This window comes from Ranitomeya imitator, chromosome 6 (assembly GCF_032444005.1).
Source record: "Ranitomeya imitator isolate aRanImi1 chromosome 6, aRanImi1.pri, whole genome shotgun sequence".
NCBI classification, from domain to species: domain Eukaryota; kingdom Metazoa; phylum Chordata; class Amphibia; order Anura; family Dendrobatidae; genus Ranitomeya; species Ranitomeya imitator.
The window spans coordinates 575,525,001-575,669,179 of record NC_091287.1 but is presented as its reverse complement, the minus strand read 5'-3'; the positions used below and the strand labels follow the sequence as shown (position 1 = coordinate 575,669,179).

General features: G+C 48.0%; 1 protein-coding gene across 1 annotated transcript; it reads left to right on the top strand.

Annotated features, from left to right (window-relative positions):
- The first annotated feature begins 28,633 nt into the window (after positions 1–28,633).
- LOC138643271 (alanine aminotransferase 2-like) lies at positions 28,634–90,288 on the top strand. Its single transcript, XM_069732190.1, has 12 exons — positions 28,634–28,700; positions 31,338–31,468; positions 45,876–45,965; positions 46,330–46,438; positions 46,530–46,663; positions 48,929–49,172; positions 60,680–60,759; positions 64,099–64,235; positions 88,841–89,012; positions 89,233–89,388; positions 89,548–89,660; positions 89,966–90,288. Exons 2-12 carry the CDS (start codon positions 31,346–31,348, stop codon positions 90,054–90,056), a joined length of 1,449 nt encoding a protein of 482 aa, XP_069588291.1. The 5' UTR covers positions 28,634–28,700; positions 31,338–31,345; the 3' UTR covers positions 90,057–90,288.
- Positions 90,289–144,179: the final 53,891 nt, after the last annotated feature.

Genomic DNA, 144,179 nt, shown 5'->3' with positions numbered 1-144,179 from the left:
AATACAGAGTATAAATAACTTTCTATGACACTAAATATAAAATATTACCTATTAAATAACGATTACCCCTTATGGGTATACTATCTTTGGTAACACTTCTTTGACTTCTTTCAATACTGTGTAAAAACATTAGCTCTTCTACAAATATACAAAACTCTCACTGTAATACTCCTCCGCTGGAATCAGGGGCCGCCGGATAGGACGCTGCTCTAGCAGCTTCACCTTCAGAGCCACTTTCTATTTTGTCACTGTGCTTAGCTGCATCTGCAGGAGTTGGTCGCTGAACTCCTCCACTTTCCCTTTAAGGAACTCTGGGACCTCCGTTGACTGCTCACCGTGGCTTTCTTCCTGGTAGCTGGGGGAGTCCTCGGCTTCCACCCTACGCTTCGGGTCCTGGCCACTCGTCATCTTGTCCTCCAGGTCCTTTCCTGTCTCTCCATCCGGTTCCCACTCTCTCCTTCTAGGGCAGAGCTTCTTCTTCTTTTTGCTCCCACCATGTAGGATCAAGAGGCGGATCTCGCTGGCTGACTGGCATGTCCTTAGGGTGCAGAAGTATTTAGAATGGGCGGCCATTATTTTCACGCCGCACAGCTGGTCTCCACCCACGATGGCGCACTTTTCCTTCTCCTGCGCTCCTCGTGGCGCTGTAATGGTGGCAATTAACAATTCAACAGTCCTTCAACAAATCACAGTCTCCTAGGCACACAAGACCCACTTCAATGGGTCGGTCCATCCTGTTCGTGACGCCAAGTTGGAACGCCCACCAGGGCCGTGGAGTACTCGGTACCGGATCCGGGACTTAAATGGATATGTCATGGTGGCGGCGACCCAGTCCGTGGCCCTGGGCGCCCATGTAAAGGGAATGTCTTTTAAAGGGGTTATGTGAATAAAGTTTGTTTGTGACGCCACCTGTGGTATTCGGTCAGGGATGACTGACGCTGCTTAAAGGGGTCCTTTGGGGTGATGTTATGGCAGCTAGGATTGTATGGCTTCCCACAGGTGAAGCTAGATCCCCAGGGCTCCCGGTGTATAGATAAAGATGGTGGATGGTGTAGCAAGAATCGGAGGACACAGGTTTGCAGTCTCTTTACCTGGTTTACTGATGAATTCAGGCAGCCACAGTCCAGGGTACCAGATCATGGATGCAGGTGTGGTCCAGCTGGCTTGGAAGCAAGTTGGGAGTCCCCCTTACCAGGTGGGGTTAGAAGCCTTCTAGTGCTGTGGTGTAGTCCCTTGCTGCCTTAGGCCTCTCAAAAGGTCCTCACGTGCTCTCTCTGTCCTCCTTGCAGGTAGGACACTACCTGTACAACAGGTAGCTCGAGCCTTTTTACAGAATCTCTATCAAGACCCAGGCTCTATGCACTACTGTGTCCTCAGGTTTCTTTGATGGATAGGTGACTTGCAATCCAGCTGTCCTGCCGGTTTCTGCTGTGAGTCTTGGAGTCCCTCACAATCTCGGTCTTCCGGCTACCGGTATCTGCGCTCAGTAGGGCGGTAGCTCAGTCACAGCTAACCCACTAGCTCTTCACTCTCCTGCACTTCATTTCCCCTTCATGCTCTCTACAGCTTGTTCTGCTTTACTTTCTATCTCTTTCTTTTCAGGAGCTGCAGCATCTCTCGTGGCTGCACGGCCCCTCTCTTTCCTTTCAGCCTCAGACTGCTCCAGCCTGCTGTCTGGCACTCACTAACTCCTCTCACCAACTAACTAACTTTCCCTCCAGACCAGAATATATATAGGGATGCCACCCACAAGCTGGATCAGAGCTCCCCATTCTGGCCTGGAGTGTGAACACGTTGCATGCTTGTGAATACCTGATAAAAGAGATCCTTCCTTGCTTCCAAGCGTGACATCACTCTCCCCATGAGGAAAGCAATGCCACTGTAACAACCAGGAACCTGGGGTGTTACAGGGGCACTCTTTATTTGTGTGATCACCCTGTGTTGGGCTCTTTCATGTGGGCCACTATTCTCTAGGTCACTCTTTTTTTCTCAGGGTCACACTATTGTTTTGGGATCTTTTATGCAAGGCACTCTTTATTCTCGGGGACACTTTTTTCCCTCTGGAGTCACGCTGTTGTTTTGGGGTCTTTCATGTGGGGTCACTATTCTCGGGGTCACTCTCTATTCACGTGATCACGCTGTTGTTTTGGAGTCTTTCATGTGGGGCCACTATTCTCTGGGTCACTTTTTTTTTTCTCCTGGTCACGCTGCTGTTTCGGGGTCTTTGATGCAAGGCACTCTTTATTCTCGGGACACTTTTTTTTTTTCTCCGGGTCATGCTGTTGTTTTGGGGTCTTTCATGCGAGGTCTCTATTCTCGGGGACACTTTTTTTTTTCCTCCAGGGTCACGCTGTTGTTCTGCGGTCTCTCTTTTGCTCTGTTATGCTGTAACCAGTGATTTGATTTCAGCCTTGAAGAGAGCCGACACTCACAGAGTTAATGTGGGGGACGCTCTGGACTCCAGGGGTCTTGCAGATCTGTGGGTCTTTGTTCTCATCCAGTGATGAAGTCCGAACTCTCAGATAAGTGAATAGCGACCATTGTCCCTCCATCCGCTGCCCAGAAGTCCACTGTGTCCTCAAGCTGTAGGACAAACCATGTAACTGTGAGAAAGCGCACACCGAGAGAAAGCACTCCGTATACCGAGATTGTATCCTGAGAGACCACACACCGTGTACACCGAGACAGTGCCCCAAGAGACCACACTCCATATTCACCAAAACCGCACTCCCTATGCACTGAGACTGTGCCCTGAGAGACCGCAGTCCATATACACCAAGTCCACACACCATATATGCCAAGACTGCACTCCGTATACACTGAGACTGTGTCCCCAGAGTCCACTCTCCATATACACCAAGTCCTTACTCCATATACACTGAGACTGTGTCCCCAGAGTCCACTCTCCATATACACCAAGTCCTTACTCCATATACACTGAGACTGTGTCCCCAGAGTCCACTCTCCATATACACCAAGTCTTTACTCCATATACACTGAGACTGTGTCCCCAGAGTCCACTCTCCATATACACCAAGTCTTTACTCCATATACACTGAGACTGTGTCCCCAGAGTCCACTCTCCATATACACCAAGTCTTTACTCCATATACACTGAGACTGTGTCCCCAGAGTCCACTCTCCATATACACCAAGTCTTTACTCCATATACACTGAGACTGTGTCCCCAGAGTCCACTCTCCATATACACCAAGTCCTTACTCCATATACACTGAGACTGTGTCCCCAGAGTCCACTCTCCATATACACCAAGTCCTTACTCCATATACACTGAGACTGTGTCCCCAGAGTTCCCTCTCTATATACACCAAGTCCGCACTCCGTATACACCAAGTCCTTACTCCATATACACTGAGACTGTGTCCCCAGAGTCCACTCTCCATATACACCAAGTCCGCACTCCGTATACACCGAGACTGTACCCCCAGAGTTCCCTCTCTATATACACCAACTCCGCACTCCGTATACACTGAGACTGTGCCCCCAGAGTTCCCTCTCTATATACACCAAGTCCGCACTCCGTATACACCAAGACTCAGAGGCCGCTCTCCATATACACCAAGTCCGCACTCCGTATACACCGAGACTGAGCCTCCAGAGTCCACTCTCCATATACACCAAGTCCTTACTCCATATACACTGAGACTGTGTCCCCAGAGTCCACTCTCCATATACACCAAGTCTTTACTCCATATACACTGAGACTGTGTCCCCAGAGTTCCCTCTCTATATACACCAAGTCCGCACTCCGTATACACCGAGACTGTGCCCCCAGAGTTCCCTCTCTATATACACCAAGCCCGCACTCCGTATACACCAAGACTCAGAGGCCGCTCTCCATATACACCAAGTCCGCACTCCGTATACACTGAGACTGAGCCTCCAAAGTCCACTCTCCATATACATCAAGTCCACACTCCGTATACACCGAGACTGAGCCTCCAGAGTTCCCTCTCCATATACACCAAGTCCGCACTCCGTATACACTGAGACTGTGCCCCCAGAGTTCCCTCTCTATATACACCAAGTCCGCACTCCGTATACACCGAGACTGAGCCTCCAGAGGCCACTCTCCATCTATACCAAGACAACACTTGCTATATATACTGAGACTTCATATACACAGAGAATGTGCTCTCATAGACCACACACCATACACACCGAGACTGTTCCTGAGAGACCACACGGTATACACCGAGACTGTGCTCCGAGAAACTGTAGTTTGTATACAGCGTCGGACTGGAGCACCTTGGGCCCACCAGAGAAAATCATTCTTGGGGCCCACTATGCAGCTACCTAGAAATACAAGACCACCAATTGTGTGGTAAAACACGCTAATATCAGGGTATAATATAAGGTAGTACACATCTTAATTATGTAGCAGGTGTTGGGGTAGAATCATAGAGGGGTAGCTCCCTCATAGAATATAATGTCACCCCCTGAGAGAATAAGGCAGCCCCACCACAGAATATAATGCAGCCCCCCCCCATAGCGTACACTGTAGACCCCTCATATAGTAATATGGAGCCCCCCAGAATATAATGTAGCCCCCCTCACAAAGTATAATGCAGCCCCTCTCCACCCCCTCATTGTCCTCATCACCACCTCCATCATTGCTTTCTCCCCCACCATCATTGCCTATTTCATCACCTCCATCATTGCCTCCCCCACCACCATCATTGCCCATCACCTCCATCATTGCCTCCCCCACCACCATCATTGCCCATCACCTCTATCATTGCCTGCCCCACCGCCACCATTGCCACCCCCACCATCATTGCTTATTGCCACCATCATTGCCTATTGCCTCCATCATTGCCTCCCCCTAACATCATTGCCTCCCCCACCACCATCATTGCCCATCACCTTCATCGTTGCCTGCCCCCACTGCCATCATTGCCCATCACCTCCATCATTGCCTCCCCCACCATCATTGCTTATCGCCACCATCATTGCCTCCCCCCACCATCATTGCCTCCCCCACCACCATCAATGCCTAATCACCTCCATCATTGCCCATCACCTCCATCATTGTCTCCCCCACCACCATCATTGCCCATCATCTCCATCATTGCCTCCCCATCACCTCCATCATTGCCTCCCCCACCATCATTGCTTATCGCCACCATCATTGCCTCCCCCACCACCATCAATGCCTAATCACCTCCATCATTGCCCATCACCTCCATCATTGTCTCCCCCACCACCATCATTGCCCATCATCTCCATCATTGCCTCCCCATCACCTCCATCATTGCCTCCCCCACCATCATTGCTTATCGCCACCATCATTGCCTCCCCCACCACCATCAATGCCTAATCACCTCCATCATTGCCCATCACCTACATCATTGTCTCCCCCACCACCATCATTGCCCATCATCTCCATCATTGCCTCCCCATCACCTCCATCATTGCCTCCCACACCATCATTGCCCAATCGCCTCCATCATTGCCTCCTGTCACGATCATTGCCCATCACCTCCAACATTGCCCATCACTTCCTTCGTTGCCTCCCCTCACCATCATTGCCCCCCTCCATCATTGCCCATCACCTCCATCATTGTCTCCCCCCACCGCCATCATTGCCCATCACCTCCATCACTGTCTCCCCCCACCGCCATCATTGCCTGCACTATTGCATCCCCCACCAATATCATTGTGCTTCCCCACCAACACACACGCAGGCACACACACACATGACACACTCACACACAGGCACACTCACACACAGGCACACTCACACACAGGCACACTCACACACAGGCACACTCACACACAGACACACTCACACAGGCACACTCACACATGCCCTTTATGTATCCAGACCCCCTATACTAGGCCATCGTCATGTAATCAGACCCCAGATGAGCACTTTACGGTAATTCAGATCTCAGCCCAGACCCTTATATAAATAGCAAACCCCAGACTAGCCCCCTAAATATATTTAGAACTCGGTCCAGGCCCCCTATATTTTCATACCAGAGATTGGACCCTCTATAATATTATCATAGTCTTAGCCCATATGTTTTATAAGACCCTAGACCAAACCCCTATATTAATATAGACCAGACCCCCCCATATTATCACACCCCATATTATGCCCATATATAAATGCCAGACTCCAAACCACTGCCCCTTAAATATAGTCAGACCTCAAATTAGGCCCATATATTAATCTCATACTCCAGATCAAACCTCTGTGTATAATCAGACCTCAGACCAGACCCCCTAACACAACTCAGATCACAGATCCGTTCCCCTTATATATTCAAACCTCCTATAGTAATGTCAGACACCATGACTATGCATTGAGACATAATGTTGCATGGAGGAGCAAACGGTGTGTACAGCTGCAGGCTGATACATGGTGCCCATCTGTGTGATTGGGTAGCCAACAGGCACACTCACACAGCACAGCTCACCTCCCTGCAGCCTCTTCCTCGCCGGCAGCTTTCTGTGTGAGACAGCGTGCTGGGTGATGACGTTATCCAGCTGGGCTGTCTCACACAGGGAAGCAGGACGCCGGGATGTGCTGCTGCTGCCAGGAGGTGAACTGTGCTGTGTGTCTGACTGTATGCCTGTGTATGTGGTGCTGACGGTGCTTTGTGTGGTGCGGTGGTGGGGCGTTACATGCAGACAGCGTTTAGCCTCACCCTGCGGCTAACGCTGCCCGCTATTAAAGAGAAATGGTATTCACGCTTCTCCACGCCCATAGGGGCGTGGAGAAGCGTGAATATTCATTTAGCTTTAGCAGCGGGGACAGGATCCTGTCTCCAGCTGCTGCTAGGTTGACACAGAGCGGGCCCCCTTGACTCAGGGGCCACATAGCCACTGGCTAGGGGCCCCTGGAGCAGTGGGCGCCCTTGAAGCAGTGGGGACCCTAGGCAGCTGTTGGCAAGTATGCCAGCAGGTGTCAGTGCCTGGGCCCACAGGAGAATCCTCCGGTTCTCCGGTGGGCCAGTCCGAGCCTGTTTGTATATACCGAGATAGCACTGTATACACCATATATACTGAGACCGTACCCTATTTAATGTATATACCAAGATGGTGCCTGTTGTGAATTCAGCTTTTGGGCTCCCTCCGGTGGTTGTAGACGGTAATGCAGTTGTGCCTGGATTGCAGGAGTGGACATGTGTTTCTACTAATTGCAGGACTGACTGGGGTATATAGCCTTGCAGGACTCTTTAATCAGTGCCAGTTGTCAATTGTTCTTGAAGGATTCACTTCCCTGCTGGTCTCTCCAGTTTGCTGTGTTTTTCTACAAAGATGATTTCTGGCTTTGTTTTTTCTGTCCACCTGCAGTGGACCTTATAGTTCTGTGCTTTTTCATGTTTTTGTCTTGTCCAGCTTAGTCTGTGAAGGATTTTTTGCAGCCTAGCTATTTCTCTGGAGATGCAGATATACCCCCCATGTCTTTAGTCAGATGTGGTGATCCGTATTTTCTGCAGTGGATATTTTCTAGTGTTTTTGTACTGACCGCATAGTACTCTGTTCTATTCTTTCTTTTTAGCTAGTATGGCCTCCTATGCTGAAATCTGATTTCATATCTGCGTATGTTATTTCCCTCTCCTCTCACCGGCAATATTTTTGGGGGGCTGTCTATCCTTTGGGGATTTTCTCTGAGGCAAGATAGGTTTCCTGTTTCTGTCTTTAGGGGTAGTTAGATCTTAGGCTGTGCCGAGGGGTCTAGGGAGAGTTAGGTACCCTCCACGGCTGCTTTTAGTTGCGCTGCTAGGTTCAGGGTTTGCGGTCAGTACAGGGACCACCTTCTCCAGAGTACGTCTCATGCTGCTCCAAGGCCACCAGATCATAACAGTACAACTGGCCAACAATGAGTTAATTGCATCTCGGAAGAAGGGTGGAAAGATTTTGAGCCATTTTTTTTTCCTTAGCCTGTATGGTCTGTTCCTCCCTCTTTACCTCTGGGTGGCTACGGAGTCTTGTATTAACATGAATATTCAGGAATTAGTTTCTCGGGTGGATCAGCTTGCTGCTAGGGTACAGGGTATTTCAGATTATATTGTTCAAACTCCTGCCTTAGAACCTAAGATTCCCACTCCTGATTTCTTCTTTGGTGACAGATCCAAATTTTTGAGTTTCAAAAATAACTGTAAACTGTTTTTTGCATTAAGACCCCGGTCTTCTGGTGATCCTATTCAGCAGGTTAAAATCATCATATCTCTGCTGCGTGGTGACCCACAGGATTGGGCATTTTCCCTGGAAACTGGCAATCCTGCTTTGCTTGATGTTGATTCGTTCTTTCAGGCATTGGGGTTGTTGTATGATGAGCCTAATTCTGTGGATCAAGCTGAGAAAATCTTGTTGGCCCTGTGTCAAGGTCAAGAAGCGGCAGAATCGTATTGCCAGAAATTTAGAAAATGGTCTGTACTAACTAAATGGAATGAGGATGCCTTGGCGGCAATTTTCAGAAAGGGTCTTTCTGAATCCGTTAAAGACGTTATGGTGGGGTTCCCCACGCCTGCTGGTCTGAGTGACTCTATGTCTCTGGCCATTCAGATTGATCGGTGCTTGCGCGAGCGCAGAATTGTGCACACTGTGGCGTTGCCCTCTGAGCGAAGCCCTGAGCCTATGCAGTGTGATAGGATTTTGTCTAGAGCTGAACGTCAAAGATTCCGGCGTCAGAATAGGTTGTGTTTTTACTGCGGCGATTCTGCTCATGTTATTTTTGATTGCCCTAAGCGTACTAAGAGAATCGCTAGTTCTGTTGCCATCAGTACTATACAACCTAAATTTCTATTATCTGTGACCTTGATCTGCTCATTATCGTCATTTTCTGTCATGGCATTTGTGAATTCAGGCGCCGCTCTGAACTTAATGGACTTAGAATTTGCCAGACGTTGTGGTTTTCCCTTGCAGCCTTTGCAGAACCCTATTCCTTTGAGGGGCATTGATGCTACACCGTTGGCTAAAAATAAACCTCAGTTTTGGACACAGCTGACCATGCGCATGGCGCCAGCCCATCAAGAAGATTGTCGTTTTCTGGTGTTGCATAATTTGCATGATGATATTGTGCTGGGTTTTCCATGGTTACAGCTACATAATCCGGTGTTAGACTGGAAATCCATGTCTGTGACTAGTTGGGGTTGTCAGGGGGTTCATGATCAGGTTCCTTTGATGTCAATTTCCTCTTCCCCCTCTGCTGAAGTTCCTGAGTTTTTGTCAGACTTTCAGGATGTATTCGATGAGCCCAAGTCCAGTTCCCTTCCACCGCATAGGGACTGTGATTGTGCTATTGACTTGATTCCAGGTTGTAAGTTCCCTAAGGGCCGACTTTTCAACCTGTCTGTGCCTGAGCTATATTAAGGAGTCTTTGGAGAAGGGGCATATTCGGCCATCTTCTTCACCGTTGGGAGCGGGGTTCTTTTTTGTTGCCAAGAAGGATGGCTCCTTGAGACCCTGTATTGATTATCGCCTCTTGAATAAGATCACGGTTAAATTTCAATACCCCTTGCCTTTGCTTACTGATTTGTTTGCTAGGATTAAGGGGGCTAGCTGGTTTACTAAGATTGACCTTCGAGGGGCATATAATCTTATTCGTATCAAGCAGGGTGACGAATGGAAAACTGCATTTAATACGCCCGAAGGCCATTTTGAATACCTTGTGATGTCATTCGGACTCTCTAATGCCCCATCTGTGTTCCAATCCTTCATGCATGATATCTTTCGGAGTTATCTTGATAAATTCATGGTTGTATATTTGGATGATATTTTGATTTTTTCCAATGATTGGGAGTCTCATGTGAAACAGGTCAGGATGGTATTTCAGATCCTCCGTAATAATGCTTTGTTTGTGAAGGGGTCAAAGTGCCTCTTTGGAGTGCAGAAGGTTTCTTTTTTGGGTTTCATTTTTTCTCCCTCATCTATAGAAATGGATCCGGTTAAGGTTCAGGCCATTCATGATTGGATTCAGCCCACATCTGTGAAGAGCCTTCAGAAATTCTTGGGCTTTGCTAATTTTTATCATCGTTTCATTGCCAACTTCTCCAGTGTGGTTAAACCTCTAACCGATTTGACCAAGAAAGGCGCTGATGTGACAAATTGGTCCTCCGCGGCTGTTTCTGCCTTTCAGGAGCTTAAACATCGATTTACTTCTGCCCCTATGTTGCGTCAGGCAGATGTTTCTCTTCCATTTCAGGTTGAGGTTGACGCGTCTGAGATTGGGGCAGGGGCCGTTTTGTCTCAGAGGAATTCTGATGGTTCCTTGATGAAACCGTGTGCCTTCTTTTCTCTGAAGTTTTCGCCTGCGGAACGCAATTATGATGTCGGCAATCGGGAGTTGTTGGCTATGAAGTGGGCATTTGAGGAGTGGCGACATTGGCTTGAGGGGGCCAAGCACCGTATCGTGCTCCTGACTGATCATAAGAATCTGATTTACCTCGAGTCTGTCAAACGGCTGAATCCTAGACAGGCTCGATGGTCCCTGTTTTTCTCCCGTTTTGATTTTGTGGTCTCGTATATTCCTGGTACTAAGAATGCTAAGGCGCATGCCCTCTCTAGGAGTTTTTTTCCTGATTCCCCTGGGGTTCTTGAGCCGGTCCGGCATTTTGAAGGAAGGGGTGATTCTTTCTGCCATCTCCCCTGATTTGCGACGGGTTCTTCAGGAATTTCAGGCTGATAAGCCTGACTGCTGTCCTGTGGGGAAGCTGTTTGTTCCTGATAGATGGACTACTAAAGTGATTTCTGAGGTTCATTGTTCTGTGTTGGCTGGCCATCCTGGGATTTTTGGTACCAGAGATTTGGTTAGTAGGTCCTTTTGGTGGCCTTCTTTGTCTTTGTCTTTGGTTCCCGCCTTCGGATTGGGGATCTGGTTTGGTTATCTTCCCGTCATGTTCCTATGAAGGTTTCTTCCCCTAAGTTTAAGCCTCGATTTATTGGTCCTTATAGGATTTCTGAGATTATTAATCCGGTGTCCTTTCGCCTGGCGCTTCCGGCTTCTTTTGCTATTCATAATGTCTTCCATAGATCTTTGTTGCGGAAATATGTGGAGCCCGTTGTTCCCTCTGTTGATCCTCCGGCCCCTGTATTGGTCGATGGGGAGTTGGAATATGTTGTTGAAATTTGGATTCTCGTTTTTCGAGGCGGAAGCTTCAGTACCTTGTCAAGTGGAAGGGTTATGGCCAGGAGGATAATTCTTGGGTTTCTGCCTCTGATGTCCATGCCGTTGATTTGGTTCGTGCCTTTCATCGGGCTCATCCTGATCGGCCTGGGGGCTCTGGTGAGGGTTCGGTGACCCCTCCTCAAGGAAGGGGTACTGTTGTGAATTCAGCTTTTGGGCTCCCTCCGGTGGTTGTAGAGGGTAATGCAGTTGTGCCTGGATTGCAGGAGTGGACAGGTGTATCTACTAATTGCAAAACTGACTGGGGTATATAGCTTTGCAGGATCCTTTAATCAGTGCCAGTTGTCCATTGTTCTTGAAGGATTCACTTCCCTGCTGGTCTCTCCAGTTTGCTGTGTTTTTCTACAAAGATAAGTCCTGGCTTTGTTTTTTCTGTCCACCTGCAGTGGACCTTATAGTTCTGTGCATTTTCATGTTTTTGTCTTGTCCAGCTTGGTCTGTGAAGGATTTTTTGCAGCCTAGCTATTTCTCTGGAGATGCAGATATACCCCCCATGTCTTTAGTCAGATGTGGTGATCCGTATTTTCTGCGGTGGATATTTTCTAGTGTTTTTGTACTGACCGCATAGTACACTGTTCTATTCTTTCTTTTTAGCTAGTATGGCCTCCTATGCTAAAATCTGATTTCATATCTGCGTATGTTATTTCCCTCTCCTCTCACCGTCAATATTTGTGGGGGGCTATCTATCCTTTGGGGATTTTCTCTGAGGCAAGATAGGTTTCCTGTTTCTGTCTTTAGGGGTAGTTAGATCTTAGGCTGTGCCGAGGGGTCTAGGGAGAGTTAGGTACCCCCCACGGCTGCTTTTAGTTGCGCTGCTAGGTTCAGGGTTTGCGGTCAGTACAGGGACCACCTTCTCCAGAGTACGTCTCATGCTGCTCCAAGGCCACCAGATCATAACAGGTGCCCTACTCACTGTAGATACTGAGACTGTGCCCTGCACACTGTATATAACAAGACCGTGCCCTACACACCATATATATTGAGACCGCGCTCTACCCACCGTATATTCCAAGACTGCACCCTAGACACAAATGAGACATCTAGACTTATGCATACATTACATATGAGACATAAAGACTGCTGTCTACATCTACATCACATAGGAGACCCAGAGACTGACATGTACAGTTCACATAGAAGACACCAAGACTGCCGTACACATACGAGGCACAGAGAATTATTATTATTATTTATTGTTATATTGCCATTTATTCCATGGCGCTTTACATGTTGTATATATCACATAGGAGACACTGAGACTACTGTATACATGACATCGAAGGCACTAAGACTGCTGTATACATCACACACGTGATACTGAGACTGCTGTATACATCACATAGGAGACACTGAGACTGCTGTATATACAGCACATAGGAGACACTGAAACTGCAGTATGTAGATCACATAGGAGCCCCCGAGACTGCTGTATCTATCAAATAAGAGACACTGACACTGCTGTATATATCATATAGGAAACACCGATACTGCTGTACATCACGTCACTGAGACTGTCGTACACACATCACAAAGTAGACATGGTGACTGCTGTATATACGTCACATAGGAGATAATGAGACTGCTATATACATCACACAGGAGACACTGAAACTGAGGTATATACATCTCACAGGAGACACTGAGACTGCTGTATAAATCACATAGGAGACACCAAGACTGCTGTATATACATCACATAGGAGACACTGAGACTGTTGTATACATCACATAGCAGACACTGAGACTGCTGTTTATACATCACATGGGGACACCAAGACTGACACCAATACATCACATAAGAGACATCGAGACTGCTGTATTTACAGCACATAGGAGACACTGACATTGTTGTATATACATTACATAGGAGGCACCGAGACTACTGTATAAATCACATAGGAGACACCAACACTGCTGCATATATCACATAGGAGACACCTAGACTGACATATGTACATCACATAGGAGACACTGAGACTTCTTTATACATTATATAAGATTCACTGCGACCGCTATAAACATATGACATAGAAGGCACTGATATTACTCTATATACAACACATAGGAGGTAACGAGACAGCTGTCTATATCACAAAGGAGACACTGAAACTGGAATTTACATCACATAGGAGACACTGAAACTGCTGTATACATCACATAGGAGACACTGAAACAGCTGTATATACATAACGTAGGAGACACTGACACTGTTGCATGCATCACATAGGAGACACCGAGACTGCTGTCTATACATAAAAAAAACAAAAGAAAAACGCCCTTAAAAATATCTTTAATGTAAATATAATTAAAATTGAAACAAATTTTTTAGAAAAAAATGAATAACTACCAACACCAAAAACCTATAGCCTGGGTGGGGTGTTGCTATACCCGGAATGCAGCAGGAACTCTTAAAAGTAATATTCCTGAATAAGTCCCTATCTTGATCCCTAATGGACTCACACCTTCCTGACAGCGGAGGTTGGCACCCTAAATTTCGATGTGGCGCCCCCACTCAACGTCTGCTGTCCCTTCTGGCCCTGATAGGACCCTAAATCTACCCACACCAAAACCCAAGCACCATACACACAAACAGACCTAGGTAACACTAAACTAATGAAAAAATAGCACAAAAAATATTTTTTAAAATAATTTTTAGAATAAAAAATAGATAGAGTTGTAATATGGCACAGAGTATATTGCTGCACTGGCTGTGAAATATGCGTGAAGTGATGGCCGGGGGACCACCACTGTGCAGGAAGACTACTGTACACAAGATGAGGTGCAAACAACAAAGGGTTGATTTATTAGAAGGCAAGGAATGAAGGGAATGAGGAAGATGCAAACAAGGGTTTACAATGGCAAAAGACAATGTACATGTGTAATCTCTCCTGTAAAATAGCACAGTGCTACAACTATTACAGACCCAGAATATGTCTCGCAAGCAAGTTTAAACAATTAACAAATAACGATGCTACTCTATGTATAACCTCCCTGGCCTTTACTAAGCAGGCCACACGGCTCCCATGTACTGACTACTGAAGCCTGCACTAGGCCCTAACAGGTGCACCAAACAGGAACAGACTCACGGTGATGTTGGAGAATCAGGTCCAGTCGCAGGGGGCCCCCAGAAGTCCAATATGATGGTGTGCACGGCTTTCTGTCAGCTCTGTGAAACGTGGTCTTCTCATAGCTTCTGGATCCTAGGTATGCTCCTGGAAACTGTAAGTCCCTTTCTCAGTATCTTCGTGGCTTCACAAACTAGCACAGGACAGCCACCTTTGCTGTATCCAAAAAAAGTCTTGCAAATTTCACAAGTAAACTTCATCCCAAGCTGTGGGACTTTTCTTGTAGCAAACAGCACAAAGTTCTCTCTCTCTTGCAGCTTCAGCTCACACGCACAGTTCAGGCTCAACTCCTCCCCTCATCCTAGGGCAGTTTATCTTCACCGTCTAGCAGGGGGAAGCAGGACATTCCATCGTACCAGACAAGGGGGTGCTGTCTCTGAAAGTTGCAGCGTGTTACTGTCCATAACAGCACTACCCTCTTACATGCCTCCCTTCTTAATGATGGTGGTTCTCGACCATCACAGAATCAAGGTGGAAGCGTAATGAAGGAACGTGCAATGCGGAACAGCAACTATAGAGGAGGCAACAAAGGTGTAAAAACAGACAGAGCACACTGTTCTATTTATCGGACTGGTGAAACCCCTGCATTAGACCTCTGGGATCTCCGAAGCTCTTGCCTGTCAGGCAAGGCTTGACTATCTTCCAGAGGAACACTTGTTGCAGGAAACATTGTGAGCTCTTGTCTGGTCTCGTCCTCGCATGGCGGTACTGGTACATCCATGGGATTACCATCTCGTGCAGCTGAGGACCCCCTACTGTGTCAGGGACGGTCCACCACTCATCATCGATTCCACCATCAGGCATGACAGATTCAGGAAGTGGAGTGGCACCTTCAGGTGACAATGGCGTAGAAGAGACCTCAGACCAGCAAGGCCGCAGCATATTTCTGTGAAGTACTCTAGGGACGGATGCCCCATTCTCAATCTGTACCTTGCAGACAGGACCGTTAGCATACACTCGCTCGATAACCTTGTATGGCTGTAGTTCCCATCTCTCACTTAGTTTTCCCTTAGGGCGTTTCTCTCTGACTAATACTCGGTCTCCAGGTTGGAGCGGTAACTCTTGAGTCGGTTTGCGGCCCGTATGTTCTTTTTCTTGCAGTTGCTGACCCGCCAACCGCCGTATCGTTTGCAATCGTTGCCGATGCTCTTTTACCCATGAGGTGACAGTTCGCTCCATCAGCTCCTCTGGCTGTTCCAAATTCAGCTTGATGATCTCTCGTCCAGCTCTTCCAAACAACAGTAGATAGGGGGTATAACCCGTGGTGGAGTGGACCCGATTGTTGTAGGTCCAGACCAATTCTGGCAGACAGTCTGGCCAACACGCCTTCTTATCCTCCTCCAACGTTGGCGGATTCCACCTCTCTCACACCCCTCGCCCCAGCAACAAACGCGGTGGAGGAGTTGGCTTGCTCCTGTCCGACACCTGCTCCTTTACTCCAATCCCGCTACCACCCTCCGCTACTCTTCCCTCGTTTGAGGTGCACTCTGTCCGCATCTATTCCCCCTCCAACCTCCAGCTGGCTGTCATCTACCGCCCCCCAGAACTAGCCATCTCCACCTTTCTCGACCACTTCACCACCTGGCTACTTCATTTCCTCTCTGTTGACATCCCCACTATCATCATGGGTGATTTCAATGTCCCCATTGACACTTTCACCTCAGCTACCTCTAAACTTTTATCACTGACTGCCTCCTTTGGCCTCACTCAATGGTCCTCTGAGGCCACTCACAAAGATGGCCACACGCTGGACCTCATCTTCACCCGCCTCTGCTCCCTTACTAACCTCACTAACACACCCCTCCCCCTGTCTGACCACAACCTACTGACATTCTCGTCCCTCTCCTCTCCTAGTGTGCAACCCCCTCTCCACAAACTCACTCACCCTCGCAGAAATCTCAAACATCTCAACTTACAATCACTCTCTGAGTCCCTTCTCCCTCTCACAGACATAGCTTCCCTTCATGACACAGATGCTGCTGCCACTTTTTATAACACCACAATAACAACAACACTCGATTCGGCCGCCCCACTCATGCATAGTAAAACTCGTACAATTAACAGGCAGCCCTGGCTGACCAGCCTGACCAAAGAATTGAGACGGGCTTCCAGGATTGCTGAGCGGAGATGGAAGCGATCCCACTCTGCCGACCACTTCACTGCATACAAGCAGTCCCTCGCCAGCTTCAAGTCTGCGCTCACTGCCGCAAAACAAACTTACTTCTCATCCCTCATATCCTCCCTGTCCCACAACCCTAAACAGCTTTTCAACACTTTCAATTCTCTACTCCGTCCCCCCGCACCTCCTCCCTCCCCCCTCATTTCTGCTGATGACTTCGCCTCTTTCTTTAAACAGAAGATCGATACGATCAGAGAAAGCTTTGGCCCACAGCGCCCACTGCCCCTCTTAGCTGCTCAACCCTGCTCCTCCAAAACCAGCTTCTCCACCATGACAGAAGATCAGCTCTCCACCCTCCTGTCAAGATCACACCTCACCACCTGCACGCTTGACCCGCTCCCATCCCACCTCATCCCTAACCTTTCCACGGTCTTCATCCCAACCCTAACACACCTCTTCAACCTCTCACTCACAACAGGTGTCTTTCCCTCATCCTTCAAGCATGCCAAGATCACACCCATCCTCAAAAAGCCCTCCCTCGACCCATCCTCTGTGTCTAGCTATCGCCCAATATCTCTTCTCCCTTATGCCTCCAAATTGCTGGAGCAACACGTCCATCTTGAACTGTCCTCCCACTTCTCCTCCTGCTCCCTCTTTGATCGGTTACAATCAGGCTTCCGTTCCCATCACTCAACTGAAACTGCCCTAACTAAAGTCACCAATGGAAACAGAGAAGCACATTGCTAAGGAGAGTAAAACTAATCCCAAACTGTTCTTCAACTATATCAATAGTAAAAGAATAAAAACTGAAAATGTAGGCCCCTTAAAAAATAGTGAGGAAAGAATGGTTGTAGATGACGAGGAAAAAGCTAACATATTAAACACCTTCTTCTCCACGGTATTCACGGTGGAAAATGAAATGCTAGGTGAAATCCCAAGAAACAATGAAAACCCTATATTAAGGGTCACCAATCTAACCCAAGAAGAGGTGCGAAACCGGCTAAATAAGATTAAAATAGATAAATCTCCGGGTCCGGATGGCATACACCCACGAGTACTAAGAGAACTAAGTAATGTAATAGATAAACCATTATTTCTTATTTTTAGGGACTCTATAGCGACAGGGTCTGTTCCGCAGGATTGGCGCATAGCAAATGTGGTGCCAATATTCAAAAAGGGCTCTAAAAGTGAACCTGGAAATTATAGGCCAGTAAGTCTAACCTCTATTGTTGGTAAAATATTTGAAGGGTTTCTGAGGGATGTTATTCTGGATTATCTCAATGAGAATAACTGTTTAACTCCATATCAGCATGGGTTTATGAGAAATCGCTCCTGTCAAACCAATCTAATCAGTTTTTATGAAGAGGTAAGCTATAGACTGGACCACGGTGAGTCATTGGACGTGGTATATCTCGATTTTTCCAAAGCGTTTGATACCGTGCCGCACAAGAGGTTGGTACACAAAATGAGAATGCTTGGTCTGGGGGAAAATGTGTGTAAATGGGTTAGTAACTGGCTTAGTGATAGAAAGCAGAGGGTGGTTATAAATGGTATAGTCTCTAACTGGGTCGCTGTGACCAGTGGGGTACCGCAGGGGTCAGTATTGGGACCTGTTCTCTTCAACATATTCATTAATGATCTGGTAGAAGGTTTACACAGTAAAATATCGATATTTGCAGATGATACAAAACTATGTAAAGCAGTTAATACAAGAGAAGATAGTATTCTGCTACAGATGGATCTGGATAAGTTGGAAACTTGGGCTGAAAGGTGGCAGATGAGGTTTAACAATGATAAATGTAAGGTTATACACATGGGAAGAGGGAATCAATATCACCATTACACACTGAACGGGAAACCACTGGGTAAATCTGACAGGGAGAAGGACTTGGGGATCCTAGTTAATGATAAACTTACCTGGAGCAGCCAGTGCCAGGCAGCAGCTGCCAAGGCAAACAGGATCATGGGGTGCATTAAAAGAGGTCTGGATACACATGATGAGAGCATTATACTGCCTCTGTACAAATCCCTAGTTAGACCGCACATGGAGTACTGTGTCCAGTTTTGGGCACCGGTGCTCAGGAAGGATATAATGGAACTAGAGAGAGTACAAAGGAGGGCAACAAAATTAATAAAGGGGATGGGAGAACTACAATACCCAGATAGATTAGCGAAATTAGGATTATTTAGTCTAGAAAAAAGACGACTGAGGGGCGATCTAATAACCATGTATAAGTATATAAGGGGACAATACAAATATCTCGCTGAGGATCTGTTTATACCAAGGAAGGTGACGGGCACAAGGGGGCATTCTTTGCGTCTGGAGGAGAGAAGGTTTTTCCACCAACATAGAAGAGGATTCTTTACTGTTAGGGCAGTGAGAATCTGGAATTGCTTGCCTGAGGAGGTGGTGATGGCGAACTCAGTCGAGGGGTTCAAGAGAGGCCTGGATGTCTTCCTGGAGCAGAACAATATTGTATCATACAATTATTAGGTTCTGTAGAAGGACGTAGATCTGGGTATTTATTATGATGGAATATAGGCTGAACTGGATGGACAAATGTCTTTTTTCGGCCTTACTAACTATGTTACTATGTTATGTAATGACCTACTAACTGCCAGGAGCAAGCGACACTACTCTGTCCTCCTTCTCCTGGACTTGTCTTCTGCCTTTGACACTGTAGACCACTCCCTTTTGCTACAAATCCTCTCATCCCTTGGCATCACAGACTTGGCCCTTTTCTTGGATCTCGTCATATCTGACAGACCGAACATTCAGTGTCTCCCTCCCCCACACCACCTCCTCACTTCACCCCTTGTCAGTCGGTGTTCCTCAAGGCTCTGTTCTAGGACCCCTACTCTTCTCCATCTACACTTTCGGCCTGGGACAGCTCATAGAATCCCACGGTATGCAGTACCATCTCTACGCTGACGACACGCAGATCTACCTCTCCGGACCTGACCTCTCCTCCTTGCTTACCAAAATCCCGCACTGTCTGTCTGCCATTTCAGCCTTCTTTTCTGCTCGCTTTCTACAACTGAACATGGACAAAACAGAATTCATCATCTTTCCCCCATCTCACTCTACCCCTCCACCAGACCTATCCATCAATGTCAATGGCTGCTCACTATCCCCAGTCCCACACGCCCGGTGCCTCGGGGTGATCCTCGACTCTGCCCTCTCTTTCAAGCCACATATCCAAGCCCTTGCCTCCTCCTGTCGTCTCAAACTCAAAAATATTTCCCGGATCCGTGCTTTCCTTGACCGCAACACTGCAAAAACGCTAGTGCATGCCCTTATCATCTCCCGCCTCGACTACTGCAACCTCCTACTCTCTGGACTCCCCTCTAGCACTCTGGCACCACTCCAATCCATCCTACACTCTGCTGCCCGACTAATCCACCTGTCCCCCCGCTATTCCCCAGCCTCTCCCCTGTGTCAAGCCCTTCACTGGCTTCCTATCGCCCAGAGACTCCAGTTCAAAACCCTCACACTGACATACAAAGCCATCCACAACCTGTCTCCTCCATACATCTGTGACATGGTCTCCCGGTACCTACCTACACGCGACCTCCGATCCTCCCAAGACCTCCTTCTCTACTCCCCTCTCATCTCTTCTTCCCATAACCGCATCCAAGACTTCTCCCGTGCTTCCCCCATACTCTGGAACTCTCTACCCCAACACATCAGACTTGCGCCTACCATAGAAACCTTCAAAAAGAACCTGAAGACTCATCTCTTCCGACAAGCCTACAGCCTGCAGTGATCCTCAACCTACTGAACAGCCGCACAGCCAGCTCTTCCCTCTCCTAGTGTATCCTCACCCACCCCCTGCAGACTGTGAGCCCTCGCGGGCAGGGTCCTCCCTCCTTATGTACTCGTGTGCCTTGTTATCTGCTCATGTTTAATGTATTTGTCTATATTTGCCCCGTATTCACATGTAAAGCGCCATGGAATAAATGGCGCTATAAAAATGTATAATAATAAAAATAATAATAATTTGAAGTAAGGTTCTGTTGAAGCGTTCACAAGCTCCGTTGCCTTGAGGGTGGTAAGGGGTGGTCCGGGACCGCTCGATGCCATACATGCGATACAATTCTTCCATCACCTTGCCTTGGAAACATGCGCCTTGGTCGGAGTGGATGCGCTTTGGGCACCCATACACCCGGATGAAGTCTTGACAGATGGCTCGCGCCGCCGATTCCGCAGTCTGGTCTCTAGTTGGAGTGACTACTGCGAACTTAGAGAAATGATCGGTCATCACCAAATAGTATTGTTAGCCTCCGGGCGAGTGTGCCACGAGGAGATAGTTGATCATCAAGACTTCTAGCGGTTCCTTAGTTTGTATGGTCTGGATGGGTGCCCTCTGTTCAGTACTCTTAATGAGGTCACATACTCGACATTGCCGGCAAACCTCTTCCACCACAAGCTCCAACCCGGGGCAATACACATACCGCTGTAACCATTGGTAGGTCTTTGTGGGGCCGAAGTGTGCTCCGAATTCGTGGGCTTCTTTAGCTACTTCTTGAGCCACTCTTCCTGGGATGACCACTTGCCACCTTACTTCCATATCTTTTGGCTGTTGCCTCTTACGATATAGCACTGACTCTCGCTCCTCCAGTCTATCCCACTGGTGTAACACACTCGTCATTTCAGAGTCCAGATCATTTCTCTCTTGTTTGCCAGGCTTCTGCTTTTGCGTTACCCACCATTTCATCTGTCTCAGCCCTTCATTTTCATTCTGAACGTGTCCCCATTCCACATTGGTTCTCCCCAGGGAGCGGGGTAATGCGCAGGCCTCCCTTCTTGACTGGGCTGCAACCATTGGGGGTTCAAACTTGCGAAAGTCTGGGGTTTCCTCCTCTTCGAGTTGCTCATCAAGATCCCCCACTGGAGTCTCCACAGTCACTCTTGACAGCCCATCAGCATTTGCGTTTTCGGTAGCAGGGCGATAATGGATGGTAAAGTCGAACTTGGCTAGGCGAGCCACCCACTGTTGTTCTAAGGCCCCCAATTTAGCATTCTCAAGGTGGGCCAGGGGATTATTGTCCGTTTGAACTTGAATCTGTCAGGAAGCCTGCAAACTTTTCTGTCATGGCCCACACCAGGGCCAGGAGCTCTAACCGGAAGGAGCTGTAATTGTGAGGGTTTCTTTTGCTGTCTCGCAGGGACCTACTGGCATACCCGATGACTCTCTCATGTCCATCCTGTATCTGAGAAAGTACTGCACCGAGTCCATGAAGGCTACCATTTGTGTACAACAGGAACGGTTGATCAAAGTCTGCGTAGGCCAAAATCGGGGCTGAAGTAAGGGCATTCTTTATAGCCTGAAAGGCCTCATCTTGTTCCTGTGCCCAGGGGATGCGCTGGGTCTTCACGACTCCAGCGGTCCCCCTCAGCAACTCATTGAGAGGACCCGCCACCTTCGCAAAGTCTTTAACAAACCGGCGGTAGTACCCAGTGAGTCCCAGGAAGGCCTGGAGTTCTCTCACTGTTTGAAGGACTGGCCACTTCTGGATAGCAGCCACTTTTTCTGGCGAGGGTAGAACTCCATCTTGTGACACTATGTGGCCCAGGTACTCAATCTCTCTCTTGAAGAGGTGGCACTTCTTTGGCTTCACCTTCAGGTTATGAGCCCGCAGTCTTCCGAGTACCTGTCCAAGCCGGGCAAGGTGTTCTTCGAATGAAGCCGAAAACACAATGATGTCATCCAGATAGATCAGGGTAGCCTCAAAATTTAAGTCTCCCAAACACTTTTCCATCAGCCGTTGAAATGTGCCTGGGGTGTTGTGAATTCCGCTCTTGGGCTCCCTCCGGTAGTTGTAAGTGGCACTTTTGTGAGTTCTGCTCTTGGGCTCCCTCTTGTGGTTTCTAGTGGTATGTGTTGTGAATTCTGTGGCAGAGCTCCCTCCTGTGGTCACAAGTGGTACTTCGGCTGGTTCTCTCTGTGAGCTTCCATTGGTGGAGGAGAGTGGTACTGCGGCTTCTGAGTTTCCTTCCTCAGGTGATGTGGTGAAGTCGTTAGGTGCTGCTCTATTTAACTCCACCTGGTGCTTTGATCCTGGCCTCCAGTCAATGTTCTAGTATTGGACTTGCTTCCTCCTGGATCGTTCCTGTGGCCTGCTGCTCTGCATAGCTAAGTTGCTCTTGTGTTATTTTTGTTTGCTGTTTTTTCTGTCCAGCTTGCGTATTTGTTTTTCTTGCTTGCTGGAAGCTCTGGGACGCAGAGGGTGTACCTCCATGCTGTTAGTCGGTACGGAGGGTCTTTTTGCCCCCTTTGCGTGGTTGTTTGTAGGGTTTTGTGTTGACCGTAAAGTTACCTTTCCTATCCTCGATCTGTTCAGAAAGTCGGGCCTCACTTTGCTAAATCTATTTCATCTCTACGTTTGTCTTTTCATCTTAACTCACAGTCATTATATGTGGGGGGCTGCCTTTTCCTTTGGGGTATTTCTCTGAGGCAAGGTAGGCTTATTTTCTATCTTCAGGCTAGCTAGTTTCTCAGGCTGTGCCAAGTTGCATAGGGAGCGTTAGGCGCAATCCACGGCTGCCTCTAGTGTGTGTTGGAGAGGATTAGGGATTGCGGTCAGCAGAGTTCCCACGTCTCAGAGCTCGTTCTATGTTTTTTGGGTTATTGTCAGGTCACTGTATGTGCTCTGACTTCTATGTCCATTGTGGTGCTGAATTACCTGATCATAACAGGTATGGCTGCTCCTTGGAGTTAGCTGTCATCAGCTGCCTCCACTTATTGTCTCTTCTGCTCGGCTATTTAAGTCTGGCTCTTTCTTTAGCCTGTGCCACTTGTCAATGTTTCCTGGCTGGATTCACATCTCTGCTTGGATTCTCCTGGTTTCCTGACCAGTTCTGCAAAGATAAGTTCTGGCTTTGCTCATTTCAGTCCACATGTTGTGGACTTATTGTTCTGTGCATTCTATATTTGTCCAGCTTGTCAGTATGGATTATTTCTGTTAGCTGGAAGCTCTGGGAAGCAGATTTACCCTCCACACCTTTAGTCAGGTGTGGAGATTTTTGTAAACTCTGTGTGGATTGTTTTGTAGTTTTTATACTGACCGCACAGTGTCCTTTCCTGTCCTATCTATCAAGCTAGACTGGCCTCCTATGCTAAAATCTGATTTCATTTCTGCGTATGTTATTTTCCCCTCCTCTCACCGTCAATATTTGTGGGGGGCAATCTTTCCTTTGGGGATTTTCTCTGAGGCAAGATAGGTTTCCTGTTTCCATCTTTAGGGGAAGTTAGATCTTAGGCTGTGCCGAGGGGTCTAGGGAACGTCAGGTACCCCCCACGGCTATTTTTAGTTGCGCTGCTAGGTTCAGGGTTTGCGGTCAGTACAGATACCACCTCCTTTAGAGCTTGTCTCATGTTGTTCCTAAACCAACAGATCATAACACTGGAGCATTGGAGAGCCCGAAGGGCATCCGGTTAAACTCGAACAGCCCCATAGGGAGGATGAAGGCAGTTTTCTCTTTGTCTTTCTCTACCACGGCTACTTGCCAGTATCCACTTGCCAGGTCCAAGGTGGAGAAGTACTTGGCTTTCCCCAACGCTGTCAAGGATTCCTCGATGCGGGGCAACGGATCCGAGTCTCGAACAGTGCAGGCATTGAGTTTCTTGTAATCTACACAGAACCGGATGGTCCCATCCTTTTTCTTGACGAGCACCTCCGGGGCTGCCCAAGGGCTCTGACTTCTCTGCACCACTCCTGAATCCAGCATCTGCCTCAGTAATGTTTTCACCTCTTGGTACATCTTGGGCGGGATCTGCCGGTATCGTTCTCCAATTGGACGAGCTTCCCCGGTCGGTATCTCATGCGTGATGGCTTCAGTACAGCCGAAATCCTCGGCGTGACAGGCAAATGCAGCCTGATTTTCCCACAGCATAGTTTCTATTGCTTGCACACGCTCGGGGCCCAGAACCTTCACATCCACTTCCATTTGATCAAGGATGACCCGTCCACTCCACTCCGGGAATGGCGTCTCTTCGTCCCCCACAGCAACTGCTAGGGTCCAACCCACGACCTTCTTTCGGTGATAAAGACATCTCCTTCTGACTCCTTCTGACTCACCACTTCACTCTTATGTAGCTACACCAGGGCCAGATCTGTCCAACGTGGCAAGGTAACCTAAAAGCAGCTGCCAAGGCAAACAGGATCATGGGGTGCATTAAAAGAGGTCTGGATACACATGATGAGAGCATTATACTGCCTCTGTACAAATCCCTAGTTAGACCGCACATGGAGTACTGTGTCCAGTTTTGGGCACCGGTGCTCAGGAAGGATATAATGGAACTAGAGAGAGTACAAAGGAGGGCAACAAAATTAATAAAGGGGATGGGAGAACTACAATACCCAGATAGATTAGCGAAATTAGGATTATTTAGTCTAGAAAAAAGACGACTGAGGGGCGATCTAATAACCATGTATAAGTATATAAGGGGACAATACAAATATCTCGCTGAGGATCTGTTTATACCAAGGAAGGTGACGGGCACAAGGGGGCATTCTTTGCGTCTGGAGGAGAGAAGGTTTTTCCACCAACATAGAAGAGGATTCTTTACTGTTAGGGCAGTGAGAATCTGGAATTGCTTGCCTGAGGAGGTGGTGATGGCGAACTCAGTCGAGGGGTTCAAGAGAGGCCTGGATGTCTTCCTGGAGCAGAACAATATTGTATCATACAATTATTAGGTTCTGTAGAAGGACGTAGATCTGGGTATTTATTATGATGGAATATAGGCTGAACTGGATGGACAAATGTCTTTTTTCGGCCTTACTAACTATGTTACTATGTTACTATGTTACTATGAGGATCTCCTTTGGCAGTCCAAGGCAACAAAACATGGCAAACAGCTTGCGGGCTATTCGTTTTGCTGAGGTGTGGCGGAGAGGTATCGCTTCAGGGTACCGCGTGGCGCAGTCCACTATGACCAAAATATGTTGATGGCGATGGGCGGATTTCACCATGGGTCCTATCAGATCCATTGCTATCTGCTCAAATGGTACCTCTATGATGAACAGAGGTACCAATGGACTCTGGTAGTTTGCGGTGGGTGAGGATAGTTGTCACTCTGGAGACTTGTCACTGTACCTCCGGACCTTTGCATAGACCCCAGGCCAAAAAAAAACACTGCAGAATGCACTCCTGCATCTTTTTTGGCCCCCAAGTGCCCTCTCAGTATGTGGGTGTGAGCCATGTCGAGCACCGCCTGACGGTAAGATTGGGGCACCACCAGCTGTTCCACCACCTCATGCCAACTTTTATCTACCCTGTACAACAAATCCTGTTGGATTGCCATGCGGGGGAAAACTGCCTCGGCACATGGCTGCTGGGTCACTCCATTGATCTCTATCACCCTTTCTCGTGCCTGGGCCAGGTTCAGTGCCCAGAGTAACTTCAGGTTCCATGCCCAGAGTAACATGTACCTTGGGAGGGTCAACCCTGGTCTCCCACAAAGACCAGAACAGAGGCAAGTCTCTTCCCAACACAGTCCTATATGGAAGGGTGTTCACTACTCCCACCACATGTTTTATTTCTCCAAACGGGGTGGAAATCAGTCAGATACTCCCAGAGTTCCCCATGGATACACACCACCCCCACTTTCCATCCATTGAAGTTTTCCCCGGCAACAAGGGACCCATGGACCAGAGTTACTAAGCTCCCCGAGTCCAAGAGAGCGTCCATCTGGTACCCATTGATGAGTACCTAGCACAGTTGAGGTTCACTACCGGCAGTGCCTGTAGTTGCGGTGCAGACTGGCTGGGCATATAGATACTCAGCGAGTATACCCGCAGTCCATGGGTTAAGCTGTCAGGGGGCAGTTGTCAGCCACATGTCCAGGCCCTTGGCACCAACACTTGATAGCTGCAGTACGAATAGACCTTGGGGCCAATTTAGGGATACTGGGTCTCTTGTCACTGGCACTTCGGGATACCCCATCAGTACGGGCTTGGTCCTGATTGGTCCCTATGGAGGGTCATGGACTCCTGGACTCATGGCTCCTGGGCTGGTGGTGCCTGACGTGACAGCCAAAGTGGAGCAGTGTCCCGAATAAAGTCTTGGGTGGCTGTATACCGCCCAATCAGTCCAACCCTCTGGTCCAGAGTGCCTGGGTCCCCTTTCCCCACCCAATGCTGTATGGCTGCTGGCAGGTCCCTCACCAGCCGGTCGACCACCACCCTCTCTACCATCTGGAATGGGCTTAAGGTCTCAGGCTGGAGCCAATTTTTTACCAGCTGCAGCAAGTCATAAGCCTGAGACCTGGCAGGATGAGACTCCGCAAAGAACCACTGGTACACCCACTGAGCCCGCACATATGTATTAACCCCCAGTTGGGCAAGGATCTCACCTCTCAGCTTCTCATAGTCCAGTGCATCATCCTGACTGAGGTCCACGTTGGCCTTTTGGGCATCTCCCATCAGGATGGGGGCCACCACTTCAGCCCACTGTGACATCGGCAAGCTCTCCCGCTCTGATATGCACTCGAACACGGTGAGGAAGGCCTCCATATCGTCCTCAGGACTCCTCTTCCTCAGCGCTGTGCAGACTTTGTACCGGGCCTCAGCACAGATTGGGGTCACTGTTGAGGGTGCACCTCGCATAGCAGCAACCTGCTGCAGGATCAGCTCATTAGCCTTATGCTGCCGATGATGATTGTACTGCTCCTGTGGCCCTTGCTGCTGCTGTAACTGCAGTTGCCCCGGCTGCCGCTGAAATTGCAACTAAGTGAGGACCAGCTGCTTTAAAAGCTCCTCCATCTTGTCGGCAGGCTTGGGCTGCAGTGTCGCAGGCCTAATAACTGACATGCAGCAGGCTTTGGGTATGCCTCAGTTCACACTGCCCGCATTCTATTTGTATGTGACCCCGTCTCATGTACAGCACCATGGAATCAATGGTGCTATATAAATAAATAAATAATAATAATTCTCTAACCATATGTAGCGCAACGGGGTGTGACAGACAGGCTGTAATACGATTATGCTAATGTTCTATGGAGACCGATGATGTGGGTCAGAATGACGACAAACACGGTAGATCACAGTTCAAAAAAAATAAATATATATAGTAGGAAGATGAACTTCAGATGACTGATGTAAACTGCGGCTGTACAGATAAGCAAGCAATAAACATTCTCAAGAATATGCAGATATTAGAAGTACAGACCGGGGGTGCGAGCACAAGTCCAGCAAAGCAGAATCCAGAGGTCAGAGCCCGGGCTGGCCCCTAGTGGGGGGGCAGACCGTAGCGGAGGTGGGTGCAGAGCAGGTGTAGAGTAACAGAGTCTTTCCGGTGGTACGTAAAGCCCGAGGAATAGAAGAAACATGCAGGTTGCAAGTCCTTGAGCTTGGCAGCAAGTGAGGTACAAGGTACACAAGCAAGGTATAGTGTGCAAAGTTCTTTTATATATGCAGCAGACAGGAAACAAGATGGCCCCCATGAGGTCAGCCACTCCATTTTGTGTAAGGGCCGAATCCAACAGAACTAAGGGCAAGAACAGACAAAAACAGGTACGCAGTCCCAGTCCTTACACAGGCAGTGACCCAGGAAAGTTGAAAAACAGTTTCTTTTAATAGTCAGCGTACTCCCAAACAGAAAGCAAAATAGTATCCTCCGGATCGCAGCCAGGAAACAAGATAATCCTCAACCAGGACCGTTTGCCGTGGGCAACTGCACCACCGTGTACGCTGAGGGGTTCCAGGCCTGTTGGATCTGTGTTGCTTCACACAGCTCGGGAGAGCTTTCTGCTCTGTATGCTTCCAAACCAAACTGACCCACCCAACCCCGTGCTGCAGAGTTTTTACAAAGAACTTATGGCCGTCGGCCACATGGAAGACCTGTTTGGAAAGGAAGCGGACTGCCCCACTGCCATCCTGTAGTCCGGTTCAAAAATAAAAGCCCATGGCATGTTTTCCTAAATCTGCCTTGGACAAATAGCTTGCCCAAAGCCAACACTCACTTTTATTTTGCATTGCAATCACAGCTATGTCTGGGCCTGCAGTGCACTCCCGCGGCCTCAATATGCTTGTGTGCGCATCCTGGGGGACACATTGCGACCCTCGTAAATAACACCGGTCACTGCCTCACAGGTGACATCTGAGGTCACATGACAAATTCCCTAAAATCTGGTATAGTTTAAGATTGAGCGACCTTTGACCTGTGCAGTTAATAAGTGACCCCTCCCCTGATTACACTATAACCAGATCACGGGGTCCCAGACGTCTCCGGGAGAGATTCCTCCAGGATCTGAAAAATCACTTTGCAGCCAGAAGCAGACCCCCAAAGCCAGGTAATGTGGGGGGGATGCAGGGGAAAGAAGGGGCAGCAGGCGGGAGGGATGATGGGGGTGGTAGATGTATGTGACGTAGGGATGATGGTGGTAGATGTATGTGACGTAGGGATGATGGTGGTGGTAGATGTATATGACGTAGGGATGATGGGGGTGGTAGATGTATGTGACGTAGGGATGATGGGGGTGGTAGATGTATGTGACGTAGGGATGATGGTGGTAGATGTATGTGACGTAGGGATGATGGTGGTAGATGTATGTGACGTAGGAATGATGGGGGTGGTAGATGTATGTGACGTAGGGATGATGGGGGTGGTAGATGTATGTGACGTAGGGATGATGGTGGTAGATGTATGTGACGTAGGGATGATGGGGGTGGTAGATGTATGTGACGTAGGGATGATGGGGGTGGTAGATGTATGTGACGTAGGGATGATGGTGGTAGATGTATGTGACGTAGGGATGATGGTGGTAGATGTATGTGACGTAGGAATGATGGGGGTGGTAGATGTATGTGACGTAGGGATGATGGGGGTGGTAGATGTATGTGACGTAGGGATGATGGTGGTAGATGTATGTGACGTAGGGATGATGGGGGTGGTAGATGTATGTGACGTAGGGATGATGGGGGTGGTAGATGTATGTGACGTAGGGATGATGGTGGTAGATGTATGTGACGTAGGGATGATGGGGGTGGTAGATGTATGTGACGTAGGGATGATGGGGGTGGTAGATGTATGTGACGTAGGGATGATGGGGTGGTAGATGTATGTGACGTAGGGATGATGGGGGTGGTAGATGTATGTGACGTGTGTATGATAATATTGGGATATCGGGTGTGATAATTTTGAGGCATCAGGTGTGTGATAACATTGGGGCGTTGGGTGTGTGATAACATTGGGGTGTCAGGTGTGTGATCACATTGGGGCGTTGTCACGAATCACATTACTCACACCAATATGTCATGAACCAGGGTTGTTTGGTTGCCCCAATTCTTTCTGAAGGGGATTTATCTATATCCCACTTCCCAGATCCGGTTTGGAGCTTGCAGCTCTCTGGCGCCCCCCTTATCGTCAGGTCAGACAGGGTACTGCACCTATGGTAATTAGTCACCAGAAAGGCTGCCTTACTTTGTATTGGCTAATTGGTACACTGCAGCGAGGGTGATATAACTACTCCCACACAGGCGGGAACGATAATTATCAACACCGTCTGTTGCTACCAGGTTTCCCAAATGCACAGGACAAATCCGTGGCTACCAGCTCCGATTTCATAATTAATAACTGGTCCGGAGTTAACACCAATTAGTAGCGTAATTCATTTCAGAGGACGTGACAATACTTTATAGAGCAATGAGAGACAAAGCTAGTAATTTTATCTATTTTACTCTAAAAAGGTAGGCAGTGTTTACAAAAGTATGAAATGACCAGCTCTACCCTCACCTACTGTATTCTCACCCATCCTTTGTAGATTGTGAGCCTTCGCGGGCAGGGTCCTCATTCCTCCTGTACCAGTTATGACTTGCATTGTTTAAGATTATTGTACTTGTTTTTATTATGTATACCCCTCCTCACATGTAAAGCGCCATGGAATAAATGGCGCTATAACAATAAATAATAATAATAATAATAATAAAGATATTATAAAAGTAGACAAGTATCGCATGTACAAACAATTACAAATAAAAAGGGATTAAAGTTGAAAATAACACTTACAGTTCTCTTATATAATTTCAGATCATGGCAAACCATGTGGCTGGGGGAGGGCCGAACATCAGAGTGCATCGGAGCAGCTTGCTGAGCTGCTGTTAGCTCTTTTTCTGGGCAAAGACTGACTCATAACTCAGCAGGGTTAAGATATGCCCTCTGGTCGTGACATCACTGAGTGGGCGGAGCTATGCACTCCTACTTACTCAGAGGGACTCAGAGTTATGGAACATTCATATCCGCCGTAGCTCCAGGATGCAACCTCATATAGCGACGATGGAATTACCATTGACCTTGTATCACGACTAGCATTCTATTAAGACCAAACATGACCTGGCTATGAACCGCGACTAAGCAGTAATTCATTTCTCAGATACCAAGGGTACAGGAAATTGGAAAACGCACTGGGTGATGGCCTGGCTGATGGCAGGGGCCAAAAATTTATTTGTTCTGCTTCCAGACCTAAGCTGCGCGATTATATTCCAGTTTAAGAGAACAAAGGGAAGGCCCATGCGGTTTGAAAGTTTCTGTGCCAGTTATAGCTGGTATCAGGCGGGAGGGGGGAATGAGGGGTTTAGAATTACCTGCAGGTAAGTGCGAAGGAGAGCTTTCTAGGCAGTGGGAAGAGGGGGTGTCTGTGGGGGAAAACCACATCTGCTGCGTGTGTCACACTAGCAGAGAGATGCACCAGCTCAGTGTAGATTCAGGACAGGCGTCAGGTATGTGATAATATTGGGCCGTCAGGTGTGTCATAACATTGGGGTGTTTGGTATGTGATAATATTGGGCCGTCAGGAGTGTGATAATATTGGGCCGTCAGGTGTGTGATAACATTGGGGTGTTTTGTGTGTGGTAATATTGGGGAGTCAGATGTTTGTGATGCGTGTGGTGTACGGAATCTTGTTTCTTTCTCACCATTGTGGATCTTGCAGGACACAACATGATGCCCAAGAAGAAGTTGTTGACTCTGGAGTCAATTAATCAGAGCATTCGAGCTGCAAAGGTCCCGATCCTGGGATCCCTCGTGGTCCGTGCTTCCGAGATCCAGAGGGAAATTGTACAGGTAAAACAAACACTTACAATATAAGAAAATATCCCCACCACTCCACAACACAACATACTGGATCTCCTCCACAAAGAAACATACTGGATCTCCTCCACAACACAACATACTGGATCTCCTCCACAACAAAACATACTGGATCTCCTCCACAACACAGCACAACATGCTGGATCTCTTCCACAACACAACATACTGGATCTCCTCCACAACACAACATACTGGATCTCCTCCACAACAAAAAATACTGGATCTCCTCCACAACACAACAACATACTGGATCTCCTCCACAACACAACATACTGGATCTCCGCCACAACAAAACATGAAGAATCTCCTCCACAACACAACATACTAGATCATCTACACAACACAACATACTGGATCTCCTCCACAACACAACATACTGGATCTCCTCCACAATACAACATACTGGATCTCTTCCACAAAACAACATACTGGATCACCACAATACAACATACTGGATCTCCTCTACAATACAACATATTAGATCATTTACACAACGCAACATGCTTGATCTCCTCCACAACACAACATACTAGATCATCTACACAACATAACATACTGGATCTCCTCCACAATATAATATACTGGATCTCCTCCATAATACAATATACTGGATCTCCTTCACAACACAACATACCATCTCAGGAGTATGACATGGTGGCTCTTGGCTCTCAGTAACGCTCCATGCAGAACTCCCATCGGTCGCTCCAATAGATGCCCCGTCTCAGTAGTATGACGTGGTAACTCTTGGCTCTCAGTAACACCCCATGCAGAACTCCCATTGGACGCTCCACCAGCCGCCCCATCTCTGGTGTTTGGCATGGTGGCTCTTGGCTCTCAGTAACGCTCCTTGCAGAGCTCCCATTGGACGCTCCACCAGCCTCTCTGTCTTGACATGCTAACTCTTGGCTCTCAGTTACGCTTTATGCAGAGCTCTCGTTTGACACTCCACCGGCTGCCTTGTCTCAGGAGTATGACATGGTGACTCTTGGCTCAGTAACGCTCCATGCAAAGCTCCCATCTGTCGCTCCACCGCATGCCCCGTCTCAGTAGAATGACATGGTAACTCTTGGCTCTCAGTAACGCCCCATGCACAGCTCCCATTGAATGCTCCACCAGCCACCCCATCTCTGGTGTTTGGCATGGTGACTCTTGGCTCTTAGTAATGCCCCATACAGAGGTTCCATTGGACGCTCCACCGGCCGCCCCTTCTCAGGAGTATGACATGGTGGCTCTTGGCTCTTAGTAATGTTCCTTGCAGAGTTCCCATTGGACACTCCACCTGCCGCCCTATCTCAGAGGTATAAACATGGTAACTCTTGGCTCTCAGTAACACTCCATGCAGAGCTCCCATTGGATGCTCCACCAGCCGCCCTGTCTCAGAGGTATGACATGGTAACTCTTGGTTCTCAGTAACGCCCCATGCAGAGCTCCAATTGAATGCTCCACCGGCCGCCATGTCTCAGGTGTTTGGCATGGTATCACTTGGCTCTTAGTAACGCTCCTTGCAGAGCTCCCATTGGACGCTCCATCGGCCGCCCTGTCCATATAAGATACTGGATCTCCTCCAACATTGCAAGAGACTGGATTTCTCACCAAAATAATAGGTAATGGATCTCCTAATATAAGTTACTGGATCGCCTCAACAATATAAGAGAAATCTCCACACACAATACAAAGGATCAGGAGATATTCATTACATGTGGAGGAATGATGATTCCAGTATCTGTTATGAACTGGTGATCTAGAACCACAATGGACCTGAGCACTGAAAATGACCTGATAGTTACTAATAACATAGGACGAGCTCTGAGATGTGGGAACTCTGCTGACCGCAATCCCTAATCCTATCACACCACACTAGAGGTAGCCGTATAGCGCTCCTGACCAGACCTAGGCGCCTCGGGTACAGCCTGAGAAACTAGCTAGCCCTGAAGATAGAAAAATAAGCCTACCTTGCCTCAGAGAAATTCCCCAAAGGAAAAGGCAGCCCCCCACATATAATGACTGTGAGTAAAGATGAAAATACAAACACAGAGATGAAATAGATTTTAGCAAAGTGAGGCCCGACTTACTGAATAGACCGAGGATAGGAAAGATAACTTTGCGGTCAGCACAAAAACCTACAGACAACCACACAGAGGGCGCAAAAAGACCCTCCGCACCGACTAACGGTACGGAGGTGCTCCCTCTGCGTCCCAGAGCTTCCAGCAAGCAAGACAAACCAATATAGCAAGCTGGACAGAAAAAATAGCAAAAACAAAAGTAACACAAGCAGAACTTTGCTTATGCAGGGAATACAGGTCACAAAAACGATCCAGGAGAGAGCAAGACCAATACTGGAATATTGACTGGAGGCCAGGAACAAAGAACTAGGTGGAGTTAAATATTGCAGCACCTAACGACTTAACCTCGTCACCTGAGGAAGGAAACTCAGAAGCCGCAGCCCCACTCACATCCACCAGAGGAAGCTCATGGACAGAACCAGCCGAAGTACCACTCATGACCACAGGAGGGAGCTTGACCACAGAATTCACAACAAGTATCTAAATAGGAAAGTTAGAGCCGTCAGGCTGTGGAATCCCGACCACAAGAGGTAGTGATGGTCGACACTATATCAGCATTCATTGGAGGCCTGGAGGCGTCTCACAACACACGGCAGTTTGGGTAATAAATGATCTAACCATAACTGGTGGAGAAAGGGAGAACTCGATGGACCCCCTTCACTTTTCAGCCCCAGTAACCATGAAATAACAGATACTGTTACTCATACTGTTACTAATCTGAACTCATCATCTTAACTCCATCACATAAATCTTCCTTACTTGACCTATCTATCGCAGTCAATGACATCATGCTTTCCCCTGTACCCGAAGTCCGCTGCCTCGGAGTAACCTTCGACTCTGCCCTGTCCTTCAAACCACACATCCAAGCTCTTTCCACCTCCTGTCGCCTCCAGCTCAAAAATATCTCCAGGATCCGTCCTTTCCTCAACCCCCAATCTACTAAAATGCTTGTGCACGCCCTCATCATTTCCCGCCTTGACTACTGCAATATCCTTTTCTGTGGCCTCCCTGCTAACACCCTTGCACCTCTCCAGTCCATCCTTAACTCTGCTGCCCGACTAATCCATCTCTCTCCTCGCTACTCCTCCGCTTCCCCCCTCTGCAAATCTCTTCACTGGCTCCCATTCCCTCAGCGTATCCAGTTCAAATTGCTAATACTGACCTACAAAGCCATCCACAACCTGTCTCCTCCATATATCTCTGAACTAATCTCTCGATATCTTCCCTCACGTGATCTCCGGTCCTCCCAAGACCTCCTCTCCTCCACACTTATTCACTCCTCATCCAATCGCCTCCAAGACTTCTCCCGAATATCCCCCATCCTCTGGAACTCTCTGCCCCAACACGTCCGACTATCAACCACAGTCGGATCCTTCAGACGGAACCTGAAAACTCATCTCTTCAGGAAAGCCTACAGCCTGCACTGACCCCGCTGCCTCCTCACCACTACCGAAGCTACCGCCTCACCAACACCGGAGCTACTGCCTCACCAACACCGGAGCTACCGCCTCACCAACACCGGAGCTACCGCCTCACCAACACCGGAGCTCCTGCAACCCTCAACCTACTGTCTCCTTCCCCATAATCCTGTAGAATGTAAGCCCGCAAGGGCAGGGTCCTCGCCCTCTGTATCAGTCCGTCATTGTTAGTTTGTTTACTGTATGTGATATTTGTAACTTGTATGTAACCCCTTCTCATGTACAGCACCATGGAATCAATGATGTATATAAATAAATAATAATAATAATAATAATACTGGATCTCCACCACAATATGACATAATATAGAAAGGGGGGGGGAATGTAAAGGGAGGTCGGCTCACCAGACCTGGCAGGACTTGGATCGCAATAAGGGGTCACCGCACAGAGACGCCCAGGTCAGGGCTGCAACCCAATATACAAAAAGAGAATGAAAAAGTAGATAACACTTCACATTTATTAGTTCCTTTAAAAAGAAAAAAGGCATTTTGGCAAAGGTGGTGTGAACAAGGCTTGTGGCCAAAATGTGCTGGTTTTTTAGTTACATGTGGTTTGCCGATATCATCCAATTTTATTTAAAAGGATCTAACACATTCCCTAACTAAACATAACATAATGGATCTCTGCACAATATAAGATCCTGGATCACATACCAGAATATTAGGCACCGGATCTCTAACGTCACTAAGCAGCACAGGATGAAAGGTTAAAACAAAGATAGTCAAAAAAGGAAGGAGTGTAAGTAACCCAATGGATCCTGTCCTGTTGGATTGATGGCTCCACAACACACCATGGTGAAACAAACAAATAGAAAATGAAAACCCGTAAGACACATCCCCCTCACATGGCGCAAATGGAGAATTGGGAAAATTACCTATAACTGGGGAAGAGCTGACACTTCGACTTCCTTTGAAATAGGTCTACACGTGGAACATCTGGGATTAATTATAGCATGGGAAAGAGAAACTAATTAACACAATGAACACATCAGACTATATGAGGGAAACAAGCAGACAACTTATGGACACACGCTACTACAAAAAATTGGAGTCGGATCCTACACAGGATTATTACAAGGAACTAAACAAGTTGGTATCTTGTCTGCCCGAAGAATCCATAAGAACCAATGACCTGATACCTGAAAGTCCAAGAACAGGGACATTCTACATGCTTCCCAAAATCCACAAATCTGGAAACCCAGGAAGACCAATTATTTCATGTGTGGGCACCCTTACTGAGCAGGTATCTGGGTGGGTAGAGGGTATTCTTAAACCCCTGGTAAAGGATACACCCAGCTTCATTCAGGACACAACCGACCTATTGAATAAACTATCAGCAATAGGTCCTCTACCAGAAGGAACCATCCTGGCCACCATGGATGTGGAATCTTTGTACTCCAATATCCCACACCAGGATGGATTAAATGCCTGCAAATTCTTCCTGGAAAATGCAGGGACTGATGAAAATTCTGTGGTGAAACTTATAAAATTCATCCTCACCCACAATTACTTTGAGTTTGACAGGATGATCTATCTACAGGAGACTGGCACAGCGATGGGAAATAAAATGGCCCTGTTACAGAACCCCCCAGCACCAAGAACGTTATGCAGTATATATATGTGTAATAGTTTCCATGTGAAATGCATCAGTCCACAGGCTGCGCCCCTGGACAAGATATTCTCTTTCTGACCTCCCCCACCTTTGTAATTCCCACAGTAAATATCAGCAGGCTCCGCCCCCCTGCGGCTATTGTAATGTATGTCTGGCCAGCTGTTTTCCTATTGGCCTGTCCTGTGTATCTGTGTTATATATTCTGTGTGCTGAAAATAAAGTGTGTTCTTTTAGACTGGAAATACCTGGAGTAGCAGTCAGCTTTTATATGCTCCCATGTAATCAAGAAATCCTAGCCAGCGTCCTTCATTCAGAATCCAGCAAAAGCAGAATGGACCTCCTGAAACACGGGGGGTGCTGAAAGAGGTACTACAGCACAGTAGACCCCGTTACACTGGTGGCAGACAGCGGGATGTGATACCCCTTCTACAGGAGGAAAGGAATGAATGGAAGACAACTACCAGAAGTTAAAGAGGACTACATTAAAAGATCTGGTGGAAGCCCGAGGGTTAATTGCCAGCAACAAAACAAAAGCGGATTTGATAGCAGCCATCATGGAACACGACCGTGCAGCGCCCCCCAATGTGAACGTGGAGGAGACTGAATTCCAGAGGGAGGTAAAGAACAGACTGGCGTTCTATGGCCCAAACCCTGCAGTAGAGATCATACGAGAGGTGATGGCTGATGTGCGTACTGATCTGAAGGAAAAGATGGCCGAGCGGACCAGTATAGGGCTAACCAATATGGAGATGGCAGAGCGGACCAAAGTGGAGCTGGCCAAGATGGAGATGGCAGAGCGGAGAGAGGAGAGTCAGCGAGCAGGGGGAGCTCTAACCTCCGCACAGGTATCTTCACCAGTAAGCCACAAAAAGATCTAGTCTAATGCCTTCCGACAGTTGGGGGAGGCAGAGGAAGACATTGATGGCTTTCTGCAGGACTTTGAGCGGCAGTGTGCCCTTCATCAAGTGAAGCCGGAGGAACGGGTTCAGATTCTGGCCAGCAAGCTGACAGGCTGGGCAGCGGACGCCTATCGCACGGTACCTGATGAGGACTGTATGGACTATGAGCGGATCAAAGAAGTGATCTTGGCCCGGTATGCGCTGACACCAGAGGCATACCGCCAAAAGTTCCGTGGACTTATAAAACGAGTAACCGATACCCACACTGAATGGGCCTGTAAATTATGGCGGTCACTGCTACAGTGGGTACAAGGGAGCCAAGCAACCACTAAGGAGGACATCCTCCAGCTCTTCTTGTTAGAACGATTCTTTAATGGACTAACCCCCAGACACAGGAATGGCTTTGGGACAGGCGGCCAACGACTCTTGAGGAAGCCGCTCGTCTGGCCGATGAACATCATGACGCCAGGAGGCCTCAGTTGTCCGGATCAAAGATGGTCACTAGGGGTCCGCCCATGGACCTGGAGGGCCCCAAACCACCGAAGATTGTAGGGGGACCAGCTAGAAACCCGGCCTACCACAGTTTCCCTGGGGCGCGATGCCACACCTGCCATCAGATGGGCCACCTGCAAAGACAATGTCCCAACCGGACTCAGCATACCCAGTGGCCAAAGGCGGGAACAGCTACCTTCCACCGGGCCGCTGTACACTGCTACCAAGGTGAAGCTGACCCGGCATTGGGGACTACAACTAACCAAGGGGTGGAAGAGATGGAGGAAGTGCTGCATGAAGTAGACCCCGTGCAGGCAGCCCGGGCAGATAATCGACAACAGCATCGACAGGTCGTGTGGGTTAATGGGAAACGCATGCAGGGACTAAGAGATTCCGGAGCAACTTTGACCCTTGTGAAGCCTCATCTCGTCCGGGACCAAGAGAAGACGGACCGGACAGTGGCAGTCCGTGTAGCAGGGGGAGCTATACATCGACTGCCCACTGCCAGGATTCACCTGAACTGGGGAGTTGGGGATGGCCTTGTTAAGGTCGGCTTGATGGAGGATTTGCCTGCAGACGTTTTGCTGGGAAATGACTTGGGGCCCATGTTGTCTGCCTTCTCGGATGCCCCTCTGGCTGAGACATATCCTGTGACCACCCGGAGACAAGCTCGAGCTGCGGAGGCGGAATCGCACTCAGAGGAGGCCCAGGTAAGACATCCCAGCCCTACACGTATTCCCATAGCCAGACACATTTCTTGGGCCACCCCAGATGAATTTAAGAGGGAGTTACTTGAGGATCCTTCATTGGAGGGATATCGTGGGAAGGCACAGGAGGGGAGAGGGGTACTGGAAGGGGAACAGTTTGTATGGAAGCAGGGACTCCTCTACCGGATCACAGAGCAGCACCACACAGGGACGAGCCCCACTATAAAACGACAGCTGGTAGCTCCCAAGAAGTATAGGCAGGAGTTACTGCGAATCTCTCATGACATACCCTTGGCCAGGCACTTCGGTGTCAGTCGCACCAGGCATCGTCTGACACAAAACTTCTTTTGGCCAGGGGTAACCTATGATGTCCATCAATACTGCCAGACCTGTGACAGTTGCCAGCGCATTGGCAAGAGGGGAGATTGATGCACGGCCAAATTACGCCCTCTCCCCATTGTGGAGGAACCATTTAGCCGAGCAGCGGTCGATCTGATAGGGCCGTTAGCCAAACCCAGTCCGTCAGGGAAAAGGTATATATTGACAGTGGTAGATTATGCCACACGGTATCCAGAGGCGGTTGCGTTACCTAACATACTGGCAGAGACGGTGGCGGCTGCCCTGCTCCAGGTTCTCACAGTTTGGATTTCCCTGGGAGATTATCTCAGACCAGGGTACCCAGTTTACAGCAGAGGTGACCAACCAACTGTGGAAGCTGTGCGGCGTAAAGTCCATTAGAAGCGCCCCGTACCACCCGCAAACCAATGGGTTGTGTGAACGCTTTAAAGGGACGTTAAAACAACTCATTGGGACTTTTACCAGGACCTACAGGGACTGGGAGAAATTCTTGCCTCACCTCCTGTTTGCCTATCGGGAGGTGCCCCAAGAATCCACGGGGTTGTCCCCAGTCAAACTGGTATACGGGAGACGGGTAAGGGGATCCCTAGACTTAGTGCTAGAACACTGGGAAGGGGAGGGCATCATAGAAGGGGTACCTATTGTACCCTATGTGCTGGAATTCCGGGACTGCCTACAGGAGCTGACGCAGGCTGTACGTGAGAACATGCAGGTGGCCCAGCGGCGCCAGCGCGTATGGTACGATCGGAGGGCAAGAGAGCGCACCTTGGAAATAGGGCAGAAGGTCCTGGTGTTAGAGCTCACTAGGCAGAACAAGTTCCAAGCTGCATGGCAGGGGCCCTACCAGGTAGTGGGGAAAATAGCCGACACCACCTGTAATGTCGCCAATTGTGACGACCCCAGGGTTATCCACATGTTCCGCGTAAATATGCTGAAGCCCTACCGGGAGCGCCCTGAAGAGGTAGTGGCCATCTGTGCACCTGAAGCAGAGGATTCAGCCGGACTTCCCTTGCCGGATGTCTTAGGGGAGAGGACTCAGTCTAAAACATGGGACCAGGTACACTGGGGTGAAGACCTAGGCCCCCGGGAGAGACAGCAGGCGGAGGAGTTGTTGAGGCAGCGACAGAGGATGTTTTCGGGGTACACTCACCTGGCACAACACAAGGTTGAGACCCAGAATCAGACCCCCCTGCGACAACCCCCCTTCCGCGTCCCTGAGTCTGTATGAGAAGGGATGCGACAAGAGGTACAAGAGATGTTGCGTTTAGGGGTCATTGAAGCGTCAGATAGTCCCTGGGCATCCCCCATAGTGTTAGTACCCAAGAAGGATGGGACTACACGCTTTTGTGTAGACTATCGTAAGCTCAATGAGAAAACAGTGACGGATGCGTATCCCATGCCGCATGTGGATGAGTTGTTAGACCGGCTGGCGGGGGCAAAGTATTTGACCACCATCGATCTATGCAAAGGCTACTGGCTATTCCCATGTCGGCATTTGTCACCCCGTTCGGTTTATTCCAGTTTCGAGTTATGCCATTCGGGATGAAGACTGCCCCGGCGACCTTCCAGAGGCTGGCTGACCGGCTTCTGGATGGTCTCCAGGACTATGCGTTTGCCTACCTGGATGACATAGCCATCTACAGCGTGACATGGGAAGAGCATCTAAATCACCTAGAGACAGTATTGGACAGGATCCACAAGGCCGGAATCACCCTGAACTCAGACAAGTGTCACGTGGGCAAAGCAGAGGTTCAGTATTTAGGGCATTGGGTGGGAAGTGGGAAACAGAGACCAGAACCAGCCAAGATTGAGGCCATAGCCAAATGGCCCACCCCACGCACTAAAACCCAGGTCATGGCGTTTCTAGGGACAGCGGGGTATTACAGGAAATTCGTTCCCAATTACAGCAGCGTAGCCAAGCCCCTCACTGATCTGACCCGTAAGAACCAACCCCGCCAGGTAACCTGGACCCCAGAGTGTGAGGAAGCCATCCGCCAACTAAAGGACGCCCTCACCAATACCCCTGTATTGGCCGCACCCGATCCAACTAAACATTTCCTTGTTCACACAGACGCTTCTATGTTTGGATTGGGGGCAGTACTAAGCCAAGTCGGGCCGGACGGCCAAGAACACCCGGTAGCTTACCTGAGTCGGAAACTACTGCCCCGTGAAGTAAGCTATGCGGCTATCGAGAAGGAGTGCCTGGCAATAGTATGGGCACTCAAAAAGTTACAACCATATTTGTATGGACGACAGTTTTCCCTCCTAACGGACCATAATCCCCTAGTCTGGCTTAATCGGGTCTCCGGAGACAACGCCAGATTACTGCGGTGGAGTTTAGCCCTACAACCTCTGAACTTCACCATCCACTACAGACCCGGCAAACAAAACGGTAATGCCGATGGACTAAGTCGACAAACGGAACTTGTACCAACCCCATAAACTTCGGTCATCCCCAAACCGATCCGTTAAGGATCAGACTGTGTATGCCGATCGCGTCGCTGAAAAGGGGAGCTGTGTTACAGAACCCCCAGAATGTTGTGCAGTATATGTATGTATAATAGTTTCCATGTGAAATGCATCAGTCCACAGGCTGCACCCCTGGACAAGATATTCTCTTTCTGACCTCCCCCACCTTTGTAATTCCCACAGTAAATACCAGCAGGCTCCGGCCCCCTGCAGCTATTGTAATGTATGTCTGGCCAGCTGTCTTCCTATTGGCCTGCCCTGTGTATCTGTGTTATATATTCTGCTGAAAATAAAGTGTGTTCTTTTAGACTGGAAATACCTGGAGTAGCAGTCAGCTTTTATATGCTCCCATGTAATCAAGAAATCCTAGCCAGCGTCCTTCATTCAGAATCCAGCAAAAGCAGAATGGACCTCCTGAAACACGGGGGGTGCTGAAAGAGGTACTACAGCACAGTAGACCATGTTACAGGCCCCACAGTATGCAAATCTTTTCATGGCCAAGCTTGAAAGCGACTTTCTGTCCTCATGTCCCATCAGGCCTCTAGCGTACTACCGCTACATTGATGACATTTTAACCATCTGGACGGAGTCTGAGCCACAGCTAAAGACGTTCCATGAACAGTTTAATCAATTTCATCCCACCATCAACTTCACACTCAACTACTCCTGCACTGAAATTAACTTTTTGGACACCATCATTAAGCTGCAGAACAATAAAATAGAGACATCCCTGTATCAGAAGCCAATCGACCGTCCAACATACCTTAAATGGGACAGTTTCCATCCAAAACACATAAAAAACTCCATTGTCTACAGCCAAGCCATCAGATACAATCGCATATGTTTTAACCCAATGGATAGGGATGAACAACTTGGTCACCCCAGAAAGACCTTTTTGAATCAGGGCGACCATCCAAGAACAATTGAAAACCAGATTACAAGAGCCACCAGAATATCAAGGAATCACCTGCTACATTACAAAGCTAAAGAAGAAAATAACCGGGACCTCTAGTAGTTACCTACAATCCAAATCTGGAGGTGCTGAGGGGAGCTGCACGGAAATTACAACCTTTACTGCAAAAAGATGCCCCTTACAATCCATTTTTGCAGACCCCCCACCACTACTGTGTTTTAGGCAGCCCCCAAAATCTAAGAAGCATCATTGTCAAGAGCTCCCTGTCCTCTCCAACAGCTGCAGGTACCTTTCCTTGCAACCAGAAAAAATGTAAAACCCGTCCATTTATAATGATCACGGACAAGATAAAGATCCCCAATTCACATCAGGACTACAAGATCCCAGGTACTTTCAGCTGCGTCACTTCTAATGTGGTGTACTTAATTATTTGTACTAAATGTCCAACTGGGGGTCTGTATGTGGGGGAGACAGGGCAGAAACTGAGAACAAGGATGAACTCACATCGCCACACAATAAGAGAAAAAAGAATGGATCTACCTGTGGCAATACATTTCTGTCTCCCAAATCATAACATTATGGACATGAAATTACTTGTGTTAAAAGGTAGCTTCAAATCTCAGAGAGACAGAAGAGTCTGGGAATATAAACTGATGACGACCTCTGACACTCTTAATGCAGGAATGAATGTGTCACATGGATTTATGTCTTTTTACATCAACTAAGGAACTTGCCCATCAGACCATGTGGGGTCATCACAACAGAGACCCTAATCAGAGGACAATAAAACAATCCTTATCTAAGAATTGGCCCAATATTTATGGACATAACTGTTTATCACTCATGGTAATTCTGCTTCATGTCACCTGTCTTATCCATGGTTTTTCCCTTTTTATTTCTATGCCATGTTGTGCATAAATATGTGATTCTTCAGAATTTGTTTTAGTCTTTGCCTGATGAAGAGACGTATGTAGTCTCGAAAGCTGCAATTTGTTACCATCTTTTCAGTTAACCATTAAAAGGTATCAACCACTGAGGACTCTCAATTCTAAATATTTTTCTTGCACACTCTTGGCATTCTCTTGATGAGCTTCAAGAGGTAGTCACCGGGAATGGTTTTAACTTCACAGGTGTGCCCTGTCAGGTTTAATAAGTGGGATTTCTTGCCTTATAAATGGGGTTGGGACCATCAGTTGTGTTGAGCAGAAGTCTGGTGGATACACAGCTGATAGTCCTACTGAATAGACTGTTCGAATTTGTATTATGGCAAGAAAAAAGCAGCTCAGTTATGAAAAACGAGTGGCCATCATTACTTTAAGAAATGAAGGTCAGTCAGTCCGAAAAATTGGGAAAACTTTGAAAGTGTCCCCAAGTGCAGTGGCAAAAACCATCAAGTGCTACAAAGAAACTGGCTCACATGAGGACCGCCCCAGGAAAGGAAGACCAAGAGTCACCTCTGCTTCTGAGGATAAGTTTATCCGAGTCACCAGCCTCAGAAATCGCAGGGTAACAGCAGCTCAGATAAGAGACGAGGTCAATGCCACACAGAGATCTAGCAGCAGACACATCTCTACAACAACTGTTAAGAGGAGACTTTGTGCAGCAGTCCTTCATGGTAAAATAGCTGCTAGGAAACCACTGCTAAGGACAGGCAACAAGCAGAAGAGACTTGTTTGGGCTAAAGAACACAAGGAATGGACATTAGACCAGTGGAAATCTGTGCTTTGGTCTGATGAGTCCAAATTTGAGATCTTTGGTTCCAACCACTGTGTCTTTGTGCGACGCAGAAAAGGTGAACGGATGGACTCTACATGCCTGGTTCCCACCGTGAAGCATGGAGGAGGAGGTGTGATGGTGTGGGGGGGCTTTGCTGGTGACACTGTTGGGGATTTATTCAAAATTGAAGGCATACTGAACCAGCATGGCTACCACAACATCTTGCAGCGGCATGCTATTACATCCGGTTTGCGTTTAGTTGGACCATCATTTATTTTCCAACAGGACAATGACCCCAAACACCTCCAGGCTGTGTAAGGGCTATTTGACCAAGAAGGAGAGTGATGGGGGGCTGCACCAGATGACCTGGCCTCCACAGTCACCAGACCTGAACCCAATCGAGATGGTTTGGGGTGAGCTGGACCGCAGAGTGAAGGCAAAAGGTCCAACAAGTGCTAAGCATCATGGGAACTCCTTCAAGACTGTTGGAAGACCATTCCCGGTGACTACCTCTTGAAGCTCATCAAGAGAATGTCAAGAGTGTGCAAAGCAGTCATCAAAGCAAAAGGTGGCTACTGTGAAGAACCTAGAATATAAGACATAATTTCAGTTGTTTCACACTTTTTTGTTAAGTCTATAATTCCACATGTGTTAATTCATAGTTTTGATGCCTTCAGTGTGAATGTACAATTTTCATAGTCATGAAAATACAGAAAAATCTTTAAATGAGAAGGTGTGTCCAAACTTATGGTCTGTATTGTATATATATTCCATGTGTTGGATTCAGAGCTGTATATACCATACGCTCACTGTGAGCCCCCAATATCCGGCCTAGTATTGGGAGCAGCCCCGGCCTCGTCCATCTTTCGTCAGTCAGTTGTGTAATTGTCCTGACGATTGATGGCAGTGGAGTTGTGCTATCTTGATAACTGATGACAGTGGTGGGTTTTGTGCAGCCCCCCAGCTGTGTATCCTTGACAGTAATAAAATGCTGGACCTGACAGTGGCCCGCACCGGTGCTTGTGCTCTCCCGGTGTTCCCAGGACGTTTCCTCCTCTGGGATCCATCAGGGGATGCAGCACAGTGTCCTCTCACGTGGAGGCCATCACTTCGGCCATTTTCCCAACACATATTTTCCCGTTCACGTGAAACGCCGATCTCGCGTCATATCCGGTTTAGGGGGTGGATGTGCAGTACCTGACCGCGGCCACCATTCTGTAGATGGAGCTGTGCAGTGCAGCTCTATAACTGAGCAGTTCTGTCTGCCGCCGGCAGCGGGAGCAGCTGATCAACGGGGACACCGGGAGCAGCTGATCGATGGGGGCAGCGGGAGCAGCTGATCGGTGGGGGCCTCGAGAGTGAGTAGGGCAGGCCATCAATGTTAAAGTCTCAGACAACCCCTTTAAAGGTAAAAAAATCCAGTTTGTTCCCCGTTGTAGGATCACTTGACCCCAGTTGGCTCCTCGGGGGGTTTGACAACACTATTAGTGCCCATAACCTTCAGAGATGTAACCTTCCCACTATGTCTGGCCAGAGGGGAGCCCCGCGTATGTCCATTGTCCTCCATGTGGTCTCCCGCTGCTTTATACATGGCCCCTCGGCTCGATTGTTCATCTTATTCTCCCTCTTGTTTCCTCATTTTGTCTTCTATAACTCCCATCATTCTCTGCTGCAGGGGATCCACAAACCATTCTCCACGGTCACCCCCTGCTTCTTTGGGGACATGCAGATGATGGGGTATAAGCCATGCACCTTCTTCAGGCAGGTGAGTGCGAGTCCAGCAGAGATGGCGTCATGTCTGAGCCCACCTCAGATGGATGGGTGGAGGATGGGCGGAGGATCAGCGGCGCCCAGTACATCAGACCGCTGCTGATCAGTGGAGCTGGCTCTGGTTATGAGCTGGCAGTCATCGGATGTCTCTGACTTTGGGTCTGTTGCTGTACCTGGTTATAGACCTACCCCCGATGGTGCTGATGATGGATCCTACAGCTCTACATTGGGTCTATTGTAAGACGCCCACATGATGTGCAGGAAGACATACACCGGGGCTCTATTCACTGACAACAAGCAGAGATCTTTCATGGTTTATGATCTGCGACTTTATTCCCAGTTTTCGGATGTTCCTCCAGGTGGCTGCATTGTGCACCTACCCAGACCTGCTGGAAAGTGATCACTTCCCAGAAGACACCAAGACCAGAGCCCGGGAAATCCTGAAGAACCTGGATAGTGGATCTGTGGGTGAGTGTGGGAGCAGATCAAAGGGATCGGGGGATCAGGGAGGCATGAGAATGGGATCCATGAGTCTGACCAGGTCTGGCTGTATCCACAGGCAGCTATAACCCGAGATACATCACTCAGACGCTGCCACACAAGATCGCCAACTTCATGATGAGGAGAGATAATGGTGTCCCCAGCGACCCCCGAAATATCATAGTGTGCTGCGGAGCCTCCGAGGCCGTACTGGTGAGTCCACTATAACGGACGGTCCTCCAGCCGACAGCGCATGGGGCTTCTCCATCAGAAATATCAAAAGGAAAATCCGAGAATAAAACTTAGTACATTTCACCTCTCTGCTCTGTGGAAAGCGAAATCCAATGGTGTGTACTAAATTATATGCACCAAATGTCCGGCTGGGGGGCTGTATGTGGGGGGACAGGACAAAAGCTTAGAACAAGGATTAATTCTCATCGCCACACAACAAAAGGACGGATCCACCTGTGGCCAAAGAATTCTGTAGCCCCAATCACAGGAACATGGGGCTTCATAACTCCAGACTGGACCTCGTGAGGGCTTCACAACCCCAGACTGGACCTCGTGGGGGCTTCACAACCCCAGAATGGACCTCGTGGGGCTTCACAACCCCAGACTGGACCTCGTGGGGGCTTTACAACCCCAGGCTGGACCTTGTGGGGGCTTCACAACCCCAGACTGGACCTCGTGGGGGTTTCACAAACCCCAGGCTGGCCCTCCTGGGGGCTTCACAACCCCAGACTGGACCTCGTGGGGGCTTCACAACCCCAGACTGGACCTCGTGGGGGCTTCACAACCCCAGACTGGACCTCGTGGGGGCTTCACAACCCCAGACTGGACCTCGTGGGGGCTTTACAACCCCAGGCTGGACCTTGTGGGGGCTTCACAACCCCAGACTGGACCTCGTGGGGGTTTCACAAACCCCAGGCTGGCCCTCCTGGGGGCTTCACAACCCCAGACTGGACCTCGTGGGGGCTTCACAACCCCAGACTGGACTTCGTGGGGGTTTCACAACCCCAGACTGGACCTTGTGGGGAACTTCACAACCCCAGACTGGACCTCGTGGGTGCTTCACAACCCCAGACTGGACCTCGTGGGGGCTTTACAACCCCCGGCTGGACCTCGTGGGGGCTTCACAACCTCAGACTGGACCGCGTGGGTGTTTCACAACCCCAGACTGGACCTTGTGGGGGTTTCACAACCCCAGGCTGGCCCTCCTGGGGGCTTCACAAGCCCAGACTGGACCTTGTGGGGGCTTCACAACCCCAGACTGGACCTCGTGGGGGTTTCACAACCCCAGGCTGGCCCTCGTGGGGGCTTCACAACCCCAGACTGGACCTCGGGGGGGGCTTCACAACCCCAGACTGGACCTCGTGGGGGCTTCACAACCCCAGGTTGGACCTCGTGGGGGCATCACAACCCCAGATTGAACCTCGCTGGGGCATCACAACCCCAGACTGGACCTCGTGGGGGCTTCACAACCCCAGACTGGACCTCATGGGGGCATCACAACCCCAGACTGGACCTCGTGGGAGCGTTACAACCCTTTATTAGACCTCGTGGGGTGTCACAATCCCTGACCAGACCTCTCAGGGCAACAGTACCCCAGACCGGACCTCATAGGGCGTCAGTACCCGGAACAAGACCTCAAGGGATGCCACAACCCCAGACTGGACCTCGTGGGAGCATCACAACCCTTTACCAGACCTTTTGAAGGCATCACAACCCCTGACCAAACCTTGTGGGTCCCCACCACCTCAGACCAGACCTTGTGGGGTGTCACAATCCCTGTCCAAACTTTGTGGGGGCATCACAACCCTTGACCAGACCTAGTGGGGGCATCCTAACCCCTTACCTGACCTAGTGGGGGCATCACAACCCCTGACCAGACCTCGTGGGGGGCATCACAATCCCTCACCAGACCTCGTGGGGTTTCACAACCCCTGACCAGAACTCGGAGGGCATCAGTACCCCAGACCGTACCTCATGGGATGCCACAACCCCTGACCAGACCTTGTAGGGTGCCACAACCCCTGACCAGACCTTGTGTGGCATCAACCCCTGACGAGACCTCGTGAAGGCGTCACAACTCCGGATGAGACCTCGTGGGGTGTCCAATCCCGTACCAGACCTCATTGGGGCGTCACAACTCCAGACCGTTCATCGTAGGGTGTCACAACCCTTGACCAGACTTGGTGGAGCATCAAATGAAATACAAGATGTAACAGCAGAATAGTGACTACAGCTCTGGAGGTGACTGGAGGATAAGACACGATGTAACAGCAGAATAGTGAGTGCAGCTCTGGAGGTGACTGGAGGATAAGACACGATGTAACAGCAGAATAGTGAGTGCAGCTCTGGAGGTGACTGTAGGATAAGACACGATGTAACAGCAGAATAGTGAGTGCAGCTCTGGAGGTGGTTGAGACTGAGTGCTTGGAGTAATACTCCCATCAGTTGACGCTCTTTTTTCCGCAGAGTGCCTTGTCCCTGGTGGTGGATGGTGAGGCAGTGCTGAGGACGGGGATTCTGCTCCCGGTGCCCTATTATCCGCTTTACATGGACGCCATTGTGCTGTCTGGCGCAGTCATGCTTCCATATTCCCTGGATGAGGCGCGTGGCTGGGCCGTCAGTGTCAGCCGGATTCGAGAATCTCTCTCTGCAGCCAGAAACCAATGTCTCCCCCGCGTGCTCTGCGTCATCAACCCGGGGAACCCCACAGGTGAGGAACATGGGGCACGGTCACTGGTCCCATAATAAGACGGGCGTGGTCACTGGTCCTATAATAAGATGGGGCGTGGTCACTGGTCCTATAATAAGACAGGGCGTGGTCATCGGTCCTATAATAAGATGGGGCGTGGTCACTGGTCCTATAATAAGACAGGGCGTGGTCACCGGTCCTATAATAAGATGGGCGTAGTCACTGGTCCTATAATAAGACAGTGCGTTGTCACCGGTCCTATAATAAGATGGGCGTGGTCACTGGTCCTATAATAAGACAGTGCGTGGTCACTGGTCCTATAATAAGACAGGGCGTGGTCACTGGTCCTATAATAAGACGGGCGTGGTCACTGGTCCTATAATAAGACAGGGCGTGGACACCGGTCCTATAATAAGACAGGGCGTGGTCACTGGTCCTATGATAAGATGGGGCATGGTCACTGGTCCTATAATAAGACAGGGCGTGGTCATCGGTCCTATAATAAGACAGGGCGTGGTCACTGGTCCTATAATAAGACAGGGCGTGGTCACCGGTCCTATAATAAGATGGGCTTGGTCACTGGTCCTATAATAAGACAGGGCGTGGTCACTGGTCCTATAATAAGACAGGGCGTGGTCAATGGTCCTATAATAAGACGGGCGTGGTCACTGGTCCTATAATAAGACAGGGCGTGGTCACCGATCCTATAATAAGACAGGGCGTGGTCACCGGTCCTATAATAAGACAGGGCGTGGTCACTGGTCCTATAATAACACAGGGCGTGGTCACCGGTCCTATAATAAGACAGGGCACGGTCACCGGTCCTATAATAAGATGGGCGTGGTCACTGGTCCTATAATAAGACAGGGCGTGGTTACTGGTCCTATAATAAGACAGGGCGTGGTCACTGGTCCTATAATAAGACAGGGCGTGGTCACTGGTCCTATAATAAGACAGGGCATGGTCACTGGTCATAATAAGACAGGGCGTGGTCATCGGTCCTATAATAAGACAGGGCGTGGTCACCGATCCTATAATAAGACAGGGCGTGGTCATCGGTCCTATAATAAGACAGGGCGTGGTCACCGGTCCTATAATAAGACAGGGCACGGTCACCGGTCCTATAATAAGATGGGCGTGGTCACTGGTCCTATAATAAGACAGGGCGTGGTCACTGGTCCTATAATAAGACAGGGCGTGGTCACCGGTCCTATAATAAGACAGGGCGTGGTCACTGGTCCTACAATAAGACAGGGCGTGGTCACTGGTCCTATAATAAGACAGGGCGTGGTCTGTTATGATAAGGTAATTCAGTACCACAATGGACATAGGGGTCAGAGCACATACAGTGACCTGACAATAACCCAAAAACATTGAACGAGCTCTGAGACGTGGGAACTCTGCTGACCGCAATCCCTAATCCTCTCCAACCACACTAGAGGCAGCCGTGGATTGCGCCTAACGCTCCCTATGCAACTCGGCACAGCCTGAGAAACTAGCTAGCCTGAAGATAGAAAATAAGCCTACCTTGCCTCAGAGAAATACCCCAAAGGAAAAGGCAGCCCCCACATATAATGACTGTGAGTTAAGATGAAAAGACAAACGTAGAGATGAAATAGATTTAGCAAAGTGAGGCCCGACTTTCTGAACAGAGCGAGGATAGGAAAGGTAACTTTGCGGTCAACACAAAACCCTACAAAAACCACGCAAAGGGGGCAAAAAGACCCTCCGTACCGAACTAACGGCACGGAGGTACACCCTCTGCGTCCCAGAGCTTCCAGCAAGCAGGAAAAAAACAAATAGACAAGCTGGACAGAAAAAAACAGCAAACAAAATAGCAAAGCAGAACTTAGCTATGCAGAGCAGCAGGCCACAGGAACGATCCAGGAGGAAACAGGTCCAATACTAGAACATTGACTGGAGGCCAGGATCAAAGCACTAGGTGGAGTTAAATAGAGCAGCACCTAACGACTTCACCACATCACCTGAGGAAGGAAACTCAGAAGCCGCAGTACCACTTTCCTCCACCAACGGAAGCTCACAGAGAGAATCAGCCGAAGTACCACTTGTGACCACAGGAGGGAGCTGTGCCACAGAATTCACAACAGTACCCCCCCCTTGAGGAGGGGTCACCGAACCCTCACCAGAGCCCCCAGGACGACCAGGATGAGCCATATGAAAGGCACGAACAAGATCGGGAGCATGGACATCAGAGGCAAAGACCCAGGAATTATCTTCCTGAGCATAACCCTTCCACTTAACCAGATACTGGAGTTTCCGTCTTGAAACACGAGAATCCAAAATCTTCTCCACAATATACTCCAACTCCCCCTCCACCAAAACCGGGGCAGGAGGATCAACAGATGGAACCATAGGTGCCACGTATCTCCGCAACAATGACCTATGGAATACGTTATGTATGGAAAAAGAATCTGGAAGGGTCAGACGAAAAGACACAGGATTAAGAACCTCAGAAATCCTATACGGACCAATGAAACGAGGTTTAAACTTAGGAGAGGAAACCTTCATAGGAATATGACGAGAAGATAACCAAACCAAATCCCCAACACGAAGTCGGGGACCCACACAGCGTCTGCGATTAGCGAAACGTTGAGCCTTCTCCTGGGACAAGGTCAAATTGTCCACTACATGAGTCCAAATCTGCTGCAACCTGTCCACCACAGTATCCACACCAGGACAGTCCGAAGACTCAACCTGCCCTGAAGAGAAACGAGGATGGAACCCAGAGTTGCAGAAAAACAGCGAAACCAAGGTAGCCGAGCTGGCCCGATTATTAAGGGCGAACTCAGCCAAAGGCAAAAAGGACACCCAGTCATCCTGATCAGCAGAAACAAAGCATCTCAGATATGTTTCCAAGGTCTGATTGGTTCGTTCGGTCTGGCCATTAGTCTGAGGATGGAAAGCCGAGGAAAAAGACAAGTCAATGCCCATCCTACCACAAAAGGCTCGCCAAAACCTCGAAACAAACTGGGAACCTCTGTCAGAAACGATGTTCTCTGGAATGCCATGTAAACGAACCACATGCTGGAAGAACAATGGCACCAAATCAGAGGAGGAAGGTAATTTAGACAAGGGTACCAAATGGACCATCTTAGAGAAGCGATCACAGACCACCCAAATGACTGACATCTTTTGAGAGACGGGAAGATCTGAAATAAAATCCATAGAGATATGTGTCCAAGGCCTCTTCGGGATCGGCAAGGGCAAAAGCAACCCACTGGCACGAGAACAGCAGGGCTTAGCCCGAGCACAAATCCCACAGGACTGCACAAAAGAACGCACATCCCGCGACAGAGAAGGCCACCAAAAGGATCTAGCCACTAACTCTCTGGTACCAAAGATTCCAGGATGACCAGCCAACACCGAACAATGAACCTCAGAGATAACTTTATTCGTCCACCTATCAGGGACAAACAGTTTCTCCGCTGGGCAACGATCAGGTTTATTAGCCTGAAATTTTTGCAGCACCCGCCGCAAATCAGGGGAGATGGCAGACACAATTACTCCCTCTTTGAGGATACCCGCCGGCTCAGATAAACCCGGAGAGTCGGGCACAAAACTCCTAGACAGAGCATCCGCCTTCACATTTTTAGGGCCCGGAAGGTACGAAATCACAAAGTCAAAACGGGCAAAAAACAGCGACCAACGAGCTTGTCTAGGATTCAACCGTTTGGCAGACTCGAGATAAGTCAAGTTCTTATGATCAGTCAAGACCACCACGCGATGCTTAGCTCCTTCAAGCCAATGACGCCACTCCTCGAATGCCCACTTCATGGCCAGCAACTCTCGATTGCCCACATCATAATTTCGCTCAGCAGGCGAAAACTTCCTGGAAAAGAAGGCACATGGCTTCATCACTGAGCAATCAGAACCTCTCTGCGACAAAACAGCCCCTGCTCCAATCTCAGAAGCATCAACCTCGACCTGGAATGGAAGCGAAACATCTGGCTGGCACAACACAGGGGCAGAAGAAAAACGACGCTTCAACTCTTGAAAAGCTTCCACAGCAGCAGAAGACCAATTGACCACATCAGCACCCTTCTTGGTCAAATCGGTCAATGGTTTAGCAATACTAGAAAAATTGCAGATGAAGCGACGATAAAAATTAGCAAAGCCCAGGAACTTTTGCAGACTTTTCAGAGATGTCAGCTGAGTCCAATCATGGATGGCTTGGACCTTAACAGGGTCCATCTCGATAGTAGAAGGGGAAAAGATGAACCCCAAAAATGAAACCTTCTGAACACCAAAGAGACACTTTGATCCCTTCACAAACAAAGAATTAGCACGCAGGACCTGAAACACCGTTCTGACCTGCTTCACATGAGACTCCCAATCATCCGAGAAGATCAAAATGTCATCCAAGTACACAATCAGGAATTTATCCAGGTACTCTCGGAAGATGTCATGCATAAAGGACTGAAACACTGATGGAGCATTGGCAAGTCCGAATGGCATTACTAGATACTCAAAATGGCCCTCGGGCGTATTAAATGCAGTTTTCCATTCATCGCCTCGCTTAATACGCACAAGATTATACGCACCACGAAGATCTATTTTGGTGAACCAACTAGCCCCCTTAATCCGAGCAAACAAATCAGATAACAACGGCAAGGGGTACTGAAATTTAACCGTGATCTTATTGAGAAGGCGGTAATCTATACAAGGTCTCAGCGAACCATCCTTCTTGGCTACAAAAAAGAACCCTGCTCCTAATGGCGACGATGACGGGCGAATATGCCCCTTCTCCAAGGACTCCTTCACATAACTCCGCATAGCGGAGTGCTCAGGCACAGATAAATTAAACAGTCGACCTTTAGGGAATTTACTACCAGGAATCAAATCGATAGCACAATCACAATCCCTATGCGGAGGTAGGGTATCGGACTTGGGCTCATCAAATACATCCCGGTAATCAGACAAGAACTCTGGAACCTCAGAAGGGGTGGATGACGAAATAGTCAGAAATGGGACATCACCACGTACCCCCTGACAACCCCAGCTGGACACAGACATGGATTTCCAATCTAATACTGGATTATGGACTTGTAGCCATGGCAACCCCAACACGACCACATCATGCAGATTATGCAACACCAGAAAGCGAATAACCTCCTGATGTGCAGGAGCCATGCACATGGTCAGCTGAGTCCAGTACTGAGGCTTATTCTTGGCCAAAGGCGTAGCATCAATTCCTCTCAATGGAATAGGACACTGCAAGGGCTCCAAGAAAAACCCACAACGCCTAGCATACTCCAAGTCCATCAAATTCAGGGCAGCGCCTGAATCCACAAATGCCATGACAGAATACGATGACAAAGAGCAGATCAAGGTAACGGACAGAAGAAATTTTGACTGTACCGTACCAATGGTGGCAAACCTAGCGAAACGCTTAGTGCGCTTAGGACAATCAGAGATAGCATGAGTGGAATCACCACAGTAGAAACACAGCCCATTCAGACGTCTGTGTTCTTGCCGTTCAACTCTGGTCAAAGTCCTATCGCACTGCATAGGCTCAGGTTTAAGCTCAGGTAATACCGCCAAATGGTGCACAGATTTACGCTTACGCAAGCGTCGACCGATCTGAATGGCCAAAGACATAGACTAATTCAGACCAGCAGGCATAGGAAATCCCACCATGACATCCTTAAGGGCTTCAGAGAGACCCTTTCTGAAAATAGCTGCGAGCGCACCTTCATTCCATTGAGTGAGTACGGACCATTTTCTAAATTTCTGACAATATACCTCTATCTCATCCTGACCCTGACACAGAGCCAGCAAATTCTTCTCTGCCTGATCCACTGAATTAGGCTCATCGTACAGCAATCCGAGAGCCAGGAAAAACGCATCGATATTACTTAATGCAGGATCTCCTGACGCAAGAGAAAATGTCCAGTCCTGAGGGTCGCCACGTAAAAAAGAAATAATGATCCTAACTTGTTGAACTGGGTCACCAGAGGAGCGAGGTTTCAAAGCCAGAAATAGTTTACAATTATTTTTGAAACTCAGAAATTTAGTTCTATCTCCAAACAACAAATCAGGAATAGGAATTCTCGGTTCTAACATAGAATTCTGAACCACAAAGTCTTGAATATTTTGTACTCTTGCCGTGAGCTGATCCACACGTGAAGACAGACCTTTAATGTCCATCACTACACCTGTGTACTGAACCACCCAAATGTCTAGGGGAAAAAAAAGGCAAAACACAGTGCAAAGAAAAAAAAATGGTCTCAGAACTTCTTTTTTCCCTCTATTGAGAATCATTAGTACTTTGGTCCTCCAGTACTGTTATGATAAGGTAATTCAGTACCACAATGGACATAGGGGTCAGAGCACATACAGTGACCTGACAATAACCCAAAAACATTGAACGAGCTCTGAGACGTGGGAACTCTGCTGACCGCAATCCCTAATCCTCTCCAACCACACTAGAGGCAGCCGTGGATTGCGCCTAACGCTCCCTATGCAACTCGGCACAGCCTGAGAAACTAGCTAGCCTGAAGATAGAAAATAAGCCTACCTTGCCTCAGAGAAATACCCCAAAGGAAAAGGCAGCCCCCACATATAATGACTGTGAGTTAAGATGAAAAGACAAATGTAGAGATGAAATAGATTTAGCAAAGTGAGGCCCGACTTTCTGAACAGAGCGAGGATAGGAAAGGTAACTTTGCGGTCAACACAAAACCCTACAAAAACCACGCAAAGGGGGCAAAAAGACCCTCCGTACCGAACTAACGGCACGGAGGTACACCCTCTGCGTCCCAGAGCTTCCAGCAAGCAGGAAAAAACAAATAGACAAGCTGGACAGAAAAAAACAGCAAACAAAATAGCAAAGCAGAACTTAGCTATGCAGAGCAGCAGGCCACAGGAACGATCCAGGAGGAAACAGGTCCAATACTAGAACATTGACTGAAGGCCAGGATCAAAGCACTAGGTGGAGTTAAATAGAGCAGCACCTAACGACTTCACCACATCACCTGAGGAAGGAAACTCAGAAGCCGCAGTACCACTTTCCTCCACCAACGGAAGCTCACAGAGAGAATCAGCCGAAGTACCACTTGTGACCACAGGAGGGAGCTCTGCCACAGAATTCACAACAGTGGTCATCGATCCTATAATAAGACAGGGCGTGGTCACCGGTCCTATAATAAGACAGGGTGTGGTCACTGGTCCTATAATAAGACAAGGCGTGGTCACCGGTCCTATAATAAGACAGGGCGTGGTCACCGGTATTATAGTAAGACAGGGTGTTGTCACCAGTCCTATAATAATAATAATCTTTATTTTTTATAGCGCTAACATATTCCGCAGCGCTTTACAGTTTGCACACATTATCATCGTTGTCCCCGTTGGGGCTCACAATCTAAATTCCCTATCAGTATGTCTCTGGAATGTGGGAGGAAAGCGGAGAACCCGGAGGAGACCCACGCAAACACGGAGAGAACATACAAACTCCTTACAGATGTTGTCCTTGGTGGGGTTTGAACCCAGGACTCCAGCGCTTATCATAGGACCGGTGACAGTGCCCTGTCTTATTATAGGACCGGTGACAGCGCCCTGTCTTATTATAGGACCGGTGACAGTGCCCTGTCTTATTATAGGACAGGTGACAGCACCCTGTCTTATTATAGGGCACTTATTATAGGACAGGGCGCTGTCACTGGTCCTATAATAAGACAGGGCGCTGTCACCGGTCCTATAATAAGACAGGGCGCTGTCACCGGTCTTATAATAAAACACGGTGCTGTCACTGGTCCTATAATAAGACAGGGTGTGATCACCAGTATCATAATAAGACAGGGCGCTGTCACCGGTCCTATAATAAGACAGGGCGCTGTCACTGGTCCTATAATAAGACAGGGCGCTGTCATCGGTCCTATAATAAGAGAGGGCGCTGTCACTGGTCCTATAATAAGACAGGGCGCTGTCACAGGTCCTATAATAAGACAGGTCGCTGTCATTGGTCCTATAATAAGACAGGGCGCTGTCACCGGTCCTATAATAAGACAGGGCGCTGTCATCGGTCCTATAATAAGACACGGCGCTGTCACTGGTCCTATAATAAGACACGGTGTGGTCATCGGTATTATAATAAGACAGGGTGTGGTCACCTGTCCTATAATAAGACTGAGCGTGGTCACCGGTATTATAATAAGATGGGGCGCCGTCACCGGTCCTTTAATAAGATCGGGCACGATGACCGGTCCTATAATAACACGGATCACAATGACCGGTCCTATAATAATACAGGGCACAATATCCGGTCCTATAATAACACGGGGCACGAGGACCTGTCCTATAATAATATCGGCACAATGACCGGTCCTATAATAACACAGGGCATGATGACCGATCCTATAATAACACGGGCACAGTGACCCATCCTATAATAACACGGGGCACGATGACCTGTCCTATAATAACATGGGACACCATGTTCTGTCCTATAATAACATGGGGAACAATGAACAGTCCTATAATAGCACAGAAACAATGAACAGTCCTATAATAACACAGGGCACAATGACCGGTCCTAAAATAACACGGGTCACAATGTCCGGTCCTATAATAATATGGAGCATGAGGACCTGTCCTATAATAACACGGAGAACAATGAACAGTCCTATAATAACACGGGCACAATGTCCGGTCCTATAATAACACTGGGCACAATGATTTGTCCTATAATAATCTATATATATAATTGTCTAAGGGTTTTTCCGTCTGTCTGTCTGTCTTTCTGTCTGTCTGTCTGTCCTGGAAATCCCACGTCTCTGATTGGTCGAGGCCTGGCGGCCTAGACCAATCAGCGACGGGCACAGTATCGACGTAGAAATCCCGCGTCTCTGATTGGTCGAGGCCGCCAGGCCTCGACCAATCAGCGACGGACACAGCGACGATGATGTCATAAAGGACGTAGAAATCCCACGTTTCTGATTCAGCGACGGGCACAGTATCGACGTAGATGTCATTATGGTTGCCATGGCGATGATGATGTCATAAAGGTTGCCTCGACCAATCAGCGACGGGCACAGTCTGCTGCGATTTCTGGAATCATCATTGTCCATATTTATTATGATGGAATATAGGCTGAACTGGATGGACAAATGTCTTTTTTCGGCCTTACTAACTATGTTACTATGTTACATATACTATGGGGACATGCATATTCTAGAATACCCGATGCGTTAGAATCGGGCCACAATCTAGTCTATATATATAATTGTCTAAGGGTTTTTCTGTCTGTCTGTCTGTCCTGGAAATCCTGCGTCTCTGATTGGTCGAGGCCGTCAGGCCTCGACCAATCAGCGATGGGCACAGCATGGCGACAATGATGTCATAAAGGTTGCCTCGACCAATCAGCGACGGGCACAGTCTGCCGCGAATTTGCCTTGACCAATCAGCGACGGGCACAGTATCGACGTAGATGTCATAATGGTTGCCATGGCGACGATGATGTCATAAAGGTTGCCTCGACCAATCAGAGACGGGCACAGTCTGCCGCGAATTCTGGAATCATCATTGTCCATATACTACGGGGACATGCATATTCTAGAATACCCGATGCGTTAGAATCGGGCCAACATCTAGTATAATATAAATATGCCATATTCGGAGTATTGTTCTAGAAGGTTCCATGGCACACACACACACGCTGCAGATTTGACCCCCCCTCTTTTTTTTCCCCACAGCAGCACCAAGCAGCTATGCCTCTCTGCCTGTCAGCATGGTGAAATTCTAAGTCACTCTTTCTCCCTCCCCCTGCATGAAGCTGTAATGTGAAACCAGTGTGCTGTGAGCAGGCCTACTCAGCCGTCTGCAGAAGGCATATGGTCGGGGGGCATTCCCTTTGTTCTCTTAAGCTGGTATATAATCTTGCAGCTTAGGTCTGGAAGCAGGACAAATACATTTTTGGCTTCTGCATCAGCCGGGCCATCACACAGTGCGTTTTCTAAGCTCAGCACCTGTCAGAATTTGAGAAACACATTATTGCTTAACCGGGGCTCATAGCCAAGCCATGTTTAGACTTATATGTAAGCTAATTTTGAGAGAAGTCATATAATACGTTCGTCGTCCTTCTATGAGATTCTCCCCAAGAGATATGAGCAATAGAAGACTTGACATAACTTCCAGGAAGGGGAGGGCATTCCAGGGCACAGCCCACTCAGTGAGGTCATCAAGCAGAGCATATACATTTAGGAGCTGAGTTAGGAGGGGGAGCTTTTCACCCAGGAAGTCAGCTGAGAGAGAGGCTCTGCAAATCTGCCTGATTCATTGGGACATATTCTCCCCTTCCCCCCAGCCGCATGGTCAGCCATGATATGAAAGGACATAAGCAACTGTAAGTTTATTTTCATATTTAATCACTTTTATTTTTGTAATTGTCTGTATATACGATACTTGTCTCATCTTATAATATCTTTTATATACTTTTGTAAACACTGCCTAGTTTTTGGAGTAAAATATATAAAATTACTAGCTTCGTTTCTCCTTGCTCTATAACGTACTTTCACATCCTCTGAAGTAATTATGCTACTAATTGGGTTGGCTCCTGACCCATTATTAATTAAGAAATAGGAGCTGGTGGCAGCGGAAGTGTCCTGAGCCGTTGGGAAAACTGGCAGCGATGGCCGACATTGATAATTATTGTTCCTGCCTGAGTGGGAGTAGTTATATCGCCCTCGCTGTAGTGTGCCCATTAGCCAGTACATAGCAGGCAGCCTTTCTGGCGACTAATCATTCTAGGTGCAGTACCCTGTCTGACCTGAGGGTAAGGGGGGCGCCAGAGAGCTGCAAGTTCCAAACCGGAAGTGGGATATAGATATATCCCCTCCAGAAAAGAACCAGGAGCAACGAAACAACCCTGGTTCATGACAACGGGGAACAATGAACAGTCCTATAATAACACGGAAACAATGAACAGTCCTATAATAACACGGGGCTCGATGACCAGTCCTACAATAACACGGGCACAATGTCCGGTCTTATAATAACACTGGGCACAATGATTTATCCTATAATAACACGGGGCATGATGACCGATCCTATAATAACACGGGGCATGATGACCGGTCCTATAATAACTCAGGACACGATTACTGGTCCTATAATAACACGGGGCACGATGACGGGTCCTATAATAACACAGGGCATGATGACCGATCCTATAATAATACAGGGCACGATGACTGGTCCTATAATAACTCGGAGCACGATGACTGGTCCTATAATAACACGGGGCGCGATGACTGGTCCTATAATAACACGGGGCATGATAACCGGTCCTATAATAATACAGGGCACGATGACTGGTCCTATAATAACACAGGGCATGATGACCGATCCTATAATAATACAGGGCACGATGACTGGTCCTATAATAACTCGAAGCACGATGACTGGTCCTATAATAACACACGATGACTGGTCCTATAACACGGGGGTTACCCTACATCAGACAGCTGCGGTCCGGATCATACGTCACCTCTTATTATCTCTTGTCCCCCCAGGACATGTCTTGACCCTGGAGAACATCTCGGAGCTCATTCACCTGGCGGCCGAGGAGAAGCTGCTGATCTTTGCGGATGAGGTGAGCTCAGATTATTGTTACGATAATGTAGCAACTCACTCGGGAAAATGGGTAAAAAAACTAAAAACTGCAACTGACCCTGCCGGGTCCTGTACAAACTAGAAATCCTGACCCCGCAGTCCCTAGTGGTTCCTGCATGAGCTGAGATAGCCCTAACCACAGATTAGACGAAGGCAACTTGAACCTAAGCTGCCTGACAGGCCGTCGAGCTCGTCATGTTCCTCCTAAAGAACCGGAGGGCAGAGCAGAGTGTGAATTACCTACAAAAGGGAAAGTGTGCTGAAATAGAAAGATCCCAGAGTGAGTAAAGCAAACCACGAAATACAAAATAAAGGGTTAAGAATGTACTAAATATATGCTGCCTCCTTCCTAACTAGAAACAGAAGATAGAAGCAGAGTAAAGAGCATAAACAGCAGAGAGAGAAACCCTAGCTGGTCTTTCACTGACTGACATAAACAGCAATGGCTGTCCTAAAAAGGAGACTATCACCAACAGGAAATACCAGCAGGGGGACAGTATAAAAAGCTGCACCTGAAAGGTGATAGGGCAGAAAAAGGAGCAAATGAAAACACCTGTTACCCTAAACGACAGAAGCAGGGACAACTGAAACTAAACATGCAGAGGTCCCTGCTTCTGTCCTTTAGGGTAACAGGTGTTTTCATTTGCTCCTTTTTCTGCCCTATCACCTTTCAGTTGTAACTGATGTGGCTCAGCTGACAGAGAAGCCGACCACAAAGCATAGGGTCAGGGGTTCGAACCCAGACACATGACAATTATGTTCTGTCATAATTATGTTATGTCAGCAGGATCTGTGTGTACTGTGTATGACAGTATTGTGTGTGTGCTGTGTATGACAGTAGTATGTGTGCTGTGTATGGCATTATTATGTGTGTGCTGTGTGTGGCAGTATTATGTGTATGGCTGTAGTGTGTGCTGTGTACGGCAGTAGTGTGTGTGCTGTGTATGGCAGTAGTATGTGTTTGCTGTGTATGGCAGCATTATGTGTGTGCTGTGTATGGCAATATTATGTGTATGGCAGTATTATGTGTGTGCTGTGTATGGCAGTATTATGTGTGTGTGCTGTGTATGGCAATAGTATGTGTGTGTGTGCTGTGCATGACAGTAGTATGTGTGTGCTGTGTATGGCAGTAGTATGTGTGTGCTGTGTATGGCAATACTATGTGTATGGCAATAGTATGTGTGTGCTGTGCATGACAGTAGTATGTGTGTGCTGTGCATGACAGTAGTATGTGTGTGCTGTGCATGGCAGTAGTATGTGTGTGCTGTGTATGGCAGTAGTATGTGTGTGCTGTGTATGGCAGTAGTATGTGTGTGCTGTGTATGGCAGTAGTATGTGTGTGCTGTGTATGGCAGTATTATGTGTGTGCTGTGTATGGCAGTATTATGTGTGTGTGTGTGTGTGTGCTGTGTATGGCAGTATTATGCGTGTGTGCTGTGTATGTCAGAATTATGTGTGTGTGCTGTATATGGCAGTATTATGTGTGTGTGCTGTGTATGGCAGCATTATATGTGTGCTGTGTATGGCATTATGTGCGTGGTGTGTATAGCAGTAGTATGTGTGTGCTGTTTATGGCAGTAGTATGTGTATGGCAGTATTATGTGTCTGCTGTGTATGGCAGTATTATGTGTGTGTGCTGTGTATGGCAGTATGTGCGTGTGCTGTGTATGGCAGTAGTATGTGTGTCTGCTGTGTATGGCAGTAATATGTGTGCTGTGTATGTCAGCATTATGTGTGTATGCTGTGTATGGCAGTAGTATGTGTATGGCAGTGTTATGTGTCTGCTGTGTATGGCAGTAGTATGTGTGTGCTGTGTATGGCAATACTATGTGTATGGCAGTATTATGTGTGTGCTGTGTATGGCAATAGTATGTGTGTGTGTGCTGTGCATGACAGTAGTATGTGTGTGCTGTGTATGGCAGTAGTATGTGTGTGCTGTGTATGGCAGTGTTATGTGTGTGTGCTGTGTATGGCAGTATTATGCGTGTGTGCTGTGTATGTCAGTATTATATGTGTGTGCTGTGTATGGCAGTATGTGTGTGCTGTGTATGGCAGTAGTATGTTTCTGTGCTGTGCATGATAGTAGTATGTGTGTGCTGTGTATGGCAGGATTATGTGTGTGTGTGCTGTGTATGGCAGTATTATGCGTGTGTGTTGTGTATGTCAGAATTATGTGTGTGTGCTGTGTATGGCAGTATTATGTGTGTGTGCTGTGTATGGCAGCATTATGTGTGTGCTGTGTATGGCAGCATTATGTGTGTGCTGTGTATGGCATTATGTGTGTGGTGTGTATAGCAGTAGTATGTGTGTGCTGTTTATGGCAGTAGTATGTGTATGGCAGTATTATGTGTCTGCTGTGTATGGCAGTATTATGTGTGTGTGCTGTGTATGGCAGTATGTGCATGTGCTGTGTATGGCAGTAGTATGTGTGTCTGCTGTGTATGGCAGTAATATGTGTGCTGTGTATGTCAGCATTATGTGTGTATGCTGTGTATGGCAGTAGTATGTGTATGGCAGTGTTATGTGTCTGCTGTGTATGGCAGTATTATGTGTGTGCTGTGTATAGCAGTATTATATGTGTGTGCTGTGTATGGCAGTAGTATGTGTGTGCTGTTTATGGCAGTAGTATGTGTATGGCAGTATTATGTGTCTGCTGTGTATGGCAGTATTATGTGTGTGTGCTGTGTATGGCAGTATGTGCATGTGCTGTGTATGGCAGTAGTATGTGTCTCTGCTGTGTATGGCAGTAATATGTGTGCTGTGTATGTCAGCATTATGTGTGTATGCTGTGTATGGCAGTAGTATGTGTATGGCAGTGTTATGTGTCTGCTGTGTATGGCAGTATTATGTGTGTGCTGTGTATGGCAGTAGTATGTGTATGGCAGTATTATGTGTGTGTGCTGTGTATAGCAGTATTATATGTGTGTGCTGTGTATGGCAGTATTATGTGTGTGTGCTGTGTATGGCAGTATTATGTGTGTGTGTGCTGTGTATGGCAGTATTATGTGTATGGCAGTATTATGTGTGTGTGCTGTGTATGGCAGTATTATGTGTGTGCTGTGTATAGCAGTATTATATGTGTGCTGTGTATGGCAGTATTATGTGTGTGTGCTGTGTATGGCAGTAGTATGTGTATGGCAGTATTATGTGTGTGTGCTGTGTATGGCAGTATTATATGTGTGCTGTGTATGGCAGTATTATGTGTCCGCTCTCTGGCAGTACTATCTTTCCGTTTTATGGCGGTATTATGTTTTGTGTCGTATATATCCATGTTTTTGCCATGCTCTCTGGGTTTACCTTTGCTCATTCTCCTCCTCAGGTTTATCAGGATAACGTCTTCGGCCCGGGGGCGACTTTCCATTCTTTTAAGAAAGTTCTGTACGAAATGGGACGACAATACTCAGAACGGGTGCAACTGATATCTGTCAACTCCATCTCCAAGGGAATCAGCGGAGAGTGAGAAGGAATAATATCTAGTGTGTATACACGGTGTGCAGGATTATTAGGCAAGTTGTATTTTGATCACATGATCCTTTTTATACTTGTTGTCCTACTCCAAGCTGTTCAGGCTGAGAGCCAACTACCAATGCAGTAAATCCGGTGATTGCATCTCTGTAATGAGGAGGGGTGTTGTCTAATTACATCAGAACCCTATATAAGGTGTGCTTAATTATTAGGCAACTTCCTTTCCTTTGGGAAAATGGGTCGGAAGAGAGATTTGACGGCTTTGGAAAGTCCATAATTGTGAGATGTCTTGCAGAGGGATGCAGCAGTCTTGAAATTGCAAACTTTTAAGGCGTGATCACCGAACAATCAAGCGTTTCATGGCAAATAGTCAACAGGGTGGCAAGAAGCGTGTTGGGTAAAAAAGGCGCAAAATAACTGCCCATGAATTGAGGAAAGTCAAGCGTGAAGCTGCCAAGATGCCATTTGCCACCAGTTTTGCCATATTTCAGAGCTGCAACGTTACTGGAGTAACAGAAAGCACAAGGTGTGCGACACTCAGGGACAAGGCCAAGGTAAGGAAGGCTGAAAAACGAGAAACATAAGATAAAACGTCAAGACTGGGCCAAGAAATATCTGAAGACTGACTGTTCAAAGGTCTTATGGACTGATGAAATGAGAGTGACTCTTGATGGGCCGGATGGATGGGCCAGAGGCCGGATCAGTAAAGGGCAGAGAGCTCCACTCCGACTCAGACCCAGCAAGGTGGAGGTGGGGACTGGTATGGGCTGGGATCATCAAAGATGAACTTGTGGGACCTTCTCGGGTTGAGGATGGAGTGAAGCTCAACTCCCAGACCTACTGCCAGTTTCTGGAAGACTTCTTCAAGCAGTGGTGCAGGAAGACGTCGGTATCGTTCAAGAAAAACATGATTCTCATGCAGGACAATGCTCCATCACATGCCTCCAACTACTCCACAGCGTGGCCGGCCAGCAAAGGTCTCAAAGAAGAAAAAATAATGACATGGCCCCTTGTTCACCTGATCTGAACCCCATAGAGAACCTGTGAGATCTACAGGGAGGGAGAACAGTCCACCTCTCGGAGCAGTGTCTGGAGGCTGTGGTGGCCGCTGCACCAATGTTGGTCGTAAACAGATCAAGCAACTGACAGAATCTATGGATGGAGGCGGCTGAGCGTCATCAGAAAGAAAGGGGGCTATATTGGGCACTCATTGTTTGGGTTTTGTTTTTGCAGGTCAGAAATGTTTATTTCTATATTTTGTGCAGTGATATTGGTTTACCTGGTGAAAATAAACAAGTGAGATGGGAATATATTTGCTTTTTATTAAGTTGCCTAATAATTCAGCACAGTAATAGTTACCTGCACAAACAGATATCCTCCTAAGAGATAGCCAAATCTAAAAAACCCCACTGCAACTTCCAAAAATATTAAGCTTTGATATTTATGAGTCTTTTGGGTTGATTGAGAACATAGTTGTTGATCAATAATAAAAATAATCCTCTAAAATACAACTTGCCTAATAATTCTGCACGCAGTGTATGAAAAGTCTTCACGCCCGGGGTAAAATGCCAGGTTCTTGTCATGTAAATAATTCTACCCAGAAGAGTCAGCTCAGGACTTCTCCCCCCCTATGTCGCCCATAATCTGTACAAATCCAGTGAGGAACAAACTGAAATCATTCTGCGGGGAAAATAAAAATAACGACAATAATGTGGTTGCATAAGTGTGCATGCCCTCCTATAACACCGGTCAACGCAATTTTTCCGGCAAAAGGTTTTAAAACATATTTTCAGTCAATTTTGGCTGCTGATTACAAATATGAGCTCCGTTTTTGGCTATCACATCAGGATTTCGAGATATTTTCAATTTTTCATGAAAAGTACTCCTAATGTTTCATGATAAAAACACATGATTTTCGGTACTACATTTTGTATATTTTTAATCAAGGAATAACAAAGATTACAAAGTCTATGTACAGCAAATCAAATATACTTACAGAATTAAACTACAAAGTATAAAACACATATATATGGCGCACAGATGAATGACAAATGGCCGTTATTTGAACTTTCTTTTCTTGGCTGATCTGTGATGTACGGCTTCTGGGTTGTATCTCATCAAGCTCCAGCAATAGTCGCCATCATATGTGAGTCCCACCGGCCTTGATACCGTTCTTCCATTGTTTTAATGTCCTGATGAAATCGCTCCCCTTGTTCTTCGCTCACATCCCCAATGTTCTCTGTAAATAGTGAATCTTGATCCTCATTCTCCATCCCAGATTTCCCAGCCTCATTAGTAGATCTTCTCTTTCACAATCTCTTCATAGTTGTCGGCTTTCTTATTCCCTAGAACATTCTGCTCCACATTACACAATGCCTCCAAGCTCTTTCTCCTGCCTCATTCATTGATGTGATAACATTTGGGTCTCTCATAAGTGTTCTTATTTGAGGTCCATCCAATATTCCAGCATTTTTCTTCTCTTCACTAAGACCAGGAAAAGTTGAACATATATAGATAAAGCATTCTCCACTGTGATTGAGAGCTTTGACGAACTGCTTCATCAATCCAAGTTTATGTGTAAAGGTACCGTCACACATAACGATATTGTTAACAATATCGTTGCTTTTTGTGACGTAGCAACGATATCGTTAACAAAATCGTTATGTGTGACAGCGACCAACGATCAGGCCCCTGCTGGGAGATCGTTGGTCGCTGGGAATGATCAGGACTTTTTTTTGGTCGCTGATCTCCCGCTGACATCGCTGAATCGGCGTGTGTGACGCCGATTCAGCGATGTCGTCACTGGTAACCAGGGTAAATATCGGGTTACTAAGCGCAGGGCCGCGCTTAGTAACCCGATGTTTACCCTGGTTACTATTGTAAATGTAAAAAAACAAACACTACATACTTACATTCCGGTGTCTGGTCATGTCCCCCGCCGTCAGCTTCCCGCACTGACTGGTGAGCGCCGGCCAGCCGTAAAGCACAGCACAACAGTGATGTCACTGCTGTACTTTACGGCCGGCGCTTAGTCAGTGCGGGAAGCTGAAGGCGAGGGACATGACCAGACACCGGGAATGTAAGTATGTAGTGTTTGTTTTTTTACATTTACAATGGTAACCAGGGTAAACATCGGGTTACTAAGCGTGGCCCTGCGCTTAGTAACCCGATGTTTACCCTGGTTACCCGGGGACTTCGGGATCGTTGGTTGCTAGAGAGCTGTCTGTGTGACAGCTCTCCAGCGACCAAACAGCGACGCTGCAGCGATCAACATCGTTGTCGGTATCACTGCAGCGTCGCTTAGTGTGACAGTACCTTAAGGGAGGAAAGACAATGTCCTTCCTATCCACTAGGATCATGGATGACATTCTTATCGCCAGATGCCAAACTCTGTCGCTGAGGACATTCAGTTTTCACCCAATGCTCTGCTGTAGCTCTACTGTCCCAGTAGCACAGAAAACAAGGGCGTTATCATAACAAATGGGAATTATGCATGTTCAAAGAAAACAAAGATATTCTCACATTTATTGGGAGACTAAATGAAAACTAAATTTACCTTAGTGAACCGTATAAACCGGCACTTTTCATACACTACTGATATTTATCATGGAATTCATGAAAATGGGCTCTATACCTATAGTGCAAAAACGTGATGTGATAGAGAAATTATAAGATCAGATTTGAATTCAGCACCCTCAAATTGGTCTAAAACTGTTCTTAAAGTCCATGCCAGAAAATTTTTATTTTTTTTGTAGACCAGTGTAATCGGGGCTTGGGATGTGCTCACAATCTGTACACAGGAGATGTCCCCGCAATCTGTGCTGACCTGAAGAGGACGCTGTACACAGGAGATGTCCCCGCAATCTGTGGTGACCTGAAGAGGACGCTGTACACAGGAGATGCCCCCGCAATCTGTGGTGACCTGAAGAAGACGCTGTACACAGGAGATGTCCCCGCAATCTGTGGTGACCTGAAGAGGACGCTGTACACAGGAGATGTCCCCGCAATCTGTGGTGACCTGAAGAGGGCGCTGTACACAGGAGATGTCCCCGCAATCTGTGGTGACCTGAAGAGGGCGCTGTACACAGGAGATGTCCCCTCAATCTGTGGTGACCTGAAGAGGACGCTGTACACTGGAGATTCCCCCGCAATCTGTGGTGACCTGAAGAGGACGCTGTACACAGGAGATGTCCCCGCAATCTGTGGTATCTGAAGAGGACGCTGTACACAGGAGATGTCCCCGCAATCTGTGGTGACCTGAAGAGGACGCAGTACACAGGAGATGTCCCCGCAATCTGTGGTGACCTGAAGAGGGCGCTGTACACAGGAGATGTCCCCGCAATCTGTGGTGACCTGAAGAAGACGCTGTACACAGGAGATGACCCCGCAATCTGTGGTGACCTGAAGAGGGCGCTGTACACAGGAGATGCCCCCGCAATCTGTGGTGACCTGAAGAGGACGCTGTACACAGGAGATGTCCCCGCAATCTGTGGTGACCTGAAGAGGACGCTGTACACAGGAGATGCCCCGCAATCTGTGGTGACCTGAAGAGGACGCTGTACACAGGAGATGTCCCCGCAATCTGTGGTGACCCGAAGAGGGCGCTGTACACAGGAGATGTCCCCGCAATCTGTGGTTACCTGAAGAGGACGCTGTACACAGGAGATGTCCCCGCAATCTGTGGTGACCTGAAGAGGGCGCTGTACACATGAGATGCCCCCGCAATCTGTGGTGACCTGAAGAGGGCGCTGTACACATGAGATGCCCCCGTAATCTGTGGTGAACTGAAGAGGATGCTGTACACAGGAGATGCCCCCGCAATCTGTGGTGACCTGAAGAGGACGCTGTACACAGGAGATGTCCCCGCAATCTGTGGTGATCTGAAGAGGACGCTGTACACAGGAGTTGTCCCTGCAATCTGTGGTGACCTGAAGAGGGCGCTGTACACAGGAGATGTCCCCGCAATCTGTGGTGACCTGAAGAGGGCGCTGTACACAGGAGATGTCCCCGCAATCTGTGGTTACCTGAAGAGGACGCTGTACACAGGAGATGTCCCCGCAATCTGTGGTTACCTGAAGAGGCCGCTGTACACAGGAGATGTCCCGCAATCTGTGCTGACCTGAAGAGGGCGCTGTACACAGGAGAGGCCCAGCAATCTGTGGTGACCTGAAGAGGACGCTGTACACAGGAGATGTCCCCGCAATCTGTGGTGACCTGAAGAGGGCGCTGTACACATGAGATGCCCCCGCAATCTGTGGTAACCTGAAGAGGACGCTGTACACAGGAGATGTCCCCGCAATCTGTGGTGACCTGAAGAGGACGCTGTACACAGGAGATGTCCCCGCAATCTGTGGTGACCTGAAGAGGACGCTGTACACAGGAGATGTCCCCGCAATCTGTGGTGTCCTGAAGAGGACGCTGTACACAGGAGATGCCCCCGCAATCTGTGGTGACCTGAAGAGGGCGCTGTACACATGAGATGCTCCCGCAATCTGTGGTGACCTGAAGAGGACGCTGTACACAGGAGATGTCCCCGCAATCTGTGGTGACCTGAAGAGGACGCTGTACACAGGAGATGTCCCCGCAATCTGTGGTGACCTGAAGAGGACGCTGTACACAGGAGATGTCCCCGCAATCTGTGGTGTCCTGAAGAGGACGCTGTACACAGGAGATGCCCCCGCAATCTGTGGTGACCTGAAGAGGGCGCTGTACACATGAGATGCTCCCGCAATCTGTGGTGATCTGAAGAGGACGCTGTACACAGGAGATGTCCCCGCAATCTGTGGTGACCTGAAGAAGACGCTGTACACAGGAGATGCCCCCGCAATCTGTGGTGACCTGAAGAGGACGCTGTACACAGGAGATGTCCCCGCAATCTGTGGTGACCTGAAGAGGGCGCTGTACACAGGAGATGTCCCCACAATCTGTGGTGACCTGAAGAGGGTGCTGTACACAGGAGATGACTCCACAATCTGTGGTGACCTGAAGAGGACGCTGTACACAGGAGATGTCCCTGCAATCTGTGGTGACCTGAAGAGGGCGCTGTACACAGGAGAGGCCCAGCAATCTGTGGTGACCTGAAGAGGACGCTGTACACAGGAGATGTCCCCGCAATCTGTGGTGACCTGAAGAGGGCGCTGTACACAGGAAATGTCCCCGCAATCTGTGGTGTCCTGAAGAGGGCGCTGTACACAGGAGATGCCCCCGCAATCTGTGGTGACCTGAAGAGGGCGCTGTACACAGGAGATACCCCCGCAATCTGTGGTGACCTGAAGAGGGCGCTGTACACAGGAGATGTCCCCGCAATCTGTGGTGACCTGAAGAGGGCGCTGTACACAGGAGATGACTCCACAATCTGTGGTGACCTGAAGAGGACGCTGTACACAGGAGATGTCCCCGCAATCTGTGGTGACCTGAAGAGGGCGCTGTACACAGGAGAGGCCCAGCAATCTGTGGTGACCTGAAGAGGAAGCTGTACACAGGAGATGCCCCCGCAATCTGTGGTGACCTGAAGAGGACGCTGTACACAGGAGATGTCCCCGCAATCTGTGGTGACCTGAAGAGGGCGCTGTACACAGGAGAGGCCCAGCAATCTGTGGTGACCTGAAGAAGGCGCTGTACAAAGGAGAGGCCCAGCAATCTGTGGTGACCTGAAGAGGAAGCTGTACACAGGAGATGCCCCCGCAATCTGTGGTGACCTGAAGAGGACGCTGTACACAGGAGATGTCCCCGCAATCTGTGGTGACCTGAAGAGGACGCTGTACACAGGAGATGCCCCCGCAATCTGTGGTGACCTGAAGAGGATGTTGTACACAGGAGATGTCCCCGCAATCTGTGGTGACCTGAAGAGGGCGCTGTACACAGGAGATGTCCCCACAATCTGTGGTGACCTGAAGAGGGTGCTGTACACAGGAGATGACTCCACAATCTGTGGTGACCTGAAGAGGACGCTGTACACAGGAGATGTCCCTGCAATCTGTGGTGACCTGAAGAGGACGCTGTACACAGGAGATGTCCCCGCAATCTGTGGTGACCTGAAGAGGACGCTGTACACAGGAGATGCCCCCGCAATCTGTGGTGACCTGAAGAGGACGCTGTACACAGGAGATGTCCCCGCAATCTGTGGTGACCTGAAGAGGGCGCTGTACACAGGAGATGTCCCCACAATCTGTGGTGACCTGAAGAGGATGCTGTACACAGGAGATGCCCCCGCAATCTGTGGTGACCTGAAGAGGGCGCTGTACACATGAGATGCCCCGCAATCTGTGGTGACCTGAAGAGGACGTTGTACACAGGAGATGTCCCCGCAATCTGTGGTGACCTGAAGAGGGCGCTGTACACATGAGATGCCCCCGCAATCTGTGGTGACCTGAAGAGGACGCTGTACACAGGAGATGTCCCCGCAATCTGTGGTGACCTGAAGAGGGCGCTGTACACAGGAGATGACTCCACAATCTGTGGTGACCTGAAGAGGATGCTGTACACAGGAGATGTCCCCGCAATCTGTGGTGACCTGAAGAGGACGCTGTACACAGGAGATGCCCCCGCAATCTGTGGTGACCTGAAGAGGACGCTGTACACAGGAGATGTCCCCGCAATCTGTGGTGACCTGAAGAGGACGCTGTACACAGGAGATGTCCCCGCAATCTGTGGTGACCTGAAGAGGGCGCTGTACACAGGAGATGTCCCCACAATCTGTGGTGACGTGAAGAGGATGCTGTACACAGGAGATGCCCCCGCAATCTGTGGTGACCTGAAGAGGGCGCTGTACACATGAGATGCCCCCGCAATCTGTGGTGACCTGAAGAGGACGCTGTACACAGGAGATGTCCCCGCAATCTGTGGTGACCTGAAGAGGGCGCTGTACACATGAGATGCCCCCGCAATCTGTGGTGACCTGAAGAGGACGCTGTACACAGGAGATGCCCCCGCAATCTGTGGTGACCTGAAGAGGATGTTGTACACAGGAGATGTCCCCGTAATCTGTGGTGACCTGAAGAGGGCGCTGTACACAGGAGATGTCCCCACAATCTGTGGTGACCTGAAGAGGACGCTGTACACAGGAGATGTCCCCGCAATCTGTGGTGACCTGAAGAGGGCGCTGTACACAGGAGATGTCCCCACAATCTGTGGTGACCTGAAGAGGGTGCTGTACACAGGAGATGACTCCACAATCTGTGGTGACCTGAAGAGGACGCTGTACACAGGAGATGTCCCTGCAATCTGTGGTGACCTGAAGAGGGCGCTGTACACAGGAGAGGCCCAGCAATCTGTGGTGACCTGAAGAGGGCGCTGTACACAGGAGATGTCCCGCAATCTGTGGTGTCCTGAAGAGGGCGCTGTACACAGGAGATACCCCCGCAATCTGTGGTGACCTGAAGAGGGCGCTGTACACAGGAGATACCCCCGCAATCTGTGGTGACCTGAAGAGGGCGCTGTACACAGGAGATGTCCCCGCAATCTGTGGTGACCTGAAGAGGGCGCTGTACACAGGAGATGACTCCACAATCTGTGGTGACCTGAAGAGGACGCTGTACACAGGAGATGTCCCCGCAATCTGTGGTGACCTGAAGAGGGCGCTGTACACAGGAGAGGCCCAGCAATCTGTGGTGACCTGAAGAGGAAGCTGTACACAGGAGATGCCCCCGCAATCTGTGGTGACCTGAAGAGGACGCTGTACACAGGAGATGTCCCCGCAATCTGTGGTGACCTGAAGAGGGCGCTGTACACAGGAGAGGCCCAGCAATCTGTGGTGACCTGAAGAAGGCGCTGTACAAAGGAGAGGCCCAGCAATCTGTGGTGACCTGAAGAGGAAGCTGTACACAGGAGATGCCCCCGCAATCTGTGGTGACCTGAAGAGGACGCTGTACACAGGAGATGTCCCCGCAATCTGTGGTGACCTGAAGAGGACGCTGTACACAGGAGATGCCCCCGCAATCTGTGGTGACCTGAAGAGGACGTTGTACACAGGAGATGTCCCCGCAATCTGTGGTGACCTGAAGAGGGCGCTGTACACAGGAGATGTCCCCACAATCTGTGGTGACCTGAAGAGGGTGCTGTACACAGGAGATGACTCCACAATCTGTGGTGACCTGAAGAGGACGCTGTACACAGGAGATGTCCCTGCAATCTGTGGTGACCTGAAGAGGACGCTGTACACAGGAGATGTCCCCGCAATCTGTGGTGACCTGAAGAGGACGCTGTACACAGGAGATGCCCCCGCAATCTGTGGTGACCTGAAGAGGACGCTGTACACAGGAGATGTCCCCGCAATCTGTGGTGACCTGAAGAGGGCGCTGTACACAGGAGATGTCCCCACAATCTGTGGTGACCTGAAGAGGATGCTGTACACAGGAGATGCCCCCGCAATCTGTGGTGACCTGAAGAGGGCGCTGTACACATGAGATGCCCCGCAATCTGTGGTGACCTGAAGAGGACGTTGTACACAGGAGATGTCCCCGCAATCTGTGGTGACCTGAAGAGGGCGCTGTACACATGAGATGCCCCCGCAATCTGTGGCGACCTGAAGAGGACGCTGTACACAGGAGATGTCCCCGCAATCTGTGGTGACCTGAAGAGGGCGCTGTACACAGGAGATGACTCCACAATCTGTGGTGACCTGAAGAGGACGCTGTACACAGGAGATGTCCCCGCAATCTGTGGTGACCTGAAGAGGACGCTGTACACAGGAGATGCCCCCGCAATCTGTGGTGACCTGAAGAGGACGCTGTACACAGGAGATGTCCCCGCAATCTGTGGTGACCTGAAGAGGACGCTGTACACAGGAGATGTCCCCGCAATCTGTGGTGGCCTGAAGAGGGCGCTGTACACAGGAGATGTCCCCACAATCTGTGGTGACCTGAAGAGGATGCTGTACACAGGAGATGCCCCCGCAATCTGTGGTGACCTGAAGAGGGCGCTGTACACATGAGATGCCCCCGCAATCTGTGGTGACCTGAAGAGGACGCTGTACACAGGAGATGTCCCCGCAATCTGTGGTGACCTGAAGAGGGCGCTGTACACATGAGATGCCCCCGCAATCTGTGGTGACCTGAAGAGGACGCTGTACACAGGAGATGTCCCCGCAATCTGTGGTGACCTGAAGAGGGCGCTGTACACAGGAGATGACTCCACAATCTGTGGTGACCTGAAGAGGACGCTGTACACAGGAGATGTCCCCGCAATCTGTGGTGACCTGAAGAGGACGCTGTACACAGGAGATGCCCCCGCAATCTGTGGTGACCTGAAGAGGACGCTGTACACAGGAGATGTCCCCGCAATCTGTGGTGACCTGAAGAGGGCGCTGTACACAGGAGATGTCCCCGCAATCTGTGGTGACCTGAAGAGGGCGCTGTACACAGGGGATGCCCCCACAATCTGTGGTGACCTGAAGAGGGCGCTGTACACAGGAGATGACTCCACAATCTGTGGTGACCTGAAGAGGACGCTGTACACAGGAGATGTCCCCGCAATCTGTGGTGACCTGAAGAGGGCGCTGTACACAGGAGATGTCCCCGCAATCTGTGGTGACCTGAAGAGGGCGCTGTACACAGGGGATGCCCCCACAATCTGTGGTGACCTGAAGAGGGCGCTGTACACAGGAGATGACTCCACAATCTGTGGTGACCTGAAGAGGACGCTGTACACAGGAGATGTCCCCGCAATCTGTGGTGACCTGAAGAGGGCGCTGTGCACAGGAGAGGCCCAGCAATCTGTGGTGACCTGAAGAGGAAGCTGTACACAGGAGATGCCCCCGCAATCTGTGGTGACCTGAAGAGGACGCTGTACACAGGAGATGTCCCCGCAATCTGTGGTGACCTGAAGAGGGCGCTGTACACAGGAGAGGCCCAGCAATCTGTGGTGACCTGAAGAAGGCGCTGTTCAAAGGAGAGGCCCAGCAATCTGTGGTGACCTGAAGAGGAAGCTGTACACAGGAGATGCCCCCGCAATCTGTGGTGACCTGAAGAGGACGCTGTACACAGGAGATGTCCCCGCAATCTGTGGTGACCTGAAGAGGACGCTGTACACAGAAGATGTCCCCGCAATCTTTGGTGACCTGAAGAGGGCGCTGTACACAGAAGATGTCCCCGCAATATGTGGTGACCTGAAGGACGCTGTACACAGGAGATGTCCCCGCAATCTGTGGTGACCTGAAGAGGGCGCTGTACACAGGAGAGGCCCAGCAATCTGTGGTGACCTGAAGAAGGCGCTGTACAAAGTAGAGGCCCAGCAATCTGTGGTGACCTGAAGAGGGCGCTGTACACAGGAGATGTCCCCGCAATCTTTGGTGACCTGAAGAGGGCGCTGTACACAGAAGATGTCCCCGCAATATGTGGTGACCTGAAGAGGGCGCTGTACACAGGAGATGTCCCCGCAATCTGTGGTGACCTGAAGAGGGCGCTGTACACAGGAGATGTCCCCGCAATCTGTGGTGACCTGAAGAGGACGCTGTACACAGGAGATGCCCCGCAATCTGTGGTGATCTGAAGAGGGCGCTGTACACAGAAGATGTCCCCGCAATCTGTGGTGACCTGAAGAGGGCGCTGTACACAGGAGATGTCCCCGCAATCTGTGGTGACCTGAAGAGGGCGCTGTACACAGGAGATGTCCCCGCAATCTGTGGTGACCTGAAGAGGACCCTGTACACAGGAGATGTCCCCGCAATCTGTGGTGACCTGTAGAATGCGCTGTACACAGGAGATGTCTCACAATCTGTGGTGACCTGAAGAGGGCGCTGTACACAGGAGATGCCCCCGCAATCTGTGGTGACCTGAAGAGGGCGCTGTACACAGGAGATGTCCCCGCAATCTGTGGTGACCTGAAGAGGACGCTGTACACAGGAGATGTCCCTGCAATCTGTGGTGACCTGAAGAGGGCGCTGTACACCGGAGATGGCCCCACAATCTGTGGTGACCTGAAGAGGACGCTGTACACAGGAGATGTCCCCGCAATCTGTGGTGACCTGAAGAGGACGCTGTACACAAGAGATGGCCCCACAATCTGTGGTGACCTGAAGAGGACGCTGTACACAGGAGATGTCCCCGCAATCTGTGGTGACCTGAAGAGGACGCTGTACACAAGAGATGGCCCCACAATCTGTGGTGACCTGAAGAGGACGCTGTACACAGGAAATGTCCCCGCAATCTGTAGTGACCTGTAGAGGGTGCTGTACACAGGAGATGCCCCGAAATCTGACAGATGTGGAGCTGCTGCCAGGAGGAGCTGGCGAAGATCATCAATCCGAGATATGCCGAGTGATTAACACCGACCCAAAAACATTGAGCGCTGCTAGAAACTCACAGAGGCCTGCAACAAAAGATTAGTGTACAGGTTTGCAGACCACATTATATAGTTATTAAGGTTGAAGGAAGACTATGTGTCCATCTAGTTCAACCCATAGCCTAACCTAACATGCCCTAACATGTTGATCCAGAGGAAGGCAAAAAAAAACCCATGTGGCAAAGAGTAAGCTCCACATTGGGGAAAAAAATTCCTTCCCGACTCCACATACGGCAATCAGACTAGTTCCCTTGATCAACGCCCTATCAAGGAATCTAGTGTATATACCCTGTAACATTAGACTTTTCCAGAAAGGTATCCAGTCCCCTCTTAAATTTAAGTAATGAATCACTCATTACAACATCATACGGCAGAGAGTTCCATAGTCTCACTGCTCTTACAGTAAAGAATCCGCGTCTGTTATTATGCTTAAACCTTTTTTCCTCCAAACGCAGAGGATGCCCCCTTGTCCCTGTTTCAGGTCTATGATTAAAAAGATCATCAGAAAGGTCTTTGTACTGTCCCCTCATATATTTATACATTAAAATAAGATCACCCCTTAGTCTTCGTTTTTCCAAACTAAATAGCCCCAAGTGTAATAACCTATCTTGGTATTGCAGACCCCCCAGTCCTCTAATAACCTTGGTCGCTCTTCTCTGCACCCGCTCCAGTTCAGCTATGTCTTTCTTAAACACCGGAGACCAGAACTGTGCACAGTATTCTAAGTGTGGTCGAACTAGTGACTTGTATAGAGGTAAAATTATATTCTCCTCATGAGCATCTATGCCTCTTTTAATGCATCCCATTATTTTATTTGCCTTTGTAGCAGCTGCCTGACACTGGCCCCTGAATATGAGTTTGTCATCCACCCATACACCCAGGTCTTTTTCATTGACGGTTTTGCCCAGAGTTTTAGAATTAAGCACATAATTATACATCTTATTACTTCTACCCAAGTGCATGACCTTACATTTATCCCCATTAAAGCTCATTTGCCATTTATCAGCCCAAGCTTCTAGTTTACATAAATTATCCTGTAATATAGAATTGTCCTCCTCTGTATTGATTACCCTGCAGAGTTTAGTGTCATCTGCAAATATTGAAATTCTACTCTGAATGCCCCCTACAAGGTCATTAATAAATATGTTAAAAAGAAGAGGGCCCAATACTGACCCCTGTGGTACCCCACTGCTCACCGCTACCCAGTCCAAGTGTGCTCCATTAATAACCACCCTTTGTTTCCTATCCCTGAGCCAGCTCTCAACCCACTTGCACATATTTTCCCCTATCCCCATTATTCTCATTTTATGAATCAACCTTTTGTGTGGCACCGTATCAAAAGCTTTTGAAAAGTCCATATACACTACATCCACTGGGTTCCCTTGGTCCAATCCGGAACTTACCTCTTCATAGAAACTGATCAAATTAGTCTGACATGAACGGTCCCTAGTAAACCCGTGCTGATACTGGGTCATGAGGTTATTCCTCCTCAGATACTCCAGTATAGCGTCCCTTAGAATGCCCTCCAGGATTTTACCCACAGTAGAGGTGAAGCTTACTGGCCTATAGTTTCCGAGTTCAGTTTTTGTCCCCTTTTTGAATATTGGCACCACATTTGCTATACGCCAGTCCTGTGGCACAGACCCTGTTATTATGGAGTCTTTAAAGATTAATAATAATGGTCTATCAATGACTGTACTTAATTCCTGCAGTACTCGAGGGTGTATCCCATCCGGGCCTGGAGATTTGTCAATTTTAGTGATTTGTAGACGCCGCCGCACTTCCTGCTGGGTTAAGCAGGTGACATTTAATTGGGAATTGTTATCACTAGACATTTTGTCGCCATGGAATTTTCTTGTGTAAATACTGATGAAAAAAAGTCATTTAGCATATTGGCCTTTTCCTCATCCTCATCCACCATCTCACCCAGACTATTTTTAAGGGGCCAACACTATTATTTTTTAGTTTCTTACTATTTATGTAGTTAAAGAATATTTTGTGATTATTTTTACTCTCTCTGGCAATTAGTCTCTCTGTCTCAATCTTTGCTGCCTTGATTTGCTTTTTACAGAATTTATTTAATTTTCTGTATTTATTTAATGCCTCCTCACTACCTACTTCCTTTAATTCTCCATATTCTTTCTTTTTGTCACTTATTGCGCCCCTTACAGCTCTATTTAGCCATATTGGTTTCCTCCTATTTCTAGTATGTTTATTCCCATACGGTATATACTGTGCACAGGTCCTATCCAGGATGCTAATAAACGTCTCCCATTTTCTTTGTGTATTTTTGTGTCTCAGGATATCGTCCCAATTAATTGCACCAAGATCCTCTCTCATCCGTTGGAAATTTGCCCTCCTGAAGTTTAGTGTCCTTGTAACCCCTCTACTACACATCTTTTTAAAGGATACATGAAAACTTATTATTTTGTGATCGCTATTTCCCAAGTGACCCCCAACCCTTATATTTGATATGCGGTCTGGCCTGTTGGTTAATATTAGGTCTAGCAGTGCCCCCCTTCTTGTTGGGTCCTGAACCAGTTGTGAAAGGTAATTGTCTCTCATAGTTGTCAAAAACCGATTACCTTTGCTGGAACTGCAGGTTTCTGTTCCCCAATCTATTTCAGGGTAGTTGAAGTCCCCCATAATAATGACTTCTCCTTGAGTCGCAGCTTCATCTATTTGCTTTACGAGGATATTCTCCATTGCTTCCATTATTTTTGGAAATTTATAACAAACCCCTATCAGTAATTTATTATTTCCCCCCCCCCCCTTATCTCCACCCACAGGGATTCTACATTTTCATTAAATTCACCTAGATTATCGCGCAGGATGGGTTTTAAGGACGATTTTACATATAGACACACCCCTCCCCCTCGCTTATCTGTACGGTCATTTCTGAACAGGCTATAGCCCTGCAAGTTAACAGCCCAGTCGTGGCTCTCATCCAGCCACGTTTCGGATATCCCCACCATGTCATCATTATGCTCCAACAACATTAGTTCTAATTCCTCCATTTTGTTGGCGAGGCTTCTGGCATTAGTATACATGCACTTTATGTTCCTCTCTGTACTTCTATTTCTTAAATTATTAACTGTTCTGACCCCACCCCCCATGCCACCGCCACCCCCAACTTCACTGTTATTTCACTGTTTTTTTTCCTACTCAAAAGATTTCACTTTGTTTCTTACTGGAGTTGCACAGAATATGGGCGGAGACTTGGGGAGATCTATGCCCCGCCCTTAGTTCTGAACAGCTAATTTACATATTATAGTAGCGGAGATTTCTCTGGAATAAGATATCGGATCGCAGATATGAAGGTAAAAAGGGGAAAAATTTCTGAAATGTTTCTTGTACAGTACATGACAAAAACCTGACATTTTGCCAGGAGCGCGAAGACTTTTATATGCACTGTATCTATCAATCTATTCACGCTACATGCAGTAAAGTATGTGTCCCCCATATCCACCTCCAGGGGCTTCTATGTCCTCGACTACATTATTATTAGTCATTATTATATCGCCATTTATTCCATGGCGCTTTACATGTGAGGAGGGTTATACATAATAAAAACAAGTACAGTAATCTTACACACAATACTGGTACAGGAGGAGAGAGGACCCTGCCCGCGAGGGCTCACAATCTACAAGGGATGGGTGAGGATACAGGAGGAGAGAGGACCCTGCCCGCGAGGGCTCACAATCTACAAGGGATGGGTGAGGATACAGGAGGAGAGAGGACCCTGCCCGCGAGGGCTCACAGTCTACAAGGGATGGGTGAGGATACAGGAGGAGAGAGGACCCTGCCCGCGAGGGCTCACAATCTACAAGGAATGGGTGAGAATACAGTAGGCGAGGGTAGAGCTGGTCGTGCAGCGGTTTGGTCGATTGGTGGTTACTGCAGGTTGTAGGCTTGTCGGAGGAGGTGGGTCTTCAGGTTCTTTTTGAAGGTTTCGATGGTAGGTGAGAGTCTGATGTGTTGTGGTAGAGGGTTCCAGAGTAGGGGTGATGCGCAGGCGAATTCTTGCATGCGATTGTGGGAAGAGGCAATAAGAGGGGAGTAGAGAAGGAGATCTGCTGAGGATCAGAGGTTGCGTGCAGGAAAGTACCAAGATACGAGGTCACAGATGTATGGAGGAGACAGGTTGCGGGTGGCTTTATTTGTCATGGTTAGTGTTTTGAAATGGAATCTCTGGGTAATGGGAAGCCAGTGAAGGGAGTGACATAGTGGGGGGGACAAGTGGATTAGTCGGGCAGCAGAGTTTACAATAGATTGGAGAGGTGCGAGAGTGTTAGAGGGGAGGCCACAGAGCAGGAGGTTGCAGTAGTCAAGGCGGGAGATGATGAGGGCATGGACTAGGGGTTTTGCAGATTCTTGGTTGAGGAATGTATGGATCTGGGAATTATTTTTAAGTTGAAGTCAATAAGAAGTGGAAAGGGCTTGGATATGTGGTTTGAAGGAGAGATCAGTGTCAAGGATTACCCAGAGACAGCGACATTGTGGGATTCTGGCTAGTAGGGAGGTGATATCATATCTGGTCCAGAGATGTAGATCTGTGTCATCAGCATAGAGGTGATACTGAAAGCCGGGGGGCTCTATAACCTGTCCCAGGCTGAAGGTTTAAATGGAGAAAAGCAGGTGCCCTAGGAATGAACCTTGCAGGACTCCGACAGATAGAGGGCATGGTAAGGAGGTGGTGTGTGAGTGGGAGATGCTGAATGTTCAGTCCTTTAGGTATGATGCGATCCAAGATAGGGCCAAGTTTGTGATGCCAAGAGATGAAAGGGTCTGTAGTAATAGGGAATGGTCCACTGTGTCAAAGGCAGAGGACAGGTCCAGGAGGAGAGGACAGAGTGGTGTAGGAGGCAGAGGACAGGTCCATGAAGAGGAGGACAGAGTAGTGTACAAGGCAGAGGACAGGTCCAAGAGGAGGAGGACAGAGTCGTGTCGCTTGGCTTTGGCGGTTAGTAGATCATTGGTGACTTTATTCAGGGCAGTTTCATTGGAGTGATGTGGTCAGAAGCCAGATTGAAAGCGGTCGAAGAGGTAGCGGGAGGAATGATGGGAGGACAGTTCAAGATGGACGTGTTGTTCCAGTAGTTTTGAGAAGATAAGTGGTATGAGGCGATAATTAGATGCAGAGGATGGATCAAAAGAGGTCTTTTTTAGGATGGGTGTGATCGAGGCATGTTTGAAGCATGAAAGGAAAACACCAGTTGTTAGTGATAGGTTGAAGAGATGGGTTAGGGTTGGGACGAAGACTGTGGTGAGGTTTGGGATGAAGTGGGATGGGATTGGGTCAAGTGCACAGGTGATGAGATGTGATCTTGAAGTTGATCTTCTGTGATGGTGGAGAAGTTGGTTTTGGAGGAGGAGGGCTGAGTAGTTAGGAAGAGGGTTGTAGGCCAAAGCTTTCTCTGATGTTATCAATCTACTGCTTGGAGAATGAGGCAAAGTCTTCAGCTGAGATGATTGGAGAGTGAAGAGGTACTAGGGACAGAGGAGGGAATTGAAAGTATTGAATAGCTGTTTAGGATTGTGAGACAGGGAGGATATAAGAGATGAGAAGTAGGTTTGTTTTGCTGTGGTGAGTGTGGTCTTGAAAAGGACTGTTTGAATGCAGTGAAGTGCTCGTTGGAGTGGGATCTTTTCCATCTCCACTCAGCAACCCTGGAAGCCCGCTTCAGTTCTTTGGTCAGGCTGTGGTGCCAGGGTTGTCTGTTGATTTTGCGAGTTTCGGTATGTGTGAGAGGTGCGACCGATTCGAGAGCTGCAGCTGTTATGGTGTTATATAAGGTGAGGTGGCATCATGCAAGTTTGTGAGTAGGGATTGTGGATGAGGAGTGGTAAGAGAATGTAAGCAGGTTGTGGTCAGAAAGAGGGAGAGGTGAGTTGGAGAGGTTAGATAGGGAGCAGTGGCGAGTGATGATGAGGTACAGTGTGTGGCCATCTTTGTGAGTGACTGCGGAGGACCATTGAGCAAGGCCAAAGGAGGATAGTGAGAGATAGACGCTTAGAGACAGCTAAGAGGGAAGTGTCAATGGGAATGTTGAAGTCACCCATGATGATAGTAAGGATGTCAGCGAAGAGGAAATGAAGTAGCCAGGTAGTGAAGTGGTCAAAGAAGATGGTGGTTGGCCCTGGGGGCCGGTAAATGCCCGCCAGTTGGAGGTTGGTGGGAGAGTAGATGCGCACAGAGTGCACCTCAAAGGAAGGGAGGGTAACAGAGGGTGCCAGTGGGATTGGGGTGAAGGAGCAGTTATCTGACAGGAGAAAACCAACTCCTCCGCCATGCTTGCTGCTGAGGCGGGGAGTGTGGGAAAGGTGGAATCCACCATACGAAAGTGCAGCAGGAGAGGCTGTGTCAATGGGGATGAGCCAGGTTTTGGTGATAGCAAGGAAGGAAAGTTTGTTAGTAATGAAAAGATCATGGATGTTGGAAAGTTTGTTGCAGACAGAGTGAGCGCTCCATAGAGCTCCATCTACATCCATAGACATTAATATAGAGAAAAGTATATGCCCCCACCCCCCCCCCCCCCCACATCCACCTTTGGGGGCTTCTCTGTCCTGATCTACATCCATAGACATTAATATGGAGGCAGGTATGTGCCCCCCACATCCATCCCCGAGGATTTGTATGGAGTCGCTCCTCTACAGATATAACATCTCCGCTTTTCTGTAATTTGTACAAGATTTTGGAGGAGTCTGTGGGGATTTTTATCCCTTCATCCAGAAGATCATTTGTGAGGTCAGACCCTGATCTTGGGGGTCCGGTCTCACAATCTCTGTGGTGATTGGGTTCCGAGCTCTGTGCGGCTGCCCATGTCTCCCTCCATGTCTTTATAGACTTTCCGCACTGGGCACAGACATGGGGACAGATAAGGGTTTCCCCCCCCCTAACTGTTCCCACAAAGTTGAAGCTGCAATTGTCCACAATGTCTTGTGCTGAAGATTATTATTAGTATTTATAGAGCACCATTGATTTCATGGTGCTGTTCATGAGAAGGTTACAGAGGACTTGGCCCCCGCAGGCTCACATTCTCCAGGATGGTGGGGAAGGAGACAGTAAGTCGGGGCAGCAGCAGTAGCTCGATGGTGGTGAGGAGGCTGCATGGTGATTACAGGTTGTAAGCTTTTTTGAAGACATGGGTTTTCAGGTTCCTTCTGAAGGATCTGAATGTGGTGAATAACCGGATGTGTTGGGGCACTGAATTCCAGAGGATGGGGGATATTTGGGAGAAGTCTTGGAGGCGATTGGGTGAGGGACGAATAAGAGTGGAAGAGAGACGGAGGTCTTGGGAGGACCGGAGATTACAAGAGGGAAGATACCGGGAGATTAGTTTGGAGATATACAGTACAGACCATAAGTTTGGACACACCTTCTCATTTAAAGATTTTTCTGTATTTTCATGACTATAAAAATTGTACATTCACACTGAAGGCATCAAAACTATGAATTAACACATGTGGAATTATATACTTAACAAAAAAGTGTGAAACAACTGAAATTATGTGTTATATTCTAGGTTCTTCAAAGTAGCCACCTTTTGCTTTGATGACTGCTTTGCACACTCTTGGCATTCTCTTGATGAGCTTCAAGAGGTAGTCACCGGGAATGGTCTTCCAACAGTCTTGAAGGAGTTCCCAGAGATGCTTAACACTTGTTGGCCCTTTTGCCTTCACTCTGCGGTCCAGCTCACCCCAGACCATCTCGATTGGGTTCAGGTCTGGTGACTGTGGAGGCCAGGTCATCTGGCGTAGCCCCATCACTCTCCTTCTTGGTCAAATAGCCCTTACACAGCCTGGAGGTGTTTGGAGTCATTGTCCTGTTGAAAAATAAACGATGGTCCAACTAAACGCAAACCGGATGGAATAGCATGCCGCTGCAAGATGCTGTGGTAGCCATGCTGGTTCAGTATGCCTTCAATTTTGAATAAATCCCCAACAGTGTCATCAGTAAAGCCCCCCCACACCATCACACCTCCTCCTCCATGCTTCACGGTGGGAACCAGGCATGTAGAGTCCATCCGTTCACCTTTTCTGCATCGCACAAAGACGGTGGTTGGAACCAAAGATCACAAATTTGGACTCATGAGACTAAAGCACAGATTTCCACTGGTCTAATGTCCATTCCTTGTGTTCTTTAGCCCAAACAAGTCTCTTCTGCTTGTTGCCTATCATTAGCAGTGGTTTCCTAGCAGCTATTTTACCATGAAGGCCTGCTGCACAAAGTCTCCTCTTAACAGTTGTTGTAGAGATGTGTCTGCTGCTAGAACTCTGTGTGGCATTGACCTGGTCTCTAATCTGAGCTGCTGTTAACCTGCGATTTCTGAGACTGGTGACTCGGATAAACTTATCCTTAGAAGCAGAGGTGACTCTTGGTCTTCCTTTCCTGGGGCGGCCCTCATGTGAGCCCGTTTCTTTGTAGCGCTTGATGGTTTTTGCCACTGCACTTGGGGACACTTTCAAAGTTTTCTCAATTTTTCGGACTGACTGACTTTCATTTCTTAAAGTAATGATGGCCACTCGTTTTTCTTTACTTAGCTGCCTTTTTCTTGCCATAATACAAATTCTAACAGTCTATTCGGTAGGACTATCAGCTGTGTATCCACCAGATTTCTGCTCAACACAACTGATGGTCCCAACAAAACACTTATAAGGCAAGAAATCCCACTTATTAAACCTGACAGGGCACACCTGTGAAGTGAAAACCATTCCCGGTGACGACCTCTTGAAGCTCATCAAGAGAATGCCAAGAGTGTGCAAAGCAGTCATCAAAGCAAAAGGTGGCTACTTTGAAGAACCTGGAATATAAGACATAATTTCAGTCGTTTCACACTTTTTTGTTAAGTCTATAATTCCACATGTGTTAATTCATAGTTTTGATGCCTTCAGTGTGAATGTACAATTTTTATAGTCATGAAAATACAGAAAAATCTTTAAATGAGAAGGTGTGTCCAAACTTTTGGTCTGTACTGTATGAGGAGAAAGGTTATTTATGGCTTTGTAGGTCAGAGTTAGTAGTGTGAACTGGATACGTTGGGAAATTGGGAACCAGGGAACAGATTTGCAGAGGGGAGGAGCAGGCAGGATAGAGACTAATTAGTCAGGCACAGACTGGAGAGGTGCAAGAGTGTTAGCGGGAAGCCACAGAGGAGGATGTAGTAGTCGAGGCGGGAGATGATGAGGGCATGCAGTATTATTTTAGTAGTGAAGGTTGAGGAATGCACGGATTCTAGAAATATTTTTGAGCTGGAGGCGACAGGGGGTGGAAAGCGCTTGGATGTACGGTTTGAAGGACAGTGCAGAGTAAGGGTTACTCCGAGGCAGCGGATTTCTGGGTTCTGGGAAGTGTGATGTCATTTATTGTGATAAATAGATTAGGTAGGGAAGATACACGATAAGGAGGAAAGATAATGAGCTCAGATTTGTCCACATTGTGCTTGAGGAGCCGAGAGGAGAAGGAGGATATGGCTGATAGACACTCTGTGATTCTGGACAGCAGAGAGGTGACGTCTGGGCCAGAGAGGTAGATCTGAGTGTCATCAGCATAGAGGTGGTACTGAAAGCCATGGGACTTTATGAATTGTACCAGACCAAGGGTATAGATGGAGAAGAGTAGGGATCCTAGGACAGAGCCTTGAGAGACCCCAATATAGAGGGGGCGGGATGAGAAGGTAGTTTGGGAGTGGGAGACACTAAATGTGGGTTTGGGAGCAGCGATATGGGGCGATAGCTGGCCATAGCTGTTGGGTTGCGGGATGGCTTTTTGAGGATAGGCGTGATTATGGCATGCTTGAAAGCAGAAGGAAACATACCAAAAGTTAGTGATAGGTTGAAGAGATGGGTCAGGGATGGGATGAGTGTTGTGGTGAGGTTGGGGAGGAGGTGGGATGGGGTCAAGTGCAGAAGTGGTGAGGTGTGATTTGGAGAGATGAGTAAGATCTCCCTCAGTGATGTTGGAGGAGGATATGGGGTTAGGGCATTGGTGTGGTATACAAAGGGGTTGTGGTCAAACAATAAAGAGTTGCCTTGTTTGGTCGATCTTATTTTTGAAGTTTGTGCCAAAGTCCTCGGCAGAGATGAGGGTGGTTGGAGGGGGCAGTGGTGGGCTGAGGAGGGAGGTAAAAGTGTTGAATAACTGTTTGGGGTTGTAGGATAAGGAAGATATGAGGGTTGTGAAGTAGGCTTGATTAGCAGAGGTGAGGGATAATTTGAGCGTTTGCTTGCTTGATTAAATCATCTTGCGAATGTATTTTCTTCCAACGCTGCTCCGCATCCTTGGACACTTGCCGAAACTTTTTTGCAAGGTTATTGTGCCAGGGTTATCTATTGATTCATATGCCGTGAACGAGAGAAGCGACCGTGTCAATAACTGATGCGAGAGTGGCATTCTAGAAAGCAATTGCAATGTCTGTGTCTTAGAGTAAGGGTATGGAAGACAGCGGTAGAGTCAGACAGTGTGTGTGTCTAGTTGTACGAGGTTTCTGCTGGACATGGGGGGCAGATGAAGAGGATGAGAATGTGAATAGAAGGTGGTCAGAGAGTGTGTGAGTGTCTAGATGTGTGAGATTTCTGCGCTAGCTGCTGGACATGGGGGGCAGATGAGGAGGACGGGGATGAGAGCATGAGTAGAGATGGTGGTCAAACTGTGAGTGTCTAAACGTGTGAGGTTTCTGGAGGAGTGAGCTAGCTGCTGGACATGGTAGACAGGTGAGGAGGACAGGTATGAGAACGTGAGTAGATGGTGGTCAGAGAGTGTATGTGTCTGGATGTGTGAGGTTTCTGCGGGGGTGCCTAACTGCTGGACATAGGTGACAGATGAGGACAGGTATGAGAACGTGAGTAGATGGTGGTCAGAGAGTGTATGTGTCTGGATGTGTGAGGTTTCTGCGGGGGTGCCTAGCTGCTGAACATAGGTGACAGATGAGGACAGGTATGAGAACGTGAGTAGATGGTGGTCAGAGAGTGTATGTGTCTGGATGTGTGAGGTTTCTGCGGGGGTGCCTAACTGCTGGACATAGGTGACAGATGAGGACAGGTATGAGAACGTGAGTAGATGGTGGTCAGAGAGTGTATGTGTCTGGATGTGTGAGGTTTCTGCGGGGGTGCCTAGCTGCTGGACATAGGTGACAGATGAGGACAGGTATGAGAACGTGAGTAGATGGTGGTCAGAGAGTGTATGTGTCTGGATGTGTGAGGTTTCTGCGGGGGTGCCTAACTGCTGGACATAGGTGACAGATGAGGACAGGTATGAGAACGTGAGTAGATGGTGGTCAGAGAGTGTATGTGTCTGGATGTGTGAGGTTTCTGCGGGGGTGCCTAACTGCTGGACATAGGTGACAGATGAGGACAGGTATGAGAACGTGAGTAGATGGTGGTCAGAGAGTGTATGTGTCTGGATGTGTGAGGTTTCTGCGGGGGTGCCTAGCTGCTGGACATAGGTGACAGATGAGGACAGGTATGAGAACGTGAGTAGATGGTGGTCAGAGAGTGTATGTGTCTGGATGTGTGAGGTTTCTGTGGGGGTGCCTAGCTGCTGAACATAGGTGACAGATGAGGACAGGTATGAGAACGTGAGTAGATGGTGGTCAGAGAGTGTGTAAGTGTCTAGATGTGTGAGGTTTCTGCGAGGGTGTTCTAGCTGCTGGACATGGAGGACAGGTGAAGAAGACAGGGATGAGAATGTGAGTAGATGGTAGTCAGAGAGTATGTGAGAGTCTAGATGTGTGAGGTTTCTGCTGGGGTGCGCTAGCTGCTGGACATGGGTGATAGGTGAGGAGGACAGTGATGAGAATGTGAGTAGATGGTGGTCAGATAGGGGGAGAGGGGTGGTCGTGAGTTTAGATAGGGAGCAGAATCGAGTGAAGATAAGGTCTAATGTATGTCCGTCTGTGTGTGTGGCTGAGGAGGACCACTAAGTCCAAAAGATAAAGTAAGCGACGGAAGTTTGGGGCTGCTGATTGACGGGTGTCAGTGAGGAAGATTAAGGTTTCCCATAACTGGAGTGGAGGGACCGAGACCGCCGATTGATAACAGCCTGTAGCACTCTCCCCTTCCACCATCTGTAGAGGGGGCACAATGCAGTCAGGGGTTAATGTTCTCCTGGAGTCACCAAACCCAGACTCCTCCATCAGAAGCAGATAAAGAAGTGCGATCCGTCACTGCACAGAACAAATCTCCTCCAGAGTCCGGTGGTGGCGGCTGTACACCACTCCATCCACACCACTTACACCACTCGGCATTGTGCATGGTGATGTACGGCTGGTGTGGAACATTCCTGATTACGTCACTTTCTTCTTGTTTCTTTCTATAAGGTGCGGGCTCCGGGCTGGATACATTGAGTTTGTGAATATTGATCCTGCTGTTTTTGAGGTTCTGTACATCCTGAAGTCGTTCAGTGTACCCCCAGTTACTGGGTCGCTGATGCTGGAGCTAGTTCTGGACCCTCCTCAATGCGGAGACCCTTCTTATGAGACCTTTATGAAGGTGAGAATAGTAGCCAACTCCCAGGATAGGACGACCACAGAAGAGGCTGAGGCTAGCAGCATCCTCTTATCATACTTCAGCTCTCTTCCAGACGCTGATAATACATGGAGACCCCTCTTTCATACGTTGAATGCAGCAATAACTTTTGTTCAAAACACCCATAGAAAACAGTGACCCCTTTCCTCAGAACACATTGACTCCTCTCCTCCATCTTTTTCAGGAGAAGGAGACACTGCTCCGCAATCTGGCAGAGAAGGCCAAGATCACAGAAAAGATCCTCAACCAGACCCCCGGAATCTACTGTAACCCTATCCAAGGGGCCCTGTACGCCTTCCCCAGGATTCAGATCCCAGACAGGGCAATCAAACTGGCACAGGTACCACCGAGGTCAGACAGGGAAAATACTGATAGTGTGGATGACAAGATAGCCACCACAGGAGCCCACCATCCCAGGACACCTTACAAATCTGCAGACACGCTGTCCCAGCAATCCTGCACACTATGACATCTCCTCTTTCTTGCACCATTTTTATAGGACCGTGGCCAGGAACCTGATGACTTCTTCTGCCATCTTCTCCTGGAGGACACGGGAATCGTGCTGTCCTCTGGTAACAGCTTTGGTCAGATAGCGGGGACTTACCACATCAGGTGCGCCATCATCTCCCACTGAGAATGCATCTAATACCCAAGACCACAAATTAGGATTCTGCTCTCACTCTCATCCTCAAGGGCCGCTCCTTTCTGTCTCACCTTAAAGGATCACTCTCTTCCACCTTGTTCTGTAGGATCGCTCCACTCCATCTCGACTTTTGGGATCACTTCATTGTCTCGTCCTGTGGGATGGTTCCCCCTGTCTCATCTTTTATTTTAGTTGTTCTCCTCATTCTCATCATCTAGTGTCACTCTATTCCATCTCGTCTTGTAGGATTATTCTCTTCCGTCTTGTCTTTTAGGATCACTCTTCTCCATCCAATCGATGAATTGAGATCTATTCTTCAGAAGATCACACAATTCCACATGAGATTTTTGGCAGAATATGCCTGACGATCTGGGAATCTTTCAGTAAACTGGAATTCACTCCTCTCAAACATGGACCCTGCCCCCATTCTCAGGAAACACTTACCCCACAAGTATCCTTATGTGAAGCCTTCATGAATTCCCCATAATGAAACCCAGGAACGGTCGGCTCCATAATAAACAGATTGTGTCATTTATATGTATTGTCGCTCATATTCAATGTAGAGAACTTCACAAAAATAAAACATACAGTCCCCTCTGCTTCGGTCATTTTGGCTCCAGATCCACAGGTCTCACAAACAACTTCAGACTCTATGTCCATTCTTAACAGTTCAACTTTGCGTACACAGTGACATTCCTGGGGCTTTCCCTGGGGCAATCTCTGCTTTTCCTGGCAACCTAGCTGGACAATCCCTGTCCCGTCCTGGCAATCTCTGCCTCGCTGGACAATCTTTGTCCCGTCCTGGCAATCTCTGCCTCGCTGGACAATTGCTGTCCCGTCCTGGCAATCTCTGCCTCGCTGGACAAATCCTTGTCCCGTCCTGGCAATCTCTGCCTCGCTGGACAATCCCTGTCCTGGCAATCTCTGCCTCGCTGGACAACCCCTGTTCCGTCCTGGCAATCTCTGCCTCGCTGGACAATCCTTGTCCCGTCCTGGCAATCTCTGCCTCGCTGGACAATCCCTGTCCTGGCAATCTCTGCCTCGCTGGACAATCCCTGTTCCGTCCTAGCAATCTCTGCCTCGCTGGACAATCCTTGTCCCGTCCTGGCAATCTCTGCCTCGCTGGACAATCCCTGTCCCGTCCTGGCAATCTCTGCCTCGCTGGACAATCCCTGTCCCGTCCTGGCAATCTCTGCCTCTCTGGACAATCACTGTCCTGTCTTGGCAATCTCTGCCTCGCTGGACAATCCCTGTCCTGTCCTGGCAATCTATGCCTCGCTGGACAATCCCTGTCCTGGCAATCTCTGCCTCGCTGGAGAATCCCTGTCCCGTCCTGGCAATCTCTGCCTCGCTGGACAATCCCTGTCCCGTCCTGGCAATCTCTGCCTCGCTGGACAATCCCTGTCCCGTCCTGGCAATCACTGCCTCGCTGGACAATCCCTGTCCCGTCCTGGCAATCTCTGCCTCGCTGGACAATCCCTGTCCCGTCCTGGCAATCTCTGCCTCGCTGGACAACCCCTGTTCCGTCCTGGCAATCTCTGCCTCGCTCATTGCTGCTTTACTTCACCTTGCCTTGGGCATGGCCGCTGCCCGCTGGAGCTCTGCTCACAAACCAGGAAGTCTCCCCACTATATCCAACTGCTCTGCACTACGCCCATCTGTAAGTCCTCCAGCCTTTGAGAAAACCCGTATGCTAATTATACTTATCCTGACTCTCTCATTCCCCATCTCTATGGTGCCCCACTATTCTATGCCACTGCTACCTTCTATTCTATTCTATCCCTGATCCTATACACAACACATGTCAAGCACATACACATTACAGTAACAGTACATTAATATATTAACAGTCATAAACACTATGGAACTGGACATATTTAATGTGAATACTGTTCAAAGAGGGGGAGGCACATGACGGACTCTGCCACCCCCTTACAGGGCCACGGACACTAAGTGGAATGGCCCCGCACTCCGTAGTCAGTTCTGTGAGGGGCTCACAGTAAGGGTGAAGGATGCTTTAGCCCTGTATGAGACTCCAGTCTCCCTTGAGGCAGCCATGTCTATGGCAATCCGAGTTGATCGCCTTCTTTGCCAGAAACATAGGGAGACACCCCTGTATGAGGGAGGTCTGGGCCAAGGAAGATTGGGACTGAGTCATCTGAGGAACCCATGCAGGTGGATGCGGCAACTCACTATGGAAAACTGTCTGTTGTTTGGCGCAAAGAGGGAGCGTGTTTTCACTGTGGTAAAAAAGGGCCATTTTGTGGGCACGTGTCCTTCCCGACCTCACAGTAAAACAGGCGCCTGAAAGCTAAGAGGCCCGGGTTACGGGGAGGTTAGCAACACAGGTGTCCTCATCACCTCCATGGGCAGGACACAATTTCTCCTGCCAGCCATAATCCACGTGGATGGAAATAAGTTGCACGTGTCTGCATTTCTGGACAGTGGGATGGGATTTCATTTGATTGACGCTAGGTTCGTCCAGGTCCGTGGCCTCAATCTATATACCCTGTCCACACCCATTTTGGGGACGTGTTCTCGGAACAGGGGTGCCAAGAACTCGCTCCTCATCGTCCTTATGACTGCGCCGTTAATCTCATCCCTGGTGCCAAGCTGCCCAAGAGCAGACTGTATAATATCTCTGGACCAGAAAGGCAGGCCATGAAGGACTATATTACAGAAAGTGTGGCTGAGGGTCATATCAGACCATGCTCATCCCCTATTGTCGTGGGGTTCTTTTTGTAAACAAAAAAAATAGGGGCTTACGCCCTTACCTGGATTTCCGTGAACTCATTGCGATCACTGTCCGTGATCCATATCCGCTCCCCTTCATCCCTGACCTCTTTAATAAGATTGTAGGAGCAAAATGGATTTCAATACTGGATCTCAGGGGGGTGTATAATCTCATCCGCATTAAATAAGGGGATGAATGGAAAACAGCTTTCAATACACCTGAAGGACACTGTGAGAAGCCGGTGATGCCTTTTATCGTTGAGGTCGATGCGTCTGAGGTGGGAGTGAGGGCTGGATTGTCGCAGGGTGCGTCTCCTGGTAAATGGCAACCATGTGCTTATTTTTTGAAAGAACTGTCTCCTGCTGAGAAAAATTAGGACATTGGTAACAGGGAACTCTTGGAAATCAAATGAGCCTTTGAAGAGTGGCGTCATTTTTGGGAGGGAGCGGTTCACACAGTTATGGTAATCACAGATCATAAGAATCTGGTATATTTGGAATTGTTGAAACGTCTTACCCCCTCGACAGGCAAGATGGGCATTGTTCTTTACCAGGTTTAAGTTTTTTGTCACATATAGGCCGGGGAACAAAAACATTAAGGCATATGCCTTATCCCATTGTTTTCCTGGGGGTGGAGATAATTGTGAACCAGTACCTATTCTTCAAAAAGGGGTGGTTATGGCGTCTATATGCTCCGATCTGGAAAGAGAGGTTGTTGACTCTCAGGGGGACGCCCCTGCTACCTGTCCACTTGGTAAACGTCCTATTAATCTTTGTCTTAGAGTTCTTAGTGAACATCACGTTTCAGTGTTGGCCGACATCCTGTAATAAAGCCACCGCTGATCTGCTTACTCCGTGTTTTTCTTGGCCAGGTGCTCATCAGGATGTTCGGAAGTATGTAACATAGTAACATAGTAACATAGTTAGTAAGGCCGAAAAAAGACATTTGTCCATCCAGTTCAGCCTATATTCCATCATAATAAATCCCCAGATCTACGTCCTTCTACAGAACCTAATTGTATGATACAATATTGTTCTGCTCCAGGAAGACATCCAGGCCTCTCTTGAACCCCTCGACTGAGTTCGCCATCACCACCTCCTCAGGCAAGCAATTCCAGATTCTCACTGCCCTAACAGTAAAGAATCCTCTTCTATGTTGGTGGAAAAACCTTCTCTCCTCCAGACGCAAAGAATGCCCCCTTGTGCCCGTCACCTTCCTTGGTATAAACAGATCCTCAGCGAGATATTTGTATTGTCCCCTTATATACTTATACATGGTTATTAGATCGCCCCTCAGTCGTCTTTTTTCTAGACTAAATAATCCTAATTTCGCTAATCTATCTGGGTATTGTAGTTCTCCCATCCCCTTTATTAATTTTGTTGCCCTCCTTTGTACTCTCTCTAGTTCCATTATATCCTTCCTGAGCACCGGTGCCCAAAACTGGACACAGTACTCCATGTGTGTTCTAACTAGGGATTTGTACAGAGGCAGTATAATGCTCTCATCATGTGTATCCAGACCTCTTTTAATGCACCCCATGATCCTGTTTGCCTTGGCAGCTGCTGCCTGGCACTGGCTGCTCCAGGTAAGTTTATCATTAACTAGGATCCCCAAGTCCTTCTCCCTGTCAGATTTACCCAGTGGTTTCCCGTTCAGTGTGTAATGGTGATATTGATTCCCTCTTCCCATGTGTATAACCTTACATTTATCATTGTTAAACCTCATCTGCCACCTTTCAGCCCAAGTTTCCAACTTATCCAGATCCATCTGTAGCAGAATACTATCTTCTCTTGTATTAACTGCTTTACATAGTTTTGTATCATCTGCAAATATCGATATTTTACTGTGTAAACCTTCTACCAGATCATTAATGAATATGTTGAAGAGAACAGGTCCCAATACTGACCCCTGCGGTCCCCACTGGTCACAGCGACCCAGTTAGAGACTATACCATTTATAACCACCCTCTGCTTTCTATCACTAAGCCAGTTACTAACCCATTTACACACATTTTCCCCCAGACCAAGCATTCTCATTTTGTGTACCAACCTCTTGTGCGGCACGGTATCAAACGCTTTGGAAAAATCGAGATATACCACGTCCAATGACTCACCGTGGTCCAGCCTATAGCTTACCTCTTCATAAAAACTGATTAGATTGGTTTGACAGGAGCGATTTCTCATAAACCCATGTTGATATGGAGTTAAACAGTTATTCTCATTGAGATAATCCAGAATAACATCCCTCAGAAACACTTCAAATATTTTACCAACAATAGAGGTTAGACTTACTGGCCTATAATTTCCAGGTTCACTTTTAGAGCCCTTTTTGAATATTGGCACCACATTTGCTATGCGCCAATCCTGGGGAACAGACCCCGTCGCTATAGAGTCCCTAAAAATAAGAAATAATGGTTTATCTATTACATTACTTAGTTCTCTTAGTACTCGTGGGTGTATGCCATCCGGACCCGGAGATTTATCTATTTTAATCTTATTTAGCCGGTTTCGCACCTCTTCTTGGGTTAGATTGGTGACCCTTAATATAGGGTTTTCATTGTTTCTTGGGATTTCACCTAGCATTTCATTTTCCACCGTGAATACCGTGGAGAAGAAGGTGTTTAATATGTTAGCTTTTTCCTCGTCATCTACAACCATTCTTTCCTCGCTATTTTTTAAGGGGCCTACATTTTCAGTTTTTATTCTTTTACTATTGATATAGTTGAAGAACAGTTTGGGATTAGTTTTACTCTCCTTAGCAATGTGCTTCTCTGTTTCCTTTTTGGCAGCTTTAATTAGTTTTTTAGATAAAGTATTTTTCTCCCTATAGTTTTTTAGAGCTTCAATGGTGCCATCCTGCTTTAGTAGTGCAAATGCTTTCTTTTTACTGTTAATTGCCTGTCTTACTTCTTTGTTTAGCCACATTGGGTTTTTCCTATTTCTAGTCCTTTTATTCCCACAAGGTATAAACCGCTTACAGTGCCTATTTAGGATGTTCTTAAACATTTCCCATTTATTATCTGTATTCTTATTTCTGAGGATATTGTCCCAGTCTACCAGATTAAGGGCATCTCTAAGCTGGTCAAACTTTGCCTTCCTAAAGTTCAGTGTTTTTGTGACTCCCTGACAAGTCCCCCTAGTGAAAGACAGGTGAAACTGTACAATATTGTGGTCGCTATTTCCTAAATGCCCAACCACCTGCAGATTTGTTATTCTGTCAGGTCTATTAGATAGTATTAGGTCTAAAAGTGCTGCTCCTCTGGTTGGATTCTGCACCAATTGTGAAAGATAATTTTTCTTGGTTATTAGCAGAAACCTGTTGCCTTTATGGGTTTCACAGGTTTCTGTTTCCCAGTTAATATCCGGGTAGTTAAAGTCCCCCATAACCAGGACCTCATTATGGGTTGCAGCTTCATCTATCTGCTTTAGAAGTAGATTTTCCATGGTTTCTGTTATATTTGGGGGTTTGTAACAGACCCCAATGAGAATTTTGTTACCATTTTTCCCTCCATGAATTTCGACCCATATGGACTCGACATCCTCATTTCCTTCGCTAATATCCTCCCTTAAAGTGGACTTTAGACAAGACTTTACATAGAGACAAACCCCTCCTCCTCTCCGATTTTTACGATCCTTTCTAAACAGACTGTAACCCTGTAAGTTAACTGCCCAGTCATAGCTTTCATCTAACCATGTCTCGGTTATTCCCACTATGTCAAAGTTACCTGTAGATATTTCTGCTTCTAGTTCTTCCATCTTGTTTGTCAGGCTTCTGGCGTTTGCGAGCATGCAGTTTAGAGGATTTTGTTTTGTTCCAATCTCCTCGCTGTGGATTGTTTTAGAAATGTTCTTACCTCCCTTCTGAGTATGTTTTCCTGGGTCTTCTTTGTTCGCGTCTAATGTTTTTCTTCCCGTCCCCTCTTCTTCTAGTTTAACGCCCTCCTGATGAGTGTAGCGAGTCTTCTGGCGAATGTGTGTTTCCCAGGTTTGTTGAGGTGTAGTCCGTCTCTGGCGAGGAGTCCATCGTACAAGTAATTGTACCTGCAGTGTCTGTGCACGTTTTAAGACTTCTCATACTCGTCCTTCGGGGACCTCCAACCATTGGAGATTCCCAGTAGACATTGGACTCACTTGTCGGTTGATTTTATCTCGGATTTACTCATGTCAGCGGGGAATATGGTTATTTTGGTGGTCATGGACAGATTCAGTAAGATGTCTCATTTTATTGCATTGCCAGCTTTACCAAATTAACCAATATTGTTTCTGACCCGGGGGTGCAGTTTGTTTCCAAGTTTTGCAGGGCATTTTGCACCCGACTGGGGACCCATCTGTCATTATCTTCTGCATTTCATCCATAGTATAATAGGCATACTCAGCAGGTTAACCAGAATCTGGAGACATGTCTTAGGTGTTTTGTGTCTGAGAATCAGGAGGATTAGGTTACCTATTTACCGTTAGTCGAACATGCGGTAAATAATCGTCATGAATCTACTGGTAAGTCCCTGTTTTTCTGGGTGTACGGGTTTCATTCTCAGTTCAGCTCATTCTTCTGGATTACCGGAGGAGGAACGTTTTTCATCTTCCATTTCTTGCATATGGAAGGGGGTTACTAATAATTTGAGGAAGACGGGGTCCAAATATAAGAGTGCGGCTGATTGGAGATGCTCGGTTGGTTCAGACCTGTGACTTGCTGTGGTTGTCCTCTAGGAAAATTAAGTTGAAAGTTCCATCTTGGAAACTGGGTCCCAAGTTTATCGGTGGTCCTTATAAGATCGTAGCCAACGTCAATCGCGAAGCATTCCGCCTTGCTTTACCGCCTACCTTTAGGATAAATAATGCATTTCATCCATCTCTCTTCAAAAAATACATTGCATCTTCTTTACCATCACCACTACCACCATCTCCTGTCATTGTCAATGGAAACTTAGAATTTCAGATAGCAAAGATCTTGGATTCTCGTTTAGTTCGTCAGTCACTTCAGTATCTGGTACACTGGAAGGGAGTATGGTCCTGAGGAGAGGACGTGGGTACCAGCATCTGTCGTCTATGCTGCCAGATTGATCAGGTCTTTTCATGTGGCACACTCCAATAAACCTGGTCCTGAGGTTCTCGAGGTCCCTCGTAGAAGGGGGCACTGTCACGGGGCTACCGCAACGAGAGAAGCCAGAATACCACAGAGTCTGATTGCTTCTCCTCCTGCCCTGAGAAGAAGCACTTCTTTTTAAAACCTTAACCCCTTTACCCCCAAGGGTGGTTTGCACGTTAATGACCCGGCCAATTTTTACAATTCTGACCACTGTCCCTTTATGAGGTTATAACTCTGGAACGCTTCAGCGGATCCCGGTGATTCTGACATTGTTTTCTCGTGACATATTGTGCTTCATCATAGTGGTAAAATGTATTTGATATTACCTGCGTTTATTTGTGAAAAAAATGGAAATTTGGCAATTTCCAACTTTGAATTTTTATGCAATTAAATCACAGAGATATGTCACACAAAATGCTTAAAGGGACACTGTCACCTGAATTTGGAGGGAACAATCTTAAGCCATGGAGGCGTGGTTTTTGGGTGTTTGATTCACCCTTTCCTTACCCGCTGGCTGCATGCTGGCTGCAATATTGGATTGAAGTTCATTCTGTGTCCTCCGTAGTACACGCCTGCGCAAAGCAATCTTGCCTTGTGCAGGCGTGTACTATGGAGGACAGACAATGAACTTCAATCCAATATTGCAGCCAGCATGCGGCCAGCGGGTAAGGAAAGGGTGAATCAAACACCCAAAAACCACGCCTCCATGGCTTAAGATTGTTCCCTCCAAATCCAGGTGACAGTGTCCCTTTAATAAGTAACATTTCCCACATGTTTACTTTACATCAGCATAATTTTGGAACCAAAATTTTTTTTTGTTAGGGAGTTATAAGGGTTAAAAGTTGACCAGCAATTTCTCATTTTTCCAACACCATTTTTTTAGGGACCACATCTCATTTGAAGTCATTTTGAGGGGTCTATATAATAGAAAATAACCAAGTGTGACACCATTCTAAAAACTGCACCCCTCAAGGTGCTCAAAACCACATTCAAGAAGTTTATTAACCCTTCAGGTGTGTCACAGGAATTTTTGGAATGTTTAAATAAAAATGAACATTTAACTTTTTTTCACAAAAAATTTACTTCAGCTCCAATTTGTTTTATTTTATTAAGGATAACAGGAGAAAATGGACCCCAAAAGTTGTTGTACAATTTGTCCTGAGTACACTGATACCCCATATGTGGGGGTAAACCACTGTTTGGGCGCATGACAGAGCTCGGAAGCGAAGGAGCGCCATTTGACTTTTCAATGCAAAATTGACTGGAATTAAGATGGGGACACCATGTTGCGTTTGGAGAGCCCCTGATGTGCCTAAACATTGAAACCCCCCACAAGTGACAACATTTTGGAAAGTAGACCCCCTAAGGAACTTATCTAGAGGTGTGGTGAGCACTTTGATCCAACAAGTGCTTCACAGAAGTTTATAATGCAGAACCGTAAAAATAAAAAATCATATTTTTTCACAAAAATTATCTTTTCGCCCCCTATTTTTTATTTAACCAAGGGTAAGAGAAAAAATTGGACCCCAAAATTTGTTGTACAATTTGTTCTGAGTACGCTGATTGTTATGAACAGGTAATTCAGAACCACAATGGACCTTGAAGTTCAGAGCACACAAAGTGACCTGACATTTACCAAAAACATATGACGAGCTCTGAGACGTGGAAACTCTGCTGACCGCAATCCCTAATCCTATCAACCACACTAGAGGTAGCCGTGGATTGTGCCTAACGCTCCCTATGCAACTCGGCACAGCCTGAGAAACTAACTAGCCCTGAAGATAGAAAAATAAGCCTACCTTGCCTCAGAGAAATTCCCCAAAGGAAAAGGCAGCCCCCCACATATAATGACTGTGAGTAAAGATGAAATACAAACACAGAGATGAAATAGATTTAGCAAAGTGAGGCCCGACTTACTGAATAGACCGAGGATAGGAAAGATAGCTTTGCGGTCAACACAAAAACCTACAAACAACCACGCAGAGGGGCAAAAAGACCCTCCGCACCGACTAACGGTACGGAGGTGCTCCCTCTGCGTCTCAGAGCTTCCAGCAAGCAAGAAAAACCAATATAGCAAGCTGGACAGAAAATATAGCAAACAAAAATAACATAAGCAGAACTTAGCTTATGCAGGATAGACAGGCCACAGGAACGATCCAGGAGGAAGCAAGACCAATACTAGAACGTTGACTGGAGGCCAGGATCAAAGCACCAGGTGGAGTTAAATAGAGCAGCACCTAACGACTTAACCTCATCACCTGAGGAAGGAAACTCAGAAGCCGCAGTACCACTCTCATCCACCAAAGGAAGCTTATAGACAGAACCAGCCGCAGTACCACTCACGACCACAGGAGGGAGCTTGGCCACAGAATTCACAACATTACTCCCCCTTGAGGAGGGGTCACCGAACCCTCACCAGAGCCCCCAGGCCGACCAGGATGAGCCACATGAAAGGCACGAACCAGATCGGCAGCATGGACATCAGAGGCAAAGACCAAAGAATTATCTTCCTGACCATAACCCTTCCACTTAACCAAATTCTGGAGTTTCCGTCTCGAAACACGAGAATCCAAAATCTTCTCCACAATATACTCCAATTCCCCTTCAACCAAAACCGGAGCAGGAGGATCAATAGATGGAACCACAGGTGCCACGTATCTCCGCAACAATGACCTATGGAACACGTTATGGATGGAAAAAGAAGCTGGAAGAGTCAAACGAAAAGACACAGGATTAAGAACCTCAGAAATCCTATATGGACCAATGAAACGAGGCTTAAATTTAGGAGAGGAAACTTTCATAGGAATATAACGAGATGACAACCAAACCAAATCCCCAACACGAAGTCGGAGACCCACACAGAGCCTGCGGTTAGCCAAACGTTGAGCCTTCTCCTGGGACAAGGTCAAATTGTCCACTACATGAGTCCAAATCTGCTGCAACCTATCCACCACAGTATCCACACCAGGACAGTCCGAAGACTCAACCTGCCCTGAAGAGAAACGAAGGTGGAACCCAGAATTGCAGAAAAACGGCGAAACCAATGTAGCCAAGCTGGCCCGATTATTAAGGGCGAACTCAGCCAAAGGCAAAAAGGACACCCAATCGTCCTGATCAGCAGAAACAAAACATCTCAGATATGTTTCCAAGGTCTGATTGGTTCGTTCAGTCTGGCCATTTGTCTGAGGATGGAAAGCCGAGGAAAAAGACAAATCAATGCCCATCCTAGCACAAAAGGCTCGCCAAAACCTCGAAACAAACTGGGAACCTCTGTCAGAAACGATGTTCTCTGGAATGCCATGTAAACGAACCACATGCTAGAAAAACAACGGCACCAAATCAGAGGAGGAAGGCAATTTAGACAAGGGCACCAAATGGACCATCTTAGAGAAGCGATCACAAACTACCCAAATGACCGACATTCTTTGAGAGACGGGGAGATCCGAAATAAAATCCATAGAGATATGTGTCCAAGGCCTCTTCGGGACCGGCAAGGGCAAAAGCAACCCACTGGCACGAGAACAGCAGGGCTTAGCCCGAGCACAAATCCCACAGGACTGCACAAAAGAACGCACATCCCGCGACAGAGACGGCCACCAAAAGGATCTAGCCACCAAATCTCTGGTACCAAAGATTCCAGGATGACCAGCCAACACCGAACAATGAACCTCAGAGATAACTTTATTCGTCCACCTATCAGGGACAAACAGTTTCTCCGCTGGACAACGGTCAGGTCTATTAGCCTGAAATTTTTGCAGCACCCGCCGCAAATCAGGGGAGATGGCAGACAAAATTACCCCCTCCTTGAGAATACCCGCCGGCTCAGGCAAACCCGGAGAGTCGGGCACAAAACTCCTAGACAGGGCATCCGCCTTCACATTTTTAGAGCCCGGAAGGTACGAAACCACAAAGTCAAAACGGGAGAAAAACAGCGACCAACGAGCCTGTCTAGGATTCAATCGTTTGGCAGACTCGAGATAAGTCAAGTTTTTGTGATCAGTCAAGACCACCACGCGATGCTTAGCTCCTTCAAGCCAATGACGCCACTCCTCGAATGCCCACTTCATGGCTAGCAACTCTCGATTGCCAATATCATAATTTCGCTCAGCAGGCGAAAATTTCCTGGAAAAGAAGGCGCATGGTTTTTATCACCGAGCAATCAGAACTTCTCTGCGACAAAACAGCCCCTGCTCCAATTTCAGAATCATCAACCTCGACCTGGAACGGAAGCGAAACATCTGGTTGGCACAACACAGGGGCAGAAGAAAAGCGACGCTTCAACTCCTGAAAAGCTTCCACAGCAGCAGAAGACCAATTGACCACATCAGCACCCTTCTTGGTTAAATCAGTCAATGGTTTAGCAATGCTAGAAAAATTAGCGATAAAGCGACGATAAAAATTAGCAAAGCCCAGGAACTTCTGCAGACTCTTCAGAGATGTTGGCTGAGTCCAATCATAAATGGCCTGAACTTTAACAGGGTCCATCTCGATAGTAGAAGGAGAAAAAATTAACCCCAAAAATGAAATCTTCTGAACACCAAAGAGACACTTTGACCCCTTCACAAACAAAGAATTAGCACGCAGGACCTGGAACACCATTTTGACCTGCTTCACATGAGACTCCCAATCATCCGAGAAGACCAAAATATCATCCAAGTATACAATCAAGAATTTATCCAGGTACTCTCGGAAGATGTCATGCATAAAGGACTGAAACACTGATGGAGCATTAGAAAGTCCGAATGGCATAACCAGGTACTCAAAATGGCCTTTGGGCGTATTAAATGCTGTTTTCCATTCATCGCCCCGTTTAATACGCACAAGATTATACGCACCACGAACATCTATCTTGGTGAACCAACTAGCCCCCTTAATCCGAGCAAACAAATCAGACAGCAGCGGCAAGGGGTACTGAAATTTGACCGTAATTTTATTTAGAAGGCGGTAATCAATACAAGGTCTCAGCGAACCATCCTTCTTGGCCACAAAAAAGAAATAATGATTTTAACTTGTTGAACTGGGTCACCAGAGGAGCGGGGTTTCAAAGCCAGAAATAGTTTACAATTATTTTTAAAATTCAAAAACATAGCTCTATCTCCAGAAAATAACTCAGGAATAGGAATTTTAGGTTCTAACATAGGATTCTGAACCACTAAATCTTGAATGTTCTGTACTCTTATAGTGAGATTATCCATCAAAGAGGACAGACCCTGAATGTCCATGTCCACACCTGTGTTCTGAACCACCCTGATGTAAAGGGGAAAAGAAAGACAGAACTCAGTGCAAAGAAAAAAAAATGGTCTCAGAACTTCTCTTTTCCCTCTATTGAGAAGCATTAGTACTTTGGGCCTCCAGTACTGTTATGAACAGGTAATTCAGAACCACAATGGACCTTGAAGTTCAGAGCACACAAAGTGACCTGACATTTACCAAAAACATATGATGAGCTCTGAGACGTGGAAACTCTGCTGACCGCAATCCCTAATCCTATCACACCACACTAGAGGTAGCCGTGGATTGCGCCTAACGCTCCCTATGCAACTCGGCACAGCCTGAGAAACTAACTAGCCCTGAAGATAGAAAAATAAGCCTACCTTGCCTCAGAGAAATTCCCCAAAGGAAAAGGCAGCCCCCCACATATAATGACTGTGAGTAAAGATGAAATACAAACACAGAGATGAAATAGATTTAGCAGAGTGAGGCCCGACTTACTGAATAGACCGAGGATAGGAAAGATAGCTTTGCGGTCAACACAAAAACCTACAAACAACCACGCAGAGGGGCAAAAAGACCCTCCGCACCGACTAACGGTACGGAGGTGCTCCCTCTGCGTCTCAGAGCTTCCAGCAAGCAAGAAAAACCAATATAGCAAGCTGGACAGAAAATATAGCAAACAAAAATAACATAAGCAGAACTTAGCTTATGCAGGATAGACAGGCCACAGGAACGATCCAGGAGGAAGCAAGACCAATACTAGAACGTTGACTGGAGGCCAGGATCAAAGCACCAGGTGGAGTTAAATAGAGCAGCACCTAACGACTTAACCTCATCACCTGAGGAAGGAAACTCAGAAGCCGCAGTACCACTCTCATCCACCAAAGGAAGCTTATAGACAGAACCAGCCGCAGTACCACTCACGACCACAGGAGGGAGCTTGGCCACAGAACTCAGAACAGCTGATACCCCATATGTGGGGGTAAACCACTGTTTGGGCGCATGGGAGAGCTCGGAAGGGAAGGAGCGCCGTTTGACTTTTCAATGCAAAATTGACAGGAATTGAGATGGGACGCCATGTTGCATTTGGAGAGCCCCTGATGTGCCTAAACATTGAAACCCCCCACAAGTGACACCATTTTGGAAAGTAGATCCCCTAAGGAACTTATCTAGAGGTGTGGTGAGCACTTTGATCCAACAAGTGCTTCACAGAAGTTTATAATGCAGAACCGTAAAAATAAAAAATCATATTTTTTCACAAAAATTATTTTTTCACCCCCAATTTTTTATTTTCCCAAGGGTAAGAGAAAAAATTGGACCCCAAAATTTGTTGTACAATTTGTTCTGAGTACGCTGATACCCCATATGTGGGGGTAAACCACTGTTTGGGCGCATGGGAGAGCTCGGAAGGGAAGGAGCGCCGTTTGACTTTTCAATGCAAAATTGACAGGAATTGAGATGGGACGCCATGTTGAATTTGGAGGGCCACTGATGTGCCTAAACATTGAAACCCCCCACAAGTGACACCATTTTGGAAAGTAGACCCCCTAAAGAACTTATCTAGATGTGTAGTGAGCACTTTGACCCAGCAAGGGCTTCACAGAAGTTTATAATGCAGAGCCGTAAAAATAAAACAAAAATGTTTTCACACAAAAATTATTTTTTAGCCCCCAGGGTAAGAGAAAAATTGGACCCCAAAATTTGTTGTACAATTTGTTCTGAGTGCGCTGATACCCCATATGTGGGGGGAGCCACCGTTTGGGCACATGGGAGGGCTCGGAAGGGAAGGAGCGCCATTTGGAATGCAGACTTAGATGGAATGGTCTGCAGGCGTCACATTGCGTTTGCAGAGCCCCTAATGTACCTAAACAGTAGTAACCCCCCACAAGTGACCCCATATAGGAAACTAGACCCCCCAAGGAACTTATCTAGATGTGTTGTGAGAACTTTGAACCCCCAAGTGTTTCACTACAGTTTATAACGCAGAGCCGTGCAAATAAAAAATATTTTTTTTTTCACAAAAATTATTTTTTAGCCCCCAGTTTTGTATTTTCCCAAGGGTAAAAGGAGAAATTGGACCCCAAAAAATGTTGTCCAATTTGTCCTGAGTACGCTGCTACCCCATATGTTGGGGTAAACCCCTGTTTGGGCACACGGGAGAGCTCGGAAGGGAAGGAGCACTGTTTTACTTTTTCAACGCAGAATTGGCTGGAATTGAGGTCGGACGCCATGTCGCGTTTGGAGAGCCCCTGATGTGCCTAAACAGTGGAAACCCCCCAATTATAACTGAAACCCTAATCCAAACACACCCCTAACCCTAATCCCAACGGTAACCCTAACCACACCCCTAACCCTGACACACCCCTAACCCTAATCCCAACCTTATACCCAACTGTAAATGTAATCCAAACCCTAACCGTAACTTTAGCCCCAACCCTAACCCTAACTTTAGCCCCAACCCTAACTGTAGCCCTAGCCCTAACCTTAACCCTAACCCTAGCCCTAACCCTAGCCCTAACACTAGCCCTAACCCTAACTCTAGCCCTAACCCTAACCTGTTGTGATAGGCAATTCAGTATCACAATGGACATAGCGGTCAGAGCACATACAGTGATCTGACAATAACCCAAAATAATAGAACGAGCTCTGAGACGTGGGAACTCTGCAGACCGCAATCCCTAATCCTCTCCAAACAACACTAGAGGCAGCCGTGGATTGCGCCTAACTCTGCCTATGCAACTCGGCACAGCCTGAGAAACTAACTAGCCTGAAGATAGAAAATAAGCCTACCTTGCCTCAGAGAAATACCCCAAAGGAAAAGGCAGCCCCCCACATATAATGACTGTGAGTTAAGATGAAAAGACAAACGTAGGGATGAAATAGATTCAGCAAAGTGAGGCCCGACTTTCTTAACAGAGCGAGGATAGGAAAGATAACTTTGCGGTCTACACAAAACCCTAAAGAAAACCACGCAAAGGGGGCAAAAAGACCCTCCGTACCGAACTAACGGCACGGAGGTACACCCTTTGCATCCCAGAGCTTCCAGCAAAACAAATAGACAAGCTGGACAGAAAAAATAGCAAACAAATAGCAAAGAAGAACTTAGCTATGCAGAGCAGCAGGCCACAGGAATGATCCAGGGAAAAACAAGTCCAACACTGGAACATTGACAGGAAGCATGGATCAAAGCATTAGGTGGAGTTAAGTAGAGAAGCACCTAACGACCTCACCAGATCACCTGAGGGAGGAAACTCAGAAGCCGCAGTACCACTTTCCTCCACAAACGGAAGCTCCCAGAGAGAATCAGCCGAAGTACCACTTGTGACCACAGGAGGGAGCTCTGCCACAGAATTCACAACAGTACCCCCCCCTTGAGGAGGGGTCACCGAACCCTCACCAGAGCCCCCAGGCCGACCAGGATGAGCCACATGAAAGGCACGAACAAGATCGGGAGCATGGACATCAGAGGCAAAAACCCAGGAATTATCTTCCTGAGCATAACCCTTCCATTTAACCAGATACTGGAGTTTCCGTCTTGAAACACGAGAATCCAAAATCTTCTCCACAATATACTCCAATTCCCCCTCCACCAAAACCGGGGCAGGAGGGTCAACAGATGGAACCATAGGTGCCACGTATCTCCGCAACAATGACCTATGGAATACGTTATGTATGGAAAAAGAATCTGGGAGGGTCAGACGAAAAGACACAGGATTAAGAACCTCAGAAATCCTATACGGACCAATGAAACGAGGTTTAAACTTAGGAGAGGAAACCTTCATAGGAATATGACGAGAAGATAACCAAACCAGATCCCCAACACGAAGTCGGGGACCCACACGGCGTCTGCGATTAGCGAAACGTTGAGCCTTCTCCTGGGACAAGGTCAAATTGTCCACTACATGAGTCCAAATCTGCTGCAACCTGTCCACCACAGTATCCACACCAGGACAGTCCGAAGACTCAACCTGTCCTGAAGAGAAACGAGGATGGAACCCAGAATTGCAGAAAAATGGCGAAACCAAGGTAGCCGAGCTGGCCCGATTATGAAGGGCGAACTCAGCCAAAGGCATAAAGGACACCCAGTCATCCTGATCAGCAGAAACAAAGCATCTCAGATATGTTTCCAAGGTCTGATTGGTTCGTTCGGTCTGGCCATTAGTCTGAGGATGGAAAGCCGAGGAAAAAGACAAGTCAATGCCCATCCTACCACAAAAGGCTCGCCAAAACCTCGAAACAAACTGGGAACCTCTGTCAGAAACGATATTCTCTGGAATGCCATGTAAACGAACCACATGCTGGAAGAACAATGGCACCAAATCAGAGGAGGAAGGCAATTTAGACAAGGGTACCAGATGGACCATCTTAGAAAAGCGATCACAGACCACCCAAATGACTGACATCTTTTGAGAAACGGGAAGATCTGAAATAAAATCCATAGAGATATGTGTCCAAGGCCTCTTCGGGATCGGCAAGGGCAAAAGCAACCCACTGGCACGAGAACAGCAGGGCTTAGCCCGAGCACAAATCCCACAGGACTGCACAAAAGTACGCACATCCCGCGACAGAGATGGCCACCAAAAGGATCTAGCCACTAACTCTCTGGTACCAAAGATTCCAGGATGACCAGCTAACACCGAACAATAAACCTCAGAGATCACTTTATTTGTCCACCTATCCGGGACAAACAGTTTCTCCGCTGGACAACGATCAGGTTTATTAGCCTGAAATTTTTGCAGCACCCGCCGCAAATCAGGGGAGATGGCAGACACAATTACTCCTTCCTTGAGGATACCCGCCGGCTCAGATAAACCCGGAGAGTCGGGCACAAAACTCCTAGACAGAGCATCCGCCTTCACATTTTTAGAGCCCGGAAGGTACGAAATCACAAAGTCAAAATGGGCAAAAAACAGCGACCAACGAGCCTGTCTAGGATTCAAACGCTTAGCAGACTCGAGATAAGTCAAGTTCTTATGATCAGTCAATACCACCACGCGATGCTTAGCTCCTTCAAGCCAATGACGCCACTCCTCGAATGCCCACTTCATGGCCAGCAACTCTCGGTTGCCCACATCATAATTTCGCTCAGCAGGCGAAAACTTCCTGGAAAAAAAAGCGCATGGTTTCATCACTGAGCAATCAGAACCTCTCTGCGACAAAACAGCCCCTGCTCCATTCTCAGAAGCATCAACCTCGACCTGGAACGGAAGAGAAACATCTGGCTGACACAACACAGGGGCAGAAGAAAAACGACGCCTCAACTCTTGAAAAGCTTCCACAGCAGCAGAGGACCAATTGACCAAATCAGCACCCTTCTTGGTCAAATCGGTCAATGGTTTGGCAATACTAGAAAAATTGCAGATGAAGCGACGATAAAAATTAGCAAAGCCCAGGAACTTTTGCAGACTTTTCAGAGATGTTGGCTGAGTCCAATCATGGATGGCCTGGACCTTAACAGGATCCATCTCAATAGTAGAAGGGGAAAAGATGAACCCCAAAAATGAAACCTTCTGAACACCAAAGAGACACTTTGATCCCTTCACAAACAAAGAATTAGCACGCAGGACCTGGAACACCATTCTGACCTGCTTCACATGAGACTCCCAATCATCCGAGAAGATCAAAATGTCATCCAAGTACACAATCAGGAATTTATCCAGGTACTCTCGGAAGATGTCATGCATAAAGGACTGAAACACTGATGGAGCATTGGCAAGTCCGAATGGCATCACTAGATACTCAAAATGACCCTCGGGCGTATTAAATGCAGTTTTCCATTCATCGCCTCGCCTGATTCGCACCAGATTATACGCACCACGAAGATCTATCTTGGTGAACCAACTAGCCCCCTTAATCCGAGCAAACAAATCAGATAACAATGGCAAGGGGTACTGAAATTTAACAGTGATCTTATTAAGAAGGCGGTAATCTATACAAGGTCTCAGCGAACCATCCTTCTTGGCTACAAAAAGAACCCTGCTCCTAATGGCGATGATGACGGGCGAATATGCCCCTTCTCCAGGGATTCCTTCACATAACTGCGCATAGCGGTGTGCTCAGGCACGGATAAATTAAACAGTCGACCTTTTGGGAATTTACTACCAGGAATCAAATTGATAGCACAATCACAATCCCTATGCGGAGGTAGGGCATCGGACTTGGGCTCATCAAATACATCCCGGTAATCAGACAAGAACTCTGGAACCTCAGAAGGGGTGGATGACGAAATTGACAGAAATGGAACATCACCATGTACCCCCTGACAACCCCAGCTGGACACCGACATGGATTTCCAATCCAATACTGGATTATGGGCTTGTAGCCATGGCAACCCCAACACGACCACATCATGCAGATTATGCAACACCAGAAAGCGAATAACCTCCTGATGTGCAGGAGCCATGCACATGGTCAGCTGGGTCCAGTATTGAGGCTTATTCTTGGCCAAAGGCGTAGCATCAATTCCTCTCAATGGAATAGGACACTGCAAGGGCTCCAAGAAAAACCCACAACGCTTAGCATATTCCAAGTCCATCAAATTCAGGGCAGCGCCTGAATCCACAAACGCCATGACAGAATACGATGACAAAGAGCAGATCAAGGTAACGGACAGAAGAAATTTTGACTGTACAGTACCAATGACGGCAGAGCTATCGAACCGCTTAGTGCGCTTAGGACAATCAGAGATAGCATGAGTGGAATCACCACAGTAGAAACACAGCCCATTCAGACGTCTGTGTTCTTGCCGTTCAACTCTGGTCATAGTCCTATCGCACTGCATAGGCTCAGGTTTAATCTCAGGTAATACCGCCAAATGGTGCACAGATTTACGCTCACGCAAGCGTCGACCGATCTGAATGGCCAAAGACATAGACTCATTCAGACCAGCAGGCATGGGAAATCCCACCATGACATCCTTAAGGGCTTCAGAGAGACCCTTTCTGAACATAGCTGCCAGCGCAGATTCATTCCATTGAGTGAGAACAGACCACTTTCTAAATTTCTGACAATATACCTCTATCTCATCCTGACCCTGACACAGAGCCAGCAAATTCTTCTCTGCCTGATCCTCAGAATTAGGTTCATCGTACAGCAATCCGAGAGCCAGGAAAAACGCATCGATATTACTTAATGCAGGGTCTCCTGACGCAAGAGAAAATGCCCAGTCCTGAGGGTCGCCACGCAAAAAAGAAATAATGATCCTAACCTGTTGAACTGGGTCACCAGAGGAGCGAGGTTTCAAAGCCAGAAATAGTTTACAATTATTTTTGAAACTCAGAAATTTAGTTCTATCTCCAAAAAACAAATCTGGAATAGGAATTCTCGGTTCTAACAAAGAATTCTGAACCACAAAATCTTGAATATTTTGAACTCTGGCCGTGAGCTGATCCACACATGAAGACAGACCTTTAATGTCCATTGCTACACCTGTGTCCTGAACCACCCAAATGTCTAGGGGAAAAAAAAGGCAAAACACAGTGCAGAGAAAAAAAAATGGTCTCAGAACTTCTTTTTTCCCTCTATTGAGAATCATTAGCACTTTGGGCCTCCAGTACTGTTGTGATAGGCAATTCAGTATCACAATGGACATAGCGGTCAGAGCACATACAGTGATCTGACAATAACCCAAAATAATAGAACGAGCTCTGAGACATGGGAACTCTGCAGACCGCAATCCCTAATCCTCTCCAAACAACACTAGAGGCAGCCGTGGATTGCGCCTAACTCTGCCTATGCAACTCGGCACAGCCTGAGAAACTAACTAGCCTGAAGATAGAAAATAAGCCTACCTTGCCTCAGAGAAATACCCCAAAGGAAAAGGCAGCCCCCCACATATAATGACTGTGAGTTAAGATGAAAAGACAAACGTAGGGATGAAATAGATTCAGCAAAGTGAGGCCCGACTTTCTTAACAGAGCGAGGATAGGAAAGATAACTTTGCGGTCTACACAAAACCCTAAAGAAAACCGCGCAGAGGGGGCAAAAAGACCCTCCGTACCGAACTAACGGCACGGAGGTACACCCTTTGCGTCCCAGAGCTTCCAGCAAAACAAATAGACAAGCTGGACAGAAAAAATAGCAAACAAATAGCAAAGAAGAACTTAGCTATGCAGAGCAGCAGGCCACAGGAATGATCCAGGGAAAAACAAGTCCAACACTGGAACATTGACAGGAAGCATGGATCAAAGCATTAGGTGGAGTTAAGTAGAGAAGCACCTAACGAGCTCACCAGATCACCTGAGGGAGGAAACTCAGAAGCTGCAGTACCACTTTCCTCCACAAACGGAAGCTCCCAGAGAGAATCAGCCGAAGTACCACTTGTGACCACAGGAGGGAGCTCTGCCACAGAATTCACAACACTAACCCTAGCCCTAGCCCTAGCCCTAATGGGAAAATGGAAATAAATACATTTTTTTATTTTTCCCTAACTAAGGGGGTGATGAAGGGGGGTTTGATTTACTTTTATAGCGGATTTTTTAGCGGATTTTTATGATTGGCATGATATGACACTGAAAGACGCTTTTTATTGCAAAAAATATTTTTTGAGTTACCACATTTTGAGAGCTATAATTTTTCCATATTTGAGTCCACAGAGTCATGTGAGGTCTTGTTTTTTGCGGGACGAGTTGACGTTTTTATTGGTAACATTTTCGGGCACGTGACATTTTTTTATCGCTTTTTATTCCAATTTTTGTGAGGCAGAATGATCAAAAACCAGCTATTCATGAATTTCTTTTGGGGGAGGCGTTTATACCGTTCCGCGTTTGGTAAAATTGATAAAGCAGTTTTATTCTTCGGGTCAGTACGATTACAGCGATACCTCATTTATATCATTTTTTTATGTTTTGGCGCTTTTATACGATAAAAACTATTTTATAGAAATATAATTATTTTTGCATCGCTTTATTCTGAGGACTATAACTTTTTTATTTTTTTTGCTGATGATGCTGTATGGCGGCTCGTTTTTTGAGGGACAAGATGACGTTTTCAGCGGTACCATGGTTGTTTATATTTGTCTTTTTAATCGCGTGTTATTCCACTTTTTGTTCGGCGGTATGATAATAAAGCATTGTTTTTGCCTCGTTTTTATTTTCTTACGGTGTTTACTGAAGGGGTTAACTAGTGGGACAGTTTTATAGGTCGGGCCGTTATGGATGCGGCGATACTAAATATGTGTACTTTTATTGGTTTTTTTTATTATTTAGATAAAGAAATGTATTTATGGGAATAATATTTTTTTTCTTTATTTAGGATTTTTTTTTTTTTACCTTTTTTACTTTGTCCCGGGGGGGGGGGGGGGGGGGACATCACAGATAGCTGATCTGACAGTTTGCACAGCACTCTGTCAGATCACTGATCTGACATGCAGCGCTGCAGGCTTCACAGTGTCTGCTCTGAGCAGGCACTTGGTAAGCAACCTCCCTCCCTGCAGGACCCGGATGCCGCGGCCATCTTGGATCCGGGCCTTGCTGCAGAGAGGAGAGGTAAGAGACCCTCGCAGCAACGCGATCACATCGCGTTGCTGTGGGGGTCTCAGGGAAGCCCGCAGAGAGCCCACTCCCTGCGCGATGCTTCCCTATACCGCCGACACACCGCGATCATGTTTGATTGCAGTGTGCCGGGGGTTAATGTGCTGGGGGCGGTCCGTGACCGCTCCTGGCACATAGTGCCGGATGTCAGCTGCGATAGGCACGCCACGATCGGCCACGCTCCCCCCGTGAGCGCGGCCGATCGCATATGACGTGCTATCCCGTCCTTGGGAAGTAAGGCCCACCCCACATGGACGGAATAGTACATCCAATGGCAGAAAGGGGTTAATGGGCGGTATGTATCGCAGAGGTGGGTGGCCCTGTGATGGAAGCCTGGGCTTGTTTTTCTCACCAGATCTACTGCTGAGTGTTACTATACATTGGGAAGGCTTCCAGGTGACTTGCAGAGATGGGGGGTCCTGTCACCTACATACCCCACCCAAGGGGGTGTGTCTGAACACCCAAGATGGAGCCTGTGTGTTTGAGCCAGGGAGAGGTCTGTGGTAAACCTCCGGAGAGGACACCTCTGCGGATGAGGTATCCACGAACCTGTGCGGTTGTCATGGACAGTTAACGGACACTAATCCGTGAAGCCAAAAGACCCTAAAGAAATAGTAAAATAAAGAGAGGGGAACAAATGCCGTGCACGATCTGCAGTAGGAACTATTTGTAAATAGCACGTTCTAAGGCTATGTTCACACGTTGCGGTTTTTACCGCGGATCCGCAGCGTTTTTGACGCTGCGGATCTGCACCAGTTTCCCATGCTGTTTACAGTACCATGTAAACCTATGGAAAACCAAATCCGCTGTGCACATGCTGCGGAAAAAAAACGCGCAGAAACGCAGCGTTGTTTTTTCGCAGCATGTCAATTCTTTGTGCGGATCTGCAGCGTTTCTGCACTCATTGACTTGTATTGAGTCGGGCACTTCTGCAGCAAAACCGCAGATGTAAAAAAGATCTGCGGTTTAGCTGTGGGTGAAACGCTGGAGATCGGGAGGCGGGAAGAGTGTGGGCGGCAGGGCCGGACTGGGACTAAAATTCAGCCCTGGCATTTGAAGGTACACGCCCACTTGTCACATGGTGACTGTATAATATCTTTGTACATTTGTAGGCAGGGCCGGTTTTAGGCAAAGTGGGGCCCCAGGCAAAGTTTATAATGGGCCCCAAATGCTAACATATTGCACATCACACAGAAGCATTTCTGCTGTATTTACATGCGCTGAGTTCAGGCCGCTAAATGAGTTTGATCAACAATACTGAAGTTGTTCAACGCTTGTTTCCCGGCCTCTTTCCACCGTCTGAGGAATAATGATGGGACAGAACGATCACTAACAGATCACTAACAGATCACCATACAGCATCATGTTATCAGCAGCACATCTACAGTTTCCACCGGCGATGTGCTGCTGAGAACAAGGATTTTTGTTCCAGCAAAAACAATCTGAATATGCAGCATTTTACTTGTTTAGTAAAATACACCCCATAGTCCTCCATATGTATGTGCACCACAGTCCTCCATATAGTATAATACACTCCCTATAGTCCTCCATATATTAAAATACACTGCTCAGTCCTCCACATAATATAATACACTCCCTATAGTCCTCCATATAGTATAATGCACTCCTCATAGTCCTCCATACAGCATAATACACTCCTCATAGTCCTCCATATAGTATAATACACTCCTCATAGTCCCCCATATAGTATAATACACTCCTCAGTCCTCCATATAGTATAATACACTCCTCATAGTCCTCCATATAGTATAATACACTGCTCAGTCCTCCATATATTAAAATACACTGCTCAGTCCTCCATATAGTATAATACACTCCTCAGTCCTCCATATAGTATAATGCCCTCCTCATAGTCCTCCATATAGTATAATACACTCCTCAGTCCTCCATATAGTATAATACACTCCTCATAGTCCTCCATATAGTATAATACACTCCTCATAGTCCCCCATATAGTATAATACACTCCTCAGTCCTCCATATAGTATAATACACTCCTCATAGTCCTCCATATAGTATAATACACTCCTCAGTCCTCCATATATTAAAATACACTGCTCAGTCCTCCATATAGTATAATACACTCCTCAGTCCTCCATATAGTATAATGCCCTCCTCATAGTCCTCCATATAGTATAATACACTCCTCAGCCCTCCATATATTATAATGTGCACCTCAGTCCTCCATATAGTATAATACACTCCTCAGTCCTCCATCTATCTATATAATTGTCTAAGGGTTTTTCCGTCTGTCTGTCTTTCTGTCTGTCTGTCTGTCTTTCTGTCTGTCTGTCTGTCTGTCCTGGAAATCCCGCATCTCTGATTGGTCGAGGCCGCCAGGCCTCGACCAATCAGCAACGGGCACAGCGACGATGATGTCATAATGGTTGCCATGGCGACGATGATGTCATAAAGGTTGCCTCGACCAATCAGCGACGGGCACAGTCTGCCGCGAATTCTGGAATCATCATTGTCCATATACTACGGGGACATGCATATTCTAGAATACCCGATGCGTTAGAATCGGGCCACAATCTAGTATAGTATAATACACTCCTCAGTCCTCCATATAGTATAATACACTCCTCAGTCCTCCATATAGTATAATACACTCCTCAGTCCTCCATATATTAAAATACACTGCTCAGTCCTCCACATAGTATATTACACTCCTCATAGTCCTCCATATAGTATAATACTCCGCCATAGTCATCCATGTAGTACAATTCACTTCCCATAGTATAATGCACCCTATAGTTCTTCATATAGTATAACATATTCCCCATAGTCCTCGATACAGTATAATGCAGCCCAAATATAGTATAATGCAGCCACCACCCTACAGAGTATAATGCAGCCACCCCAGAGTATAATGCAGCCACCCCAGAGTATAATGCAGCCACCCCAGAGTATAATGCAGCCACCCCAGAGTATAATGTAATCCACCCAAAGAATATAATGCAGCCCCCCCATAGAGTATGATGCAATCACCCCTCATAGAATATAAATATAATACAGCCCCCCATAGAATATAATGTAGCCCCGAATAGAATACAGCCCACCTCCCCATAGAATATAATGCAGCCCCATCAAAGAGTATGATGCAATCATCCCTCATAAAATCTAATACAGCCCCCCATAGAATATAATGCAGCCCACCTCCCCATAATATATAATGTAGCCCCCCATAGAATATAATGCAGCCCCCCACAGTATATAAGACAGCCTCTCCCATAGAATAGAATATACCCCCCATAGTATATAACACAGCCTCCCCCATAGAATAGAATATACCCCCGCAATAGTATATAACACAGCCACATAGTATATAACACGGCCTCCCCCATAGAATATAATATACCTCTCATAGTATACAGTTAGGTCCATATATATTTGGACAGAGACAACATTTTTCAAATTTTGGTTATAGACATTACCACAATGCCTTTTAAACTAAACAATTCAGATGCAGTTGAAGTTCAGACGTTCAGCTTTCATTTGAGGGTATCCACATTAAAATTGGATGAAGGGTTTAGGAGTTTCAGCTCCTTAACATGAGCCACCCTGTTTCTAAAGGGACCAAAAGTAATTGAACAATTGATTCCAAGGTTATTTCATGGACACGTGTGGGCAATCCCTTCGCTATGTCATTCTCAATTAAGCAGATAAAAGGCCTGGAGTTGATTTGAGGTGCGGTGCTGCATTTGGAAGGTTTTGCTGTGAAGTAAACATGCGGTGAAAGGAGCTCTCCATGCAGGTGAAACAAGCCATCCTTAAGCTGCGAAAACAGAAAAAACCCATCCGAGAAATTGCTACAATATTAGGAGTGGCAAAATCTACAGTTTGGTCCATCCTGAGAAAGAAAGAAAGCGCTGGTGAACTCATCAATGCAAAAAGACCTGGGCGCCCACGGAAGACAACAGTGGTGGATGATCGCAGAATAATCTCCATGGTGAAGAGAATCCCCTTCACAACAGCCGACCAAGTGACCAACACTCTCCAGGAGGTCGGCGAATCAATATCCAAATCTACCATAAAGAGAAGACTGCATGAAAGTAAATACAGAGGGTTCACTGCACGGTGCAGCCACTCATAAGCATCAAGGATAAAAAGGCTAAAAACATCTAAAAAAGCCGCACAGTTCTGGAAGAACATTCTATAGACAGATGAAACCAAGATCAACCTCTACCAGAATGATGGAAAGAGAAAAGTATGGCGAAGGCGTGGTACAGCTCATGATCCAAAGCATACCACATCATCTGTAAAACACGGCGGAGGCAGTGTGATGGCGCGGGCATGCATAAACCCGGCGGAGGCAGTGTGATGGCGCGGGCATGCATAAACCCGGCGGAGGCAGTGTGGTCGCGCGGGCATGCATAAACCCGGCGGAGGTAGTGTGATGGCGCGGGCATGCATAAACCCGGCGGAGGCAGTGTGATGGCGCGGGCATGCATAAACCCGGCGGAGGCAGTGTGGTCGCGCGGGCATGCATGGCTGCCGGTGGCACTGGGTCACTAGTGTTTATTGATGATGTGACACAGGACAGAAGAATGAATTCTGAGGTATTCAGAGCCGCCATACTGTGTGCTCAGATCCAGCCAAATGCAGCAAAACTGATTGGTCGTCGTTTCATACTACAGATGGACAATGACCCAAAACATAAAGCCAAAGCAACCCAGGAGTTTATTAAAGCAAAGAAGTGGAATATTGTTGAATGGCCAAGTCAGTCACCTGATGTCAACCCAATTGAGCAGCATTTCACTTGTTAAAGACTAAACTTCAGACAGAAAGGCCACAAACAAACAGCAACTGAAGACCACCACAGTGAAGGCCGAGCATCAAAAAGGAGGAAACACAGCGTCTGGTGATGTCCATGAGTTCAAGACTTCAGGCAGTCATTGCCAACAAAGGGTTTTCAACCAAGTACTAAAAATGAACATTTTATTTAAAATTATTAAATCTGTCCAATTACTTTTGGTCCCTTTAAAAACAGGGTGGCACATGTTAAGAAGCTGAAACTCCTAAACCCTTCATCCAATTTTAATGTGGATACCCTCAAATGAAAGCTGAAAGTCTGAACTTCAACTGCATCTGAATTGTTTTGCTTAAAATTCATTGTGGTAATGTCTATAACCAAAATTAGAAAAATGTTGTCTCTGTCCAAATATAGTATATGTGGACCTAACTGTATATCAAAGCCCGCATATAATATAGCACAACTTGTATAGTATATAGCACAGCCTGCATAATATAGAACAGCCCGCGTAGTAGTATACAGCACAGCCCGTGTAGTAGTATACAGCACAGCCCGCGTAGTAGTATACACAGCACAGCCCACACAGTGGTATATACAGCACAGCCCACACAGTGGTATATACACAGCACAGCCCACACAGTGGTATATACACAGCACAGCCCACACAGTGGTATATACACAGCACAGCCCACCCAGTGGTATATACACAGCACAACCCACACAGTGGTATATACAGCACAGCCCACACAGTGGTATATACACAGCACAGCCCACACAGTGGTATATACACAGCACAGCCCACACAGTGGTATATACACAGCACAGCCCACACAGTGGTATATACAGCACAGCCCACACAGTGGTATATACGCAGCACAGCCCACACAGTGGTATATACACAGCACAGCCCACACAGTGGTATATACACAGCACAGCCCACACAGTGGTATACACACAGCCCAGCCCACACAGTGGTATATACAGCACAGCCCACACAGTGGTATATACACAGCACAGCCCACACAGTGATATATACACAGCAAAGCCCACACAGTGGTATAAACACAGCACAGCCCACACAGTTGTATATACAGCACAGCCCACACAGTGGTATATACACAGCACAGCCCACACAGTGGTATATACACAGCACAGCTCACACAGTGGTATATACACAGCACAGCCCACACAGTTGTATATACAGCACAGCCCACACAGTTGTATATACAGCACAGCCCACACAGTGGTATATACACAGCACAGCCCACACAGTGGTATATACACAGCACAGCTCACACAGTGGTATATACACAGCACAGCCCACACAGTTGTATATACAGCACAGCCCACACAGTTGTATATACAGCACAGCCCACACAGTGGTATATACACAGCACAGCTCACACAGTGGTATATACAGCACAGCTCACACAGTGGTATATACACACCACAGCCCACACAGTGGTATATACAGCACAGCCCACACAGTTGTATATACAGCACAGCCCACACAGTGGTATAAACACAGCACAGCCCACACAGTGGTATATACACAGCACAGCCCACACAGTGGTATATACACAGCACAGTCCACACAGTGGTATATACACAGCACAGCTCACACAGTGGTATATACACAGCCAGCCCACACAGTGGTATATACACAGCACAGCCCACACAGTGGTATATACACAGCACAGCCCACACAGTGGTATATACAGCACAGCCCACACAGTGGTACATACACAGCACAGCCCACACAGTGGTATATACACAGCACAGTCCACACAGTGGTATATACACAGCACAGCCCACACAGTGGTACATACACAGCACAGCCCACACAGTGGTATATACACAGCACAGTCCACACAGTGGTACATACACAGCACAGCCCACACAGTGGTACATACACAGCACAGCTCACACAGTGGTATATACACAGCACAGCCCACACAGTGGTATATACACAGCACAGCTCACACAGTGGTATATACACAGCACAGCTCACACAGTGGTACATACACAGCACAGCCCACACAGTGGTATACACAGCACAGCCCACACAGTGGTATATACACAGCACAGTCCACACAGAGGTATATACACAGCACAGCTCACACAGTGGTATATACACAGCCAGCCCACACAGTGGTATATACACAGCACAGCCCACACAGTGGTATATACACAGCACAGCCCACACAGTGGTATATACAGCACAGCCCACACAGTGGTATATACACAGCCCAGCCCACACAGTGGTATATACACAGCACAGCCCACACAGTGGTATAAACACAGCACAGCCCACACAGTGGTATATACACAGCACAGCCCACACAGTGGTATATACACAGCACAGCCCACACAGTGGTATATACACAGCACAGCCCACACAGTGGTACATACACAGCACAGCCCACACAGTGGTATATACACAGCACAGCCCACACAGTGGTATATACACAGCACAGTCCACACAGTGGTATATACACAGCACAGTCCACACAGTGGTATATACACAGCACAGCCCACACAGTGGTACATACAGCACAGCCCACACAGTGGTATATACACAGCACAGCCCACACAGTGGTATATACACAGCACAGTCCACACAGTGGTATATACACAGCACAGCTCACACAGTGGTATATACACAGCACAGCCCACACAGTGGTATATACACAGCACAGCCCACACAGTGGTATACACAGCACAGCCCACACAGTGGTATATACACAGCACAGCCCACACAGTGGTATATACACAGCACAGCCCACACAGTGGTATATACACAGCCCAGCCCACACAGTGGTACATACACAGCACAGCCCACACAGTGGTACATACACAGCACAGCCCACACAGTGGTACATACACAGCACAGCCCACACAGTGGTATATACACAGCACAGCCCACACAGTGGTATATACACAGCCCAGCCCACACAGTGGTATATACACAGCACAGCCCACACAGTGGTATATACACAGCCCACACAGTGGTATATACACAGCACAGCCCACACAGTGGTATATACACAGCACAGCCCACACAGTGGTATATACACAGCACAGTCCACACAGTGGTATATACACAGCACAGTCCACACAGTGGTATATACACAGCACAGCTCACACAGTGGTATATACACAGCACAGTCCACACAGTGGTATATACACAGCACAGCCCACACAGTGGTATATACACAGCACAGCCCACACAGTGGTATACACAGCACAGCCCACACAGTGGTATATACACAGCACAGCCCACACAGTGGTATATACACAGCACAGCCCACACAGTGGTATATACACAGCCCAGCCCACACAGTGGTACATACACAGCACAGCCCACACAGTGGTACATACACAGCACAGCCCACACAGTGGTACATACACAGCACAGCCCACACAGTGGTATATACACAGCACAGCCCACACAGTGGTATATACACAGCCCAGCCCACACAGTGGTATATACACAGCACAGCCCACACAGTGGTATATACACAGCACAGCTCACACAGTGGTATATACACAGCACAGCCCACACAGTGGTATATACACAGCACAGCTCACACAGTGGTATATACACAGCACAGCCCACACAGTGGTATATACACAGCACAGCCCACACAGTGGTATAAACAGCACAGCCCACACAGTGGTATACACAGCACAGCCCACACAGTGGTATATACACAGCACAGCCCACACAGTGGTATACACAGCACAGCCCACACAGTGGTATATACACAGCACAGCCCACACAGTGGTATATACACAGCACAGCCCACACAGTGGTATACACAGCACAGCCCACACAGTGGTATATACACAGCACAGCCCACACAGTGGTATACACAGCACAGCCCACACAGTGGTATATACACAGCACAGCCCACACAGTGGTATATACACAGCACAGCCCACACAGTGGTATATACACAGCACAGCCCACACAGTGGTACATAAACAGCACAGCCCACACAGTGGTATATACACAGCACAGCCCACACAGTGGTATATACACAGCCAGCCCACACAGTGGTATATACACAGCACAGCCCACACAGTGGTATATACACAGCACAGCCCACACAGTGGTAGATACACAGCACAGCCCACACAGTGGTATATACACAGCACAGCCCACACAGTGATATATACACAGCACAGCCCACACAGTTGTATATACAGCACAGCCCACACAGTGGTATATACACAGCACAGCCCACACAGTGGTACATACACAGCACAGCCCACACAGTGGTATATACACAGCACAGCTCACACACAGTGGTATATACACAGCACAGCCAACACAGTGGTATATACACAGCACAGCCCACACAGTGGTATATACACAGCACAGCCCACACAGTGGTACATACACAGCACAGCCCACACAGTGGTATATACACAGCACAGCTCACACACAGTGGTATATACACAGCCCAGCCAACACAGTGGTATATACACAGCACAGCCCACACAGTGGTATATACACAGCACAGCCCACACAGTGGTATATACACAGCACAGCCCACACAGTGATATATACACAGCACAGCCCACACAGTGGTACATACACAGCACAGCCCACACAGTGGTACATACACAGCACAGCTCACACAGTGGTACATACACAGCACAGCCCACACAGTGGTATATACACAGCACAGCCCACACAGTGGTATACACAGCACAGCCCACACAGTGGTATATACACAGCACAGCCCACACAGTGGTATATACACAGCACAGCCCACACAGTGGTATATACACAGCACAGCCCACACAGTGGTATATACACAGCACAGCCCACACAGTGGTATATACACAGCACAGCTCACACAGTGGTAGATACACAGCACAGCCCACACAGTGGTACATACACAGCACAGCCCACACAGTGGTACATACACAGCACAGCCCACACAGTGGTATATACACAGCGCAGCCCACACAGTGGTATCTACACAGCACAGCCCACACACAGTGGTATATACACAGCACAGCCCACACAGTGGTATATACACAGCACAGCTCACACAGTGGTATATACACAGCACAGCCCACACAGTTGTATAAACAGCACAGCCCACACAGTGGTATATACACAGCACAGCTCACACAGTGGTATATACAGCCCACACAGTGGTATATACAGCACAGCCCACACAGTTGTATATACAGCACAGCCCACACAGTGGTATAAACACAGCACAGCCACACAGTGGTATATACACAGCACAACCCACACAGTGGTATATACACAGCACAGCCCACACAGTGGTATATACACAGCACAGCCCACACAGTGGTATATACAGCACAGCTCACACAGTGGTATATACACAGCACAGCCCACACAGTGGTATATACAGCACAGCCCAGCCCACACAGTGGTATATACAGCACAGCCCACACAGTGGTATATACACAGCACAGCCCACACAGTGGTATATACACAGCACAGCCCACACAGTGGTACATACACAGCACAGCCCACACAGTGGTATATACACAGCACAGCCCACACAGTGGTATATACACAGCACAGCCCACACAGTGGTATATACAGCACAGCCCACACAGTGGTATATACACAGCACAGCCCACACAGTGGTATATACACAGCACAGCCCGCACATTGGTATATACAGCACAGCCCACACAGTGGTATATACACAGCAGAGCCCACACAGTGGTATATATACACAGTACAGCCCGCACAGTGGTATATACACAGCACAGCCCGCACAGTGGTATATACACAGCACAGCCCACACAGTGGTATATACACAGCACAGCCCGCACAGTGGTATATACACAGCACAGCCCGCACAGTGGTATATACACAGCACAGCCCACACAGTGGTATACACAGCACAGCCCACACAGTGGTATATACACAGCACAGCCCACACAGTGGTATATACACAGCACAGCCCACACAGTGGTATATACACAGCACAGCCCACACAGTGGTACATACACAGCACAGCCCACACAGTGGTATATACACAGCACAGCCCACACAGTGGTATATACACAGCCCACACAGTGGTATATACACAGCACAGCCCACACAGTGGTATATACACAGCACAGCCCACACAGTGGTATATACACAGCACAGCCCACACAGTGGTATACACAGCACAGCCCACACAGTGGTATATACACAGCACAGTCCACACAGAGGTATATACACAGCACAGCTCACACAGTGGTATATACACAGCCAGCCCACACAGTGGTATATACACAGCACAGCCCACACAGTGGTATATACAGCACAGCCCACACAGTGGTATATACACAGCCCAGCCCACACAGTGGTATATACACAGCACAGCTCACACAGTGGTATATACACAGCACAGCCCACACAGTGGTATATACACAGCACAGCCCACACAGTGGTATACACAGCACAGCCCACACAGTGGTATATACACAGCACAGCCCACACAGTGGTATACACAGCACAGCCCACACAGTGGTATACACAGCACAGCCCACACAGTGGTATATACACAGCACAGCCCACACAGTGGTATATACACAGCACAGCCCACACAGTGGTATATACACAGCACAGCCCACACAGTGGTATACACAGCACAGCCCACACAGTGGTATATACACAGCACAGCCCACACAGTGGTATACACAGCACAGCCCACACAGTGGTATACACAGCACAGCCCACACAGTGGTATATACACAGCACAGCCCACACAGTGGTATATACACAGCACAGCCCACACAGTGGTATATACACAGCACAGCCCACACAGTGGTACATACACAGCACAGCCCACACAGTGGTATAAACACAGCACAGCCCACACAGTGGTATATACACAGCACAGCCCACACAGTGGTATATACACAGCACAGCCCACACAGTGGTATACACAGCACAGCCCACACAGTGGTATATACACAGCACAGCCCACACAGTGGTATACACAGCACAGCCCACACAGTGGTATACACAGCACAGCCCACACAGTGGTATATACACAGCACAGCCCACACAGTGGTATATACACAGCACAGCCCACACAGTGGTATATACACAGCACAGCCCACACAGTGATATATACACAGCACAGCCCACACAGTTGTATACACAGCACAGCCCACACAGTGGTATATACACAGCACAGCCCACACGGTGGTATATACACAGCACAGCCCACACGGTGGTATATACACAGCACAGCTCACACAGTGGTATATGCACAGCACAGCCCACACAGTGGTATATACAGCCCAGCCCACACAGTGGTATATACACAGCACAGCCCACACAGTGGTATATACACAGCACAGCCCACACAGTGGTATACACAGCACAGCCCACACAGTGGTATATACACAGCACAGCCCACACAGTGGTATATACACAGCACAGCCCACACAGTGGTATATACACAGCACAGCCCACACAGTGGTATACACAGCACAGCCCACACAGTGGTATATACACAGCACAGCCCACACAGTGGTATATACACAGCACAGCCCACACAGTGGTAACATAGTAACATAGTAACATAGTTAGTAAGGCCGAAAAAAGACATTTGTCCATCCAGTTCAGCCTATATTCCATCATAATAAATCCCCAGATCTACGTCCTTCTACAGAACCTAATAATTGTATGATACAATATTGTTCTGCTCCAGGAAGACATCCAGGCCTCTCTTGAACCCCTCGACTGAGTTCGCCATCACCACCTCCTCAGGCAAGCAATTCCAGATTCTCACTGCCCTAACAGTAAAGAATCCTCTTCTATGTTGGTGGAAAAACCTTCTCTCCTCCAGACGCAAAGAATGCCCCCTTGTGCCCGTCACCTTCCTTGGTATAAACAGATCCTCAGCGAGATATTTGTATTGTCCCCTTATATACTTATACATGGTTATTAGATCGCCCCTCAGTCGTCTTTTTTCTAGACTAAATAATCCTAATTTCGCTAATCTATCTGGGTATTGTAGTTCTCCCATCCCCTTTATTAATTTTGTTGCCCTCCTTTGTACTCTCTCTAGTTCCATTATATCCTTCCTGAGCACCGGTGCCCAAAACTGGACACAGTACTCCATGTGCGGTCTAACTAGGGATTTGTACAGAGGCAGTATAATGCTCTCATCATGTGTATCCAGACCTCTTTTAATGCACCCCATGATCCTGTTTGCCTTGGCAGCTGCTGCCTGGCACTGGCTGCTCCAGGTAAGTTTATCATTAACTAGGATCCCCAAGTCCTTCTCCCTGTCAGATTTACCCAGTGGTTTCCCGTTCAGTGTGTAATGGTGATATTGATTCCTTCTTCCCATGTGTATAACCTTACATTTATCATTGTTAAACCTCATCTGCCACCTTTCAGCCCAAGTTTCCAACTTATCCAGATCCATCTGTAGCAGAATGCTATCTTCTCTTGTATTAACTGCTTTACATAGTTTTGTATCATCTGCAAATATCGATATTTTACTGTGTAAACCTTCTACCAGATCATTAATGAATATGTTGAAGAGAACAGGTCCCAATACTGACCCCTGCGGTACCCCACTGGTCACAGCGACCCAGTTAGAGACTATACCATTTATAACCACCCTCTGCTTTCTATCACTAAGCCAGTTACTAACCCATTTGCACACATTTTCCCCCAGACCAAGCATTCTCATTTTGTGTACCAACCTCTTGTGCGGCACGGTATCAAACGCTTTGGAAAAATCGAGATATACCACGTCCAATGACTCACCGTGGTCCAGTCTATAGCTTACCTCTTCATAAAAACTGATTAGATTGGTTTGACAGGAGCGATTTCTCATAAACCCATGCTGATATGGAGTTAAACAGTTATTCTCATTGAGATAATCCAGAATAACATCCCTCAGAAACCCTTCAAATATTTTACCAACAATAGAGGTTAGACTTACTGGCCTATAATTTCCAGGTTCACTTTTAGAGCCCTTTTTGAATATTGGCACCACATTTGCTATGCGCCAGTCCTGCGGAACAGACCCTGTCGCTATAGAGTCCCTAAAAATAAGAAATAATGGTTTATCTATTACATTACTTAGTTCTCTTAGTACTCGTGGGTGTATGCCATCCGGACCCGGAGATTTATCTATTTTAATCTTATTTAGCCGGTTTCGCACCTCTTCTTGGGTTAGATTGGTGACCCTTAATATAGGGTTTTCATTGTTTCTTGGGATTTCACCTAGCATTTCATTTTCCACCGTGAATACCGTGGAGAAGAAGGTGTTTAATATGTTAGCTTTTTCCTCGTCATCTACAACCATTCTTTCCTCACTATTTTTTAAGGGGCCTACATTTTCAGTTTTTATTCTTTTACTATTGATATAGTTGAAGAACAGTTTGGGATTAGTTTTACTCTCCTTAGCAATGTGCTTCTCTGTTTCCTTTTTGGCAGCTTTAATTAGTTTTTTAGATAAAGTATTTTTCTCCCTATAGTTTTTTAGAGCTTCAATGGTGCCATCCTGCTTTAGTAGTGCAAATGCTTTCTTTTTACTGTTAATTGCCTGTCTTACTTCTTTGTTTAGCCACATTGGGTTTTTCCTATTTCTAGTCCTTTTATTCCCACAAGGTATAAACCGCTTACACTGCCTATTTAGGATGTTCTTAAACATTTCCCATTTATTATCTGTATTCTCATTTCTGAGGATATTGTCCCAGTCTACCAGATTAAGGGCATCTCTAAGCTGTTCAAACTTTGCCTTCCTAAAGTTCAATGTTTTTGTGACTCCCTGACAAGTCCCCCTAGTGAAAGACAGGTGAAACTGCACAATATTGTGGTCGCTATTTCCTAAATGCCCAACCACCTGCAGATTTGTTATTCTGTCAGGTCTATTAGATAGTATTAGGTCTAAAAGTGCTGCTCCTCTGGTTGGATTCTGCACCAATTGTGAAAGATAATTTTTCTTGGTTATTAGCAGAAACCTGTTGCCTTTATGGGTTTCACAGGTTTCTGTTTCCCAGTTAATATCCGGGTAGTTAAAGTCCCCCATGACCAGGACCTCATTATGGGTTGCAGCTTCATCTATCTGCTTTAGAAGTAGACTTTCCATGCTTTCTGTTATATTTGGGGGTTTGTAACAGACCCCAATGAGAATTTTGTTACCATTTTTCCCTCCATGAATTTCAACCCATATGGACTCGACATCCTCTTTCCCTTCGCTAATATCCTCCCTTAAAGTGGACTTTAGACAAGACTTTACATAGAGACAAACCCCTCCTCCTCTCCGATTTTTACGATCCTTTCTAAACAGACTGTAACCCTGTAAGTTAACTGCCCAGTCATAGCTTTCATCTAACCATGTCTCGGTTATTCCCACTATGTCAAAGTTACCTGTAGATATTTCTGCTTCTAGTTCTTCCATCTTGTTTGTCAGGCTTCTGGCGTTTGCGAGCATGCAGTTTAGAGGATTTTGTTTTGTTCCAATCTCCTCACTGTGGATTGTTTTAGAAATGTTCTTACCTCCCTTCTGAGTATGTTTTCCTGGGTCGTCTTTGTTCGAGTCTAATGTTTTTCTTCCCGTCCCCTCTTCTTCTAGTTTAACGCCCTCCTGATGAGTGTAGCGAGTCTTCTGGCGAATGTGTGTTTCCCAGGTTTGTTGAGGTGTAGTCCGTCTCTGGCGAGGAGTCCATCATACCAGTAATTCACACCGTGGTCCAGGAATCCAAATCCTTGTTGTCTGCACCATCTTCTTAGCCAGTTGTTTGCATCAAGGATCCTGTTCCATCTCCTGGTGCCATGCCCATCTACTGGAAGGATAGAAGAAAAAACTACCTGTGCATCCAGTTCCTTTACTTTCTTCCCCAACTCTTCAAAGTCCTTGCAGATTGTCGGTAGGTCCTTCCTTGCCGTGTCATTGGTGCCAACATGTATCAGAAGAAATGGGTGGACGTCCTTGGAGCTGAAGAGCTTTGGTATCCTATCGGTCACATCCTTGATCATCGCACCTGGAAGGCAGCATACTTCTCTTGCAGTTATGTCCGGTCTGCAGATGGCTGCTTCGGTGCCTCTCAGTAGTGAGTCTCCCACCACCACCACTCTTCGTTGCTTCTTGGCTGTACTTTTTGCTGTCACTTGTTGCTGTGTGCCCTGTGGTAGATACACAGCACAGCCCACACAGTGGTATATACACAGCACAGCCCACACAGTGATATATACACAGCACAGCCCACACAGTTGTATATACAGCACAGCCCACACAGTGGTATATACACAGCACAGCCCACACAGTGGTACATACACAGCACAGCCCACACAGTGGTATATACACAGCACAGCCCACACAGTGATATATACACAGCACAGCCCACACAGTGGTACATACACAGCACAGCCCACACAGTGGTACATACACAGCACAGCCCACACAGTGGTATATACACAGCACAGCCCACACAGTGGTATATACACAGCACAGCTCACACAGTGGTATATACACAGCACAGCCCACACAGTGGTATATACACAGCACAGCCCACACAGTGGTATACACAGCACAGCCCACACAGTGGTATATACACAGCACAGCCCACACAGTGGTATATGCACAGCACAGCCCACACAGTGGTATATACACAGCACAGCCCACACAGTGGTATATACACAGCACAGCCCACACAGTGGTATATACACAGCACAGCCCACACAGTGGTATATACACAGCACAGCCCACACAGTGGTATATACACAGCACAGCTCACACAGTGGTACATACACAGCACAGCTCACACAGTGGTATATACACAGCGCAGCCCACACAGTGGTATATACACAGCACAGCCCACACAGTGGTATATACACAGCACAGCTCACACAGTGGTATATACACAGCACAGCCCACACAGTTGTATAAACAGCCCACACAGTGGTATATACAGCACAGCCCACACACAGTGGTATATACACAGCGCAGCCCACACAGTGGTATATACACAGCACAGCCCACACACAGTGGTATATACACAGCACAGCCCACACAGTGGTATATACACAGCACAGCTCACACAGTGGTATATACACAGCACAGCTCACACAGTGGTATATACAGCCCACACAGTGGTATATACAGCACAGCCCACACAGTTGTATATACAGCACAGCCCACACAGTGGTATAAACACAGCACAACCCACACAGTGGTATATACACAGCACAGCCCACACAGTGGTATATACACAGCACAGCCCACACAGTGGTATATACAGCACAGCTCACACAGTGGTATATACACAGCACAGCCCACACAGTGGTATATACAGCACAGCCCAGCCCACACAGTGGTATATACAGCACAGCCCACAGAGTGGTATATACACAGCACAGCCCACACAGTGGTATATACAGCACAGCCCACACAGTGGTATATACAGCACAGCCCACACAGTGGTATATACACAGCACAGCCCACACAGTGGTATATACACAGCACAGCCCGCACAGTGGTATATACAGCACAGCCCACACAGTGGTATATACACAGCAGAGCCCACACAGTGGTATATATACACAGTACAGCCCGCACAGTGGTATATACACAGCACAGCCCGCACAGTGGTATATACACAGCACAGCCCACACAGTGGCATATACACAGCACAGCCCGCACAGTGGTATATACACAGCACAGCCCGCACAGTGGTATATACACAGCACAGCCCACACAGTGGTATACACAGCACAGCCCACACAGTGGTATATACACAGCACAGCCCACACAGTGGTATATACACAGCACAGCCCACACAGTGGTATATACACAGCACAGCCCACACAGTGGTACATACACAGCACAGCCCACACAGTGGTATATACACAGCACAGCCCACACAGTGGTATATACACAGCCCACACAGTGGTATATACACAGCACAGCCCACACAGTAGTATATACACAGCACAGCCCACACAGTGGTATATACACAGCACAGCCCACACAGTTGTATATACAGCAAAGCCCACACAGTGGTATATACACAGCACAGCCCACACAGTGGTACATACACAGCACAGCCCACACAGTGGTATATACACAGCACAGCTCACACAGTGGTATATACAGCAAAGCCCACACAGTGGTATATACACAGCACAGCCCACACAGTGGTACATACACAGCACAGCCCACACAGTGGTATATACACAGCACAGCTCACACAGTGGTATATACAGCAAAGCCCACACAGTGGTATATACACAGCACAGCCCACACAGTGGTACATACACAGCACAGCCCACACAGTGGTATATACACAGCACAGCTCACACAGTGGTATATACACAGCACAGCCCACACAGTGGTATATACACAGCACAGCCCACACAGTGGTACATACACAGCACAGCCCACACAGTGGTACATACACAGCACAGCCCACACAGTGGTATATACACAGCACAGCTCACACAGTGGTATATACACAGCACAGCCCACACAGTGGTATATACACAGCACAGCCCACACAGTGGTATATACACAGCACAGCCCACACAGTGGTATATACACAGCACAGCCCACACAGTGGTATACACAGCACAGCCCACACAGTGGTATATACACAGCACAGCCCACACAGTGGTATATACACAGCACAGCCCACACAGTGGTACATACACAGCACAGCCCACACAGTGGTATATACACAGCACAGCCCACACAGTGGTATATACACAGCACAGCCCACACAGTGGTATATACACAGCACAGCCCACACAGTGGTATACACAGCACAGCCCACACAGTGGTACATACACAGCACAGCCCACACAGTGGTATATACACAGCACAGCTCACACAGTGGTATATACACAGCACAGCCCACACAGTGGTATATACACAGCACAGCCCACACAGTGGTATATACACAGCACAGCCCACACAGTGGTATATACACAGCACAGCCCACACAGTGGTATATACACACAGCACAGCCCACACAGTGGTATATACACAGCACAGCCCACACAGTGGTATATACACAGCACAGCCCACACAGTGGTATATACACAGCACAGCCCACACAGTGGTATATACACAGCACAGCCCACACAGTGGTATATACACAGCACAGCCCACACAGTGGTATATACACAGCACAGCCCACACAGTGGTATATACACAGCACAGCCCACACAGTGGTATATACACAGCACAGCCCACACAGTGGTATATACACAGCACAGCCCACACAGTGGTATAAACAGCACAGCCCACACAGTGGTATACACAGCACAGCCCACACAGTGGTACATACACAGCACAGCCCACACAGTGGTACATACACAGCACAGCCCACACAGTGGTATATACACAGCACAGCCCACACAGTGGTATATACACAGCACAGCCCACACAGTGGTATATACACAGCACAGCCCACACAGTGATATATACACAGCACAGCCCACACAGTTGTATACACAGCACAGCCCACACAGTGGTATATACACAGCACAGCCCACACAGTGGTATATACACAGCACAGCCCACACAGTGGTATACACAGCACAGCCCACACAGTGGTATATACACAGCACAGCCCACACAGTGGTATATACACAGCACAGCCCACACAGTGGTAGATACACAGCACAGCCCACACAGTGGTATATACACAGCACAGCCCACACAGTGGTATATACACAGCACAGCCCACACAGTGGTATATACACAGCACAGCCCACACAGTGGTATATACACAGCACAGCCCACACAGTGATATATACACAGCACAGCCCACACAGTGGTATATACACAGCACAGCCCACACGGTGGTATATACACAGCACAGCCCGCACGGTGGTACATACACAGCACAGCCCACACGGTGGTACATACACAGCACAGCCCACACAGTGGTATATACACAGCACAGCCCACACAGTGGTATATACACAGCACAGCCCACACGGTGGTATATACACAGCACAGCCTACACGGTGGTACATACACAGCACAGCCCACACGGTGGTACATACACAGCACAGCCCACACGGTGGTACATACACAGCACAGCCCACACGGTGGTACATACACAGCACAGCCCACACGGTGGTATATACACAGCACAGCCCACACAGTGGTATATACACAGCACAGCCCACACGGTGGTACATACACAGCACAGCCCACACAGTGGTATATACACAGCACAGCCCACACAGTGGTATATACACAGCACAGCCTACACAGTGGTATATACACAGCACAGCCCACACAGTGGTAGATACACAGCACAGCCCACACAGTGGTATATACACAGCACATCCCACACAGTGATATATACACAGCACAGCCCACACAGTTGTATATACAGCAAAGCCCACACAGTGGTATATACACAGCACAGCCCACACAGTGGTACATACACAGCACAGCCCACACAGTGGTACATACACAGCACAGCCCACACAGTGGTACATACACAGCACAGCCCACACAGTGGTACATACACAGCACAGCCCACACAGTGGTATATACACAGCACAGCCCACACAGTGGTATATACACAGCACAGCCCACACAGTGGTATACACAGCACAGCCCACACAGTGGTACATACACAGCACAGCCCACACAGTGGTATATACACAGCACAGCTCACACAGTGGTATATACACAGCACAGCCCACACAGTGGTATATACACAGCACAGCCCACACAGTGGTATATACACAGCACAGCCCACACAGTGGTATATACACACAGCACAGCCCACACAGTGGTATATACACAGCACAGCCCACACAGTGGTATATACACAGCACAGCCCACACAGTGGTATATACACAGCACAGTCCACACAGTGGTATATACACAGCACAGCCCACACAGTGGTATACACAGCACAGCCCACACAGTGGTATATACACAGCACAGCCCACACAGTGGTACATACACAGCACAGCCCACACAGTGGTACATACACAGCACAGCCCACACAGTGGTACATACACAGCACAGCCCACACAGTGGTATATACACAGCACAGCCCACACAGTGGTATACACAGCACAGCCCACACAGTGGTATATACACAGCACAGCCCACACAGTGGTACATACACAGCACAGCCCACACAGTGGTATATACACAGCACAGCCCACACAGTGGTATATACACAGCACAGCCCACACAGTGGTATAAACAGCACAGCCCACACAGTGGTATACACAGCACAGCCCACACAGTGGTATATACACAGCACAGCCCACACAGTGGTATACACAGCACAGCCCACACAGTGGTATATACACAGCACAGCCCACACAGTGGTATATACACAGCACAGCCCACACAGTGGTACATACACAGCACAGCCCACACAGTGGTACATACACAGCACAGCCCACACAGTGGTATATACACAGCACAGCCCACACAGTGGTATATACACAGCACAGCCCACACAGTGGTACATACACAGCACAGCCCACACAGTGGTACATACACAGCACAGCCCACACAGTGGTATATACACAGCACAGCCCACACAGTGGTATATACACAGCACAGCCCACACAGTGGTATACACAGCACAGCCCACACAGTGGTACATACACAGCACAGCCCACACAGTGGTATATACACAGCACAGCTCACACAGTGGTATATACACAGCACAGCCCACACAGTGGTATATACACAGCACAGCCCACACAGTGGTATATACACAGCACAGCCCACACAGTGGTATATACACACAGCACAGCCCACACAGTGGTACATACACAGCACAGCCCACACAGTGGTATATACACAGCACAGCCCACACAGTGGTATATACACAGCACAGCCCACACAGTGGTATATACACAGCACAGCCCACACAGTGGTATACACAGCACAGCCCACACAGTGGTACATACACAGCACAGCCCACACAGTGGTATATACACAGCACAGCCCACACAGTGGTATATACACAGCACAGCCCACACAGTGGTATATACACAGCACAGCCCACACAGTGGTATATACACAGCACAGCCCACACAGTGGTAGATACACAGCACAGCCCACACAGTGGTATATACACAGCACAGCCAACACAGTGGTATATACACAGCACAGCTCACACAGTGGTATATACACAGCACAGCCCACACAGTTGTATATAGAGCACAGCCCACACAGTGGTATATACACAGCACAGCTCACACAGTGGTATATACAGCACAGTTCACAGTGGTATATACACACCACAGCCCACACAGTGGTATATACACAGCACAGCCCACACAGTTGTATATACAGCACAGCCCACACAGTGGTATAAACACAGCACAGCCCACACAGTGGTATATACACAGCACAACCCACACAGTGGTATATACACAGCACAGCCCACACAGTGGTATATACACAGCACAGCCCACACAGTGGTATATACAGCACAGCTCACACAGTGGTATATACACAGCACAGCCCACACAGTGGTATATACAGCACAGCCCACACAGGGGTATATACACAGCACAGCCCACACAGTGATATATACACAGCACAGCCCACACAGTGGTATATACACAGCGCAGCCCACACAGTGGTATAAACACAGCACAGCCCACACAGTTGTATATACAGCACAGCCCACACAGTGGTATATACACAGCACAGCCCACACAGTGGTATATACAGCACAGTCCACACAGTGGTATATACACAGCACAGCCCACACAGTGGTATATACACAGCACAGCCCACACAGTGGTATATACACAGCACAGCCCACACAGTGATATATACACAGCACAGCCCACACAGTGGTATATACACAGCACAGCCCACACAGTGGTATATGCACAGCACAGCCCACACAGTGGTATATACACAGCACAGCCCACACAGTGGTATATACAGCACAGTCCACACAGTGGTATATACACAGCACAGCCCACACAGTGGTATATACACAGCACAGCCCACACAGTGGTATATACACAGCACAGCCCACACAGTGGTATATACACAGCACAGCCCACACAGTGGTATATACACAGCGCAGCCCACACAGTTGTATATACAGCACAGCCCACACAGTGGTATATACACAGCACAGCCCACACAGTGGTACATACACAGCACAGCTCACACAGTGGTATATACACAGCCCAGCCCACATAGTGGTATACACAGCACAGCCCACACAGTGGTATATACACAGCACAGCCCACACAGTGGTATATACACAGCACAGCCCACACAGTGGTATATACACAGCACAGCCCACACAGTGGTATATACACAGCACAGCCCACACAGTGGTACATAAACAGCACAGCCCACACAGTGGTATATACAGCACAGCCCACACAGTGGTATATACAGCACAGCCCACACAGTGGTATATACAGCACAGCCCACACAGTGGTAGATACACAGCACAGCCCACACAGTGGTATATACACAGCACAGCCCACACAGTGGTATATACAGCACAGCCCACACAGTGGTATATACAGCACAGCCCACACAGTGGTAGATACACAGCACAGCCCACACAGTGGTATATACACAGCACAGCCCACACAGTGGTATATACACAGCACAGCCCACACAGTGGTATATACACAGCACAGCCCACACAGTGATATATACACAGCACAGCCCACACAGTGGTATATACACAGCGCAGCCCACACAGTGGTATAAACACAGCACAGCCCACACAGTTGTATATACAGCACAGCCCACACAGTGGTATATACACAGCACAGCCCACACAGTGGTATATACAGCACAGCCCACACAGTGGTATATACACAGCACAGCCCACACAGTGGTATATACACAGCACAGCCCACACAGTGTTACATAAACAGCACAGCCCACACAGTGTTACATAAACAGCACAGCCCACACAGTGGTATATACAGCACAGCCCACACAGTGGTATATACACAGCCCACACAGTGGTATATACACAGCACAGCCCACACAGTGGTACATACACAGCACAGCCCACACAGTGGTATATACACAGCACAGCCCACACAGTGGTATATACAGCACAGCCCACACAGTGGTATATACACAGCACAGCCCACACAGTGGTACATAAACAGCACAGCCCACACAGTGGTATATACACAGCACATCCCACACAGTGGTATATACACAGCACAGCCCACACAGTGGTATATACACAGCACAGCTCACACAGTGGTATATCCACAGCACAGCCCACATCTCATCCCCCCGATAATGGCTCCACACTCTCACCTTTCCTCTTGCCCGCGCTGCTTCTGTCTCGGCGGCGGACGCTCTCTCCGGGACACAGCAGGTGTGCGATGATATGACGTCATCGCGCACCCGCAGTGTCAGAGGCAGAGCGGGGAATGATGGGAGAGGGAGCGTCGGCGGACGCTCTCTCCTCCATCATTGCATTGAACTATACCGGCGTCATAGACGCCGGTATAGTTGAATGCGGCAGCACTGGCGGGGGGAGGGGGGGAAAGAGTGCAGCGGCCCACTACTGGCACCGGCCCTTCTGGCATTTGCCAGAAGTGCCCGATGGCCAGTTCGGCCCTGGTGGGCGGAGTGTGTGCGGTGCATGGCGGAGACTGATGTGCGTACTGATCTGAAGGAAAAGATGGCCGAGCGGACCAGGATAGAGCTAGCCAAGATGGAGATGGCAGAGCGGACCAAAGTGGAGCTGGCCAAGATGGAGATGGCAGAGCGGAGAGAGGAGAGTCAGCGAGCAGGGGGAGCTCTGGCCTCCGACCAGGTACCTTCAACCGTAAGCCACAAAAAGATCCAGTATAATGCCTTCCGACAGTTGGGGGAGGCAGAGGAAGACATTGATGGCTTTCTGCAGGACTTTGAGCGGCAGTGTGCCCTTCATCAAGTCAAGCCGGAGGAACGGGTTCAGATTTTGGCCAACAAGCTGACAGGCCGGGCAGCGGACGCCTATCGCACGGTACCTGATGAGGACTGTATGGACTATGAGCGGATCAAAGAAGTGATCTTGGCCCGGTATGCGCCGACACCAGAGGCATACCGCCAAAAGTTCCGCGAACTTCTAAAACGCGTAACCGATACCCACGCTGAATGGGCCTGTAAATTACGGCGGTCACTGCTACAGTGGGTACAAGGGAGCCAAGCAACCACTAAGGAGGACGTCCTCCAGCTCTTCTTGTTAGAACGATTCTTTAATGGACTAATCCTCGAGACACAGGAATGGCTTCGGGACAGGCGGCCAACGACTTTTGAGGAAGCCGCTTGTCTGGCCGATGAACATCATGATGCCAGGAGGACTCAGTTGTCCGGATCAAAGATGGTCACTAGGGGTCCGCCCATAGACCTGGAGGGCCCCAAACCACCGAAGATTGTAGGGGGACCAGCTAGAAACCCGGCCTACCACGGTCCCCCTGGGGCACGATGCCACACCTGCCGTCAACTGGGCCACCTGCAAAGACAATGTCCCAACCGGACTCAGCATACCCAGTGGCCAAAGGCGGGAACAGCTACCTTCCGCCGGGCTGCTGTACACTGCTACCAAGGCGAAGCTGACCCGGCATTGGGGGCTACGACTAACCAATGGGTGGAAGAGATGGAGGAAGTGCTGCATGAAGTAGACCCCGTGCAGGCAGCCCGGGCAGATAATCGACAACAGCATCGACAGGTCGTGTGGGTTAATGGGAAACGTATGCAGGGACTAAGAGATTCCGGAGCAACTTTGACCCTTGTGAAGCCTCATCTCGTCCGGGACCAAGAAAAGACGGACCGGACAGTGGTAGTCCGTGTAGCAGGGGGAGCCATACATCGACTTCCCACAGCCAGGATTCACCTGAACTGGGGAGTTGGGGATGGCCTTGTTGAGGTCGGCTTGATGGAGGATTTGCCTGCAGACGTTTTGCTGGGAAATGACTTGGGGCCCATGTTGTCTGGCTTCTCGGTTGCCCCTCTGGCTGAGACATATCCTTTGACCACCCGGAGACAAGCTCGAGCTGCGGAGGCGAAATCACACTCAGAGGAGGCCCAGGTAAGACATCCCAGCCCTACACATATTCCCATAGCCAGACACATTTCTTGGGCCACCCCAGATGAATTTAAGAGGGAGTTACTTGAGGATCCTTCATTGAAGGGATATCGTGAGAAGGCACAGGAGGGGAGAGGGGTACTGGAAGGGGAACAGTTTGTATGGAAGCAGGGACTCCTCTACCGGATCACAGAGCAGCACCACACAGGGACGAGCCCCACTATAAAACGACAGCTGGTAGTTCCCAAGAAGTATAGGCAGGAGTTACTGCGAATCTCTCATGACATACCCTTGGCCGGGCACTTCAGCGTCAGTCGCACCAGGCATCGTCTGACACAAAACTTCTTTTGGCCGGGGGTAACCTATGATGTTCGTCAGTACTGCCAGACCTGTGACAGTTTCCAGCGCATTGGCAAGAGGGGAGATCGATGCATGGCCAAATTACGCCCCCTCCCCATTGTGGAGGAACCATTTAGCCGAGTAGCGGTCGATCTGATAGGGCCGTTAGCCAAACCCAGTCCGTCAGGGAAAAGGTATATATTGACAGTGGAAGATTATGCCACACGGTATCCAGAGGTGGTTGCGTTACCTAACATACTGGCAGAGACGGTGGTGGCCGCCCTGCTCCAGGTTTTCTCACGGGTTGGATTTCCCCGGGAGATTATCACAGACCAGGGTACCCAGTTTACAGCAGAGGTGACCAACCAACTGTGGAAGCTGTGCGGCGTAAAGTCCATTAGAAGCGCCCCGCACCACCCGCAAACCAATGGGTTGTGTGAATGCTTTAACGGGACATTAAAATAACTCATTGGGAATTTTACCAGGACCTACAGGGACTGGGAGAAATTCTTGCCACACCTCCTGCTTGCCTATTGGGAGATGCCCCAAGAATCCACGGGGTTCTCCCCGTTCGAGCTGGTATACGGGAGACGGGTAAGGGGACCCCTAGACTTAGTGCTAGAACACTGGGAGGGGGAGGGCCTCTTGTACCCTATGTGCTAGAATTCCGGGACCGCCTACAGGAGCTGACTGTTGTGAATTCTGTGGCAGAGCTCCCTCCTGTGGTCACAAGTGGTACTTCGGCTGATTCTCTCTGTGAGCTTCCGTTGGTGGAGGGAAGTGGTACTGCGGCTTCAGAGTTTCCTCCCTCAGGTGATGTGGTGAGGTCGTTAGGTGCTGTTCTACTTAACTCCACCTAGTGCTTTGATCCTGGCTTCCTGTCAATGTTCCAGTATTGGACTTGTTTTCCTCCTGGATCGTTCCTGTGGCCTGCTGCTCTGCATAGCTAAGTTTTCCTTTGCTATTTTGTTTGCTTTTCTTCTGTCCAGCTTATCTGTTTGCTGGAAGCTCTGGGACGCAGAGGGTGTACCTCCGTGCCGTTAGTTCGGTACGGAGCGTCTTTTTGCCCCCTTTGCGTGGTTTTTAGGGTTTTGTGTTGACCGCAAAGTTACCTTCCCTATCCTCGCTCTGTTCAGAAAGTCGGGCCTCACTTTGCTAAATCTATTTCATCTCTACGTTTGTCTTTTCATCTTAACTCACAGTCATTATATGTGGGGGGCTGCCTTTTCCTTTGGGGTATTTCTCTGAGGCAAGGTAGGCTTATTTTCTATCTTCAGGCTAGCTAGTTTCTCAGGCTGTGCCGAGTTGCATAGGTAGCGTTAGGCGCAATCCACGGCTGCCTCTAGTGTTGTTGGAGAGGATCAGGGATTGCGGTCAACAGAGTTCCCACGTCTCAGAGCTCGTTCTCTGTTTTTGGATTATTGTCAGATCACTGTGTGTGCTCTGACCGCTATGTTCACTGTGGTACTGAATTGCCTAATCATAACAGTACAGGAAGCCAAAAGTACTAATGATTCTCAATAGAGGGAAAAAAGAAGTTCTGAGACCATTTTTTTTTCTCTGCACTGTGTTTTGCCTTTTTTTTTCCCCTAGACATTTGGGTGGTTCAGGACACAGGTGTAGCAATGGACATTAGAAGTCTGTCTTCATGTGTGGATCAGCTCTCGGCAAGAGTACAAAAGATTCAAGACACTATTGATCAGAAATCTATGTTAGAACCAAGAATTCCTATTCCTGATTTGTTTTTTGGTGATAGAACTAAGTTTCTGAGTTTCAAAAATAATTGTAAACTATTTCTGGCCTTGAAACCTCGCTCCTCTGGTGATCCAGTTCAACAGGTTTTGATCATTATTTCTTTTTTGCGTGGCGACCCTCAGGACTGGGCATTTTCTCTTGCGCCAGGAGATCTTGCATTAAGTAATATCGATGCGTTTTTCCTGGCGCTCGGATTGCTGTACGATGAACCTAATTCAGTGGATCAGGCAGAAAAAAATTTGCTGGCTCTTTGTCAGGGTCAGGATGAGATAGAGTTATATTGTCAGAAATTTAGAAAGTGGTCCGTGCTCACTCTATGGAATGAATCTGCGCTGGCAGCTATGTTCAGAAAGGGTCTCTCTGAAGCCCTTAAGGATGTCATGGTGGGATTTCCTATGCCTGCTGGTTTGAATGAGTCTATGTCTTTGGCCATTCAGATTGGTCGACGCTTGCGTGAGCGTAAATCTGTGCACCATTTGGCGGTATTACCTGAGCTTAAACCTGAGCCTATGCAGTGCGATAGGACTTTGACTAGAGTTGAACGGCAAGAACACAGACGTCTGAATAGGCTGTGTTTCTACTGTGGTGATTCCACTCATGCTATCTCTGATTGTCCTAAGCGCACTAAGCGGTTCGCTAGGTTTGCCACCATTGGTACTGTACAGTCAAAATTTCTTCTGTCCGTTACCTTGATCTGCTCTTTGTCATCGTATTCTGTCATGGCATTTGTGGATTCAGGCGCTGCCCTGAATTTGATGGACTTGGAGTATGCTAAGCGTTGTGGGTTTTTCTTGGAGCCCTTGCAGTGTCCTATTCCATTGAGAGGAATTGATGCTACGCCTTTGGCCAAGAATAAGCCTCAGTACTGGACCCAGCTGACCATGTGCATGGCTCCTGCACATCAGGAGGTTATTCGCTTTCTGGTGTTGCATAATCTGCATGATGTGGTCGTGTTGGGGTTGCCATGGCTACAAGTCCATAATCCAGTATTAGATTGGAAATCCATGTCGGTGTCCAGCTGGGGTTGTCAGGGGGTACATGGTGATGTTCCATTTCTGTCAATTTCGTCATCCACCCCTTCTGAGGTTCCAGAGTTCTTGTCTGATTACCGGGATGTATTTGATGAGCCCAAGTCCGATGCCCTACCTCCGCATAGGGATTGTGATTGTGCTATCAATTTGATTCCTGGTAGTAAGTTCCCAAAAGGCCGATTGTTTAATTTATCTGTGCCTGAGCACGCCGCTATGCGCAGTTATGTGAAGGAGTCCCTGGAGAAGGGGCATATTCGCCCGTCATCGTCGCCATTAGGAGCAGGGTTCTTTTTTGTAGCCAAGAAGGATGGTTTGCTGAGACCTTGTATAGATTACCGCCTTCTAAATAAGATCACGGTTAAATTTCAGTACCCCTTGCCGTTGTTATCTGATGTTTGCTCGGATTAAGGGGGCTAGTTGGTTCACCAAGATAGATCTTCGTGGTGCGTATAATCTTGTGCGAATTAAGCGAGTCGATGAATGGAAAACTGCATTTAATACGCCCGAGGGTCATTTTGAGTATCTAGTAATGCCATTCGGACTTGCCAATGCTCCATCAGTGTTTCAGTCCTTTATGCATGACATCTTCCGAGAGTACCTGGATAAATTCCTGATTGTGTACTTGGATGACATTTTGATCTTCTCGGATGATTGGGAGTCTCATGTGAAGCAGGTCAGAACAGTTTTCAGGTCCTGCGTGCTAATTCTTTGTTTGTGAAGGGATCAAAGTGTCTCTTTGGTGTGCAGAAGGTTTCATTTTTGGGGTTCATCTTTTCCCCTTCTACTATCGAGATGGATCCTGTTAAGGTCCAAGCCATCCATGATTGGACTCAGCCGACAACTCTGAAAAGTCTGCAAAAGTTCCTGGGCTTTGCTAATTTTTATCGTCGCTTCATCTGCAATTTTTCTAGTATTGCTAAACCATTGACCGATTTGACCAAGAAGGGTGCTGATGTGGTCAATTGGTGTTCTGCTGCTGTGGAAGCTTTTCAAGGGTTGAAGCGTCGTTTTTCTTCTGCCCCTGTGTTGTGTCAACCAGATGTTAAGCTTCCGTTCCAGGTCGAGGTTGATGCTTCTGAGATTGGAGCAGGGGCTGTTTTGTCGCAGAGAGGTTCTGATTGCTCAGTGATGAAACCGTGCGCCTTCTTTTCCAGGAAGTTTTCGCCTGCTGAGCGAAATTATGATGTGGGCAACCGAGAGTTGCTGGCCATGAAGTGGGCATTCGAGGAGTGGCGTAATTGGCTTGAAGGAGCTAAGCATCGCGTGGTGGTATTGACTGATGATAAGAACTTGACTTATCTCGAGTCTGCCAAGCGGTTGAATCCTAGACAGGCTCGTTGGTCGCTGTTTTATTGCCTGTTTTGACTTTGTGATTTCGTACCTTCCGGGCTCTAAAAATGTGAAGGCGGATGCTTTGTCTAGGAGTTTTGTGCCCAACTCTCCGGGTTTGTCTGAGCCGGCGGGTATCCTCAAGGAAGGAGTAATTGTGTCTGCCATCTCCCTTGATTTGCGGCGAGTGCTGCAAAAATTTCAGGCTAATAAACCTGATCGTTGTCCAGCGGAGAAACTGTTTGTCCCTGATAGGTGGACGAATAAAGTTATCTCTGAGTTCATTGTTCGGTCTTGGCTGGTCATCCTGGAATCTTTGGTACCAGAGAGTTAGTGGCTAGATCCTTTTGGTGGCCATCTCTGTCGCGGGATGTGCGTACTTTTGTGCAGTCCTGTGGGATTTGTGCTCGGGCTAAGCCCTGCTGTTCTCGTGCCAGTGGGTTGCTTTTGCCCTTGCCAGTCCCGAAGAGGCCTTGGACACATATCTCTATGGATTTTATTTCAGATCTTCCCGTTTCTCAAAAGATGTCAGTCATTTGGGTGGTCTGTGATCGCTTTTCTAAGATGGTCCATTTGGTACCCTTGTCTAAATTGCCTTCCTCCTCTGATTTGGTGCCATTGTTCTTCCAGCATGTGGTTCGTTTACATGGCATTCCAGAGAATATCGTTTCTGACAGAGGTTCCCAGTTTGTTTCGAGGTTTTGGCGAGCTTTTTGTGGTAGGATGGGCATTGACTTGTCTTTTTCCTCGGCTTTCCATCCTCAGACTAATGGCCAGACCGAACGAACCAATCAGACCTTGGAAACATATCTGAGATGTTTTGTTTCTGCTGATCAGGATGACTGGGTGTCCTTTTTGCCTTTGGCTGAGTTCGCCCTTAATAATCGGGCCAGCTCGGCTACCTTGGTTTCGCCATTTTTCTGCAACTCTGGGTTCCATCCTCGTTTCTCGTCAGGACAGGTTGAGTCTTCGGACTGTCCTGGTGTGGACACTGTGGTGGACAGGTTGCAGCAGATCTGGACTCAGGTAGTGGACAATTTGACCTTGTCCCAGGAGAAGGCTCAACGTTTTGCTAATCGCAGACGCTGTGTGGGTCCCCGACTTCGTGTTGGGGATCTGGTTTGGTTATCTTCTCGTCATATTCCTATGAAGGTTTCCTCTCCTAAGTTTAAACCTCGTTTCATTGGTCCGTATAGGATTTCTGAGGTTCTTAATCCTGTGTCTTTTCGTCTGACCCTTCCAGATTCTTTTTCCATACATAACGTATTCCATAGGTCATTGTTGCGGAGATACGTGGCACCTATGGTTCCATCTGTTGACCCTCCTGCCCCGGTTTTGGTGGAGGGGGAGTTGGAGTATATTGTGGAGAAGATTTTGGATTCTCGTGTTTCAAGACAGAAACTCCAGTATCTGGTTAAGTGGAAGGGTTATGCTCAGGAAGATAATTCCTGGGTCTTTGCCTCTGATGTCCATGCTCCCGATCTTGTTCGTGCCTTTCATGTGGCTCATCCTGGTCGGCCTGGGGACTCTGGTGAGGGTTCGGTGACCCCTCCTCAAGGGGGGGGGGTACTGTTGTGAATTCTGTGGCAGAGCTCCCTCCTGTGGTCACAAGTGGTACTTCGGCTGATTCTCTCTGTGAGCTTCCGTTGGTG

Coding starts and splice junctions, on each gene's coding strand:
- LOC138643271 (XM_069732190.1), top strand. CDS start 31,346: ATGATGCCCAAGAAGAAGTTGTTGACTCTGGAGTCAATTAATCAGAGC. Junction 64,236..88,840: donor TCCAAGGGAATCAGCGGAGA/GTGAGAAGGAAT, acceptor TCTTTCTATAAG/GTGCGGGCTCCGGGCTGGAT. Junction 89,389..89,547: donor GGGCAATCAAACTGGCACAG/GTACCACCGAGG, acceptor CCATTTTTATAG/GACCGTGGCCAGGAACCTGA.